General features: G+C 42.3%; 1 protein-coding gene across 3 annotated transcripts; it reads right to left on the bottom strand.

The window, feature by feature from the left end:
- Positions 1-43,108: 43,108 nt before the first annotated feature.
- Positions 43,109-103,431, bottom strand: LOC122882935 (LHFPL tetraspan subfamily member 4 protein-like). 3 transcript variants are annotated; one of them, XM_044210910.1, is made up of 5 exons: positions 102,628-103,429; positions 101,863-102,332; positions 59,596-59,832; positions 47,925-47,941; positions 43,109-43,682 (listed from the first exon to the last, which is right to left on the bottom strand). In XM_044210910.1, exons 2-5 carry the CDS (start codon positions 102,269-102,271, stop codon positions 43,629-43,631), a joined length of 717 nt encoding a protein of 238 aa, XP_044066845.1. In that variant the 5' UTR covers positions 102,272-102,332; positions 102,628-103,429; the 3' UTR covers positions 43,109-43,628. The 3 variants fall into 3 exon arrangements, with proteins under 3 accessions (XP_044066845.1, XP_044066844.1, XP_044066846.1); XM_044210909.1 differs by having other exon boundaries at positions 101,863-103,428; XM_044210911.1 differs by lacking the exon at positions 47,925-47,941 and having other exon boundaries at positions 101,863-103,431.
- Positions 103,432-144,179: the final 40,748 nt, after the last annotated feature.

Here is a 144,179-nt window from a genome sequence, read left to right as displayed (position 1 = left end):
CCCAGTATTTTTAAATGGAAAGTGCTGGCGGCAGTGCCCATAAGACAGAAGCCTCCAGTTCCGTGGCCCAGCTGTCGCTGCTGCCAGCCTCCACGTCCGAGGCCCAGCCGCCGCCACCGCCAGCCTCCAGTTCTGAGGCCCAGCCGCTGCACAAGCCTCCAGTTCCGAGGCCCAGCCGCTGCCAGCCTCCAGTTCCGAGGCCCACCTCCAGTTCCGAGGCCCAGCCGCTGGTTTCCAGTCCAGAGGCCCAGCCGCCAGCCTCCAGAGGGTCCCAGCCTTCGCCATCGTCCGCCCGAGGTGACCAGCTCCACCCGGGTCCCAGCTCCTGGTCGTCCGCCCAAGGTGACCAGCTCCATTCTGGTCCAAGCACCGGGCTGTCCGCCCGAGTTCCCAAGCTCCACACCTGCCCAGACTCTGACCAGTTCCCCTGATCAGCTCGCTCGCTGTGGTGGATAGGCCACCGCATCGGGGGAGGGGGGTTTTCGGCCCTCGGGAGCTGGCCGTGGAGGGGGGGGTACTGTCACAGATATGCCAGGCCTCACCAGCCAGTAATCTACAGCAGCGGCGGTGGCTGTACAGCACTACAAAGTGCGCATGCGCCAATGTGCATGCTGCCTGTTGCTGTAGCTCTGTCTCGTCGTCTTACTTTTTCCAACTTTTAGCTTTCCTTTTTCTTCCAAACTTGAGTAACTTGTGTGTAAGTATAATTTAAACTACGCTCTTTACGAAGATGAGAGTAGAAAGTGTTTTAGTACTTTTTTTCGCCATGGAACTTCTTCTCCTGCTACTGGGTCAGGGCACCGCTGCAGATCAGCTGTTTGGCCGCATTGTTTACACCAGGGAACAGCTGATCGTGCTGAAGCCGAGCGGCATGGCGCCCAGGACAACCGATGTCCCCACTGAGATCTTGAGGAGGACACACTGAGGATGCAGAGGTGGAACGAAGCGGCGAGGGAAGAGAGAGGGGTGCAGACAAAAGAGACTTAAGAACAAGAGATTTAAGCCATGTCTGCCTTCTCTCGTAATGGGCAACGTGAGATCGCTGGCGAATAAAATGGACGGGCTTAGCCCGGAGTCTGACGGAGTTCCGTGAGTGTAGTTTGATGTGCTTCTCAGAGACATGGATAGGACCAGGATATCCCGGACCATAACGTTTCCATCGACGGCTTTCAGACTGTTCGGGCCAACAGGGATCACACCAGGAGCGGTAAGCGGAAAGGCGGCGGGCTTGCTGTTCTGGTTAACAACAGATGGTGTAACCCTGGTCATGTTACTATCAAGCAGAGTATCTGTAGCCCGGACATTGAACTGTTAGCTGTGGGACTCCGGCCAACACCTGAGTGCGCTCGATATTAATCTCGGGTGACTTCAACCATGTCAGTGTTTCAACAACACTGACTAATTTCACCCAGTATGTGAGTTGTCCTACTAGAGAGGAGATGACACTGGACCTGCTGTATGCTAAAGTTAAGGACGCATACAACTCTTCCCCCCTCTCCCACCCCGGGTAGGTCAGACCACAACCTGGTTCACCTCAAACCCTGCTATGTGCCTCTGGTTAAAAGGCAGCCTGCGACCACAAGGACAGTGAGGAGATGGTCAGAGGAGGCCTATGAGACACTGCAGGAATGTTTTGAAGTGACAAACTGGGATGTACTCTGTGAGCCTCATGGAGAGGACAATGATGGGCTCACTGAGTGCATCACTGGCTACATTAACTTCTGTGTGGACTGCAATGCCCCAACTAAGATTGTCCATTGTTACCCAAATAACAAACTGTGGGTAACAAAGGACATCAAAGACACCCTGAATGCCAAGAGGAGGGCCTTTACTGATGGTAATAGGGAGAAGGTGAGGGCTGACCTGAAGGTGAAGATCAGGGAGGCCAAGGAGAAGTACAGGAGGGAGCTGGAGCGGAAACTCCAGCAGAACAACATGAGAGAGGTCTGGCGCGGCATGAAGAGCATCACTGGCATCACTGAGGAGTTGAAGGCAGCTTGGACAGGGCCAACAAACTTAATCTGTTCTTTAACAGATTCGACACACCGGCTCCTGCTCATCCCCCCTCTAACTCAGCTGCTGTCGGCCCTCAAGCTCCTTTGAGTACTCTGCTCCCCCCTCCCCACTAGGCTAACAGCCCTCTTCACACTGACGACTCCCCCCCTCCCACGCCTGTAACCTCTGCTGTGTGCCTGACTGCTGACCAGGTGAGAGGACAGCTGATGAAACTCCACTCAAACAAGCCTGCATGCCCTGATGGAGTTAGCCGCAGGGTACTAAAAGCCTGTGCCCCCAGCTATGTGGAGTCCTTCAACATCTCTTCATCCTGAGTCTTCAAAGGGTCCCTGTTCTGTGGAAGACATCTTGCCTTGTTCCTATGCTGAAGACGCCGCGTCCCAGTGGCTCCAAGGACTACAGACTGGTGGCACTGACCTCCCACATAATGAAGACCCTGGAGAGACTAGTGCTGGAACAGCTGCGGCCCATGGTCAGACCCCTCCAGGACCCCCTTCAGTTCGCCTACCAGCCCTGCCTGGGAGTTGAGGATGCCATCATCTTCCTGCTGAACCCCATCCACACCCACCTGGACAAGCCGGCAAGCACGGTGAGGATCATGTTTTTTGACTTCTCCAATGCTTTCAACACCATCTGGCCAGCCCTACTGGGGGAGAAGCTGGCAGCGATGCAGGTGGATGCCCCCCTCGTGTCCTGGATTGTGGACTACCTGACTGGCTGACCACAGCATGTGCACCTGTAGCACTGTGTGTTGGACAGCATGGTCAGCAACACTGGGGCCCCTCAGGGGACTTTCCTCCCTCCCTTCCTCTTCACCATCTACACCACGGACTTCAGCTACCACACAGAGTCCTGCCACCTTCAGAAGTTTTTTGATGACTCTGCTGTGGTGGGATGTATCAGCGGTGGTGATGAGTACAGGGCTGTGGTAGGGAACTTTGTCTCATGGTGTTAGCAGAATCATCTGCAGCTCACTGCGACAAAGTCTAAGGAGCTGGTTGTAGATCTACAGAGGGCCAAGGCACCAGTGACCCCAGTTTCCATCCAGGGGGTCAGTGTAGACATTGTAGAGGATTACATGTACCTGGGAGTACACATGGACAATAAACTGGACTGGGCTAAGAACACTCAAGCTTATTACAGGAAGGGCCAGAGCCACCTCTATTTTCTGAGGAGGCTGAGGTCCTTCAACATCTGCCAGACAATGCTGAAGATGTTTTATGAGTCTGTGGTGGCCAGTGCTATCCAACAAACTCAACAAACTGATCCGTAAGGCCAGTGACATTGTGGGGGTGGAGCTGGTCTCTCTGGCGGTGGTGTCAGAGAGGAGGATGCTGGCCAAACTACATGCCATCTTGGACAGTGTCTCCCACCCACTTCATGACGTGCTGGTCAAGCAAAGGAGTACCTTCAGCGAAAGACTCATCCCCCCAAAAAGCACCACAGAGCGCCACAGGAAGTCGTTCCTGCCTGTGACCATCAAACTCTTTAACTTCTCCCTCTAAGTGTTAGTCTGCACGATCCTAAGTCATTAAACTGGACATTGATCATTAACAGCACTGCAATACTTGAAATAATGTGCAATATCCTGTGTTAATACTCCTGTACAATATTCTAGTTCTTCCTATTTATTGCTAATTTCTTCATACCGCTATTACTGCTGTGCAATATCCACTGTCTCATAATAATCTTAATAGGCTACACTTAACTTGACAGTACATGCACTACTACTTTTTACTTATGTTACTACATTGTATTATTATACCGTATTATCATTATCAACCAGTAAACTGGTTAATTTCTTTTCTGACCTGTATTATAGTGTATTGTATTATATGTTTTGATAGTACTTTCCTGTGTGCACTGACGTAAAGGTGAGCTGCTGTAACAAAGAGTTTCCCTTCAGGGATCAATAAATTATTTCTGATTCTGATAATCACCCACACCTGCTCCCAATCACACTCCTGCTCCCCATCAGTCCCAATCACAGCATGCATAAAAGCACACCACTCACCTCATTCAGTGTCCGATCTTGTTGGTATCAAGGACTCCGTATGTCACTTGACATATTATTGATTTGTTCTATCTCCAGTCTGTCTCCCGTGATCTCCAGTGATCTCCCGTGATCTCCAGTCTGTCTGTCTCCAGTGATCTCCAGTCTGCCTTTCTCCCATGATCTCCAGTCTGCCTTTCTCCTGTGATCTCCCTCCTACAGACTATCCTTCTCTCCATACCCGCTAACTCCGGCTGTCATCTCTAATAAACTCCTTCTGGCTCCATCTCGGTGTCCCTGTCTGTCTCTGACCTGACACCTAGCAGGTGAAGCTCTTTAGATTCTGAGGTGAACCGAGCTCTCTGATTTAATCCCCTGTTTTGGCCGTAATTTGGTACTATACAGTCCATAGCAACGGCCGTGTCTTTGTAAAATAACCCAGCAGTGAACTGACTTTTTAGCGTATTGTCTGAATAGTCGAGGAGGGTCTCTATCATCGCATTGCATTGGTTAAAAATTGTATTCAGAGGATAATTGATGAGACCCACTGCTGTGTCGGCGGCTAGGTTTGATCCCTCGGCGTTGGTAATTTTCACACGAAGATGAATCAAAGTATTGTTCAGATCCATGTATCTTTCCCCATCTCCGGGGATAAAAAATTCAATAGGCCATACATCAGTAATGGCTGACAAAGGCAGGACTTCTGTGTAGAGCTTTTCATTGACAGACAGTTGTGTCATGGGTGCTGAAAATAAATCCAACTCGCCCATAGTGCATTCGGCCAATTTGTGATGTAAAAGAGCCATATTTGTTCTAAAATATATCTCCGGATCTCGCAACAGCGTGCTTTCCTTTGGACTTACTTCTCCCTACTGATTTTCCCCATACATCCCTTGTATAGCAATCGTTCTCAAGAGCGGAGTGTAAGCATCAACAACCAGTTCAGTCGTACCACATCATTATAACAATACATGTGATAAAATCCTCCCTTTATATCAGCCGGATAGGTAGCCAACTTTTGATTGAAAACAAGCCATTTTCACAGGGGGATGAACTCGTAGATGATATTGACCTCCTGCCTGAAAATCAAATCTCTTTTGAATGGCGCTAGACGCTAAATAAATATCATAGTCAATTTTTCTAAGAAAGGCATTCCGCTCTGTCTTGAGCTGGTGCTGGTTGTGATAATAACCTCCCCTAAACCTCTGACAGGTGAACAACTCGCTCTCTGATGCTTCATCTTTGGGTTTCTTCCTCCATTCAAAATACGAGTCTCTATAGCCTTCTAAATCAATATGCTGCGCTAAATCGACGTGGTAGCTGGAGCTTGTGTTATTTTTAAATACGTTCAGACTGGCGTTGGAGGGTACGACAACGCAGAAGCCTTCTCCTGAGATTTGGTCCATGTTGTAATGAATCAGATTCAACGTACCTAATGTTTTTATAAATTTTTCAGGTCGCTTGCCTTGACCCAGCTGTTGAATTTCTCAGCATTTGTTTTTTACCACTGACAACACGCTCGTCCAAAATTTCTTCCACTTGAAATGCTTTGTCTTTAGCAACCTTGACTTTTTGCAACTCTGCTTTGTAAAACGTGTCTTGGATAGGTTCTCCATCATAATCTTTCAGTTTGTACACAGGGTATGTGAGGTATGTGTTTGGTTACTGTAAACAATTCATGGGTATAACTCTGTTATTTTTTATCAAACACTACTCTCAGTTCTCAACAAATCTCCCTCCTTAAAGTTCGATTTTAATTTGTTTGTCGCGTATCGTACAGGTTTTCAGACAATCGAGAGACTTTTTCTGACGTCACCTGCATAGGTGTCATTTTTACACTTTTATGATAACTGTTATTGTAGCTGTCAAGCAATTCCTATAAGACATCCCCGTACCTACGGCTGTTTGTAGCCATAAAATACCTCCACATTTGCGTTTTCAGCATACGGTTAAATCTTTCAATAACAGACAAAATGATTAATTCCTCATTTCTTCATCAACCCCTCAAAGCTCTTGTTAAAGAACTCTTTGCCAGCATCCATTTGTAACTTTTCAGGGGTCCAACTTTCTTTTAAAATAGAGTAAAAGGGCTTAGAGACCTCAACCCCTCTTTTTGTTTTTAAGGCTCTGGCATAAGACCATTTTGAAAATACATTGATGACCGTTAATTAATAATTGTACCCATCGTGTTAGGCCATGGCCTGCATATCACAAAGGTCTGCCTGGAACTGATTTAGAGGTTGTGGTAGAAACACTCTATTTCTTACAAAATGTATCCTGGCTGGTTTATGCAGAGTATATGAGTCCTGTTCCAATAAAAAATCTCGTTCTACGTTGACTTTTTTTCCCCGTTTCGTCCTGTACGGCTCTGCGTATTCGCTCCACTCCCCCAAAACTACCGGGATGTGATGGATTATAATACACTTTTTTCATGACACGTTTTTCAGCCATGTTTCTGGCAGCCCTCTCAAGGTTTTTTGCAAAACAACAACAAGACACAAGCTTCTTTAAAACGTTTTATTGACTATACACACACAGCAATTCTAAAAGTACTTGAGGTTAACTTCAACATGTTGATCCCTCCCATATGCTAAATATCATCGTGCAATGTTCTCAATTCATTCCAGGTATTCAAATACATGTTTTGTATACAATGACTGACAATGTCTACAAATAAAGTGTAAAGAGTAAACAGGTGAGACATTTTCGTGCAGACAAGTCATCTCTTTTATGATTTTACAAAAGGTATCAGACACCGAGCATTTGTTTACTGCTAACAATGTGTCGCTTACAATCTGATCCCAATTTTCGACATTTTGAACAATGTCCAAAATCTTTTCTAGTCTAGCGACACTTCGTCTCTAAAGAAAAAAACATCGTTATCCACAGCATGGGTGACTGGGTGTTTTTAATCACCTGATCTAAAAAATTGATTAACGATTACATGATCCTCCATATAAGTCACACGTTTTCTGCAATAATTACCTTTTTTTTTTTAAATCACTCAATTCCCTTCCAAAAGTCTGCAACATAGGTCATCAGCTCAATCTTTTTCTTGTCTTGTCCGATCAGCACGTCGTACATCTTCTCCATTTTCTCGCCGATGCTCTTGCAGTCCCATTGGTTCCCATTGGTGCAAGCTCCATCTACCCTCCCACATTCTTCCAATTCATTCACACCTCACTCTGCACCAGACAGACAACAGAGAAGGACAAGTCTTTTTCTCCTGAAAGATTAGATTTTACAGATGTTAAGTTTGTAAAAAATGTTTTATACTTATTGATTTCACTTAAATGATTAAATAACATGATTAAATAATTCAATTTACAGGGATTTTTTCATTCCCACGGCTACTTCGCTTCTATTGGCTCCTGCTCACCACGCCTGCTTCACTCCCATTGGCTCCTGCTAACCACGCCTGCTTCACGCTCATTGGTCCACGCATAGCGCCACATACTTTCAGAGGGAGGGAGAGGTCAAGGGGGCGGGATTTAATTCATGTTTAATCAAGGGTCAAAGGTCACCATCCAACACCCGTCAATTAAAAAGTGACAAAGTGTTGGATATCAAAGGCATGAAGACGGATGCAGAGGTTGCTCTTTTTTTGCTTGACATGTGGGTAACATTAGTGTTACTATGTTTCCCAGAACCAGTAGGTCAGTATTGTTTTATCTCATTTGCTAATGTTTGTAATGTTTGTGAGTTGAGTGTCATGTAATGTTAAATTACTTGCTCATGGACATTCAGTTTACTTTCTAGTTTGCCAAGATATGATGGGACAGGATATTTGGGGAATGTTCATCCTTGGTTCCCAACAGAGCCTGTTTCATGACCCAGAGGCCAACAACTTCAGGGAAGGCTAATTATTTTATCACTAAAAGATGCAAAATGTTCATCAGCATCCATGTTGACTCATGCTATAATATACACACATATACACATATTTACACCAATATACACACATATATATATATATATATATACACACACACACAGATGTAAACAGGTTAAAATAAGTAGTATACAGGTAAGGTGTAATAGTGCAGTGGAAGTAAAGTGTCATAGTGACGAGCTCGATAGCTCAACAGTATTATGGCCTGAGGGATGAAACTGTCCCTGAGCCTGGTGGTGTGGGACCGGATGCTGTGGTGCTGACTGCCAGACAGCAGCAGGCAGAACAGTTTGTGGCTGGGGTCGTCCTGGTGAGGTGCTGTGCAGTTTTCACCACCCTCGGTAGAGCCTTATGGTTGAGGGTGGTGAAACTGCCATACCAGGCAATGCTGCACCTGTAAAAGTTGCAGCGTATCCTGGAGTCCACATTGAGCCCCTGCAGCCTGTGGAGGAAGAAGAGCTGCTGTCTTGCTGATTTTATGATGGTGTTGGTGTGGTGAGTCCAGGTCAGGTCCTCGCTGATGTGAACACAGAGGAACCTGAAGTTGCCCATCAGGAAGTTCAGGATCAAATCACAGTGGGCAGTATTAAGCCCAAGGTCTCAAGGTGAGCTTGGAGAAGAGCTTGGAGGGCACAATTGTGTAAGTAGTTTTGTTTACAATTCTTATAGGGCTCTTCTGAAATATAAAAATGTGTGTTGTTTTATAGGTCTTTCCCTACACTTCACACAGAAAGTAATGTATGGAAGTGTAAGTGAAAAATACAAACTGTATAATGAAGCTTGATTATTATTAAGTCCTTCATTTTATATGAAGTAATGCAATAGGTTTTTACATTTTTGCTTTTACATGATTTATATTTTTTCTTTTCCAGCATAATTTATGATCTATAATTACTCTCTATATAATTATTTTTCCACAGTATCGAAAAGTTGTTTGCATGATCTGCAAATAAGATCACACATATAACATTTATGTACAAAATAAACAATAATGGGCCTAACATTGAGCCTTGAGGAACCCCACAAGTAACCTTCATTATTGTAAAGAACACCAAACTGTTAGATAAAATTTGTTTTTGATCATCTTGATCAAGTCATGGTGAAGCAAATGTAATAAATGACCAGAGGTTTTAGAGATTTTCTGGGATAAGTCAAGATTTTCTGGGATAAGTCTAACCTTTATAGTACAGGCTGTGGCAGTTTATATCACAATTAAAAAACAAAAATTGGAGTCACAATCAGTGTGGTTGGGATTGGTCCTATCTATAGACGCTTACTTGGCCTCATATTTCACCCTTTAATTTTCTCTTGCATTCTCTCAGGCCTTTGAGTTGGTCACTAGAGACTCCCTGTTTGAACCAAAAGCCGGCGAGTCAATTTCCCTGGGGGAATGTACAGGTAGTACAGTGTGCTGACACTGGCGTCACAAGAACTGACACAGGATTAAATGAGATTACACTGAGGCTGCATTGTAACTGTTGGTGCAGTTAATGTATGCTAACGTGTACTGTAAATTTGTGTGTCTCATGCTTGCATGTGTGTGTTTGTTCTCTCCATCTACCCTAGACCATATAGCCCAGATCATGGAGCTACTTGGTAAAATCCCACCAACTGTTGCCTTGTCGGGTAAATACTCCACAGAGTACTTCAGCTGCAAGCTGTAAGTCTGCAATTTACGTTGTATGCTAGTTTGAGTACTGTCTTGATTTTTTCCGAGTAAATAATTTCATAATTGCTACTTTTGAGCATCCTTGTATACTGTATGTACCACTTCCTGTTGGAGGAGGCCTCTGGATTATCAGACTTCCTTCTTCGCATGTTGGATTATGATCCGGAGAGGAGAGCCACTGCTGCACAGTGCCTCCTCCACCCTTGGCTAACCTCATGCCTCCTACACAGCGAGATGCTTTCAGCAGGTCGACCTGGCCAATTCCTGAACTAACGATTAAATCAGAGATAAAAAAATGTATACATTTCATAATCTTTCACATTGTATGTACTTTAAAGATCTTTTAGTTTACTTTTTGTACAGTGTAATGAACAGCTTTAAAAATAAAGCCAGATTAATTGCAGGGCAAATGTACAGTAAGTCATGTCAAGTCAGTTTTATTTACTGGGCTTTAACATATGTACAATATACAACACCCACTAGACCATTGATTTGGAAAAAGAAAACTGCTTAAAAAATCATAACCTTTAATCATAACCATAAACTGTTATGACTAGGAGAAGAAAATAATGTATCCCTACAGTAAACAGTATTTTTACACAGAATTGTGATGTGCCTTAAAGCCCAACTCCAACAACAGTGAAGTGTCCATGACATTTTCTCCATTGTTGAAGTCGACCTTTACAGGATTTCTTGTTTTGTTAAGCCCATCACCTGGCCAAGACTGTGATGATCTATGTGATGGCTGATAGATTGAATGTTGTGTTTTTATTGAAAATAACACTTGTAACCATATCAGTGTTCAACTTTACCATCTGTGTTCTTCTTAATGTCTTCTCCCTTTGCACCCCAGCCTCCAGTACTTAACTGACCGCATCTCTGGCTTTTTAAACGACGCACATAAACCATACATATAAAAGTAATGTTACTATTACTATACTGTGTGTTATAATGTCAACATTTTTTTTTAGTGATGCTTATTACTATTTCTGATGTAGCACTGAAAGCCTACTACCTCATTTCAGTATGTAAATTTGTCTTATGCTAGTTAAGCTCATCTTGACCATGGTCCACCTCTGTGTATTGATAGATCCTAAAACATTTTTACTGCTATTTTTAATGTGCAATAAAGTCATTTATTAAACTGTTACTCTTATCGTACATATCCGGAACTAAGTTTAATATCAATATGTACAATGATCAAATCCCAGGAAGACATTAATGGCATTTTTGTTTGTCAGAATGTAGATTATTCATTAAAAGGCCATATTCATTGTCGTCTTATACTTATAAGTAGTCCCTTAAAGGTGGGGTATGCGATTCTAATCCATCCTAATCTCCTCACGGTCTACTAGCTGTCCATTCTGTGTGCGCTGGAAAAAAAATTGAAGGAGTTGAGGAGTAAATGCGTGAAGAAAAAAAACAAACAAAACAAAAATAAAATAATATAAAATAAATAATTAAAAAACCGAGTAAGTAAAAGGTGTGAATGCCAAACGGATGATCTGGGAAGGCAATAAAACAGCCCGCTCTTAGAAGCATTGAAGGGTTAATTTTTTTTAGTTTTCAAGTGAGTCTGTATACTATCCAACTGTCTTTCCCCTAGCAGCCAGCTTCAAGGTCCTTTTTTTCTTTCCTCTTAACAGTGGCAGAAGCGCTCCTAAGAGTCCAGCCAAAATATTAAAAAGCACAAAGAGGCCATTTAAAACATCGAATGAAGTTATTGTAGTTGGGGAATCCGGTTTAAAGAATAAATATGGGTTCTAACAATAGCAAAACTTCTGAGAATGAAAAATCAAAAAATCAAAAAAAAAAAAAATATCAAAGCTATCACCTATGTTGAAATCCCCTAATATAAACTACATGATTACCAATTATGGTAAGCATAGCATTGACCAGCTGGACATCTGGGTAAAAGAATTTGGGTTTCCATCAACTGGCAGCTTCACTTTCAGACAGATAGAGATATTAAGAGGCAAATTAGAAGAGAAAGAACAAGTCACACAAAAGAAAAGAAATAAGCAATTTAAAGCAGCTTTCCTACAGCGGATATAAGGCTGAAACAGACAGAGTGGGACCATGCTGATAACATACCGTATAAGCAGGCCGTCACTGCGACAAAATAAAGACTCTGTTTCCCCTGAGAATGGATTTGGGAAAGATAACAGCCTGCAAACAAAAAGATGGTGAGACTGTAGTAGAGTTTGGCCAGGCTCACAGAGATCCATAATACATACAGCGGACTGAAAAAGCCTGAAGCTATGGGGGGTAATAATACAATCACCCCCTGGGAAGTACATCTACGTGACCATTTCATCAATGGCATCCACCTTGAGATTGCGGACATGGTGAAACGCGACTGTGTGACCTGGGAGTATGGTAACCTGGAGACCATAGAGAGACACGCTATAATTCCTCAAAGATGAGCAAAGGAAGAAAAGTACGCAGCTGACGGACAGATTACAGATGGCGCAGCTGAGTGAGTATGAGAATCAGAACAGAGGCCGGGATCAAGGCTGATGAGGACGTGGAGGAAGGGGAAGAGGACGAGGACGAGGAAGGAGTGACGCTTGTTTCAAATGTGGCAAAATGGGACACTGAGCAAGGACAAGGATTGCCCCGAGAATCACGGTCAGGCTGACTGACTAGACGGGGTGTCGATGCCAGGTCGGGAAGGAGCTGGCTTGAACACTGAACTGGAGACAACAGAGCAGAGCTTCACATCAGTTACGTAAGAGCACCCACACTGACACGAAAGAGCATGTGAACACACAACACACAGACAACTGCCTGCATGAGACACCGCCACACACACAGACATTGATAAGTGAGGCTATCTCTTACCTGAGCACACACAGGCCACTGATGACAAAGCCCTAGCAGAGATATACACCAAATATACACATGATACATACAAACGCATGCCTGAACACACAATCAGTGTTGCTGGAAAAGATAATGTTTTTCTTGTGGATTCCGGTGCGACTGATTCTGTCATCAGAGAGTCAGAGTTTGCAGTCCTTCCAAAGATGAGCGGCAGATTTGTGAGAACAGTAGGAGTTTCAGGAACACCCCTGGTGGAAAGGTATACCACACCATTGTCATGCAGTGAAGACATTGAGAAACAATTTAAACATTCATTCTTGTTATCTAAACAATGCCCGATCAGTATTATCGGAAGAGATATGATGATAAGATTAGGAATTATCCTGATTTCCACTCCCGAGGCATCATTGTAGCCAGAACTTCTGACACTGCATCACAATATGTGAAACACAGTAGCAGGGAGCTGATGTACTCTTATCAATGGAAGCTGCCTCACACAGCTCCTGGCTCTGTAAATATAGACATCAAGTCGCCACAAGAGTTATACTGCACATCACATGTACATCTTGGGGTTGATAAACATTTTGAGGACACATGGTTCAAGCAAGACAAAGAGAGAAACACACTAAAGCTGACCTGGTTGTACTGGAATGATGAAAATGCACTGTCTCAGTAGCTTTCAATGATCCACTTTGTAAAGCTTTGTTTCAGGTCCCTGACACATATCCTCATGTCCCCCTGGTCAAAGCAAAGCAGGATACATGGGAATGCTTGGGCCCTTGGACCAGACGTTGTGAGGAAGCTGCTGGTTGGGTAAAGACTTCAGACTCAGGTGTGGATTTTCACAACTAACTGCAGGTATTCTGGAAAAGATTTTCAGCTATAGCAACAGGGGTAAGAAGCATTGAGCTCATTCCAGATTCAGAGTTTTTAATGGTCAGTTTGGTAACATCAGATGATGAAATAAGTCATGACAAAAACATTTTTGTGAAAGATGTCTCAACACAACACAAGTATGATGTAGGATTAATCAAAGATGCTGAGCCTGTAGTAATCACACCAAAATCTTCATACAGGCCATGTCAGAATCAATATCCTTTGAAGAAGGAAGCTGTTGATGGCATTAAACCGGTGTTTGATTCTCTTTTGAAAGCAGAAGTGATTATTCCATGTGCAAAATCTCCAGTCCAGACACCTATTTTCCCCGTACAAAAAACTCCGTGACGCCGGAGAACCACAACATTGGAGATTCATGCAGGACTTGCAGGCGGTAAATGCAGCAGTACATGCACGAGCACCCAATGTTCCCAACCCACACACAATACTGTCACAAGTGCCACCTGGGAGTAAGTGGTTTTCAGTTGTTGACCTGGCTAATGCTTTTTTCAGCATCCCAGTGGATCCTGACAGCCAGTATTGGTTTGCGTTCTCTTTTGAAGGTAAGAGTTTTACATTCACCAGACTCATCCAAGGGTATTCGGAGAGTCCTAGAATCTTTAATGATGCGTTAAAAAACGATTTGAAAATGTTAAAATTGACAGAAGGAAGTGTGCTCCTACAATATGTAGATGACCTTATGATCTGCTCAAAAACAAGAGAAGCTTGTGTAAAAGACACACTAGCTCTGCTCAATCACCTTACAGAAAATGGCCACAAAGCTAGCTTGTCCAAGCTGCAATTTGTGTCTGAAAAGGTCCCATTCCTGGGTCATATGATCTCAGCTGAGGGGAAGTCTCTATCACCCAAAAGAACCCAGGCAATTCAGCACATCCCAAAGCCAGAAACAAAGAATCAGATAATGGCCGTCTTAGGAACAATGTTATACTGTAGACAATGGATTGCAAATTATGCGCAGATTGAAGGCCACCTTGCAGATATTGCACATGGGAAAGGTCTTGCAGCAAAAGACAAAGTCCACTGGACACCAGAAGCAGAGAAGGCTTTTGTGGACTTAAAGCTGGCCCTCCAAACACCCCCAACTCTTGGTCTCCCTGACAGTAACAGACCTTTCACACAGACTGTTGATGAGAGGGGTGGGTTCATGACTTCTATACTACTACAAGAACATGGGGGGAGGCTGAGACCAGTGGGCTATTTTTCCAGCAAGCTTGATCCTGTAGCAGCTGGGCTGCCAACTTATCTGAAGGCTGTGGCGGCTGCAAAGAAAGCTGTTATAGCCTCACGTGTCATTGTGGGTTATGCTGATCTGACACTGTTGGTTCCACATGCTGTCTCAATGATATTGCTTGAACAGAAATGATCACATCTCTCAACAGCCAGGTGGTTAAGATACAACACCATATTGCTTGAAATGCCTAATATCACTGTTAAGAGATGTACAGTGCTTAACCCAGCAACTCTCCTCCCTACAGCGGCAGACGGTGAACCTCACGATTGTGTGGAAGTGATAACAGACACTTGCTCCCCCAGACCAGATCTGCAGGAAACACCATTGATCAATCCAGAGCTGGAGCTGGGTTTTTTTTGACGGTCAAGCATCATGAGATCCAGCAACTGGTAAAAATCTTGCAGGGTTTGCAGTAACAACATTGTAAGAAACAATTCTGGCTAAACACAGCACAGGCAGCAGAGTTAGTTGCATTAACGGAAGCATGTAAATGTGCTAATGACCAAACTGTGAACATTTTCACAGATAGCAGATATGCATGGGGAGTGGCGCATGACTTTGGAAAACTCTGGGCAAACAGAAACTTCCTTACATCCACAGACAAACCCATTGCACATCACACACTGGTTGCTGAACTCTTGTATGCTGTGCTGTTGCCTAAGCAAATTGCCATTTGTCAATGTGAAGCACACACTAACAACCTTGATCCTATCTCACAGGGGAATGCCAGAGTGGATAAAGCAGCAAAAGCTTCTGCCAAACAAACACCGACCACTCAATGTGCTGCAGTAACTAATGAACCTCTGACACCTACAACTGATCTGCAGGAACCTCAGACAAGAGCAACGGCAGAGGAACAAGCAGTGTGGCGAAAGGCAGGCTACACTATCACAGACAAAGTGTGGTATGGACCAAGTGGCAAACCATGCTTACCGAAGTATCTGTTCCATTATTATGCTGTGTTGACCCATGGGCGAGACCAGGTCAGACCGGGGTGGTGTGGCACCTGCTACCTTGCTAAGCTGATATCTATGAACATTCTACCCACCATCACTCATTTTCACACCTACTATGCTCACTATTACTTACCACACAGAGCACGGCGATTCACTACGAGAGTGTCACCAGGGGAGAAAGGAATCAGTGGCATCCTCCCTTGGTGGGGGACTGTGAATAATGCACACAAGATAGACCACCTGGCCATAGATCTTGAGAACATGACGGCACTGGTACAGGTAGGGTTTTCCACTCTCACTCCTACCATGCAGGGGATCAAAAACATGGCCCTGCAGAATAGGATGGCTTTGGACTTGATGCTGGCTAGTCAAGGAGGAGTTTGTCGTATTATTGGGAATGATTGCTGCACCTACGTTCCAGACATCACAGACAATATGACTCATGTTGTTTCCCACCTGAACGACCTACTGCATGAGGAGAAAAGCCCAGACTCCCAGAGTGTGGGAGGATGGGACATGTGGTCATGGCTAACTATTGTAGTAAACTCAGGTTTTAGGACCCAAACGCAGAACACACGGGACAGAGCTCGGTAAGTTGACCACAGTCTTTATTGAACAGAAAGTTGGTGGGTTGTGAGAAGTTCGGCGTAGTTGACTGCCGCCTTGGGAACTCGACCGTACCGGGTCAGGGACGAAAACTGGCGGCACTCTGAATGGAGACGAGGCTGCCGGCTCTGGACTGATGAGTCTAGAGATGGTAGCTGAACAACCAGGCGGTGGACTGGTGAAGCGAGGGTGTAGAGTGGTCTGGAACGGTGATCACCGGCAGCGAACGTGTCTGAGGCAGAGAGAGATCCGAATCACTGATATGCAAAATGATAATATTTTAATCGTAACTTACTATTTGCCGTCGAACGTGGCGTACTCAAGTACGGGGACGATCTGGCGTCAGTGGTGTGGAGGTGCCTGGTATAAGAACGGTGGAGACTGATGAATAATGGAATGCAGGTGTGCCGGTGATCAGCCGCAAGCAGGTACCCAGGAAGCCAGGCTAGAACACAAACAACACAATGACAGACAGAGGACAGCCAGGAGACATAAGGGAGGGTGGAAACACTGGGTAACATGAGTCCGCGTGGAATTCGCACTTCTCTGCCTTGACAAAAAGACGGTTCTCCAAGAGCCGTTGCAATACTAGACGGACATGGTTGATGTGGCTGGCTGGGTCTCGGGAGAAGATGAGGATGTCATCGAGGTAGACGACAACAAACGTTCGGTTTGAGACAGATTGTAGAGGCGACTCAACGGAAGGGAGGCGCCAGGCAGGAGATCGATAGCGCAATCATAAGGGCGGTGTGGAGGAAGGGACAGAGCCCGGTCTTTACTGAACATCTCTTGTAGGTCGTGGTATTCCCTCTGGATCGAGGTTAGGTCCAAGGGAGCTGGAGAGGGTGTAGGGGTTTTGACCTCAGAGGGGAACCGGGCAGACTGGAGGCAGGTGGAGAGACAGTAAGAGCTCTAGCTCAGGATTCTTCCTGTCTCCCAATTAATGTGGGGATTGTGTAGCTGCAGCCAGGGATAACCCAGAACAAGAGGTGTCCGAGGCACCGAGATGAGTTGAAAGCGAAGCTCCTCGCGATGATTACCGGACAGGACGAGAGTAACCGGGAAAGTGCGATGGGTTACGACCATCCAGAACCTCCACCTTCCGCGGACACTGCAACAACTCCATGGAGATGCCTGCCTGTCGAGCTAGGTCCACATCCAGGAAGTTGTCCTCAGACCCTGAGTCGACCAGAGCCAGCAGCGGAAGAGAAGCACATGGGAGATGAAGAGTTGCAGGAACCTGTAGTCGGGAGAGCGCTGGCTGATGAGGGTTGTTGTGGCTCACCAGAACCCCCACTGCAACTGGTGAGCCTAATCTTTTGGCCTCACAGGACAGGAAGCCAGGAAGTACCCCTGTTGGCCGCAATAGTAACACTCCCCCGCCGTGCGTCTCCGTAGCCTCTGTTCCGGTGTGAGGCGAGCCTGGCCAAGCTGCATGGGCTCCAGGTCTGGACTGACGGGTGGCTGCGGGCGAATCTCCGCGGCCAAAGTGGGTCTCCGCGTCTGGAGCTCGGGGAAGACGGAAACTGGCGTGGCGATTGTCCAGCAGCCTGAAGGTGACGATTCTTGCGTCACTCGCGAATGCGATTGTCCACCTTGATGCATAGGTTAATTAATGCATCCAGCCCAGCGGGTTCGTCCCAGGTAGCTAATTCATCCTTGAGTTGCTCACTTAAGTCCCTCTGGAACGCACTGACCAGTGCCGGCTTGTTCCAACGGGAGTCGGCGGCTAATGTGCTTCCCCGTCAAATTTGGTGTGACAGTCTGACAGTGGCCTGCCACTTTCAAACGGCACCTGCTGTTTAGGAAACAGTATGTCCATTTGCATGTTGATGACATCATCACGCATTCATTTGCATACAGCTTAGTGCAGTGAGGGAGAGATCACCTTAATTTAAGACATATAAAACGTATATAGAGAAATCTTTGGCCAAATAATCACAAACTCACTACAGGGACATTGTGTATTTGACGTAAAAAAGTAAAAAAAATAAATTTAAATTTCTACAAAGGGAGGGAGGAAGGAGAAGATCAAGCGAACTATTTACATATTTACAAACTATAACATCCTAATCCAGAGATTTGGAGGGAAAGAGCTGCCCCACACGCCACACACTGACCGCCCTTCGCACAGCGCAAGAGGAGAGGAAGAGAGACACTATTGGCAGTAGAGCCGTAGCATGCATGGGAATGAATTACATTATATAATACATTTCTCGCCTTTTCCCTGGTCTAAATAAGTCGCTAAATTTGTTGCTAGTCGTGTTTTAGAAATAAAGTCACTAAGAGGGTCTGAAAAGGCGTTAAATCTAGTGACAAGTTGCTAAGTTGGCAACACCGAATCGACTACTCAGCCTGGCAGGAAGGCCAGCCCAAAAAATAGATAAAACAAAGCAAAACAAACAAAAAAAAAACACCCCTTAAATTCTCTCTATTAACCCTGTTTCCTTCAAGTATTTAATGAGGTGATTGTATATTCCCTGTGCCGCATTTCCAAGTATGTTCCCTACAGTGACACTTAGCTTAGCTTTCTTTAATGCTGATGTCAGTTCCTTCCTTTCCTCCTCATAGGCCCTACACGCCAGCTGCACATGCTGGACAGATTCAGGATGACCACAATGTGTGCATCTACCAGGTCTTGTCTGCTTGATTTCACAGATTTAATACTTGTGAGTGCTGCCCAACTATCAGCAATGCAATTAGTGCATTATTTTTGTTGTTTTCTTCTAACCATTGCAAAGCTATCAAAATAGCTAGGAGCTCAACTGTATATACTGATAAGTGATCTGTGGTTCTTTTCCTAATAGCTACTTCACATGAATGAACACTGCAGCTCCTGTACATCCAGTCTCAGGGTCTTTTGAACCATCTATAAATAACACCAACTTATTAAGTGTGCATCACAAATAGTCAGGGAGGAATAGCTGAAGATGGGACTGTATTGTACGTTGCATAAACCTACACCAACATTTCCTTGTTTCCTTGCTTGTGTAAGATAGACTTTCTAGAAGGGATGTTAGCCTCCACTACCATTCACTCCATCATTTTCCCTGGTTGTGAAGTAAGGGCTATTGGTCTATGGTTTGAGGGGTCTGATGGGTCTTCACCAGGTTTCAAAATTGGTAAAATGATTGACTGTTTCCATGCAACTGGAATTTTTCCTGTGTCCCAAACTTTATTAAACAATCTTAATCCTGGTGATGATTGCTGCGTATTTGAAATGGTAAATGGTAATGGTAAATGGACTGTACTTATATAGCGCCTTTCTAGTCTTTCCGACTACTCAAAGTGCTTCAACTACATATTACATTCACACACAGTTGAAAGAAAGTAATGCATTCACACACAGACCAACTGCCTTTCCACTCTTCATCCTCTTCAACGTCCTTCTCACTTTACTCTTGCTAATCTTTGCTACTTCCTGCTCCACACCAGTCACCTCTTCTACTCTTCGTTCCCTTTCATTTTCCTCATTCATCAACTCTTCAAAGTACTCCTTCCATCTTCCCATCACACTCCTGGCACCTGTCAATACATTTCCATCCTTATCTTTAATCACCCTAACCTGCTGCACATCCTTCCCATCTCTATGTCTTTGTCTGGCCAACCTGTCCAAATCCACCTCTCCCTCTTTAGTGTCCAACCTATCATACAAGTCCTCATATGCTCTTTGTTTGGCCTTTGCCACCTCTACCTTCACCTTACGCTGCATCTTCCTGTACTCCTGTCTACTCTCTTCAGTCCTCTCAGTGTCCCACTTCTTCTTAGCTAACCTCTTTCTCTGTATACACTCCTGAATTTCCTCGTTCCACCACCAAGTCTCCTTGTCCACTTTCCTCTGTCCAGATGATACACAGAGTACCCTCCTACCTGTCTCCCTGATCACATTAGCTGTAGTGGTCCAGTCATCTGGGAGCACTTCCTGACCACCCAGAGTCATTTTACACACTACCATCCTGTGTTGTCTGGCTACAATCTCCCCTACCACTACTTTACAGTCACTGGTCTCTTTCAGATTACAACGTCTACACAAGATGTAGTCCACCTGAGTGCTTCTACCTCCGCTCTTATATGTCACCCTATGTTCCTGCCTCTTCTGGAAGAAAGTGTTCACTACAGCCATCCTCTTTGCAAAGTCTACCAACATCTGTCCTCCTGCGTTCCTGTCCTGAAGACCAAACCTGCCTATTACATTTTCATCCCCTCTGTTCCCTTCACCTACATACCCATTTAAATCTGCACCAATCACCACTCTCTCACTTCTGGGGATGCTCTGCATCACTTCATCTAACTAACTCCAGAATTTCTCCTTCTCTTCTAACTCACATCCTACCTGTGGGGCATAACCACTCACAACATTGAGCATCACCCCTTCAATTTCCAGCTTCAGACTCATCAACCTGTCTGATACTCTTTTCACCTCTAGAACATTCCTCTCAAACTCCTCTTTCAGGATAACTCCTACTCCATTTCTCTTCCTATCTGACCCATGGTAGAACAACTTGAACCCTGCTCCTAAGCTTCTAGCCTTGCTACCTTTCCACCTGGTCTCCTGGAGACACAGTATGTCCACCTTCCTTCTCTGCATCATGTCAATCAACTCTCTAGCCTTCCCTGTCATAGTCCCAACATTCAAAGTCCCTACTGTCAGTCCTACATTCTTAGCTTTCCTCTTCTCTCTCTGCCTACGAACACACCTTCCTCCTCTCCTTCTTCGTCTTCGACAAGTTTTTAAATTAATGTGTGTATTCCTCAATGTGTGTGTGTGTGTGTGTGTGTGTGTGTCACTGAGTGGGTGTAGTTGATAATTCTGACAGTAGTAAAGGGAAGAACAGCTGTTTCTTGAGTTTAAAACATATCCTGACATGTTAGTGAAGGATTGCGATATATTCATAAATAAATAAATAAAATTGTATTTTCTACAAAGTCAGATGTAGAATGTAAAACAGGCGTGTCTTATTATCTTCATGTGATGGAAGAGAATCTCACATCTGTGGCGGTCTGTGATGGGAACTGGGACTGGGACATCTATACTGGAATTATCAGAGTTAAAGGACACTGTAACTGTCATAGTCAGCCACCATGCTGCGTGCTCCTGTTTGCTCTCCTCTCCTTGTGTTTCTTGTGTGTCCTCTGTTTGTCCCAAGATGTGGGTGTGTGTGTGTATATGTCTTCTGGTCTGGCTCCTTGGTCTCCCGCCGGCTGCTGATCACTAGGCTCACCTGACTCCAATTACTCATCAGTCTCCACAGCTCAAATACCAAGCTCAACCACATTTTCAGCACCAGATTGTCTTCGTACATTTGTACGATCCATACGTTAAGGCCTCTCATTTGGTGACGCTAAGTATCTTTGCAAGTATTTCTAGTTGCCTCGTTTTGACTTTGATCTACTTCTTCCTCAGACTTACCCTGTGCCGGTGATCGCAGCTCCAGTCTCCTTCCGGATCCCTACCTGCCTGTTTACCTGTCTCTCCTGCTACGCTACCCTTGCTGGCTGGCTCTCTGACTCTACCAGCTACACCTCGCACCTCGGACCCAGCCTACTTCACTCCACGGGTCCACTGCCTGTCCGGGTCTACACATCGCAGCCTGCTCCACGCCACAGATCCGCTTCCTGTCCGGGTCCATGCATCACTCTACACGAGCCGGGCCAGTATACGCTTCTCCAGTCTCCACTCCGGGATCTTCACTATTCCCCCAGAGCCAGGCTTACTGTTGCCCCTGGGGCCACTGAGGACGGCGCCGGACCTATCACTCTGGAGAAGAGTCATTCCCAGTTATTCAAATAAAGTAGTTCAAATAAAGATTGACTTTGTCATTTAAACCCTCCTGTTGTGTTCTGCAACTTTGGGTTCGATGATCATACACTACAACAGTAACTGGTGACACTCTTTATATTTCTTTTTTAATAGACACAGTATTATGCATATGCACTCAATATTATTTATTTACCAAATCATAATATGGGAGACAACAAGCAAATCATGTTTTACAAAAAAGAAAGTAATCCTTTACTCATTGGTGTACTTAATAGAGTATAATATGAACACTTATCTCACACTTGAGAGATAAAGACTGGGAATCTTTTTATTTTACCTTTTTATTATATTCGTGGCAGGTTATCTAATCAGGAGATGACTGGTTATTTAATCACAAATAAATATATGTTCACTTTTTTACCTTTTAACTGAGGATGAACATCTGTGGTTGAAATAATTCCAGTCACATCCACATCAGATAAAAGACTTGGGGGGGAAAGACAGTACTGTGCTGGTGTTTTTTTTTTCTTAAGTTACTTGCTACTCAAGCTATTTTTCAGTAAATACTTTTGTACTCTACCTCAAGTAGTTATTTTGATGACTACTTTTACTTCTACTTGACTATGTGATTTTGTAAAGTAACAGATTCCTTTTCCCCTCAATGTGTGTGTGTGTGTGTCACTCAGTGTGTAGTTAGTTGCGTGTATTTCTGTGTTTGTGTATGTGTGTCTGTGTGTGTTTTCCCTTCCTTCACACTTCTTCATCCGTCTTCCTTTTCCGGGCATTTGGCCTGTCTTTACCTTACACAGTGATGACTGCTGTTAGATTATAGGAGTGATTTTGTTTGCTGTAGACTGTGTGTCGGATGAAATGAATAGAGACATGCTGTGGTGCTGCGGTAAGCGTATTGTCTCATTTCTGGTCACCGGTGTTTGTATGTTACTAGTAGCATATTTTTGCTGCTCTAGCTCATCACAGTTAATTTAGTTCGATTCTTTATTATAGTGACTAACTATCTGCTATACATTTAAACGTACACTAGTTCTGCTCAAGCACTCTCCTTCTTTTAACGACATTCTCGCTAATCCCACAGTTTACATGCTAGTCAGTTTTGCTAGCTACCGTTCTTTAGCTTAGCAGCTAGCAATGACTTCTATCTCTCCCTCTCACTCTCCTGCTCTCTCCTGCTCGGTGTGTCAGCTATGTTTAGCTATTCCTCTGCCTCCTTTAGTGATAATGGTACATGTAATAAATGTAGCTTGTTTGTAGCATTGGAGATGAGGCTTAGTGAATTGTAAATGTGGTTCCGCACCATGGGAACTCAATCATTAGCTGCTGTAATTAGCCAGCCCCCAGTAGCTGGTGCGGACCAACCAGAGGTAGCTCCTGTTAGCTGTCGATTTGGTGTCCAGCAAACGATGTGGGCTTTGTAGATAATTGGTGGACTTTCAGGGGAAGATCTGGTCTGCTTAGGAGAGACAGCATTCATCCCACTTTGGATGGAGCAGCTCTCATATCTAGAAATCTGACCGGGTTTATTAGTGGACCAAAACGATGACAACTCAGAGTTGAGACCAGGAGACAGAGTTGCAGTCCTACATGCTTCTCTGCGCTTCCAGAGCAGTTACCCACCCAAAACTCCTTAGTTACGGTGTCTGCCCCCCGACCACTTAAATGAATCAAATCAAAAGTTAACAGAACAGGAGTTATAGTTGTTGTAGTGTACCACGCTCCTGGTCTTTATTTTGAATTTTTATCTGAATTCTCAGAGTTTTTATCAAGTTTAGTCCTTAAAACAGATAAAGTAAGGTGCTTAAACATTTTAAATGTCCACATGAATATTTAAAAGTACATACAATTTCAAAGTACTGTGTTTATCTCATTATTAGATTTAATTGGCTTTTGTCAGAGTGTACATAAACCCACTCACTGTTTTAACCACACCCCTGACCTTGTTCTGGTATATGCCATTGAAATTGAACATTTAATAGTCTTTCCACAGAATCTTTCATTATCGGACCATTATTTAATAACTTTTGAACTCCTATTACTGGACTACACGCTATTAGGCAAAAACTCCTACTCTAGATGTCTATCTGATAGTGCTGTAGCTAAATTTAAGCAATCCCATCTGCATTCAAGACACACCATATTAAAGCAATATAACAGAGGACTCCTACGCTAATTTCAGCCCATCCCAAATTGATCATCTTGTTGATAGTGCTGCAGGCTCACTGCGAACGACACTCGATAATAAAACAAAGAATATTAGCTCCATGGTATAACGCCCAAACCCGCAAATTAAAGAAACATCACGAAAACTTGAAAGGAAATGGCGTTCCAACAACCTGTAAGAATCTCGTTTAGTCTGGCAAGATAGTCTTAAAACATATAGGAAAGCTCTCCGTAATGCCAGAGCGGCCAACTACTCATTATTAATAGAGGAAAATAAAAACAACCCCATGTTTCCTTTCAGCACTGTAGCCAGGCTGACAGAGAATCACAGCTCAATTGAGCCATGTATTCCTATAAGCCCTCAGTAGTAATGACTTCATGGGCTTCGTTAATGATAAAATTTTAACTATTTCTATTTATAAATTCATCACGTCCTGCCTTTAACCAGTACCGATTTATCTTCAATCACAGGAACCTTTGAAACAATTGTAAAACCTGATATATATTTAGAGTGCTTCTCTCCTGTGGACCTTTTTCAGCTAACTTCAACGATTAATTAATCTAAGCTATGAACCTGTCTCTTTGATCCCATTCCAACTAGGCTGCTTAATGACGTTTTATCCTTAGTTAGCACTTCTTTACTGGATATGATCAAGCTGTCTTTATTAACAGTCCTTTAAAGTAGCTGTAAATAAACCTCTTCTTTAAAAGCGCACTCTTGATCCAGGGGTTTCAGCCAACTATAGACCTATATCTAACCTTCCCTTTCTCTCTAAGATCCTTGAGAAATCAGTCGCCAATCAGTTGTGTGACTTTGTAAATAACAATAGTTTATTTGTGGATTTTCAGCCATGATTTAGAGTGCATGATAGCACAGAGACAGCACTGATGAAAATTACAAATGAGCTTTTAATTGCATCAGACAATGGACTTGTCTTTGTACTTTTCCTGTTAGATCTTTGTGCTGCGTTCGACACCATTGACCATCACATCCCATTACAGAGACTGGAACATTCAACTGACATTAAAGGAACAACACTAAGCTGGTTTAAATCCTATCTATCAGATCGATCTCAGATTGTACATGTTAACACGTCAAAGTTAGTCACATTGTTCCACAAGGTTCTGTGCTTGGACCAATTCTATTCACCTTATATATGCTTCCTTTAGGCAATATTATCAGGATACACTCCATAAACTTTCATTGTTATACGGATGATACCCAATTATATCTATAGATCTAGCCAGATGAAACTAACCAGTTAGCTAAACTTCAAGCATGCCTTAAGGACATAAAGACCTGGATGACCTGCAATTTTCTGATGTTAAACTCTGACAAAACTGAAGTTATTGTACTTGGCCCCAAACACCTCTCGTGACATTTTAAAGAAATAGTTGCTCTAGATGGTATTGCCCTGTCCTCCAGCACCACCGTAAGGAAACTCTTTGTTATCTTTGGTCAGGATTTATCCACATGAAACAAACTTCAGGGAGTGCCTTCTTTCACCTACGTAACATTGCAAAAATCAGGCACATCCTGTCTCAAAATGATGCCGAAAAACTAGTCCATGTATTTGTTACTTCTAGGCTGGGCAATTCCTTATTATCAGGCTGCCCAAATAAGTCCCTTAAGACTCTCCATTTGATCCAGAATGCTGCGGCATGTGTACTGATAAGAACTAGGAAAATATCATATTTCTCCATAATTAGCTTCTCTGCACTGGCTTCCTGTAAAATCCAGAATATAATTTAAAATCATTCTTCTCACCTACAAAGCTCTTAATGGCCAGGCAACATCATATCTTAAAGAGCTCACAATACCTTATTACCCTAATAGGACACTGCACTCCCAGAATGCAGGGTTACTTGTGGTTCCTGGAGTCTCCAAAAATAGAATGGGAGCCAGAGCCTTCAGTTATCAAGCTCCTCTCCTGTGGAATCAGGTTCCAGTTTGGGTTCAAGAGGCAGACACCATCTCCACATTTAACACTAGAAGTGCCAGAATTCCAAACTTACTAGAATTGCCGTAAGCGGCCATTTTGACCGCTAGATTCCAAACTCTATAATCTCTAATGATAAATTACCCAAATGGGAGATAAATGCATTTATTGCGTTTGGATATCTTTTAAAAAACCAAAATATCCAACCAAAACACCAAAATATCCATTTCTCGACTTTCCCTGGTAGATGGTGATCATCACATCAGTACATTTTACTACCTTTGTGCTGAACAGCTCCACTTGCTCTTTTGCGGAGGGGGGCAACTCACGCTTAGTTTTCCCCAGGGTGCCAACCAGGCTGGTCTTCTTGGCCTGTAAGGCGGTGGCCAGTTTTAGAGAAGTGAAGAAATTATCTGTGGTAATATTTCTTCCCTTCCCCAGGAATGGTTCCCCATTTTCAGCACCACACTCTCTCCCACGACTTGACCTCTGTTCCGCATCTCCTCTATTCCCAGAAACGGAGCCCCGTTCAGCATGTATTTTGAATTGACATGTGCAGCCAGCCAAAATTTGATTCCACATTTATCAGGTTTATTTCCCATGTACTAAATAAATCTGTGTATCCGTGTATGGCCGAAATAGGTAAAAATGATAATATTTTCTTTGCCTTTTGTGTAATTCATATAAAACCTATTATAAATAAAAATACAAACACTTTTAGGAAAAGTCAGATACCAAGATTGTATTTTTTTATTCAACAAAGTTATTGCACATATAAATTTCAAAATGGTCAAAATGACCGTCATGGCCGTTCTAGTGTTAAGAGTAGGCTTAAGAATTTTCTCTTTGATAAAGCTTATAGTTAGGGCTGGCTTGGGTAAGTCCTGAACCATCCCTTAATTATGCTGCTGTAGGCCTAGACTGCCGGGAGACTTCTCATGATGCACCTCTTTCCTCTCTCATCCTCTCCCTCTCCATCTGTATGCATTTTTATCCCATTACTGCATGTTATTAACACGACATCTTCTCTCTCCCGTGGTTTTTATGCTTTCTCATCTCTCTCCTCTCTCCTTCTGTCGCTTTCAGCAGGTATTTCTATCTCTGCCGCTGCAGAGACCGGATCTTTGGTTGTGTTTTAATATTGGAACACATTTTACTGATATATAGGTATATATATATATAGGTATATAGGTATAAAGAGTACGGTCTAGACCTGCTCTATAGGAAAAGTGCAATGAGATAACTTGTTATGAATTGGCGCTATATAAATACAATTGAATTGAAATATCAGCAGCTAACATAATAATCATTCAAATAATTTTCATTGTTTCACAATGGTTTTTCTATAGTGAATGCTACCAGAGATACACATTGGCCATAATGAAAGAATCATTTGTATTCTGAGAGTTTCTTGAAATTTCAGCTAGTTTCTGATAATGACAGATTCATCTTTTATTGTTTGTGAGTATTTCTTGAATTTCAAAATACAGCAAAATTATTAGCTTTACTGTTTGACATCCACCCTCCTCTCATTTAACTTTTCATTTATTTCTTTATTATAGTCTCATATATATCTATGTATTTCAGAAGAGAGTTTTTCAGAAAGACTTCACATTCTAATAGATAAAATCCATCTGCACCTCTTTTTTATAAAATATTCACTGCTCGATAAGGTAAATGTTTTTAAAACATGCTTGTTTATGTTTTAAACCATGGTGGAGGAAGTATTCAGATCCTCTACTTCAGTAAAGGTACTAACACCAAACTGTAAAAATACTCTGTTACAAGTAAAATGCCAGCATTGAGGGAAAACTCTCTCTCTCACTGTGACGACCCCTGCCAATTTGTCTGTCGTCTGACTGTTTTTCAGGTACCTGGTGGGTGGGGCAGGGGATCATCAGTGCCCGGGCCCGGTGTTCCCAGTCGATTTAAGCCTGGTAGCTTGGGCCGCTGCTCCCTGCTGAGCAGCTGCTACTGCTTGAGTACTCTTTCTCCCTACAGGCACCCATTTGTTTGGTTTGGTATGTTGCTTTGTTTTGCTCCTTACAACACATGTACACATCCATCCCTCATGCACACTTTAACACCACTGATTATACTGACATCCACACCCCACATCTTATCCTTAATTGGCACTTTAATGTATTTAATTTGGTTCAACTCTTTGTTAAAGCTTTAATATGGTGTGTCTGTCTGTTGTGGTCATAACACACACAGGTGGATTTTACTGTTTGTGTGACTGACTGCAGGACAGTTTGTGGTCAATCTCTTCCTTCCTGACAGCTGCTGGCCAGAAACCAGTCGACACAACATGCTCTGACAAGAGAAAACAAAGGAACTTGTGGTGGCTGAGGGGCTCCAGCCAGAAACCACCACGTCAACCCTTTAGTCACAAAAGAACACTTTCAGGGTGTTCAGTGGTTAGCACCTCATGATTTATGTCCAATGCAAACATTCAGTGCTACACTATGGTGGAGGTGACGTGGGTGAAGGGCATGTAGCTTGTCTACCTTTCATGCAGAAGACCAGGGTTTGTGTCCTGTCACAGACCTGCAATTAAAGTGTGGCTCTTTGTGGACTTTGTTTGAAAATTTGCAGTACACATTCCAGGTCACTTCAGTCCTGCCTCCAAAGCCCCTCCCCGCAGAGGAGGCTGTCATGCATTCACACAGGCTAGTAACCATGGCAACTGAAGAGGCCAGGTATACACCATGGCGTAAATGGACTGTATAGCGCCTTTTCTAGTCTTCCAACCACTCAAAGCGCTTCACACTACATATCACATTCACCCCATTCATACAACTAATGGCATGCTAACTGCTCATCAGTTCAAAGAAACTAACTTGCCATTCACACACCTGAAGGCACAGCCCTCTGGAGCAATTTGGGGTTCAGTATCTTGCCCAAGGACACTTCGACATGTGGCCTGGAGGAAGCCGGGTCGACCCTCTACCACTAAGCCACAACCCTCTCCAAGCGTACACACTGGTAAGAATGAAACACGAACTACAATTACTCCACATAGATAGAAATAACATGTTTTAACATTTGACTGTTGCCTGGCTATATTTTAGCTAGATATTTGGTCATCATTTCATTACCTGTGTATTTAGAAATTAATAGTCTAACTGTGATAACAGTAACGTTACAGTGTTTCTGAACATAGAGTAACATTAGCTTGTCTTGTTTACTTAGCTAACATTAGCAAGCACATTAGCTACTACAGTAGGATAAATGGTAAGCCTGTACATAAGCAACTTATTTACATTTGTCACTTTGCAGGATGATTGAAATTTTTAGCTATATTTGTTGATATGGTTAGAGTTTTAAGACTGAGACACTGGACTCAGACAGGACACCCCCAAAGCTGCTTCTACAAGCAGACAGGCGGGGAGACATTGAAGGCGTGTACAAGGTGCATCAGGCAGGCCCTGGAAGATGGGGCAGAGAGCGTTGTGTGGGACAAACACCCAAGGACCTCGGCACTGAGGACATGGTTACAGACTGGTCATACCAAGCTGCTGTGTCTGCTCAATTTGTGACAGATTTCCAGATTCTCACAGACAATATAGGCGTTTAATTCCTAGGAGGGTATAGCTGCTGTTACCCTTGTTAAATGTAACTCGGTTGAACTCTCTTTTTAGCTTGGTTTTCGTTGTTGATCTTCTGTTTACTTGACTTTGCCGTGTATGCTGTTGTTGGCAGAAGAGGGATATTTCATTGCTGGTTGTGGTTGTTTCTCAGCCACTGTGTTTGCGAAGCTCCTACTGAAGCTGCTCTCTGAAGATATTGAGCTTGACTGAGTGAGCGTTCGCCAGGGAGGGGGGCTGCGCAGCGTGTTCACGAGCTGAGCAACCAACAACCAATCAACACTGTCACACAGTGTCAGAATCAGAAATACTTCCGAGGGGAAACTCTTCACACTCGCCACTATCACTTCACACAGGAGAAGAAGTACTAATAGAATAAAAATAGACATAATAAGTCTACCAACACTGCGTTAGAGACTCCTCCTGGCTCTGTTTGGTTGTTTTCGTTCGGGTGCAGTGGATTCTTGCAAATGGCATTAGGAACCAGATTTTTTTCACAGATTATGTCTCATGTACTACTGACAGAATATAGTGACCGTTTCAGCAAATATGCCAAAAAGTTATTTTTATAAACGTTACCTACTGAACATTTAACCATAATCTTTCCCTAGTCTTAACCAAGTGTTTTAGTTCCTAACCATACCTTAACCATTATTCTTTATTTTCCATTACCACAATCTTTTGGTAACCACAACCATTCTGTAGTTGCAATGCCCAGATATTGTAGAAAGGGAAAAGTTGATATTGGATGAAATTCAGGGTTTTTGCAGAATCATATCAACGTTCAAATCAAATGTAAATGAGTATAAAGGATAGATCTATGCAACATTTTGATCCTTTTGAAAAAGCAAGAAATTTTTTTTTACATGCAGTGTTTTCACAAATTTCACAAAGGGAAGCAGCTTTGCACTGCTATTTATCAGATATGGGAAAGTAAACCAGAGGTACATTTGCCAAACCAACCAGTTAGTCCTGATCCTTAAAGCCTTGACTCTTGTAAAACTGAAACATACAGTACTGTTTAAAACCACTTGTGATAAAGCATAAAACTCACCTTTTTGTGTGGCTTGTCCAAGTTTGTTTTCAAGTGTGGAATGGGCTCATTGTTGCCCTTTGTGGCTGATAGGTGGAAAAACTACAACTGGTTTTCACAATAAGTTCACTAAATTAAACGACAAAATATGTTATTTGTTTATACTCTCCAGAATGACACATAAGCATTTTCTGATCTGAAGCCCCTATCTGCAGGACTACATAATTTTTGTTACAAACTGTTACAAATCACTGTTTTCAAAAGTTTGTTCATGTTTAGGCACAAAAACAACCCGGCTAATGTTAGGGAAAGAGCATGGTTTGTGTTAAAATTACTACTTTTGTTAAAGTTAGGACACTTTCGTCGTCAAGGTTATAGAAATAACCACTTGGTTATGGAATTTCAGTTTAAACATGCACACTTAAAAGGAAGAAATATCATTGCAATCTATTAGATGGTGTAGTCCCTCATTTGTCCAGGAGTGTTCCATCGTAGAGTACTCTAGTACTCGAGTAGCTTAAATTTCTGAGTTCTCAGACCATCTTCATAATTGAGAAAGATTTCCGGATGGGAGCCGAAACGTCTTGATTCTGAAAACAGTGTCCAGATGACTATGACTGAAACCTTTTCTACGATGCAATCTATTAGGTTACATTTGAAATGCTTCCTATAGACAGTAACAACCACCACCATGACCGCAATCCCTAGGACAGCTAAAGCATAATCTGGTGCACACAATTCAGCAAGTTGACTGTGATCACCAGTACGTAATCAGGATTCTGTTGAAAAAATCTAAATAAAATCATTTAAAATAAATGTTTTATTAGAGATGGATCTTATACAGATCTTTATTATTATTGCTGTGTAGGATGTGCCTGCAACGTTTGACAGGCTGATGCAAAATTACTACAGGAATCTTAAAACTATGTGGAGCAGTGTTAGAAGGATCTGGGCTCCTAACATGGACAGAAGTAGGAATAGCAGCACTATGATCCTTTCACAAGGGGGAGTTAGTGACAGCAGGGGGTGCATGGCTGTTTTATTGGGCAGAGAAAAGAAAGAAGAGCATTCAATTTTCAATTCAATTTTATTTGTATAGCACCAATTCATAACAGAAGTTATCTCATTGCACTTTTCCTATAGAGCAGGTCTGTATCATACTCTCTATAATATTATTTACAGAGACCCAACAAATCCCACCAGGAGCAAGCACTTGGTGACAGTGGCAAGGAAGAACTTCCTTATAAGAGGCAGAAACCTCAGGCAGAACCAGACTCAGGGTGGGCGGCCATTCGCCATTGCCGGTTAGGTTGGGGGGCACAATGCAAATTGCTACTATTAAATGTTCAATTTCAATGCCATATACCAGAACAAGTTTGAGGCTGTGGTTAAAACAGTGAGTGGGTTTATGTACACCCAGATCTAATACTGAGATAAACGCAGTACTAAGGCTATCATTATCAGTGTCCACATGAATATTAAAATCACCTACAATAAGTACTTTATCTGTTTTAAGGACTAAACTTGATAAAAAAAAAACAAATATATTTGGCTGTCATGTTTTCCAGGTTGGGTGTGAAAGACTTAGAACAAGGCTTTCGAATTAGTTATAATTTTAAGTTCAGGTTTAGGGTTGCAACTCCACTTCCCCGGCCGGTGCCTCGATGAATGTGAGTATTAATATAACTGGGCAGATTGGATTCATTTAGGCTAACATATTCTTCATGACCCAGCCAGGTTTCAGTAAGACAAAATAAGTCACTATGATAATCTGTTATTAAATCGTTCACTAGTACAGCTTTAGATGACAGAGATCCTATTTTATTGTGCTGTTTCAGCGGTGGTAATTTTGTTTAGGTTTTTAAGGAGTTTTGGGTGGGTAACTGCTCTGGAAGCACAGAGAAGCATGTAGGACTGTAACTGTGCCTCCTGGTCTCAACTCTAGGTTGTCATAGTTTAGTTCCACTAATAAACTCGGTCAGATTTCTAGACATGAGAGGGGCTCCATCCAAAATGGGATGAATGCCGTCTCTCCCAATCAGACCAGGTCTTCCTCAGAACGTTCATCAATTATCTACAAAGCCAACATCGGTTGCTGGACACCACCTCGACATCCAGCAGTGGAATGAAGACATGCGGCTAAACATGTCATCACTGGTCAGGTTTGGCAGGGGCCCAGAGAAAACATTGTCTTTGCATATGTGCACACCGACTCCGATTGGCGTAATCGGGAATCATTACCGCCAACTTGAATAACAATTTTACTGTATTTACACTTATCCTTAGCCAGCAGTACCATTCATTGTTGTTTCCCTGGTTTGGGGACAATGCGATGCTGGGGACCTTAGTTGCATGTCATTCCCCATCTCTCTCTCCCCTAATTTTCTGTCATGTCTCTAATGTCAGCTATCAAATAAAGGCATAAAATGGCCATAAAAATATGTTTAAAAATATGTAAGTACTCTAATTGACTTAATATATTTCTCATATTAAAATAATGAATAAGAAAGAAAGTGGTGTTTGGAGTCTTTCTCATTCAGTTTATTTTTAGTGGCCATGCTAGCGGCATAGCTCTGAAGGAAATGTCGATTGGTCCACCGCTCTGGTCCAGACTGAAATATCTCAACAAATATTGGATGGATTGCCAGGAAATTTTGTACAGACATTCTTATTCCCCCTTACGATGAATCCTACTGACTTTAGTGGTCCCCTGATACCTGATCCTCCACCATGAGGTTGACATTGGTGGTTTTGAGTTGTATGCCATGTAGTTTGGCGCAACATTCATTTCCCCCTAATGATGAATTGTAATGAAGTTGGTGGGCATTAGGTCAAACTTTTGATTTGTCTTATACTTTTGTTTATGACCAAATACCATGCAAAACTAATGACATTCCCATCAGCCTCAACTGTACTTTGCGTTAGTGCTAATTAGCAAATATTAACATGCTAATACGCTAAACTAAGACTAACTAAGGTGAACATGGTAAACATTGTACCTGCTAAACATCAGCATGTTAGCACTGGTAAATGGTAAATGGACTGTACTTGTACAATGTCTTTCTAGTCTTCCAACTACTCAAAGCTCTTCACACTACATATCACATTCACCCCATTCACACATATTCATACACTGATGGCAGATGATAACTACTCATCGGTTCAAAGAAACTAACTTAGCATTCATACACCGAAGGCACAACCCTCTGGAGCAATTTTGGGGTTCAGCGTCTTGCCCAAGGACACTTTGACATGTGGGCTAGGGGAAGCCAGGATCAAACCGCCGACCTTCCATTTCACATTATCATTGTGAGTATATTAGTATGCTGAAATTAGCATTCAGCTCAAAGCACAGCTGTGCCTAAAGTACAGCCTCACAAAGCCACTAGCATGGTTGTAGACTCTTAGTTTTGTTTTATTATGTATACTAAACAAATTAGTCTCTTTCGATTATTGTGGTTGGATATACAGTATACTATTCAGGCAGTGTGTGCACATGAAACCAGTAACCAAAATGTAATCAAATCAGGCAAAATTAAAATATTTATCAGATTAGCAAGACTGTTTGTTTGTTTGTTTTTTAACATTATGATGAAAAAACTGTAGTAGCAGTTAAATGGGTGATACAATGTACCACGATGAGCCTTATAGTCTGTTTCCTTTATATCCTTTGCAATGTATGTGTACATTGTGATGTCAATGCTGAAACAATATATTGTATCGGAATCGGCTGTACTATGTAGTGCTTTGATTATAACTACTTTTGGTCCAAGGTGAATTAACTTGCTTAAATTTCAGTTCAAAACCTAAATGGCAGTGACTTTTGAGGTTTCTACAAGTGGAACTTGTAGTGGAGCCTGCCTTGTGGTATCTTACCCTGCTTCACAGTTCCAAATGGAACACAAAATTCAATAAATAATACTTTGGGTGAACAGTGTGGTAGTTGCTAAAAGCAGACCACACAGAGGATGAACCCACTGATGAATTACATGTACTTACTGTGACAAGGCGGTCTCAGGCTATGCCACCCTCTTAGTGCACATCTGTCTGAAATGGCCCTGTGTGATATTTTTGGTTGTGTGACTTGGTTGTGTACAGCAGAAATGGATGCTCTGGCTTGGTGATTAATTACATAAATAGTTCTGTTTCAACCACAACTGTGTGCATACAATGGATACAGGCATCAGGACCCTTCTATGGTAGAAAATAATATGCTGTGTATAAAGCCGTATGTACTAGAACAGTGTTTATTGCTTTCATTTAAATCCACACGAATCATTGGTTCCATCAGGATAATGGTTTTGAATGTAAAATATCTTTATTCGACCTTCTCAAAATGTGTTTCAATAACAGAAATTGCCATCATGGTGAGTTGGAATACTATTCACAAATAGGAAATAATTAAACATTAATTATAATATAATTAATCAAATCAAAATCAACATGTCATCATAATTCATGAAAAGCCTCTCTAAAACTCTGTCCACTTGTCCACGATCAAGCAACTTTATAAATAGACTTTTGTACATTTTTGGGTGTTGAGATTTCAACAAGCAGTCATCCATTAGTGAGTCAAAAGTGAATCTGATGTGACAGAACAACAATCATCAAAATACATAGAAAGTAAACCATAACAGAAAGGAAAGATTTTGTAGTTAACACATAAAACCAAAATCACATCAGAGGTATTTGACACATATCAGTAAATCATTCTTTTGTTATACAAAACAAAACCAGATAATTTCTTTTTTTCATGTTAACACGTAACATCTGCATTTCAGGAGTTAACAGAAAGTCAACTATTATCATAACATAAGTCACTGGACATTATTCATCTTTGCCCCCAACCTGTCCCAACTCTCAACATTATGTCTTAATACATGATATTGCATGATAAAAACTATGATGAACTCATTGACATATCAATGAAATTTACATAGTCAACAGACATTTTGTTTGCTTCAAGAGAAAATTGAGGAAATTACTTCTCAGCAACTCTGTGTCCTTTTTATTAGCTTTTCATTCTTTTTCATGTCATATATGATTTTGTAATTCAAGATTGAGGAGAATTCAGCTTTGGAGTCCACAGCTTTTGGAGTTCACAAAGTGAAAATAAAGGAAATTCAAGTGCTGTTTTTTAATTCTGCATATCAAAATGTTATCTAGAACAAATTTAATTGGGAAAAATATTCTTAATTATTTTAGTTTCAATTTGTGAACTTTAAACTGAATTGACCTCAAATCTGTGTAGAGCGTCAGAGCTCAGTCAGAGTATGTAGTCTTTAGTAGAAAAAAACTACAGTGTCACTACTTGTTTTGCTGGTTCTGCACCACATCTGAATTAAATCAAGAGTTCTTAGAGGCACCTGGAGTGGTACAAATATGTGCTCATCAGGGTTAAGGTATTGTCAGTTCCTTGTTAAGGTATTTTTCAGTTTGTCAAGTCCTCAAAAAAAGAGTACCCGGAGAGGAGACCAGACCAATGATCACATAGGTAATGATGCTTGGAAGCCTGACATGACCACTTAGGCCTCAGGACTTTTTTCTTTGTTGTTTTCTTTTCGTAGATTTGTCATAAAATATGTCCTAGGCCTGCAAAAGTATTCCCAAATGAGAGATGCACGCTATAGGAAATGTCTAAATCACAATATATACTGTATGAGAGACATTTCCGCCATTTATACCATTAGATATAAAAAATCACCATGCTGATGTCTCAGCAAGTGCACTGATTTCCTCAAATTATCATGTACATATCAAAAGCAAAAACATATTTCTTGCAATACCAAATGGATGAAGTCTGTAGATATAGTTTCAATTGTTTCTATCATACTTCAAATGCTTGCACAATTACTTTCTTACTTCAAGGTTAAAGTGAAATAAACTTTTTTTGAATGAGGGCTCAGCACTCCTACCCTAAGATGGTTCATAGATGTAGGACAAGGTCTGTGCAGAGCCTGCATTAGATTCAGCATAAGGACTTTTCATATTGTCTTAAAGTCCCAGCTTGGAAAACCAGAGTGGTACTATTCTACCCAAATGTGTTAAACTGAAACTTTACTAACAAGGGATGCTGTGGAGTAATGTCTCAATTTGGGAATGACCACATCACAACAGCACTGACTAAAAATCTTGCTTGCATGTCATTGATCATTTCCATAATGAGCCTTTAATACAGTACTGTGTACACAGCTTCCTGAGAGTTAGCTAGCTACCGTTCTGAAAAACACACTGCACATCTAGCTATCTGCTCATTATAGTGTAAGGATGCACCAATAACCAATACAGGATACCCTACTGAGCCAATATCCAGTTGAAATTAGGTAACTTATATTAACCCATTACCCATGTATAACATGTAAAGTCAAATTCTTGATTTCTGATGTTGTAACAGGAATATTGTTTTGTAAAAGTAATGGTATCGTCTGATATTTTAAGATGAATACTTGAACTTGCCCACAGAGAATGTGTTAATAATGCATTCCTAAGAAAGTGTAACGTGGGTTACATTTAAATATAATGCAGTCCCTCACTTGATTGTATTTTCATTGTGATGTTGCCTTTTAGATAGACTGCTGTCTGCAGCTGTCTCACAGAACGCAGCTCACCTTGTGTGGTTGAATTTCTCAATGAAATGGATTCAATCACTTCCTAGGGTTGTGACATCCCAAATGTGCAAGCATGCCAATTTCTCATATGAAACAGTTAAGCATGTGCCTTTTTAAACACAACTAATTTTATTGCATGATGACTCGATCCAGGTTTGGTGCTTTAGGAGGTTCAGTTACTGTATGTCAGCCTGAAGCGCTGCTCTGAGAGGGATAAGAGCCCCATGGTGCTCTGTATTATAGCAGCATACTCTGTCGTACTATGCAACCTTAGCTTGTCACATGTTAGATGAGCAATGTCACTGATATCACGACAATCAGCGTCATTGATGCAGGCATATCAAGGGGCTATAACCTATAGAGGCCATAACTGTGCTCATGGGTACAATGGTGAGTTACAGACCTCATACTGACATCGCCATCAACCCAAGTAATGAACACCCTTGCAGGTATTTTTATATTTATGGAGAAGGTACAAATTTTTTGTTCTAAGTAGCACACATTCATATAATTAAAAACAGGAAACACAAAAGTACAGTATCTCCCTGGTTATCACATGAGTTGTCAAAGCAATCTATTAGGTGTGTCAAGCCAATCACTTCTGGGTTGTCTTGTTTGAAACGTGTAGAAATTACAACTTTAATGTTGCTGGTATAGCAGCAATCACTGTTATAAATGTGTCAGAAATAATTAGTGTCAAAGGTTTTTTTTGTTAACAACCAACGACACTAGTGGCATTGTCTTGAGTGCTACATCAAGGTACATTGTTGTTGGAGCAACAATAATCTGGGTGGTATTGGTGGCATGATACAATAACAATGCTACATAAATAATAATTTTTTTGACATTTGAGCCCATGATCAGGATAGAAGCTACCACTGAGGACAAAGAGGTTTGTCATCTGCATTTCTTCTGGGAATTTGGGGGTTTAAGCAACCTAGGGGATTTACACTCTACAATTTAGAAAATTACTTTAACACATGGTAGCTATTTTATAGCCTGATTCTAGTATCATTAGACTCAATGGGCCTCATGCAAGAATCATTTGTACAGAACGAACAGATTTTTTTAAAAGTCTAAATTAATTCTATTTCGAATTTTCTCTTAGGTATGAATGAAATTCATGAGTGGTCCAGACCTGTCGTACCAGCATGAACTTGTTTGACTGTAGAATTATAATGCCTTCATCTGAATGCATTTTAAGTTCAAATATGTTGACGAAATCAGTTGAAATAAAAATAAATATTTTGTTCACCATATAATCACAGCTTGCCAATTTACAGAGAGGATGGACAACCTTTTTTAAATTTATGATTCTATTGACATATTTTTGCATGGCAACTTATACAGTTCAGTATTTGCTCAGTCTGTCAGCTGCCTCAAGGTCTTTATGCAGGTTGCTGTCCATGGGAACACCCTCTGTTGCACACGACAGTGAAACATCACTATATATTATTCTCCCATCAATCTCTTGTCACATTGCCTTGACCGCCTCCCATCAAAGTCATGGGCCGCTTTACTTTAGTAAGTCATTTTTTAGCTCCTCCCTTATATAAAACCATTCTCTCTTTATTTCTGTCACAGTACGGCACTGCTCTGATGACATGTCGTTGGCAGGTAATATCTTCTAATTGTTTTGGGTCCCTTAAATATGACTACTGAAACTATGGAAGCGTACAGGGGACTATATTAAAATGAAAATGTAAACTTGGAAATGAAAATGTAATTCCACAATAGCATTATAATTTTCCACATGTATGTGTTATTTGAGTAAAAATTAAAATGAAAATGCTGTTTCTGCCCAATGTTTCTGCCTCTTAAAGGAAGTTTTTCCTTGCCACTGTCGCCAAGTGCTTGCTCATGGTGGGATTTGTTGGGTATAAACCTGCTCTATAGGAAAAGTACAATGAGATAATCTCTGTTATGAACTGGAGCTATATAAATAATATTGAATTGAATTGAATATAAACAATGCAGCCTAATTTTCCATTTGTGCAAGCATTATTTAAGTCACAATTAAAATTAAAATGGCATTTGACATTTCATTTTCAAAGACTTAACCTAACAATATTCAAATGCAATAAGCAAAACAGCACCCCCAGTCTATTGCATTCACCTTTAAATGTCACCACGTTCTTTGGGGGTCAGCATGAAAAAGAAAATGAAATCTCTCAGTCCTCTCATCAAGGTGGGTCTTCAGTTAGGACATCACTTGAATATCTGCATTACACATGTGTGTAGTCCACTTGTGGCAGAAAGGCGCGAAGGCGGCCGGGCCTCACTGATTACTGTACAAAAACACAACTTTATTCACTGATTTTGGTGAAACTAGCGATATGGGCCGCTGAATTTGATGAATTGGCTGTTTATCAGATCACAAATGAGACAAGAATTGGCACAAGATGGTCAAAGATTGTGAAAAGTGTTTGTATGAGTAAATTAATTTAAGATTTCAGCCAAATGTATTATAAAACCTAGTGGGTTTATGAATTGTCAATTATGTTGACATGACCTTGTTTGATTTATCTTGTAATAAAAATGATAGATGCTTAAGCGGAGTGATTCTGGGGGCCAGGCCTCACTGATTACCATGGACCAGGCATTATAAAAACCATCAATTGATAAAGTGTGATGCAGACTCGCAGCACAGAGAGAGAGAGAGAGCCTCCAGAGAGCTCATGTGAAACAGCAAGAGAGAGGGCGCATGCAAATATGGACAGGAGTGTCAAAGTGATATAAAAACTTTCTTTGATCATGAAGCCTATGTTACTCTACATTTCTGTGGTTTATCAGTGAAGTGTATGAACTACACTGCAGACTGGAGTTTCTGTTAACAGTAAACAGACAGATCTGCATTATATATGATTGTCTCCTCACTACGCTGCATTATTATAAACTATGATGAACTGGTCATGAGACTGGATCATATTTTATGGAGAAAATATTTCCCTCTGATGTCTTCCGGCTGCTCTGGCTCAACTCACTGTGATTTACAGAGTTTCCTGATGGACAGACAGCTTTACTTGTTGCTAAAGTAACCGCCAACTGCTGCAAGGGGCGGTTTAGAAAGACAGATAGAGCATCTTTGCTGCTGCTTAGCTAGTTAGCTCAGTTAGCTGTGCAGACGAATATACAGGTACAGGAGAGGTGTGAAGCGGGAGAGAAGCGAGAGGGAGCTCAGGCATCATGCAGTGCCCACTTCTGGAGGCCTGAGCGTGGGTTACGGCGGGGTCAGCCCTGGGTGCCAGGAGAAAAGCAAGAAAACAAGAAAACCACCTCAGTAACATTACTGTAATCTCTATTGTCAAACTGGCCTCCGTTGATCATGGAGGCTATGTTCACTGGGAGGCTGCTGAGCCAGGTTCGGTTGCCCACCCAGCCGGCTCCGGTTCTGGTGCCCATTCCGCCGCCACTCCAAAGTCAACATTCTGTTAACCCCAAATGCTGTTGACCTCAGAAGAGCATGGTGACATGTAAATGTAAATACAATAGACTGGGGGCGCTGTTTCGCTTATTGTATTTGAATATTGTCCACTCTACAGCAGGTTTGCCAGTCTTTGAAAATGAAATGTCAAATGCCATTTTAATTTTTTAATTTTCACAATTTTCAAATTGTTAGAAAATTTTATTTTAATTTTGACTTCAATAATGCTTAAGCAATGGGAAAATTAGGCTGCATTGTTTATATTGCATTTTCATTTTCACATTTGAATTAACATTTGAATATTGTCCACTGTACAGCAGGTTAAGTCTTTATTTTGACTTAAATATTGATTGCATAAATGGAAAAGGGGGTGCTGATTATGCTAATGATGCTTATGAACATGCATCGTCTCATGAACAGGTGGGCACTCATCAGGTTGAAACGAGCGATGTTAGTTTGCTCAATGTGGAACACTCATGACAAACCTCAAAGAAAAAAAGTTATATTTAGGGTTCAAACCACGAAGCGGTAGAACCCTACTGAGTTTGTGTTGTTTGATTATTATTAATTATTATTATTTGTCTTTTGCCGCATCTCAAATTGCCGTGAGCTGGATTGAGCTAGAAACACAAATCTTGACCCAATAACTGGAAATGATGTGAATGTGCTTCCACAGAAATATGAGCTCAATCGGCCACATGGTGGCGCTGTAATTAAGGCCCAAAAATGCAATATTGAACAGGCCACGCCCCTCACACCATAAGTCCGAATGACTGGAAATTTCTCATATACATCCAGATCAATGTGCTCTACGAAAAAGACTCTTGGACCGCTAAAGTCCGCCTAACTAGATTTTCTGCCATTTTGAATATTTTCAGAAACACATTTTTGACATCTCCTCCTAAACTGTAGGTCCGATTGCTACCAAATTTTGGGTGGATCATCAAAAGTTGGACCATCAAAAGTTGCTTAAGGTTTGTTGATATCTTCTTTAGTTTTCAAGATAATGACCAATGAACTTCAAAAGGGGCGTGGCTCAGCACATAAATAGACCAAAGTCAACAACCATTGGGCCAATCATGACAAAACATACACGATATGTCCACATAAGTACCTTAAACATACCCTGAAAGTTTCATTCAAATCGACCACTAGGGGGCGCTACAAATGCAAAAAATGGCCTTGGAATGACACAAATCAGACTATAAATCAGTGTGATTGGTCTCACTCCTTCTTTAAGCAGAATTAAAGTAGCTGAAGTGACTTTTCTCAGCTTTATGAAGCCTGAAACCCACTTGTTGTTGCACGCAGCTTTAGTTTTGGCCGATTGAGCTGCTTCCTTCTGTTGAGTGAAAAAGGGTTTGAACCTGCAAATTGCCGCTTGCGGCTATATTTTAAAATGTTCTTGCATGATGCATGTATTTCAGTTTGGCTACTTTTTGGCTGCTTTACTATGGGGATGCTGGTGGTGCCTTGGGGAGACTTGGGTTCTTAACCTCAGTATTTTTTAAAACCTTGGCTACGGCGTTGCCCATAATGACAAAAATGAATTTCATTAAACACGGTTTCAATAATTAAATGGTAGGACACTAAGTCACAGTATATTCTGCTGACTAATACTCATGTTACAGAGGCAAAATTTTAAAGTGATTTAGTACTCTTTAAGGACATTTGTTTTCATTTTTGGGGGTTATTTGCTGTGATTTTGCCCCGCTTACAATTCCTATGACTACTACAAGCATTGTTGCTTATTCAAAGAGGCATATAAGTGACATCATCTTAAGACACTACGCACAATATTGCACTTGGGGCTTCCCTCTGAGAGAAGGCCAGTTTATACAGTCATATTCACACGGACTTAAGACATCTGTAGAGTAAACTGATCACTGGATGCTGGAACCATAAACTGGAGTAAACTGCACACTGGTGAAAGGGTATTTCAAAGGACTGAACTCGGACAAAAGAAACATGATTTTTAAGTCTGAAATGAACAGCTGCAATTCAGTTTAGCAATTTAAATTTACTAGACGCTGTAGAGTGAAATACTACACCAAGGGGCTTGATTTGAGGCAATGTTGGATAGTGTCTTTTTTCTGAGACATAAAAGTAGTGATCATACACAATCACTTTGAATCACATTCCTCTGCTTTTGTGTGGAATATCCAGCTAAAATATTCATTTTATTCCTATCTGTCTAATCCCACCAAATCAGTAGCGAAGTCATATGAACTCAATGGATTGGCATATACTCTGAGGCTCTTCCGGCACAAGGAACACTGAAATCGAGGGTAGAAATACTATACTTGAATGCGTTTGAGTCAGATGAGGTTTTGTTGTCGGCTGTTTTTGTCAGCAGTAATGTTATTTACATTTTTAAGTATGTACAGTAGAGAATATCCCAGAGATGTTACGTTCTGTAAAGCTGCAATGGGGTACTCCTTCAAATTCCTTACATTTGAAAGTCTTTCGATGAAGAGTCATACAGTCCCTATTGAAGTGTTTTGAATGTTTAATAATGGACTTGCTGCTGTATTGCAAGTCTTGACTCTATCACTGTATGAGGAGTATCAATAATCTTCTTTCTGAAGCTATGAATATACACAACACACAAACTCAAAGTCATTAAATAGCAAGATTTTAAATAAATCCTCTTAAAATCATAGATGGGCCTTATGGTTCTTCATCTTAAGGTTTGAATTTCTCACACAAATCAAGACCTTAAATACAGTAAATATTTTTTTCCATCGCAGGTACTCATTGAAAAAGTCAAGTGTTAGATGCACTGTACAACCTTAGATCTTTTTTTTTCAAAATATAGTTCATCCCAGTGTGTTTTGTTGTATTTTATAATCTTACAGAATCTTGTACACTTGGTGTCTGCATTGATATTGGGTGATATCCTGATCATTGGAGAGAAGAGAAGAAGAGAGTAGAGGGGGAGAAGAGAGGAGAGGGAAAGAAACAGATGGATGAGTGAAGAGAAGACAAGTTGTCCAGTGCCATTGTTGCCCTCAGTGAAGACGCTGCACTCCATACCTTGGCTCTCTTCTGTCCCGCACCTCAATCTGAAAACAAGACAGAGGATTCTTATTGTACTGATTTAGAGGGCCATAGAAATTAAACATCATGAAATTAAGTTTTATAACTAGGTTCGGGAACAAAGGTAAGCTGCTCTCCGACCCACTCCAGATCCAGGCACTCAAACAACAGGCAAAGCCGCTGAGACCCGAATTCAATCCGCCAACACTCTGACCGTCCCCCAGCTTCAAACATAGCCGAGTGGACAGTCGCTCGCCTGAAGCACACATTCAGAAAAAACATCCCTTTCCACAATTTTTCAGCTATTCATAGACTTGCAGCAAAACACCACTCTCCCTCTCCGAGCTTCTCAAGCACTTCACCTTATGTTGTGTAGCCGTGGTAATGCCAGTGATGTCACGCCACGTCCCATGACCGAAGAAGAAGGTGGCCAGGTGGTATCAAACCCTGTGCAAGCGCTCTCTGTTTCACAGCCATCTCATTTCTCCACTATTTTCCCTCATAAACAACCCGAGCACATGCATCCCTCCATCCCTGCATCCTTTCCTCTTCTCTTGCTTCTACCTTTCCTAGCCCATTTTCTTGGGCCACCTCAGCTCCTCCAACCTCGAGGATAGCTACCAGGAAATACTCAGGGAAAAAGAGACTTGTCATAGACCTCTCATCCCCCCATGGCTCACAAGCATCAACAGCCTAATTCCCAGCTCGGACTTCTTTGTGCAGTATACAACAATCGATTGCTCCATCTCTCCCATCTGCCTTGCAGGCCAAGGAGCATAGTTGCCCAAGGCAGACATCACCAGTGCCTTCAAAGTCCTTCCCATCCACTGTGACTACTGACATCTTTTCAGCATTCTCTGGAAGGGCGCATGCTACTTCGCAGTGCATCTGACTTTCGGGTGCAAGAGCAGCCTGAAAATATTCAACTCTTTATCTAAAGAACTCTGGCTGGTGGATCTTGACAAACAACTACAAACTCCCGTATGTCATCCATCTCCTAGATGACTTTCTCACCATAACACCATGTTGGGATTTACAATGTTTAAAGGGGGCGCCCACTTGTGTAGGTGCAATCAATTAATTATGGCTATCAGAATTATCAAAGATAATCATAAATAACTTTAAGAAGAGTGGTGCCCCCAAGGACTATATTCATTAAAGAAGAGAAATGATAGGCAATGAATTGATTGAGTCTCATAAAATACACTAAAATATCAATTTGGTTATATCAACTATAACCATAATTACCATTAATAGCTAGTAGGTTACCATTAATAGTTAGTAGGTTGACGGGTTTGGAGTTCAACATAGAAGAGTTCAACATTCACTCTAGTGCAACATTAAAGAAGCCAGTATAATTATACACAAGCATTTATTAAAAATGCTTGTGTAAAATTCATTGTGTTTTTGGTTTGTTTAACTCTAAATTCAATACAGAACTACAGAACACAGGGTGTGTGTGTGTGTGCTCTGGTCTGGGTGTGTGCCAAAAGGAATGTGTGTATGTGTCTTTGTTCTGCCTCCGTATGTCTCGCGTGCACAAGCATGAACCCATGTGGTCAGAAACAATGAAACATGTGAAGTGGGAGCTTTAAAGTTACTCTCTGCCGTGTGTGGTTGTCTTTAAGTCAAATTAGAGGTGTATGTTTGTGTGATCTGTTTAGGATAACGGTGCCAAGTTAAAAGGAGTTAGCATGCAAAGACTCTGTGTGTGTCTGTGTAGAGCATAACATAAAGTAACATCAACTTAGCGTGTGGCTACCAAATTAACAACAATTAACAGATAAACACGTCACAACAACAAAACCTCAGAAAAACACATCAGTAACGTCACATATACAAAAGTTAAACAGTCCTTTGCATAGCTATATATACTGTTGCTCTATGCTATGCCCAGTTCATAGGAGGGAAAGAGAGGTGGCTTTGGTGCTGCTGTTAGCTGGCGGTCAGTCTGTTGTAGACGATCCAAGCTAGGAAGAATTGTGGTTCCGCTGCGGAAGCGTCTTTTGCTGTGCAGTGTCCGTTTGTAGAGATTGGAGGAAGCCGGTCGCTCCGCCTGTGGTTGTCCTTACAGAGTTAACAGCTCTGCATCAACTTGCTTCATGCTCCTTTAGCAGGTGAAGTTAGCTGGCAGGCTTTGTGTGTGGCAGCCGATGCCGTGTTCAGTGGCTCTCAGGATTGTGGGACAAAAGAATGCAATCTCCTAACCTAAGTTCAGTTAACAATCACCCAAATTCATCTGTGGGGTCCCAACAACCACTATCTTGTTCCCACTCATATGGTCTCAATACTGACTTATTTCACGAACTTAGAGTTCCTCTCTCCTCAAAAAATGGAAGGCCCCAGCACATCCCTGGAATTTCTTGGCATCATCCTCGACTCCATCTCACTCCAATAATCCCTGCCTACTGAGAAAATTCACCGGATTTCCTTACTTATTTATAATTTCCTTCTGGCTCACAGATGCACCAAATGCCAAGTTCTCTCGTTGTTAGGCCACCTCAACTCCGCTATCCGTATCATCCCTCAAGGTCGATCCTTCTTGTCACACCTCCTTTCTATAGCCGCCTCTGTTCCATCTCTCCACAAGCACATTACGTTGGATGAAGCATGCAAGACTGACCTAAAACTGTGGCACCAGTTCCTCTCCTCCTGGAATGACATCTCCTTCATTTATGATGAACATGTCACCAAGCCAGAAGACATCCAGCTGTTCACAGATGCAGCCCCTTCCATTGGCTTTTTGGCTGCTACTACGGCAGCATGTTGTTCTCAGCTGAATGGCCTGCCGAATTCTCATCTTTCACTCCTTCCTCCACCATCTGCGAAATGTACGCTATCATCATAGCAGCTGCTCTTTGAGAGACAGGTAAAGTGGCCACATACTTCTGGTTTCACCTCCACTTTCGCCAAATGTTATCCAGATCTGGAATATCCCCCGAGCTATACTCAGGGTATAGCCCTCCGAATCGGAGCCGCCTCCATCCCATCCAGGCAGGGAATCCCTGACCACATCATCAAAATTCGTGGCCACTGGTCTTCTCCAGCAGACCTTATTTACATCCGAAATGATCTGAATGACATCAGAAACGCCCACGCACATCTTGCGATTTGAAGTTTTTGGGGGCTCTATCTGAATCAGAAAACATGAAAAGACAGCTTCCCCACTCAGAGTCTCAACTCCCCAGGTTCCCTCCTGTCTTCCCACAACCAGCTGACACCGGTCAATCATCGTACTCCTCCATCCATCTGTCCACGACCTTGATTTCTCCCCTCATCCTTCTACCCTCACCCCTTCAACCCTCCCTTCAGACCCTTAATCCATCCCTCCTACATCATCTTGGCTCTCCTCCATCCATAATATACAATAAACTATTCTAAATCCATATCATTATTCGCGTGGTCTTTGTTAGTGAATGCACATTCAAGAGTTTATAGGTAAGATTTAAAGGAGATGGGGAGCACTACTCAGTGAAAACAGCTATATAAGGTTGTCTGTGGCTCTGTAGGACCTTTGTTGAGTCTAAGAAGATATCCTGAGTGATGTAATTAGGGTTATTTCAGCTTGGAGACAAATTTTTTATGCAAAGCATATGTTACAAAGTGGAGCGTTGAGTTTAAAAAACGTGGGCGTTTAACTGGCAGAGAAGATTTGTTTCCATTTTTTTCACTGTACATTTACTGTACATTCTAATAATGTTTCAAAACATCAAACAAGGTGACATTTATATTAACTTACATCAAATATTTCAAAAAGTAAGAAATAAGCAACATAAAAATCACAATATTGAAAACGCTTTTAAATATGCAATTATGGCTCAAGGATACCAGTCATAGTAATGCAATGCATTTTCCAGCTCGAGTTTTCCAGGTGCACAGAAGTCAGGAAAAACAACCATCAAAGCAAGAAATGGAAATATTTGTAAATGTAAATAGAGCTCAATATCGGCCTATGTTATTTCATTTCAAATTTGTTCATGTATGTCATTTTTGACATCCAGTATGTGACATGTGACATATGTGTAGTGAGTGGGTTTAGTTGGTGCATATTGAAGGGATGCCAAGGAAAAAACAAATTAAAGGTATTACTGTACCTCAGCAGTATGGCATTGTTGATGAATACCAGCAGGAAAAAAGACTCCTCCACTACTATGTGTCAATGTGGCTGGGCACTGTACTATGCTCGAAAGCTAATGAAGCTTTACATAGGCACATGTTAATGTATTCCTCAAATGCACATGAAATGTATAAAGCAAAAGTCAACTTACCCTTGACACAGCAAAATCTGCAAGGACAAAAAAGAACAAAAGTGTTGGCATATAGGCACAGAGAGGCAAGACCAGGAAAAGTTCATATTTGTGCAAAACATAAGTCTGCTTATGTAAGAATAAGTTAAGCATTTAGGTCATCGCTTAGGTTAAAAATTAATGGTTTGGTTTTTTTTTACCACTATGTCCAGCTTAAGTCCACTTTTTTCATTCATTTAATTTATTTCTCGTAGTCAATTTATTTTTTGTGTTTATTTATATGTTTCTACTTAAAATGTTCTTGTACTCTAAAAAATGTCATTATTTTTTCAGTATATGTTGATATAAACCCACTGATTTTTTTATTATTATTGACCTATTGCTGTTGCAGTTTACTTTTTCATCTTTGTCATTTATATGGACAACAAACACTTTCATGGACTGTCCATAGGTTGTCACACAGTTTTGTTGTATCAGTTCATATAAAGAAGCTAAAAGGTCATTTATTTTGATGAAAGAAATGTGAGCAAAAAAGGAACTTCACACAGCTGGTGAAGCATTAGATGCATTAAATGTGTAAAATTACTGAGACTGGCAGTGAGGTTAATAAGATAAGAAGAGAAGGACACGCCCACAACTCCAGTTACCATGGAAACCATCATGGAGACTGTCGGAGAACCGATGCATCTTATGTCCCTTCACTCTCTCTTGCTCTCTATCAGTCTGCATATCTTTCATGCTCTCGGTCTACTATGCCATCTTATGCCACAGATCTCTCTCAATCTTTTTTCTGCCTCTCTTTCACTCTTGCTCTGTTTCTTTTTGTGTTGTACATTTATGGAGTCAAATCAAACACATAATCCTTATATAAGGAGATTGTCTATTGTTTTGTATTGTATCTTTTACTCTTGCCTCTCCACTGCCTTCTTCTGCTATTCCTTTCCTCCTCTTCCTCTCTTTTCATACAGCTGAAACAATGCAATTCAAGTGTCCTGATGCAACATCATGCAAACTGTCAGAAATCCTCTGGGGGACTCTTTCCCACTCTTGAGTACAGCACTGACAGTATTTTGGCTGAGGTCAGGTTGGAGTGTAATCACTTTAACTGGGCAAATGTTGTTTATGTTAATTGCCTCACAGTTAAGGCCTAAAAAGGAAGACTGGCTGGCTAACCCACCTTTAGAGGCCTTGAGTTACTGTATTACACACTACAGTCTTTTTTCTTTTATTTATATTTTTATTCAAGTATACAGTAATGTGATGCTTAACATGTTAATTCAAATTTTAAAAAGATCTATTCTTTCAACTTCATCATATATCCATAAAAACAAACAAACAAAATCAAACCAAAAAAGCAATATGCAGGCTAATTAAACCCCTCCCCTGAACAGTGATTGTCTAATCATAGCTTAGCAATTGTAACTAGGCATGGCAGGTCTGTCAAGTAGAGATGGGAGGTTCAACTCTTTATACTGACTCTAGTTTGTATTAGTCACTCACTAAAGAGTCGGGTTTTCAAGTCACTCGAGTCACCAAGTCAGTCACCCAGAGCTTGGTGAATCCCTCCACTGGCCCCAGCGCCAAAAGAGCATGTGCACCAGAGACTTCTGGCTAACTTCCGGTTTAGCCCCCTGCTAACTTGAATGGGATAAAATAATTTAATCGTGCGGGTCTTATAGACTTTCCAAATGTTATCGTACCAAAGGGATCAAATTCTGATTGTGAGAGTCATTTTGCAGGGGATGTGACGCTAAAAAAATTCTTCAAAATTTCCCAGTTTTGGGTCGGAATGGCATGGCTGTCATCAGTTTTAAATAGTATCTTGTAGATTACTGAGAGGGGTTTTTTGTGAACGGTTAGTTGGTTGAATTGAACAGCCAGTGGGATGATTCAAGAGTGCTGTTTGATAGGTTGATTTTACCCTTAAGACAGTATTTCGGTTGAGAGTATTGCAGGAAACTGTTGCCACCGATATCGTACCTCTGTTTGAGCGCTTCAGAAGGAATCAGTGAGCCATGTTCAAATAAATGCTTTAGTGTGTGTGCAATACCAAGTTCTTTCCATTTTCCAAATATTATTTGTTTATTTTTGATGTGAATGTCTGGATCATGCCATATTGGAGTGGATTCATGGGGTCAGGCCGTGTCCAGTCTTTTGGTTTCCACCAAGCTGTCAGAATCACTGCTATAAATTGTTTTTTGAAGCAATTGTGATTTTTTTTGGTAGATCTGATATTAATAATTCCTGACATTCATATTGTTCGATATCCATCCATGGGTGTCGTGATTGTGTTTGTTTATTTGAATCCATGTTATGTATTGAAGATAATACATAATGGTGGTAATATCTGAAATTTGGGGCAGCTACACCTGCAAAGTCTTTTGGTTTCTGTGTTTTTAGTAGTATGCTCCTCTTTACTGCTGTCACTCTTCCTATTAAAGAAATGGGTAAATTGTTCCAGCAGATAAGGTCTTCCTTAATAGTTTTGTAATGTTTGTTTTGGTAATGGAGTGAAGCTTAGGAGCAGCTTAGCTCCTAACAGCTTGGTGGAGACATTGATACCAAGATATTACCTGTTGTGAAATGTAGTTTTTTTCATGGCAGCCTTCCAGCCTTCCCCACAGAGTGACATAATTGTTGATTTTGACCAGTTTATAGAATAGTCTGAACTTTTTGAGAAACTGGAGATAAGATTTGAGATTTCTATAAGGGATGTTGGTTTTGTTAGATATAAAAGTATGTCGTTTGCATATAAGCTGATCTTGTGGTGGAAGTGTTTTGTTTGTATGCCTGTAATATTATTGTTTTGCCGAATGGATGCTGCGAGAGGTTAAGTGAAGACTGCAAAAAGTGACGGAGAGAGTGGACATCCTTGTCTTGTGCCTCTCCAAAGTATAAAATGTTGGGAGGTAAAATTATAAGTAATGAAAGATGCAGAAGGTGAATTATAGAGTGATCCACTGAATGAACGACTCTCCAAAAACAAATCTCTGAAGAATGTGAAAGAAGTATGTCAATTTCACTTTATCAAAAGCTTTTTCAACATCCAGTGATGTGATAACGGTGTTTAAGTGGTTTCTTTGGGATCTGTTGATTAAACTGAATAGACATCATATGTTGGAGGATGAATGTTTGCCCTTTATAAAACCTGTTTGGTCTGGGTGGATTATACAAGATATGAATGATTCCAATCTGTTGGCTAGTGCTTTACTATATTTTGATAATCCAGTTGATTGGGCTTATTGGTCTGTAGCTGGAGGTGAGTGTTGGGTCTTTGTTGGGTTTGAGCAGGACTGAAATGAGAGCAGTGTTCATGTGTGGTGGTATATTTCCTGATGATTTGATTTCATTAACCATTCTGAAAAACAGTGGAGATATGAGGTACCAAAATTGTTTATAGAACTCTATGGGATATCCATCTGAACTAGGTGATTTATTATTAGGCATGGGGAGAGTTTTCTTGAGTTCTTCTGGAGTTATGGGTTGGTCCATTGTGTTGGCCTGTTCTATAGATAGTTTAGGGAGTTCGATGTTGTCAAGAAATGAGTGGATGCTTGAGGTGCTGCATTAATTGTCAGAGTGGTAGAGATCCTTATAGTAATAATGGAAGATCTGGTTTGTGTTATTTGGGTTAAGATTTAGGTTTCCATGTATATCTTTGATTGCTGTTATCAATGTTTTTTCCTTGTTTCTTTTAAGCTGGTTGGTGAGACATTTACCTGTTTTGTCATTGTGTCAAAAAATTCAGACTTGCTCTTTGCATGAGAAATTGGGATTTTTTTATGTATCATTTTTATAAGCTGAAACTTAATTATCTGTATTTCATTCAGTGGGGGATTCGGAAGGTTTGGAGTTCATATGTTTAAGTTTGAGGTCAAGTTCTTGTTGTATTGATTGGTGATGTTTCTTTAGAGTCATTCAATTCAATGAAGGATGTCTAAAAAAAAATTGCTAAAATCTTTGTCTGTTAGGACTGAGGTGTTGGGTCTTTTTCATGTACTAGGTCAAAGCTGATTGGTCCATGGTCTGAGATAATTACTAGATGAATTTAGGGGTTGCTGATTTGCGATATAACAGAGTTACTGACTAGGAAGTAGTAGGAGTATTGTCTGTTTGATGGATTTTTTGATTGCCAACAATCACCAAGACCCAAATCCTTCATGTAGTATTTTATTATGTCACAAGAGTGCATGTCCTGTAGTTATTTCCAGTGTTTGATCTGTCTAGGGTTGGGTTGAGGACTGTGCGAGAAGACTGTGTGAAAGAAATCAGGATTGTCATCAATGGGCCCATAAATGTTGGCTATTGTTATTTTCACATTCCTAATGAGTCCATTAATAATAACAAAGCGGCTCTTTTTATAAAATTATATGATGCACAAAATATATGGTTTGTCCATTTAGTTCTGAGTTTTAGATGTTCTGATGCAGTGAGATCTCTTGCATGTTGCAGATGGCAGAAGCTGGGTTTCATTCGGATGAGATGATCTTTGGTATGCTTTGCCGGTGAGCCAATGCCCTGAATGTTCCAACTAATGAACTTGTGTGTTGATATTATGAGTAATTTTAAAGATCCATTTTCCTTTAGGGATGAACCTCCACTTCAGAGAAATGACACTGTTTAGTGCAGTACCTAAATTTATAATCATGTGTCCTACTATTCTAATGGAGTGGGTGATTCAACGGTCTGTATGCAAAAAAACAAAAACAAAACAAAAACAACAGCTAAACAAAACAAACAAACAAAAAATCTACAACAACAAACAGGTGCATCAACATACTGTAAATACACAGCATGAAAGAGGTAGTGTAGTGTAGTGTGTGTCTGTGTGTATGTGTGTGTGTGTGCGTGCGTGCATAGAAGGATAGAAAGAAAGAGGGGAGGGGGGAGAGAGAGAAAAAAGAAAGAAAAGAAACTAGGAGAATGAGAGTGTTAGTGTGTATTATAAGCGTTAAGGTCATTTAGGTAGAACAATGTTAACATTGTCCACATGGCGAGATTTAAATTTATTTATTTTAGCTTTATATTGTTGTTTTTTTGTTAGTCTTTATCCATTCAGAAGAGCCAGGGTGTGGTGGTGGAGTTTCGGAATAGTTGTCCTTCAATGTATGTGGTAGTTTTGGTGTTATCACTTCCTGTTTTATTTTATAGCAGTCTTCTTCCCTTGTGTGTCTTGTGTTTTTACTTCCTGTCTGTGTTTTCCCTCCAGTTTTGATTGTTGGTCCTCCCTTGATTGTTTGCACCTGTGTCTCGTTGTCTCACCTCCCCTTGGGTATTTAGTCTGGGTCTTTTCTTTGTTCTGTGTCGGATCATTGTTGTACACATGGTGTTGTTCCTTGCTAAGCCCTGTGATTGTGTTATCTTGGATTCTTTGTTCTCCTGGATTTTGGATTTTTGGATTTTGTCTGCTCATTACCTGTCTGCTCACCTCTGCCTGTTCTTGCCTACATTCCACCCAACAATAAACACGGTAGTCATCCAGCTCCTTCCGCTTCCTTGTCATCTGCTTTTGGGTCCACATACACCTGCCTATAGCACCTCGCCATACGACAGAATGATCCGACCAAACATGGACCCAGCAGGTAAAGACCCGGAGGTAGCACCCTACCACTTAGCACTGGCTAATAGAGAGGTTCTGCTAGGTCAGCACGAACAGTTACTCCAGACTCTGGCAGACAGCAGAAAGGCCATGGTTTCCCAAATCACACAGCTAACCCAGCAGGTCTCCCGACTCACCACCCAGCTCTCAACAGCCGGCACCACCTCGCCTACAGATTCCGGTCACTCTCCACCACTCCCTGTCTCTGCTGGATGGCAGGAGCCATTCCTCCCTGTCTCTGCTGGATGGCTCCAGCCATTCCTCCCTTTCTCTGCTGGATGGCAGCAGCCATCACACCCTGTCCTTTCCTTCGCCGCTGGATCGCAGCCGCACCCTGTCCTCTCCTCCGCTGCTGGATCGCAGCCGCACCCTGTCCTTTCCTCCGCCGCTGGATCGCAGCCACACCCTGTCCTCGCCTCCGCCGCTGGATCGCAGCAGCCTTCGCTCCCTGTCAGTGCTGGATCGCAGCCGCACCATGTCGTCGCTGCCGCTGGATATCAGCCGCACCCTGGACTCTCCGTCGGACCTCAGCAGCCCCCTGGACCCCCTGCTGGATCGCAGTCAACTTCTTTCCCGGCTGGATCGCAGCAGTTCCCTGAACTCTCTGTTGGATAGCAGCCGACTCGTTTCCCGGCTGGATCGCAGCAGTTCCTTGAACTCTCTGCTGGATCGCAGCCGACTCGTTTCCCGGCTGGATCGCAGCAGCTCCTTACTCCCAGGCCTGAGGTTCCGAAGACAGCACCATGTCCGGAGGTCCAGTTGCCAGTGCCATGTCCTGCTGCCACGCCGGTTCCAGTCCCTGCTGGGTCGCAGCAGCCCCTTGCTCCAGTCCCTGCTGGATCGCAGCAGCCCCTTGGTCCAGAGCCGGCTCCATGTCCAGCCATCCAGCCGCCGGCCCCCTGTCCCGAGGCCCAGCCGCCGGCCCCCTGTCCCGAGGCCCAGCCGCCGGCTCCAGATCCAGCCACCTCACCACCCTGTCTTGATGTCCCGCCGTCGCCGGCTCCCCATCCTGACGTCTCATTGCCAGTCCCCGGCCCCGCTGTACCGCCATTGGTCCCTGAGTGGATGGTCAGGCCTCCAGAAAGGGTCAGTGTCAGTCGCCGGCCTCCAGAAGGGCTCCGGGTTCGCCGCCGGCCTCCAGAAGGGCTCCGGGTTCGCCGCCGGCCTCCAGTGACTCTCCGGGTTCGCCGCCGGCCTCCAGAAGGGCTCCGGGTTCGCCGCCGGCCGGCCTCCAGAAGGGCTCCGGGTTCGCCGCCGGCCTCCAGAAGGGCTCCGTGTTCGTCGCCGGCCCCCGGGCCGTCCGGCCGAGGTCCCCAGCTCCGCACCTGTCCAGCCCCCGGGCCGTCCGCCCGAGGTCCCCACCTCCGCACCTGTCCAGCTCCCGGGCCCCCTCCACCCACCCGGCTTGATTTGGACTGTTGTGAACTTGTTTCAGAAGGGAACGTTTTTGACTTGTTTTGTTTGGGACGTCTGGGAGCCGTCCCTTGAGAGGGGGGTACTGTGGTAGTTTTGGTGTTCACATCACTTCCTGTTTTATTTTATAGTAGTCTTCTTCCCTTGTGTGTCTTGTGTTTTTACTTCCTGTCTGTGTTTTCCCTCCAGTTTTGATTGTTGGTCCTCCCTTGATTGTTTGCACCTGTGTCTCGTTGTCTCACCTCCCCTTGGGTATTTAGTCTGGGTCTTTTCTTTGTTCTGTGTCGGATCATTGTTGTACACATGGTGTTGTTCCTTGCTAAGCCCTGTGATTGTGTTATCTTGGATTCTTTGTTCTCCTGTCTTGTTTGGATTTTGGATTTTGTCTGCTCATTACCTGTCTGCTCACCTCTGCCTGTTCTTGCCTACATTCCACCCAACAATAAACACGGTAGTCATCCAGCTCCTTCCGCTTCCTTGTCATCTGCTTTTGGGTCCACATACACCTGCCTATAGCACCTCGCCATACGACAATGTAAACTTTATCAACCACAGGAGATGTTCGTTTACCATTTTGTCATTGTTCACACAATTTCAGAGTTGTCCTATGTTTATTTGTATTCAGCTGGTTTCCAAAAAAACATGTATATCTTTAAGTTGAAGTTTAGCAGAAGTGTAGAATCTAATCTATCAGCCGGGAGACGCCATGTTGGATTTCAAATCTCACTGTCGTGGCTATGCGATCTCACATCATCTCCTTTCTCTCTCGATATATTTCCACAAATGCAGTTAATTTAATAGTTCTGCAATAGTGTGAGTGACACAGTCAATCACTATCCTAGCACTATGCCCAAAGCTAAGCAGCATATCATTAGCTAACTACATTATTATTTGAGGTTAAGTTACGTTACAAAAAGCAAGCAAGTTCAGGACTGACAAAGCCAATTTGTTACGAGCATTATATCAGAGTTTATGGTAATGTTAGTGGCTCTTTCTTTCTCCTACTAGAGAGGAGAGGACACTGGACCTGATGTATGCTAACGTTAAGGATGCATACAGCTCTTCCCCCCCTCCCCCCTCTGGGTAGGTCAGACCACAACCTGGTTCACCTCAAATCCTGCTATGTGCCTCTGGTTAAAAGGCAGCCTGTGACCACAAGGGCAGTGAGGAGATGGTTAGGGGAGGCCTATGAGACACTGCAGGAATGTTTTGAGGTGACAAACTGGGATGCACTCTGTGAGCCTCATGGAGAGGACATTGACGGGCTCACTGAGTGCATCACTGGCTACATTAACTTCTGTGTGGACTGCAATGTCCCAACCAAGATGGTCCATTGTTATCCAAATAACAAACCCTGGGTAACAAAGGACATCAAGGACATTCTGAATGCCAAGAGGAGGGCCTTTACGGATGGTGATAGGGAGGAGGTGAGGGCAATCCAGGCTGACCTGAAGGTGAAAATCAGGGAAGCCAAGGAGAAGTACAGGAGGAAGCTGGAGAGGAAACTCCAGCAGAACAATATGAGGGAGGTCTGGAGCAGCATGAAGACCATCACTGGCTTCAGACCGACTGGCAGCAGAGGAGCTGAAGGCAACTTGGACAGGGCCAACGAACTGAATCTGTTCTTTAACAGATTCGACACACCGGCTCCTGCTCATCCCCCCTCTAACTCAGCTGCTGTCGGCCCTCAAGCTCCTCTGAGTACTCTGCTCCCCCCTCCCCATCAGGCTAACGGCCCTCTCCAGACCGACGACTCCCCCCCTCCTCCACCTGTAACTTCTGCTGTGTGCCTGACTGCTGACCAGGTGAGAGGACAGCTGATGAGGCTCCACTCAAACAAGGCTGCAGGCCCCGATGGCATTAGCCCCGGGGTGCTAAAAGCCTGTGCCCCCCAGCTTTGTGGAGTCCTTCAGCATGTCTTCAACCTGAGCCTGAGTCTTCAAAGGGTCCCCGTTCTGTGGAAGACATCTTGCCTCGTTCCTGTGCCGAAGACGCCACGCCCCAGTGGCTCCAAGGACTACAGACCGGTGGCACTGACCTCCCACATAATGAAGACCCTGGAGAGACTAGTGCTGGAACAGCTGCGGCCCATGGTCAGACCCCTCCTGGATCCCCTTCAGTTCGCCTACCAGCCCCGGCTGGGAGTTGAGGACGCCATCATCTACCTGCTTAACCGCATCCACACCCACCTGGACAGGCCGGCAAGCACGGGTGAGGATCATGTTTTTTGACTTCTCCAGTGCTTTCAACACCATCCGGCCTGCCCTGCTGGGGGAGAAGCTGGCAGCGATGCAGGTGGATGCCCCCCTTGTGTCCTGGATTGTGGACTACCTGACTGGCAGACCACAGCACGTGCGCCTGCAGCACTGTGTGTCAGACAGCGTGGTCAGCAACACTGGGGCCCCTCAGGGAACTGTCCTCTCTCCCTTCCTCTTCACCATCTACACCACAGACTTCAGCTACCACACAGAGTCCTGCCACCTTCAGAAGTTTTGTGATGACTCTGCTGTGGTGGGATGTATCAGTGGTGGTGAGGAGTCTGAGTACAGGGCTGTGGTGGGGAACTTTGTTTCATGGTGTGAGCAGAACCATCTGCAGCTCAATGCGACAAAGTCAAAGGAGCTGGTTGTGGATCTACGGAGGGCCAAGGCACCAGTGACCCCGGTTTCCATCCAGGGGGTCAGTGTGGACATTGTGGAGGAGCTAGACTTTCCACAATGTCCACACTGACCCCACACTGACCCCATCACATTGAGCTGCAGATGGTTCTGCTCACACCTGGGAGTACACTTAGACAACAAACTGGACTGGACCAAGAACACTCAGGCTGTTTATAGGAAGGGCCAGAGCCGCCTCTATTTTCTGAGGAGGCTGAGGTCCTTCAACATCTGCTGGACGATGCTGAAGATGTTCTATGAGTCTGTGGTGGCCAGTGCCATCCTGTATGCTGTTGCATGCTGGGGCAGCAGGCTAAAGGTAGCGGACGCCAACAGACTCAATAAACTGATCCGCAAGGCCAGTGACATTGTGGGGGTGGAGCTGGACTCTCTGGCAGTGGTGTCAGAGAGGAGGATGCTGGCCAAACTACATGCCATCTTGGACAGTGCCTCCCACCCGCTCCATGACGTCAAGCAAAGGAGCACCTTCAGCGGAAGACTCATCCCACCAAAAAGCACCACAGAGCGCCACAGGAAGTCATTCCTGCCTGTGGCCATCAAACTATTTAACTCCTCCCTCTAAGGGTTAGTCTGTTTGACCCTAGGTCACTAAACTGGACATTGAGCATTACATCTCCGCCATAATTAATAATAAGTGTGCAATATTCTGTGTAATACTTCCGTGCAATATTAGTTTTCCCCTTGTTAGTTTTTATCTTATTTATTGCTACTGAAACTATATACCTCAATTACTCTTCGACAGTACATGCACCTCCGCTTATTAATATTATTTATTACATAAGGAGTTACATTGTATTCTAGACTGTACTTGCATCACCAACCAGTAAACCCACTTGGTACTTGACACTTAGTTTATCTTATACTTATACCGACAGGATACTTAATTTATTTCTGACCTGTTTTATAGTGTTTATTTTTTTCTAGTACTTTCTCCGGTGTGCACTGACGTAAAGACGAGCTACTGTAACAAAGAGTTTCCCTACGGGGATCAATAAAGTATTTCTGATTCTGATTCTGATTCTGATTTGGAGGAATTTACACTCCAGCCACCCCAGCCAAACTGAGACCTGAGATAGAGTTGTTTCCCAACCTCGTCATTAGTCCTCATCCTCAAAGCCTTCTCTCTTGTATAAGTGGAACATGCTGTTTGTCGATACTAACAATAAAGCATAAATCTAACCTTTGTGTTGCTTGTTAGTTAGAATGAAATGACATTGTTCTACCCTGAAGTGCAAGAACAATGCTGCTCCTTATTTTCATGTGTTCTTCTTGGATCATCAGCTGGTGAGAATGCTGACTTTTTACCTGGGACATAAGGCTTTATCCTCATTCTTTTAGAATTGTATCATGTATGTTGCCATCAAGTGCATATTTAAGATCATTTTGCAGTGTTCTTGTTTTAAAAGGTTTAAGCTGAAACTATTAAAAAGTCCACTAGAGATGAAGTTTTCAGCCAACTCATAGTGTTAGTGTCAATAATCCAGCTAGCTACCTACAGCTGATAAAATCTGCCAGTGACCAATCAAAGACCCATTTTTTTCACAAATTACTACAAATTTTGCATGGTAAATCTGCCACAATTATTGTAAACTGCATATATGATGCAAGAATGGAAAGCTTGTCAGGCGTAGCAACAGTAGTTAGCTTAGTAAAGGGTTAACTGCACAAAAATAAATCATTTTCAATTTCTTGTAAATGGCCAAAATATTGGACAAATCAGTCTAACCATCATATTGTCCATTCTTTATTGTTGTTTGGATCACCATTATCTTTCATAAAATGGTTGCTAGTCTTCATGGGGTCCACAGAAAATAATACTAAAAATATCAACACACAACAGTTTAAAAACACAGTATCAATGGAACAAGAAAGGGCAGACCAAACCAAACATAAACATCAGAAAATAATTGAACTGATTCCATAAATGAGAGGGTAAGTAAAACTGTCATATTTAGGCCATTACTAGTTTTTGAGCATTGTGTTTCATTATTCCTTTATTTACCTTTGTTGTCTGTCTGCAAATCATCAAGATAGAAGTCTGTCTGCCGGTTGCCCAGGACAAAGGCCAGGAAGGAGAGGATGAGGGCGTCCAGAATGCCCATGATGGCCAGCATATAGGCCCAGCGTACAGAGCAGTCACCCAGGGAGTATTTCCCCGTCTGCTCCCCACACATGTCACGGATCACCTCGGCGTCCCATCCATCGGGGAAGATCATGCAACCCAGCACTAGGCACACTCCTGCAGGAGAAGCAGGGTTAAAGTGAGAATTGAAATTGGGGAGTGGGATATGTGGGGTATAAAGACAGAGATTAGAGGACAAAGGGATAGAGAGGAGAGTACATGGGAGAGGAAGGATGATGTGAGGAGTAAGGGTGAGGACAAAGAAAAAGGGTACAAGTGAGAGATTCTAAACAACAGAAGGAAAAGATGAAAAGTTGAGGTGGGAAAAAGATAGAAGTAACAAGGAGGAGAAAATTTTGTTGCTGGATTTTCATGTAGTAACAGCAATAAAATTTAGCTTGCATGTAGCATACTGACGGCCTCAAAATTGCAGAGGCCATCAGTTTTCAAAATCATTTTTCAACTTCAACACAGAGAAGACCTGTAAAATGACACCAGTATCTGCACAGAGCAAGTGAATGTTCAACATTGGTTGGTCTACTTTACACCAAAGGATACCAAATAGAGCAGAGAGACTTTTGAACTCATACAGAGTCCAGCTTTTTCTTCATGTCCTTTGATAGTGATAGTGCAGTTACTTCTTTGTAAAAGAGAGATCTTTGTCCTGTAGGCTACCAAGGCTTTGTTCAGACTGCAAGCAAATCAGATTTGTTTCTCAAATCAGATCTTTAAAGCAGACTGTCCGCATTGTTATTTGCCAGTAATCAGGTCGGATTTGTGTGTCCAGACATCACCAACCTATCTGCATGGGTTGCTGTGGTAACGACATAGGCATCAGTAACTACGTTTGCTATGGAGATCCATCATCTGGCCTTCCAAACAATCGCGCTGTCAAGAACTCCTCCATCGCCGAGTTTGTCTGGTGCAACAGAGTTCTGCACCACGACTTGACAGCACGCGGCATGGATTCTGCTCAGCTGCTCCATGGATCTATTATAAGAGCATCCATGAGCCGCTGTGATGCACTTCTATCACTCCAGATTTGACATTGTTGTTGTGTGTTGCGTTGCGAGTGACACAAAAGACACTTTGAAATCCTATTTGAGCGGCCAGAGTGTCAGGACTGAGACTCATCTTTAGATTGGAATTGCATTTCAAACCACCTCCAAATGTGGCTTGGATCCAATTTGCAAAAATCTCATTTCATGTGGTTTTTGGCTGTCCAGACTTTCTAAAATCAATCTGGATACAATCTGGATATGCCATAAAACAGATTTGGGCTGGCAGTCTGAACAAGGCCTAAGACACACCATGTTTTATGAAATTATTATAACTAAGGTTCTTTTTCTCTTGCAGCAACCACCACTAATGCGGCTGTTGGGCCTCACCCATGTGTGGTGAACTAAGGCAGAGGCCTGTATGTGTAACAAAAGGCCTGGACTAGGAAAAATGGTGCCAAACCCCCTCAGGTCCAGGACCCACACATAGTTACACATACATATACACATATATACACACATCTCAAACAACCCAAATAGCGTGGTAGCATAACTAGCTACACTCCATTTGTCTTGAGGACAAAAGAGCGTGTCCTCCATTTTGGATCTGTGTGTGACAACCACCCACGTTGTCACATCCGCCATCTTTCTTGCTTCCCCTCTCTATTGTCCCATGCACATACACCTACTCACACACACACACACCCACGCACACAAGCCCACACTGTACATGCTTGCTGATTGTTGTATGCTTATTGTCTTTAGAATAGATGATAGTGGTTTGTTGGCTGAAGTTATTGATTAGTAATCAGTAAATAAATTCTATTGCACTTTTAAAGAGCAGTTGACTGTGGTTATTTTGTGTAGGCGTTGCATTAACAGCTGGTTGTGATGGTCAGTGCTCGGATTCTCCCTTCGCTGTCCATTGAATATCTGTGGATAACCACATTTTGAGTCTGTTGTTCATGTTTGGTTATTGTTCCCTAATCCCAGGGTGGTGCCCCGTAATTATTAATCCATATTAACAATTTTGATATTAATACTTTTTTAATATTAATATCTTTGATATTTTGCTAAAAACCAAACCTGCCCTACTTTGATCCCAGCACTACCGTTCATACAGCCACAGCTGCAACAAGCGATGGCGCTCCATCTTCTGGAACCACTCCATTTCTTCTTGCGCTATCTCTGTTCCAGCCATCTGCTTGCCTACTGCCAGTCGTAGGGAGCTCTCAGCACCACGCAGTGTGACCCAGCTCAGACCCCCCTCACCTTCACATTCCAGAGAACTCAGGGCAGTAGAATTCGCCTTCGCCTTTTCCCTGTATGGCGACACCATTTGTCCTGTCTTCCCTGACCGTACGGCTGAGCTGGACGACTATCTTTCCATCATCTTGGATTTGACCCTTTGCGGCACGCTCTTCCCTGGTTTGCGACTTGTGCAGGGCCCCTTCACATCCAGCCACCAAATGCATCATTGCTGCTTCTTTACCCGACCCTTTCACCCCACTCGCACATGCTCCACCATCTTTCCACAATGAACAATAAGTGGGATCCAGAAACATGAGGTACATCTAGTTATTTTACAATACTATAGCATTAAAGGTGAAATTGACCTTTAGTACTTGTGGCGATCGACGCTTTTAAGCATGCATGCCCCTGCGTCACCACTCAGATCAGGGGATTTCTATGGCTGTGTTCAAAATCGCATACTAACATACTAAGTATGACGTAAAATTGAGTGCGTTCCAACTGCATAGTATGTAGATTTTGTGTATGCGAGAAATACCCGGATGTATTAGCAAGAAATTTATGAGTATGCAACGTGAGCTTACTGGACATACTCAACTGCCCCAAAATGCATCGAATCTCTTCAGACTGTGCAATGGCGGTAAAATAATTATGGATGGAGAGTGAATATGAAACAGAAGCTACTCAAGACCCAGACAGTTAAGAGGAAAAATGCAGGAGTTCAGTACTGTAAAAAAAATATATTTAACACTAATATTTAATCATTTTGATTTACCTTAAAAATATACTGGAAAATATTAAATTTAGTGGAAGAGGTTAGTTGACTTGTGACAATTTTCATTGAACAGTTGCTGGGGCAGGTAATGTGATCGATAAAGTAATGTGATGCAGAGAAGACTTATTGCTTGAGTACTTCAGTGTGAACAGTCTGCTGGTAATGACATACATGTTTTTTGAGCTGTAAACTAAATTACAATCTGTTAAATGGACTGTACTCATATAGCGCCTTTCTTCTACTCAAAGCGCTGCAACTACCTATCACATTCACCCCATTCATCATCAAAGTAACTAATCATTCACACACCGAAGGCGCAGCTCTCGGGAGCAATTTGGGGTTCAGTGTCTTGCCCAAGGACACTTCAACATGTGGGCTGGGGGAAGCACCACCGACCTTCCGATTGGTGAACGACCCACTCTACCACTAAGCCAGTTGTGTCGGCCCGAGGTTCGTGCCTTTGGTGTGTGAGTGTGTGTGATTAATTAGTTTCTTTGGACTGATGTCAGTTAGCATCTGCCATCTATGTATTAATGTGTGTGAATGGGGTGAATGTGATATGTAGTGTGAAGCGTTTTGAGTAGTCGTAAGACTACAAAGGCGCTATACAAGTACAGTCCATAAACCATTGCAAATCCAAAAACTTCCTACCTAACAATAGTAGTGTGCTTCTTATTGCATTTAACCTTTGTCATTATTATAGTATTTATATAGTTAATAATAATGTTGATTTCATATAGACTGGTGGCTTCTACAGGAGCATATGCTATCATTTCACAATCTCATAGCTCGTGGTAAGTCTACCTTGGATGGTTATGACACACTCTATGCCAGAGTTTCTACTCACCAGAGGAGGTACAGTCCGTCCTAACAGTGACAGCCGATTAGCTTGCCAACCCCTGGCAATGAGCCAAAAAGTTGTTCATAGCTCACTCATTCTACAGAATCAGATTATTCTGCAACTCCCCTATTCAGCAACCCCCTCACTTTGTAAGCCTAAACCCCGAGAAGCCTCCGAGTGGGGGGCTGCCAATATGGCTCCTTTTCGGAGGAGTGTGGCTATTTCCTCTTCCAAGGCCACCAAAAAGAACAAAATGAAGACTTTGGAGTGGCCTAGTCAAAGTCCTGAGCTGAATCCTATTGAGATGCTGTGGCATGACCTTAAAAAGGCAGTTCATGCTCGAAAACCCTCCAATGTGGCTGAATTACAACAATTCTGCAATGATGAGTGGGCAAAATTTCCTCCACAGCGCTGTAAAAGACTCATTGCAAGTTATCACAAACGCTTGATAGCAGTTGTTGCTGCTAAGGGTGGCCCAACCAGTTATTAGGTTTAGGATCAATCACTATTTCACACACAGCCATGAAGGTTTGGATTTTGTTTTCCCTTAATAATAACAACCTTCATTTAAAAACAGCATTTTGTGTTTACTTATGTTATCTTTGACTAATATTTAAATTTGTTTGATGATCTAAAACATTTAAGTGTGACAAACATGCAAAACAATAAGAAATCAGGAAGGGGGCAAACACTTTTTCACATAATTTAGATAATGTGTCTCAGAGGTGTTTGGGGCCAAGTACAATAACTTCAGTTTTGTCTGAGTTTAACATCAGAAAGTTGCAGGTCATCCAGGTCTTTATGTCCTTAAGGCATGCTTGAAGTTTAGTTAAATGGTTAGTTTCATCTGGCTTGATCGATAGATATAATCGGGTATCATCCGCATAACAATGAAAGTTTATGGAGTGTTTCCTAATAACATTGCCTAGAGGAAGCATATATAAGGTGAATAGAATCGGTCCAAGCACAGAACCTTGTGGAACTCTGTGACTACTTTGGCGTGCACGGAGGACTCACCATTAACATATACAAACTGAGATCGATCTGATAGATAGGATTTAAACCAGCTTTAAACCAGTGCAGTTCCTTTAATGCCAACTACATGCTCCAGTATCTGTAATAGGATGTGAAGGTCAATGGTGTCGAACGCAGCACTAAGATCTAACAAGACAAGTACAGTAATTACAGAGACAAGTCCCTTGTCTGATGCAATTAAAAGGCCATTTGTAATTTTCACCAGTGCTGTCTCTGTGCTATGATGCACTCTAAATCCTGACTGCTTTCTCAAGGATCTTAGAAAGAAAGGGAAGGTTAGATATAGGTCTATAGTTGGTATTACAGCTTCTTTAAAGGACTGTGGTACATAGCCTGTTTATAAAGACAGATTGATCATATCCAGTAAAGAGGTGCTAACTAAGGGTAAAACGTCTTTAAGCAGCCTAGCTGGAATGGGGTCTAAGAGACAGGTTGATGGCTTAGATGAATTAATCGTTGAAGTCAGCTGAAGAAGGTTGACAAGAGCAGAGCAGCCAAAACACACTTCAGGCTCTACAGCTGTTTCCAAGGTTCCTGTGTTTGAAGATAAGTCGGCACCGGTTGAAGGCAGGACTTGATGAATTTTTTCTCTAATAGTTAAAATTTCATCATTAAATAAGTGCATGAAGTCGTTACTACTGAGAGCTATAGGAATACATGGTTCAATAGAGCAATGATTCTCTGTCAGCCTGGCTACAGTGCTGAAAAGAAACCTGGGGTTGTTTTTATTTTCCTCTATTAATGATGAGTAGTAGGCCGCTCTGGCAGTACGGAGGGCCTTCCGGTTTGTTTTAAGACTATCTTGGCAGTCTAAAGAAGATTCTTCCAGGTTGTTGGAACGCTATTTCCTTTCAAGTTTTCGTGATGTTTGCTTTAATTTGTGGGTTTGGGGGTTATACCATGGAGCTAACCTTCTTTGTTTTATTATCTTCTTTTTTAGAGGAGCGATAGAATCGAGTGTCGTTCTCAGCGAGCCTGCAGCACTATCAACTAGATGATCAATTTGGGAGGGGCTGTGATTTACATAGGAGTCCTCTGTTATATTGAGACATAACATTGAATTAAATGCAGATGTGATGGCTTACCTGAATCTAGCCACAGCACTATCAGATAGACATCTAGAGTAGGAGTTTTTGCCTAATGGCGTGTAGTCGAGTAATAGCAGTTCAAAAGTTATTAAATAATGGTCCGATAAAGAAGGATTCTGTGGAAAGACTATTAAAAGTTCAATTTTAATGCCATATATCAGAACAAGGTCAGGGGTGTGGTTCAAACAGTAAGTGACTTCATGTACACTCTAACAAAAGCCAATCAAATCTAATAATGAGATAAATGCAGTACTATTTTCAACGTCCACATGAATATTGAAATCACCTACAATAATTACTTTATCTGTTTTATACTTGATAAAAACTCAGGAGCGCGGTACACCATAACAAATAGAATTGGCTGTCGTGTTTACCAGGTTGGGTGTGAAAGACTAAGAACAAGGCTTTCGAATGAGTTAGTTTAGGTTTAGGGTTGATAAATGGGCTTGAGTCGAAGATAGCTGCAACTCCACCTCCTCGGCCAGTGCCTCGAGGAATATGAGTATTAATATGACTGGGCGGAGTACATTCATTTAGGCTAACATATTCTTCATGACCCAGCCAGGTTTCAGTAAGACAAAATAAGTCAATATGATACTCAATGATTAAATCGTACAGCTTTAGATGACAGAGATCTGATGTCCACATTTAATTCTCCTATTTGTTGTGCTATTTCAGCGTTTTTGTTTAGATTTTTATTTATAACTACTCTTCTGTTAACTTTAGATTTCATTCATTTAAGTGGTCGGGGGGCAGAGACAGTCACTAAGGAGTTTTGGGTGGGTAACTGCTCTGGAAGCGCAGAGAAGCGTGTAGGACTGCAACTCTGCCTCCTGGTCTCAACTCTGGGTTGTCATGGTTTAGGTCCACTAATTAACTGGGCCAGATTTCTGGATATGAGAGCTGCTCCATCCAAAGTGGGATGAATGCCGTCTCTCCTAATCAGACCAGGTCTTCCCCAAAAAGTATGCCAATTATCTACAAAGCATCGTTTGCTGGACACCACCTCGACAGCCAGCGGCGGAATGAAGACATGTGGCTACTAACATGTCATCACTGGTCAGGTTTGGCAGGGGCCCAGAGAAAACTGCGGAGCCCAACATTGTCTTTGCATATGTACACACCGACTCAACATTAACTTTAGTGACCTCCGATTGGCCTAATCGGGAGTCGTTACCGCCGACGTGAATAACAATCTTACTATTTTTACATATATCCTTAGCCAGCAGTTTTAAATAGGATTCAACGTCGCCTGCTCTGGCCCCAGGAATACATTTGACTATGGTCGCTGGTGTCGCTAACATCTTGTTTCTCAAAATAAAGCTGCCAATAATCAGAGTTGGTTTCTCAGCGGGTGTGTCGCTGAGTGGGTAGAACTTGTTAGAAACGTGAACAGGTTGGTAGTGAACCCGTGGGCTTCTGCTTAGGGCTATGCTTCCTTTGGACAGTCACCCAGCCTCCCTTGTCGCCTGGGAGACGGCTAACAGGAGCTACCTCTGGTCAGTCCACACCGGCTACTGGGGGCTGGCTAACTACAGCAGCTAATGATTGAGTTCCCATGGTGCGGAACCGCGTTTCCAATTCACTATGCCTCGCCTCCAATGCTACAAATAAACTACATTTATTACATGTACCATTATCACTAAAGGAGGCAGAGGAATAGCTAAACATTTGACACACCGAGCAAGAGAGAGCAGGAGAGTGAGAGGGAGAGAGAGAAGCCATCACTAGCTGCTAAGCTAAAGAACGGTGGCTAGCAAAACTGAATAGCTTGTAAACTGTGGGATTAGCGAGAAAGTCGTTAAAAGAAGGAGAGCTATGAGTGCTTGAGCAGAACTAGTGTAAGTTTATAGCAGATAGTCACTATAATGAACAATCGAACAAAATTAACTGTGATGAGCTAGAGCAGCAGAAATACGCTACTAGTAAAACACAAACACCGGTGACTGGAAATGACACAATACGCTTATCGCAGCACGTCAGCACCAAACGGAAATAAATTGGATTATTGCATGTTCACTTTTTCTCAAATAACACATACATATGTGGAAAATTATAATGCTATTGTGGAATCTTCATCTAAGCCATCAACCTGTCTCTTAGGCTGCTTAAAGACGGTTTACCCTTAATTAGTACTTCTTTACAATCTGACCTTATTAACAAGTTATGTACCACAATCCTTTAAAGTAGCTGTAATTAAACCACTTCTAAAAAAGCCCACTCTTGATCCTGGGGTTTTAGCCAACTATAGACCTATATCTAACCTTCCCTTTCTTTCTAAGATCCTTGAGAAAGCAGTTGCCAATCAGTTGTGTGACTTTCTAAATAACAATAGTTTATTTGAGGATTTTCAGTCAGGATTTAGAGTGCATCATAGCACAGAGACAGCACTGGTGAAAAATATGATCTTTTATTTGCATCGGACAATGGACTTGTCTCTGTACTTGTCTTGTTAGATCTTAGTGCTGCGTTCGACACCATTGACCTTCACATCCTATTACAGAGACTGGAACATGTAATCGGCATTAAAGGAGCTGCACTAAGCTGGTTTAAATCCTATCTATCAGATCAATCTCAGTTTGTAAATGTTAACGGTGAGTCCTCCGTGCACGCCAAAGTTAGTCACGGAGTTCCACAAGGTTCTGTACTTGGACCGATTCTATTCACCTTATATATGCTTCCTCTAGGCAATATTATTAGGAAACACTCCATAAACTTTCATTGCTATGCAGATGATACCCGATTATATCTATCGATCAAGCCAGATGAAACTAACCAGTTAACTAAACTTCAGGCATGCCTTAAGGACATAAAGACCTGGATGACCTGCAATTTTCTGATGTTAAACTCTGACAAAACTGAAGATATTGCACTTGGTCACACCTCCGAGACAAATTATCTAAAGATACAGTTACTCTAGATGGCATTGCCCTGGCCTCCAGCAGCACCGTAAGGAACCTCGGAGTTATCGTTGATCAGGATTTATCCTTTAACTCCCACATGAAACAAACTTCAAGCAGTGCCTTTTTTCACCTACGTAATATTGCAAAAATCAGGCACATCCTGTCTCAAAATGATGCCGAAAAATTAGTGCATGCATTTGTTACTTCTTGGCTGGACTACTGCACTTCCTTATTATCCGGCTGCCCGAATAAGTCCCTTAAGACTCTCCAGTTGATCCAGAATGCTGCGGCACGTGCACTGACAAAAACTAGGAAAAGAGATCATATTTCTCCAATATTAGCTTCTCTGCACTGGCTCCCTATAAAATTTAGAATAGAATTTAAAATCCTTCTCCTAACCTACAAAGCTCTTAATGGTCTGGCACCATTGTATCTTAAAGATCTCATAATACCATATTATCCGACTAGAACACTGTGCTCCCAGGATGCAGGGTTACTTGTGGTTCCTAGAGTCTCCAAAAGTAGAATGGGAGCCAGAGCCTTCAGTTATCAAGCTCCTCTCCTGTGGAATCAGGTCACAGTTTGGGTTCGGGAGGCAGACACCATCTCCACATTTAAGAGTAGGCTAAAGACTTTCCTCTTTGATAAAGCTCATAGTTAGGGCTGACTTGGCTTGAACCATCCCTTAGTTATTCTGCTATAGGTCTAGACTGCCGGGAGACTTCCCATGATGCGCCTCTTTCCGCTCTCCTTCTCTCCCTCTCCATTTGTATGCATTTTTATCCCATTTCTGCATGTTACTAACTCAACATCTTCTCTCTCCTGTAGTTTTGTGCTTTCTCGCTTCTCTCCTCTTTCCTTCTGTCGCTTTCATTAGGTATTTCTGCCTCCGGAGCTGCAGAGTCTGGATCTGTGGTTGTGGGTCACCTGCTGCCCCCGTATTCCTGCTCGACAACTACTACTACAGTTGTTGTTAGTGGCTCTGTTACTGATGCTGACATTATTTTTCCTATAGCTGTCATTCCTATTATAACTCATTTATTAATATTAACACTACAATTACTATTATACTATTTTAAAAAAATTCTTTGCATTGTGCCTCCCTCTAAAGTTCAAAGTTGTAACCCGTTGTACAGTGGACAATATGCAATGCAATAAGAATAACAGCGCCTAGCGCCATTGTTTGCATTTACATTCACATGTCACCACGCTCTTTTGGGGTCAACATGAAAATGTAATCTGTCAGTGCTCTCATCAAGGTGGGTCTTCAGTTAGGACGTCACTTGTTTGAACATCTGTTGCTTTGCCCATGTGCGTAGTCCGCTTGTGACAGAAAGGCGAGAAGGCAGCCGGGCCTCACTGACTACTGGATTAGTGTACAAAATACCACAACTTTATAACTGTATTCACTGATTTTGGTGAAACTAGTGATATGGGGCACTGAATTTGATGAATTTACTATTCATCAGACCACAAATAAGACAAGAATTAGGTTTGAAAAATGATAGACACCTCAGTGTTTCTGGGGGCAGAGCCTCACAGATTACTGTACAAAAAATATATTTATGTTATTATATTAATTTTATTCACAGATTTTGGTGAAACTGGATGATGACAATACTTTATTAGTAATATGATAGTAATAGTCCATTTACCACTATATATTTTAAATCTGGCCCCTGAATGCTAAAGAGACTGTTGTGCTCTTTTTCATCTCACTGTAGTAAGTGGCTGTGGTTTGGCTCTCTCACTTTCTAGGCCTTGGTTTTATCCTTTTACAATAAACAGCAGGCACATATTTATGTTTTAATTAATTTTACATAGTGGGGGTGCCCCAGTAGCTCACCTGGTAGAGTGTGTACCACGTATCAAGGCTGAATCCTTACCACAGCAGCCTGGGTTAGAATCCATCCCGGGCCCTTTGCTGCATGCCATCCCCTCTCTCTCTCCCCTGCCTTTCCTGTCTCTCTCTACTATCACTATCAAATAAAGTGGGGGGGAACAATTTTGCACATGTTCTTTATGTAAAAATGTAGAGCTTGCTATCTATTCAGTCAATGCAAGCATTTTACAGTGATTATTACCAATCTTCTGTTAACAGATTTATCAGTGTATAACAGAAGGAAACACCGCTGCCATGCAACCACATGGAGAATATGGTATGAATGCAGACGCAGGCATGTGCTTAATTCTTGTGCTGCTGGACTTAAGTGCTGCCTTTGACATAATTGATCATGGCTTTCTTTTAGATAGATGGTTATCATCATATTTGTCCAATAGGAAATTCTGTATCAGCATTAATAACTTCATATCAACTATGGTGTGCCTCAAAGTTCAATTCTGGGACCAATACTGTTCTCCTTATATATGCTCCCCATGGGTGATGTTATTCACAGAGATGGGATTTCTTTCAGTGTTATACGGATGACACACAGTTGTACCTCCCTGTCAAGTCCACTGACCTTAGTACGCAGAGTTCTCTGCAGGACTGTAACAGTCTGACATAATAAACTGGATGTCGATAAATTTTCTTCAGCTCAACTCATATAAAACTGAAATCCTTGTTACTGGGCCCCAACACATCACTAAACAAATACTGCTATCTACTGGTAACCTGTCACAACATATCAAGCCTGTTGCAAGAAATCTTGGTGTCCTGTTTGATAGCAATTTATGTTTTGAGCAACATATCACTAACCTTGTCCAATTATGTTTTTATCACCTCAGAAATATTGCAAAAATCTATTTAAAATTTTAGTTATGCATTCTTTTATCTCCTCATGCCTATACGTTGAAACAGTCTGTTCACTTGTCAATCAAAAAACTTTGAAACGACTGCAAACTGTACAGAACTCAGCTGCTAGGCTTTTAACCAGGAACAAGAGGTATGATCACATCACACCTGTTTGTTTGTTTTTTTGGATTGATTTTAAGATTGTATTGATTACGTTTAAGGCTCTTCATTGCCTGGCTCCAGATTAGATCTTAGACCATTTTGTTTTGTAACAGTAAGTGATCTCTAAATAAAGTTTTATTATTTACACATGTATTTCATATTTTTTACAGTCTTCTGATGAGAAGTCTTCATTTTTCATTGCAATAGTAGTTAAAGTGGCACTAAGCAAATATTTTTAGCAATAATGTAGATAATGGATATTTTGCCTCATGTCACTTAATGTGTCTCCTTTCAGCAGATGAGCAAGTTGATTGCAGGCCCTTTCAATGAGACACCACAAAATGGAAGAAATAGTATGTATATCAGTGTAATAAGATTTGAGATTTGAAGATGTGTTTCATGGATTAAGGTTGACACTCAAATTACATTGTCCACCTGTAGGAAACACTGGTAAAAGTTTCCATTTCCACACTGGCCAACTATATTTATCAGAAAGTCTTTTAGAGCTACATTACAAATTTAAGTCTAAAAAGGAATGTGACATGCAGCATGGTGACAAACAGCCACCAAGGTTAGCAATCTGCAGAATATAATTGGGCAAATCTAAGTTTGCCATCAAGCTGTCACTAGCTCTGCAAGCTATTGCAGCTGCAGCATACATAGAATATAAAAAGTTGATATGGTATTTTATCCATTCGGGAAACATATATTGATTATTATATATATCTTGTGTACAAGTTGCTATGGCAACAACCACTTCTTGTTAAAAATTACTGCTTCTTATGGTCTGTTACCACCGCAAAGACAATGTTGAATACACATGTACAAGCAGCACATTCTAAAACCATTATTTGTTGTTGCATTAAGAACCGTTGAATGAAAGCCAGAGTACCTTTCATGGTAGGTTAAAAAGAACATGGGTAATATTCTGTCATAAATACCTGAGAACATATACAGACTTTTTTCACAGACATTTTTGATGTAATTCTGCTTCATCATTTTTTATATTCATGCAGTTGTCTGGCAACAGGAGGTGTGAAGAGGTGTCAATAACCACACCCTGTTGACACATAAATTACAGAAAGAATTGGAGGCGACAAAGTCTTTTTAACGTGGGCAATGATGAGAACCAATCTTTACCTATTAAGCATGTCATCAATGCCTCTTTCGCACATTGATATATTTACAAATTGAAAAGAAGATACTCTGGAGAGATACAGTATAGACTGTAGAGCAACAAAAATGTGGGGAATATCCTAATAATAACGAAATATTTTTGTTTGACATTTTGACTACATCTTTAGAAAATCCAAATTAATCCACAAGCTGTGGATCTGCCATTTGTAGTGGAATAAAATTTTTTTTGCTTTGTAAAAAACCCAACACACATATATGTTTTTTTTGTTCAAAAGAAAAAAAATGTGATTACTCTATACGTAAATATATATAATCATAAATTGACTCTGTTCTTTATTAAAAGTTAACATTTTTTGGACTGCTATCTATTAATATCTACAAAGATCCATATAGCAAAAATTAGAGCAACTTCGTTTTCAGTCAGACATCACTCGATCAAATGTTACAGGTAGAATGGCAACCAGGCATAAGAGTGTTTGGAAGTATTTCGACAAAATATATGAAATGAATGTGCAGTGAAAGCTATGTAACATTAAACTTGTGTATCATAGAACAACTACTTCGATGATTAATCATTTCAGAATAAGAATCAGAAATACTTTATTGATCCCGAGGGGAAACTTTGTCGTTACAGCTGCTCACTATCACGTCAATGCACACTTGAGAATAGAAGGAATGGAGTACTAAGCAAATCAAAAAATAATACACTATAATACAGGTAAGATAAATTAAGTACAAAGTGAATATAAGTATAAAAGTACCAAAGTGGATTTAGAGGTTGACAAGTATGTACGATATAATACAATGCAATAATATAAGGAATAGTGCAATAATGAGTACTGTCAAGTTAAGTGTAGCTTATTAAGATGATTATGGGACAGTGGATATTGCACAAAAGTAATAGAAGTATGAATAAATATCAATAAATAGGGAATTCTAAACTGAAAACAGAGTATATTGTACAGGAGTATACTGCACAATTATTTCAAGTACTGCAGTGATGTTAATGATCCAATGTCCAGTTTAGTGACTTAGGGTCATATAGACTGACACTTAGAGGGAGGAGTTAAAGAGTTTGATGGCCACAGGCAGGAATGACTTCCTGTGGCGCTCTGTGGTGCATTTGGGGGGAATGAGTCTTTCGCTGAAGGTGGGTGGGAGACACTGTCCAAGATGGCATGTAGTTTGGCCAGCATCCTCCTCTCTGACACCACCGCCAGAGAGTCCAGCTCCACCCTCACAATGTCACTGGCCTTACAGATCAGTTTGTTGAGCCTGTTAGCGTCCGCTACCCTCAACCTGCTGCCCCAGCATGCAACAGCATACAGGATAGCACTGGCCACCACAGACTCATAAAACATCCTCAGCATTGTCCGGCAGATGTTGAAGGACCTCAGCCTCCTCAGGAAATAGAGGTTGCTCTGGCCCTTCCTGTAAAGCGCTTGAGTGTTCTTAGCCCAGTCCAGTTTATTGTCCATGTGTACTCCCAGGTACTTGTAATCCTCTACAATATCCACACTGACACCCTGGATGGAAACCGGGGTCACTGGTGCCTTGGCCCTTCGTAGATCTACAACCAGCTATTAGACTTTGTCGCATTGAGCTGCAGATGGTTCTGCTCAACCATGAGACAAAGTTCCCCACCACAGCCCTGTACTCAGACTCATCACCACAGCTTATACATCCCACCACAGCAGAGTCATCACAAAACTTCTGAAGGTGGCAGGACTCTGTGTGGTAGCTGAAGTCTGTGGTGTAGATGGTGAAGAGGAAGGGAGAGAGGGCAGTCCCCTGAGAGGCCCCAGTGTTGCTGACCACACTGTCCGACACACAGTGCTGCAGACACACATGCTGTGGTCTGCCAGTCAGGTAGTCAACAATCCAGGACACGAGGGGGGCACCCACCTGCATCGCTGCCAGCTTCTAATCCAGCAGGGCTGGCCGGATGGTGTTGAAAGCACTGGAGAAGTCAAAAAACATGATCCTCACCGTGCTTGCCGGCTTGTCCAGGTGGGTGTAGATGCGGTTCAGCAGGAAGATGATGGCATCCTCAACTCCCAGCCGGGGCTAGTAGGCGAACTGAAGGGGGTCCAGGAGGGGTCTGACCATGGGCCGCAGCTGTTCCAGCACCAGTCTCTCCAGGGTCTTCATTATGTGGGAGATCAGTGCCACCGGTCTGTAGTCCTTGGAGCCACTGGGACGTGCCGTCTTCAGCACAGGAACAAGGCAAGATGTCTTCCACAGAACAGGGACCCTTTGAAGACTCATATACTGGGAGGCACAGGCTTTTAGCACCCCGGGGCAAATGCCATCGGGGCCTGCAGCCTTGTTTGAGTGGAGTTTCATCAGCTATCCTCTCACCTGGTCAGCAGTCAGGCACACAGCAGAGGTTACAGGCGGGGGACGGGGGAAGTCGTCAGTCTGGAGAGGGCCGTTAGCCTGAAAGCCAGTTGAGGGGGGAGTAGGACTCTCCCAGGAAGATGGAGGAGGGGGGAGCAATGGACTCAGAGGAGTTTGAGGGCGGACAGCAGCTGAGTTAGAGGGGGGATGAGCAGGAGCCGGTGTGTCGAATCTGTTAAAGAACAGATTAAGTTTGTTGGCCCTGTCCAAGCTGCCTTCAACTCCTCTGCTGCCAGTCGGTCCGAAGCCAGTGATGCTCTTCATGCTGCTCCAGACCTTGCTCATGTTGTTCTGCCGGAGTTTCCACTCCAGCTTCCTCCTGCGCTTCTCCTTGGCCTCCCTGATCTTCACCTTCAGGTCAGCCTGGATAGCCTTCACCTTCTCCCTATTACCATCAGCAAAGGCCCTCCATCAGCAAAGGCCCTCCTCTTGGCATTCAGGATGTCCTTGATGTCCTTTGTTACCCACAGTTTGTTATTCAGGTAACAATGGACAATCTTAGTTGGGACATAGCAGTCCACACAGAAGTTAATGTAGCCTGTGATGCACTCAGTAAGCCCATCAATGTCCTCTCCATGAGGCTCACAGAGTGCACCCCAGTTTGTCACTTCAAAACATTCCTGCAGTGTCTCATAGGCCTCCTCTGACCATCTCCTCACTGTCCTTGTGGTCACAGGCTGCCTTTTAACCAGAGGCACATAGCAGGGTTTGAGGTGAACCAGGTTGTGGTCTGACCTAGCCAGGGGAAGAGCTGTATGCGTCCTTAACGTTAGCATACAGCAGGTCCAGTGTCCTATCCTCTCTAGTAGGACAACTCACATACTGGGTGAAATTAGTCAGTGTTGTTGACATGGTTGAAGTCACCCGAGATTAAGTTAAGTCTGGAGTTGTGCTATGGTGGTGTGAATGGCGTTGCACGCCGATGCTGAGTTAGCAGAGGGGGGAATGTAAACAGCCACAACAATGGCATGTGAGAATTCACGTGACAGATAATATGGCCGGAGTCCCACAGCTAACAGTTCAATGTCAGGGCTACAGATACTCTGCTTGTTAGTAACGTGACCAGGGTTACACCATTTGTTGTTGACCAGCACAGCAAGCCCGCCGCCTTTCCGCTTACCGCTCCCAGTGTGATCCCTGTCGGCCCGAACAGTCTTAAAGCTGTCGATGGTCTGGCATATCCTGGTGTAGCCATGTCTCTGAGAAGCACATCAAACTACACTTACGGAACTCTGTCTGACTCCGGGCTAACGCCGTTAGCGCGTCCATTTTATTTGCTTGTGATCTCATGTTGTCCATGATGAGAGAAGGCAGACACGGCTTAAATCTCTTATTCGTAAGACTCTTTTGTCTGGACCCCTCTCTCTTCCCTTGACACTTCGTTCCACCTCTGCATCCTCGGCGTGTCCTCCTCTAGATCTCAGTGGGGACATCGGTTGTCCTGTGCGCCATGCCGCTCGGCGTCAGCGTGATCAGCTGTTCCCTGGTGTAAACAATGCAGCCAAACAGCTGTTCTGCAGCAGTGCCCTGACCCAGTAGCAGGGGGAGAAGTTTCACAGTGAAAAAAAATACCAAAACACTTTCTACTCTCATTTCCGTAAAGAGCGTAGTTGAAATTACACTTCCACAAAAGTTTATTGAAGTTTTGAAGAACAAGGAAATCTAAAAATTGGAAAGTAAGACGATGAGACGGAGCAACAACAACAGGCAGCATGCAAGTTGGCGCATGCGCACTCACTTTCCGCATTAAGCACAATGAGAAAACATTGGAAACAGATAACAGGCAAGCTCTCATCACCTCATTTGCTAGCAAAGTTAGCACATGCTGTTGTAATGTTACCATGGCAGAGAAGATTAGCCAGCTCATCACAAGAATTGTGACTGGAGATATGTTGCCGTGAAGCTTTGTGGAAGGCAAAGGCTTCCGCGAGCTGATGGTGTTTGTTGAGCCAGAGTACAAGCTACCATCGCGGTCAAACAACAACTATGAGAGTGGAGAAGATTTATCAGGAAAGCGCAGTGAAATTGAAGGCTGATCAGCAAAGTGCAGACAAGGTAGCTATTACTACAGATTTGTGGACAGCTCTTACCACAGTGTCATATGTAACCGTCACTTGTCATTTCATTCAGAACTGGGAGTTGAAGACTGCTGTCCTACAGACACACAGTTCTGATGACCGGCACATGGCAGATTGCATAACGGCAAAACTTCAAAGCAGCTGCTGAGGAGTGGGATGTGTTGGAGAAAGTTATTGCGTGTGTCCATGACAATCCACTGCTCTGAAGAGAAAGCAGGTAGAGCAGAACCTGCCGAACCACGGACTAATCCAGTACTGCCACACTTGGTGGAACTCGGTGTGTGAAATGTTTGATCGGCTTCATGAGCAAAGATGGGCAGTGTCAGCGACCCTCTCCGACAGGAACATCACCAAGCTCACCAATGCCAGAACCCTTGGAATGACCGATGACAACTGGCAGACAATCGAGGATATCTTGCCTGCACTTCACTCTTTAAAGTGTGCAACAACAGTCATGTGCAGCATGTCTGTCTCTCCATTTTGCACCCAGTCACCTTCAGCCTGCTATCTAGGCATCTAAACCCAGACGATGGAGAGTCAGCCAAGGTGACTGAGTTCAAGACCACAGTGGCCAACTTCCTGAGAAGTGCGTAGCCCCCGACAGCACAACTGATCCCTTCAGTTACTTGAACCCTAATATACCCATAATAACCATACATTGTAAACTAATACAATTACAAGTCTTTAAATAGTACATTACTGCCATAGGCACTAGGCTACAATGACCCCATCTCGTCATTTAACTAACATCCGAAAAAAATACTCACCTATTCGATTTTATTATAGACTACTGAGCATTAATAGCTAACTTCATGACAGCCTCCCAGAACAGTCGTGCACCAGTGATGTCCAGTCCCAGACAGAGGAACGCCGCCTCCCAAATCACAAGTGTCACAGCACTTGATACATTGTTTGGAGAGGATTACTGCACTGCCAACACCAAGGCCGATCACAACGAGTTGGTGCAGTACTCATTCTAAATCGACTCCGCACTCGCCTCTCCCACGAGCATGTGGACATGTTAATTCTCTTAAAGGCGAATGAATTAATTTATGTCTAAATTAAGCCTATATTGTCTAAAGGTTATGGTTAATTTATGTAAATTGTTGTTGTTGTTGTTGTTTCTAGTAGGCCTATTATTATTTTATTATTATTAATATTGTTTTAACTTCAACATGTATTCATGGCTCATGCTTCCCGATATCCGTGTCTAGGGTTTATTGCGCTGTTGTGCAAAATTCCGTCATTTAAATATTGTTAACTTTTTAATAGATTTTTTCCTATTTATGTTAACTTTGAATTTATGGTTTAATATGCTAGCTGAAGCCTGGTTGTTCAATAAATTAATTTCATATTGCACTTGTTTTCCATTGTTGGCCAATTTACATAAATGTGAAAGCATTAGATAGTAATAGATATTCTTACAAGCTTATAGTCTACGAAATTAACTGTTACACAGGCCAAGGTGCTGCAGACGAAAAAGTAAACCAGCCACAGCTTTTTTATCAGCCAAATTATTTAATTATTGAAATTATTGCAAAATCCTAATGTTTGTGGACATGGTTTTTCTTTATGTAGGCTAATCTCCACAGTCTGTGCAGCGCAGAAAGGTAGGATAACCCTAAACCCTACATTAATTTTTGCTTGGGTGTTCATTTTGGACCCTATTCTGACATTAGATGTTTTTGTGAGTATGAGTACTCTATAATAATTAAATGCGAGTACTCAAATATGGAATTCGCTTAAAATGCCCATACCAAAAAAGAAGTAGACCTTTCAGAGAAGGGCCACAGGAACTCTGGGTCCTCACAGAGCGTGTTTATGACTCACATAAGACTTTCCCCCAGGAACCTCTGCTGTCCCACAATGTTTGCAGAACTCGGGGTCACTAATGAAAAACTGAATGACAATTGCTCGATTTGCGACACACCTGCAAGAACTCACTGAGCATGAACAAATCAGGTTGATAGCCAAAGTATGAAAAAAATGAACCCCTGAACAATAACTGTTTCTTTATGTGAAGAAATGAAATGTGTATGATATTTCTACAAGTATGGTTCATCATTGTATGACTACTCCTCAGTAGCATGTTTCATTAGTGTAGGTCCTTACTTTCCACTCTAATGACATATTTCAAAAGGATTTCAACTGATTTCTTGTTTTCTTAACCTTAACATTAATTAATGTAGTGTGTTTGTAGACTTTTTCAATAGATAATGAAATAGGAAATGTGAATGTGTATTTACATAAATGATTTATAACCTAACCTAAGACGGCAGTGGCGGATGGCCGCCCACCATTGAGTCTGGTTCTGCCCAAGGTTTCTGCCTGTTAAAAGGAAGTTTTTCCTTTTCCTTTCCTTTGTCACTGTCACCAAATGCTTGCTCATGGTGGGATTTGTTGGGTCTCTGTAAATAATATTATAAAGAGTATGGTCTAGACCTGCTCTATAGGAAAAGTGCAATGAGATAACTTGTGTTATGAATTGGTGCTATATAAATAAAATTGAATTGAAAACAAACTGTTAAAGAATGAAACTCTCTTAGCACTCCTAAGTTGCTGCTTACAGCTTAAAGAAGTCTGCTTCAGCTCTGCCCTGCAGCACCTGTGTCCTAATGATACCACCGGTAGGACTGTAATGAAGTTTAGAACACTCATCACAACCAAACCAAGAAAAATGTCATCAGCCTGCTCATGGAAGGAGAGACAAAATAAATCAATTATGGGGATGTGAGATTTGGCATTCGTCTTATTACTGGCTTATGATTCAATTCAGAGTGCGTAAGTGTTTGTGGGCTTGCTGGCCCCCTCCTCCTTTCAACCGTCTGAGAGGAGAGACAGACAGGCAGACATAAGACATTCCTGAGATTCAAAGATTGCTGAAATGTATGGACACAAACGTCTTGATTTATTTTACTATTTATTTGCTGTTACAAGTATATGTACGTATAGCCTATATATAGGGACATATGTAGGTGTATTGTCATAATAACAGCTCTTGTAACATATATTACCATATGATATTTAGTTAACACTGTTACTTACTTATAAGTGGATAATATACTGTTTTATTCATAAAAGGTGGGTAGTACCTTCCAGCAACTGATGAGGCCAAGCTTTTGAACATGGGATAATTAAACTTGTAATAAACTTTATTAATTGTTTAGGAAGAAATTAGAACAAGGAAAGAATTAGGATAAGATAGATCTGGGGAGTGGAGTTAATATTCTAAAGAGTATGGTCTAGACCTGCGCTATAGGAAAAGTGTAATGAGATAACTTGTGTTATGAATTGGCGCTATAAAAATAAAATTGAATTGAAAACAAGCTGTTAAAGAAAGAAACTCTTAGCACACCTAAGTTGCTGCTTACAGCTTAAAGAAGTCTGCTCCAGCTCTGCAGCACCTGCGTCCTAATGATACCACCATTAGGACCGTAACGAAGTTTAGAAGTCTATACACGTGTTGCCATCACAACCAAACCAAGGAAAACGTCATCAGCCTGCTTATGGAAGGAGAGACAGCCGACTCGAACCGAAAACGCCAGAGCCCCTGGGGAGCTCCACACAAGACAGAGAAAACACGTGACAATACTTGGGTTTGAATGCCTCAGAACAGAGCGCCCCTCAGAGAACGGAACTGCTTCTCCTCCCCCCTCCAGAGCAACATCTACCCTGCCCAGCAGAAACTCAGGTGAAACAATTAGGAACAACATTAGGATCTCCCATCAACATTGTTATAATATCTAAATTGCTTCAGGTTATTAATTATTCCTAATAACAATTCCCAACAATCTCCTTTGACTTTCCCAAAATCTCTCAGTTGCTGAACGGTGCATTACTGGTTAATACTAAAGTTTTATCCACTGTCTCTTGTGATTCCACAAATTAAGAGGTCTTACTATCATTCACTGTTTTATCTGGTATACACTGGTCTTCAATCATTTATTAATTGCTCATCTGTATTCATATTGCATTTATTTCATTTGTGTGTCTAGTCATTAGTTATGTGTGTGTAGTTAGTAGTTTATTAGCGACTGTGGCTTAGTGGTAGAGCGGGTCGTCCACCAATCGTGCCTTCGGTGTGTGAATGTGTGTGAATTATTAGTTACTTTGATGAGCAGTTCTGCTATCACTGTATGAATGTGTGTGTGAATGGGGTGAATGTGATATGTAGTTGATTCATTTCTGTGAGTAGTCAGAAAGACTAGAAAGGCGCTATATAAGTACAGTCCATTTACCATTTATTTTGTGTGTAAGTAGTAGTTTAATAAACCTTTCATTCATGAAGAACTTGATTATTATGTGCTTTGTGTGTATTAAGTATTCTGGTCACTGTACCAAGTCAAGAACTCTGTAGCAAGCTTCAGAACAAAACTAAGTAATTAATTGGCTATCATTTTCCTTTTCCGAAAGCTGGTACCCCAACTTAAATGTGTTTAATGTGAGATACATTCTATTATTTAATGTTGACGCTGATTTCTTCTGATAGCCGGAAGTGAGTGTAAAACTGCTCCTTCCCCGTACCAAAATTAACGTCATTCGCTATGGTCATTCTTAATGCGTTTTAAGCCTTATGTTACTACACTATATATGTGCAGCACATTTTTTAACATACTGTTTTCAAAACTGTTAAAAACACATTAAAATCAGAATGATGGCAAACTTCGTGCATTTCTGCAGTAACCATATTGAATAATATTTACAATAAAATGCAAATATTCTTATACTTCATACTGTGAACTTCTGCACATTCCTGCACAAAACTGTACAGCTCTTTCATTTAAATAGTAGTCATATTGTACATATTTTTAATAATATTTTTCACATTTTTCTATTTTCTATTTATACTTCTTGACTTGAAGTACTTAATTTATCTTTCATTTATATTTTCTTGTTTGTCATTTAAGTTTTTATTATTTTCAAAAACAACAATAAAAGAAAAGTGCTAGGGGTACACTGCATTTACAAACCTCCTCACCCTCTCACAGTCCTTGCATAGACATCACAAGACATGGCATAAAAAAAGACAAGACAAGTCAAATATAAAATGAATGAAAATAAGTTACGCAGAAAGAAGTAAGAGATTCGGTCTGCAATGAGAAAGAAAGGGAGGCGGTGTGTCTTAGTTATTCTTGAAATCTAAACAAGTTCTCCGTTTTTATGTGAGTAAAAAAAAAAAACAGGGTATTCTCGTCTTCTCTGTTGCCCTTTAACCTGTTAAGCATAGATTCGTATGATGCAGTCTTAACCATCATCTCGAGATAGTTCTGGAAGCTGTGACCAACCATTATAACATTATAAACACAGATAGAGTCGGACTCAGGGGGATTACTGACCCGGACCTGCTACTCAGGACCTCCACAACTTTAAGCCAGAATGGTGTCACTAATATACATTCCCATATGTAGTGTACCTCTGTTTTACACTTCCAACACAAATTGTCCTTTATCAGTTTCATTCTATGTAGTCTTGTTGGAGTGTGGTAATATCTATGTATTATGTTACATTGCGTAAACTTCCTTCTTGCTTCCTTTACATATTTTCCACAATCTGCCAAAATATTCAGCCATCAACCTTGTTCAAAGTTTGTTTTCAGGTCTCTTAACATTCAGTCATCATACAGTCTGCTCTGTCTGCATTTCGTCCTTTCCCTGTTGCCCTGCATACAAGCTGTGACACCTATGGTGTGTATGCTGTTTGAATGCCACTGCTCCCAATATGTTAGGATTGTGCCACAGTGAAGCATATTTTTGTACATAGTGTGATGACTTATACATTTTGTGTATCTTGGTCCATACTTCCCTAGAGTGAACCAGAATTAGATTTGTTGTGTTGCCTCGCTCAGACAATTTCTCATTTGGATTAAATGGCGAGCATAACTTTGTCTCAATGTCTATCTAGTCTACTGTATTTTCCGACAGTTTACAAGATTTGGCTAATTTAGCCATTTCGATTGATAGACCATATAATCTCGGGTCTGGTAGACCCAATCCTCCCTTCTCTTTAGGAGCACATAGTTTGCCTAATTTAATCCTGGCAGTTTTTGCTGCTAAGGGTGGCCCAACCAGTTATTAGGTTTAGGGGGCAATCAGTATTTCACACAGAGCCATGTAGGTTTGGATTTTGTTTTCCCTTAATAATAACAACCTTCATTTAAAAACATGAAGCATTTTGTGTTTACTTGAGTTATCTTTGACTAATATTTAAATTTGTTTGATGATCTGAAACATTTAAATGTGACACACATGCAAAAAAATAAGAAATCAGGAAGGGGGCAAACACTTTTTCACACCACTGTATATTGTCATACCTCTTGAAGATGGCAGGTGTTATTGTGGTCTGTTATATCTCTATCCTTCTTAGGAATTAAAGATATTAAGGTGTCATTGAATATTGGTGGCACATGACCCTTTTCAAAGGCCTTCTAATAAACCTTCTGCAGAACTAGAGCAAGAATTTCTATATACTTTTTATAATAGTCCATGGGAAATCCATCATAACCTGGTGATTATGTTTTCATTAGTGAGACAGCTCTCATTTCACCCTCAGTCATAGGTGACTCCAACTTCTATGCCTGATTAGCATGTAGTTTAGGCATATCAATATTAGAGAAGAGTTCTAGCTCCATATATTAAAAAAAAAACAAACTTTGTCCTTCACCCTCCGCGGGTGGTCTCATCCTTCGAGCTCGGGTCCTCTACCAGAGGCTTGGGAGCTTGAGGGTTCTGCGCAGTATCTTTGCTGTTCCTAGTACTGCACTCTTCTGGAGCGAGATGTCTGGTGTTCTTCCAGGGATCTGCTGTAGCCACTCCTCCAGTTTGGGGGTCACTGCCCTGAGTGCGCCGATGACCACGGGCACCACTGTTGCCTTCACCTTCCAGGCCTTCTCCAGCTCTTCTCTGAGCCCTTGGTACTTCTCTAGTTTCTCATGTTCCTTCTTCCTGATGTTGCCATCGCTTGGTATTGCCACGTCAACCACAACGGCTTTCCTCTGCTGTTTGTCCACCACCACGATGTCAGGCTGGTTCGCCATTACCATTCTGTCAGTCTGAATCTGGAAGTCCCACAGGATCTTGGCTTGGTCATTCTCTACCACCTTTGGAGGTGTTTCCCACTTTGACCTCGGGGTTTCCAGTCCATACTCAGTGCAGATGTTCCTGTACACTATGCCAGCTACTTGGTTATGGCGCTCCATGTATGCTTTCCCTGCCAGCATCTTACACCCTGCTGTTATGTGCTGGATTGTCTCAGGGGCCTCTTTGCACAGCCTACACCTTGGGTCTTGTCTGGTGTGGTAGATCTGGGCCTCTATTGCTCTGGTGCTCAGGGCCTGCTCCTGTGCAGCCATGATGAGTGCCTCTGTGCTGTCCTTCAGTCCAGCCCGCTCTAGCCATTGGTAGGACTTCTTGATATCAGCCACTTCAGCTATGTTCCGGTGGTACATCCCGTGTAGGGGTTTGTCCTCCCATGATGGTCCTTCCTACAGCACGTCTTCCTCTGTTCCCCATTTCCTGAGACATTCCCTGAGCACGTCATCTGTTGGGGCCTTATCTTGGATGTACTTGTGGATCTTGGATGTTTCATCCTGGATAGTGGCTCTCACACTCACTAGTCCACGGCCGCCTTCCTTACGGCTAGTGTACAGTCTCAGGGTGCTGGATTTGGGATGGAACCCTCCATGCATGGTGAGGAGCTTTTGCGTCTTAACGTCTGTGGTCTGTATCTCTTCCTTTGGCCACCTTATTATTCCCACAGGGTATCTGATCACTGGCAGGGCGTAGCTGTTTATTGCCTGGGCCTTGTTCTTGCCATTGAGCTGACTTCTTAGATTGCCATTTGCCTGTGGTATTCCAAGGTACTTGTAACCATCCTCAATGTCTGCTATTGTTCCTTCTGGGAGTGAGACCCCTTCTGTGTGGACTACCTTCCCTCTCTTTGTCACCATTCGACTGCACTTCTCAAGCCCGAATGACATCCCAATGTCAGAGCTGTAGATCCTGGTGGTGTGGATCAGTGAGTCGATGTCCCGCTCGCTCTTAGCGTATAGCTTGATGTCATCCATGTAGAGGAGGTGACTGATGGTGGCCCCGTTCCTGAGTCGGTATCCATAGCCAGCCTTGTTGATTATTTGGCTGAGGGGGTTCAGACCTATGCAGAACAGCAGTGGGGACAGAGCATCTCCTTGGTATATGCCACATTTGATGGATACTTGTGCAAGTGGCTTGCCATTGGCCTCAAGGGTGGTTTTCCACAGCCTCATCCCATGGTTACTTCGAAACCCACAATCAAGGCTTACAGCGAAGCAACTAGTAGCTCAGTGTTCCAACATCCACAAGCGGCAACTGCTATCACAACTTGAGATTGACAAGATACAACACAGATGCTACGGCAAGGGGGAGTCAGGACTACAGGTCAGAGGGGGCAACCAGCAGCTCCCCAACCAGAGATTGGGTACGAAGCCCCAAGAGAAATCACGCTGAACGAGGCAGCGACTGACCTGAAAGATAAGATCATGGCGAGGATGAATACAAGGCAACCCCGACGCCAACTTCAACGGCTAAGTGAAGTACCATCAGAAAGTCTCCTAGAAGATGTGAATGCAGCATTGAGAGCGATCCCTACCACAACCATCACTGAAATCAATGAGCTGATATACGCCTCAGCAGCAGTGATCCTAGAGATGCTTGGCTACAAGAGCAACCATGGGAGCCATGAGAGACAGTACCCACCATGGAAAAGAAGGTTGGAGGCAAAAATCAAGGAGGCCCGGAGAGAAGTAAGCCAACTGACAGAGGCTGAGAGAGGTGCAATGAGAAAGCAAGTACCCAAGAAGTACAACCAGATGCCCATACCTGAAGCACTCGAAACTGCCAAACAAAGGCTCCAAGCCTTGGCCAGCCGCCTAAAGAGATACACGAGAGATAATGAAGCCAGAAGAATAAACCGGCTGTTCGCAACGTGTGCGCTCAATGGCAGGGTAATAACAGCAGAGCAGACCCACCAAGGCTGGAAACGGAGCAGTACTGGAAAAGAGAGGGAGGCATCACACAACAGCAATGTGGCTGGCGGCTCTGAGAAAGGACCACAGCAACCTCCCTGAACAGAATCCAGTCACCATCACAGCGGCAGACATCCAAGAAAGAGTCTCAGGTATGAAGAACTGGACAGCACCAGGCCCTGACAGGATCCACACCTACTGGCTAAAGAAGCTCACTGCTCTCCATGAGCACCTAGCAGCATATATATATAAATATATAAAACTTCTCATTATTGTTGAAGTACCTCGTTTATATCTTTAGCTGAAGTTATTAGTTCATCACCCTGTTCATCACCCTGTTTAATGGCTGAAATTGTGTTTGAGAAATCCTTTTCTTTCACTTTTCATGCAACTGAAATTAAATTTGAGCGTACAAAGTTACTGATATTGTGATTCCAAAAAAAAAATTCAAATAATTTTTCCTTTTATTTTTAATTTCATTTTCTAATTGTTTTTTGTTTAGACTGTCTTTTCTTTTCATTTGGAAACTGTGGCTCACTTTTCATTGATTTTTCACAAAATGCATTTAATGACCACATCTTTCAAATTTTATGAATTTTTCTCACTCAACCAACACCAAAACTCTGTGTATTTACCATTTTACACGTTTACATATTATTGTCAAAACGTTCAAAACATAAAATAAAAATGCATAAACTCCAAATTGGGACACTGACCGCCTATTTTTATTCCTCGATGACCTCTATGAAAGACTTGTGCCAGGTGATAAAACAGGGCAAGTGAGACAGAATCCAGAACAATTTGTAACTGATGTGGCGTTTCACCATTATCTTCCAAGAAAAAAGTCTATTGAAGCATATTGCAACATTTCGGATTCATTTCTGTGACAAATACTGTATGGTAGCATAATCCATGCAATAAATAATTGACCATATTTTTGGTTGTAATGGAATCTTGGTTTATGCTAAATAAATTAATGAAAAAAAGAAACTTTTACAAGACCATATAGACGCTAATTGTAATGCTACCTGTTACTGTTGGCAGACAAATGCTGTCAATGTTCGGGTGGGTTCAAGAGTTGACTTGTATAGGGTTGTAGAGATTTGTATGACGTTGCATTAGAGCATTTTGAATGTGAGACTGACTGTTGTGCTGAGCTGCATGACAGTAAAAAGAACTGTGTGAAGAGGTTTGAAAAAGTGAACTTGTATAGAAAAATGTGACTTATCAGCCTGTGCCTGAGGGGTTGTAAGTAAAGCAGTGGGTTCCACTGGGGGATGGGGAACATAACATACTATTGCTGTCCATACAAAGATTTTTTTTAAAAATTCCATTAGCTGATGCACTCATTAAAGTCCAACTGAAATGACAAGATTTTTGGAGATACATCAGAAATGCTGTAATGCCTCTAAGCATGTGTGTGGGTTGGCCTGTTTATGTGTTTGATTGATAGAGCCTGCAGGCGCACTGAGACACAATATAAACTAACTCACGCTGGTAACCGGAGCTAACAAGCTAAGGACAAACAGCATTTTGTCAGACATTTATAAACATGTTTTAAGTGATTTCGGGTTCAGTGTCTTGCCCAGGGACACTTCGACATGTGAACTGAGGGAAGTCAGGATCAAACCACCGACCTTCCGATTGGTGGACAACCCGCTCTACCACTAAGCTACAGCCGGCCACAGCTGCAGTAAGCTGTGACTGGGGGGAAAACAGGCATCAGTCAGTCACCAACTGCACAGCTTAAGCTAAACTTTGTCACACATTTCTCAAGTGAGTTTGGTAAACTGTTTAAGGTTGCAATTCTTCAAATGTGATTGCTGGCACTTAGTTTGGTAACAAAAGCAGAGTAGGTGGGATAAGGTGAGACCTTTTGTAAGTGTGGCTGTTTTGGGGAAGCAGTACTTTTTTTGTGCCTTTATTGGACAGCTTATAGTACAAAAATGGGCGGGAAATATAGGGGGAAAGAGGTATATGACAAAAGGTCTCAGGCTATAATCGAATAGGGGACGTTGCAGTTATATAGTATATAACCATAAGGCCACTGGACGCCCCCAATTTTTTTTCTGAAAAGAGAACACAGGACTTTACATGGCAGGTCTGCATGCTGTAGCAGAAAATACATGCAATTTCATTTTAGCTGGACTTTAAAACATGAATGAATCTCAACAAAGCAGGAGAACTGCAGGAGAATGCTGTGCTTGTAGGGTCTGGAGGTGATGGATCTGAGTCTATTAAAGTGAAGTCCAGTCCCTCTGTGAGACCCTGTGTTTCACCTACTAGCCATCCATCATGAGAAAATGGTGGGTAGTGAACTCATGGCAACAGATGAGGGAGGATATCAGATTAGTCACTATCTACTCTCTGTGTAAAGCAGAACACTATGCAAATATGAGGTGATCTCTCCAGATATGGTAATATCTGACCGCTCCTCTGACAAAATGATTGCAGGCGTAATGAGAGAATGTAATGAGGAAGAATATAATGACGATAATACAGCAAGTAATGAGGGAATAGAAGAGCAATGGAAGTAATCATGGTGAGAAATCAAAATGTTATTAGCATCTTTAATGACCGTTATACATGATATTAACATAGATGAGATATGATAAAATCATTAACTGAGTAATGAGCATCTGGTAACATGTTTTATGGAATTTTGATGAATGTTTCCCCACCTGGCATGAAACTTGTCTAAAGTTATTGAGTGTGGGCTTTTTGAAAATGTGGATGTAGAGCCACTCGAGGAATCCTGATGTGCAAAATACTTCAGCCTCATGGCAGCTCATTAACCAGTAATTTTCCTTTGTAGTAAATGTTATTAACTCTTATTTGTTTTTTTTTTTAAATAGTACAGTATATGTGGTGGAGCAAACACCAATTTTGTTCACCAGCCCAAAACATATAAGGTATTGTGTGTTGTGTTTGTGCGGGCAGCAATTACAATCACAATTTCTGAATCAAATCATGTTTTGACATGAAATTAAATCTTACTTTATGGTATTATTTTATGTGAAGGAAAACTACAATTAATTACAACTTGGGTTTCATTGTCGTAGCTCAAGCTCTTGTTTTTCTAGGTAACTACAAAATTGTACTCACAACATTGTTAAAAAAAAACATTGTTAAAAATAGATCCAACGAGACAAAAAGCACGAGCAAGTCAGGCATTTAGACAGGTTGTAAATAAACCAGGTTAGTCACATTTATTTGGAAGGGAAAACAAAGGTGAATGAGAAAAATCACAACCCAAACTGACTGTTGTAAACATCCATCACACTTTACAGACTGACTTTTTGGTTCAATTTTGACCGGCCTTGTATACAGCATGTCAGATTGTCTGGTGGCTTGTGCAGGTTGCCCCACTGGACCTTTTTTAGCAATGTGGCTGCATTCCAAATCTCAGAAATTACCTTGGTGAGTACAAAGTTATCATGACAGAGATAACTAATGGCAGTACATATGAAAGTAACTCAAGTTATAATAAACTGTAGTTTTTTCTTTAAGGCTGTAATATCTGTAAGTGAACGCTGTTTCTTAAATTTTTCAGAACATGTAAGTTTTTTCCCCTGTTACGAACTTTCCTCACAACAGGAGGTTAGATCAACATGTACGGTAGTCTTTCAGAGACGTTAGAGAGGCTGTGTATTTTAGACTTTTACGAAATGTAAAATGTGTTTTTTTCTTTTCCGTTACGAACCCGCCTCCTGGCAGGAGGTTAGATCAGTGATACATTGAGATTTGGGAGGTGTGCACGAATTACTTTGCTGATTCAAATCATTTTGTTCAGTTCAAAGTTTCGTCACTATGTAGTTTGTCCACTTTTTTTCTAATCTAATTGATTGCATCTCTGTTCAGATGCACTTCAGTATGCACAATAATAAGTGGACGCGTCACGATTCAAATGCACTACAGTACATATACCAGTAAGCGAATGCGTCAACATTAATAACGCTGTGACGTTATTCATTGATTCAGACTGTCTTCAGTTCAGTAGTAGGTTCAGTTGATTGCCAGCTCAAGCTGTCACATTCAGTTCAGCACAAAACAAGGCCTATACAAGCAATGTTTATAAGGTTAATAGCTAAGCAACAAAATATTTGCAACATAGTTATCATATTATGATTTTTTCTGTGGCTTTCGCATTCTTTTTGTAAGCTATTAAACAGGAAGTAATCATGGCTGAGCTGACAACAGTGCACTCAAGTCACCAGTGGACGGTGCTCCACTGCTAAAAGCTGCTCATTCAGAATAGCTGGTTCAGTTTTAAGAGCCGTTGTTAAAGATAGTCATACATGTACTGAACAGATAACTATCTTCATAGAACTATCATTTTCAGCTTAATAAGTCATTTTGAGATCTACAATTATATTTCTAAGATAAATAATCTATTAAAAAAAACAATTCAACAATACATTAATTCCAAAAACCATATGTAGCATTTTGTAGAAAAACCTTTTCTTTTTGCGCTGCATGGCAGTATGACAGTAATGGCCTTGTCATGTGATCTCTCTGTGCCCTCTCCGCTCTCTGCCCTTCTCCTCCATCTTCAACTCAAGCGTAAGCAGGCAACAGTAGGCTATAAATAACCCCCACCTTCCCACAACCCAAGAAAATCCCTTTGAAGTTGTTGGGGTGTTTCGTCTTCCTTCCTCCCCTCCACTCCACTCTCTCGAGACACTGCATTCTGAACTTGGAGGGGAGGAACTTCAAATGTAGCAAGCAGAGGGATCGAACAGAATGGGAGGATGCGGAGACGGAGAGAGCTAAAGAATGAAAGGGAAAAATGAGTCATATGAAGGAGGAGAAAGACAGCAGGATGGCTGCTGCTCCACTCCATTATGTCATTTTTCTCATCGCAGTTTGTCAATATCTGTCATTTCTTTTCATCGCAGCATTCACATCCCATCAGCTGTTAGAAACAAGGCATCAAAGCAGATCAAACTAATGAAAACATTTGGAAATATGTTGCCTGGACACATTTGTGATTCAACTACTTAAAATTACTGTGAACCAATTTATTTATAGTGCCTTAAGATATTTATAGAGTTGTTACATAACAATTTTGTCAGAATTTCTTATCTACATGTCCACACAGACCCCCCCCCATTCTAGACAAACAGCCAGAAATTGTTATATAAGAGCTCTAAAAATACCATCAGTGTGTGCGTGTGTGTCATGTTTGATGGGAGCAAGCTCTAGGCTCCACAGTATTCCTCCTGAGCAGCTTGACTCTGTGTTTGCTGTGCACACAGCCATGATGCCATCCAATACTGTGTCATGTGCTCTGACTGAGTTACTTTGATAGCATACAGTCTATGCTTGAGATTTTCTAATAAGTACACATACAAAGTAATAAATATAAACACACACTAACACACCAATTTCTCTCAAATGCTGATTGAAGCATCCACATACAGATTTTTCAAATTTGTATGTGGATGTGTAAATGTGTAAAATGTGTAAAAGTCCACATTTAATTCAAATCCTTCATTATCAGACCATTATTTAATAACTCCTATTACTGGACTACATGCCATTAGGCAAAAACTCCTACTCTAAATATATATCTGATAGTGCTGTAGCTAAATTTAAGGAAGCGATTCCATCTGCATTTAATTCAATGTTTTGTCTCAATATAACACAGGACTCCTATGCTAATTTCAGCCCCTCCCAAATTGACCATCTTGTTGATGGTGCTGCAGGCTCACTGCAAACGACACTCTATTCTATAACCCCTCTAAAAAAGAAGATAACAAAACAAAGAAGGTTAGCTCTATGGTAACACCCAAACCTGCAAATTAAAGCAAACATCGCGAAAACTTGAAAGGAAATGGCGTTCTAACAATCTCATTTACCCTGGCAAAATAGTCTTAAAATATATTGGAAAGCCCTCCGTAATGCCAGAGCATCCTACTGTACATCATTAATAGAGGAAAATCAAAACAACCCCAGGTTTCTTTTCAGCATTGTAGCCAGGCTGACAGAGAGTCACAGCTCTATTGAGTCATGTATTCCTATAGCCCTCAGTACTAACGACTTCATGAGCTTCTTTAATGATAAAATTTTAACTATTAGAGAAAAAATTCATCAAGTCCTGCCCTCAACCAGTACCGATTTATCTTCAAACACAGGAACCTTAGAAACAGTGGGAAAACCTGATATATTTTTAGACTACTTTTCTCCTATCAACCTTCAACAAACTTCGATTCATTCAAACTTTGATTAATTCATCTAAGCCATCAACCTGTCTCTTAGACCCCATTCCAACTAGGCTGCTTAAAGAAGTTTTACCCTTAGTTAGCACTTCTTTACTGGATATGATCAAGCTGTCTTTATTAACAGGCTATGTCCCACAGTCTTTTAAAATAGCTGTAATTAAACCTCTTCATAAAAAGCCTACTCTTCATCCAGGGGTTTTAGCCAACAATAGACCTATAGCTAACGTTCCCTTTCTCTCTAAGATCCTTGAGAAAGCAGTCGCCAATCAGTTGTGTGACTTTCTAAATAACAATAGTTTATTTGAGGATTTTCAGTCAGGAAAAATTAGAGTTCATCATAGCACAGAGACAGCACTGGTGAAAATTACAAATGACCTTTTAATTGCATCGGACAATGGACTTGTCTATGTTCTTGTCTTATTAGATCTTAGTGCTGCATTTGACACCATTGACCATCACATCCCATTACAGTGACTAGAACTTTTAATTGGCATTAAAGGAACCACACTAAGCTGGTTTAAATCCTATCAGATCGATCTCAGTTTGTACATGTTAACGGAGAGTCCTCTGTGCACGCCAAAGTTAGTCAGAGTTCCACAAGGTTCTGTGCTTAGACTTATTCTATTCACCTTATATATGCTACCTTTAGGCAATATTATTAGGAAACACTCCATAATCTTTCATTGTTATGCGGATGAAACCCAATCATATCTATCGATCAAGCCACATGAAACTAATCAGTTAGATAATCTTCAAGCATGCCTTAAAGACATAAAAACCTGGATGACCTGCAACTTTCTGATGTTAAACTCAGACAAAACTGAAGTTATTGTACTTGGCCCCAAACACCTCCGAGACACATTACCTAAAGACATAGTTACTCTAAATGGCATTGCCCTGGCTTCTAGCAGCACCGTAAGGAACCTCTGGAGTTATCTTTGATCAGGATTTATCCTTTAACTGACACATGAAACAAACTTCCTTCTTTCACCTACGTAACATTGCAAAAATCAGGCACATCCTGTCTCAAAATGATGCCGAAAAACTACAGACGTCAGCTACAGACGTCATTTGAATTTTAAATTGGTCACAAGACTTTTGTCAGGGAGCCAACACAGACACCACCAGGTCCACCCACCGCAATCAGCAGATCTCATTCACCTGAATACTGATTAAGAGACGTTTTACAGGGTTCTCTCCGTCTCTGAGCACTTTCAGGCTACACAGATACAGTTACACACAGGAGTTGTTGATTAGCTGATTACAAGTCAAAGGAGTTTGTTCCTCTGTTCTGACTGGTGAATAAAGGTTGAGCTATTTTTGGCAGTTTAGACCTTTCTGTCTGTCATTCTGTCTGTCTGACTCTTACTCCTTGTCTTTTTGTCTGTCTGTCTGTCTGTCTCTCACTCTCTGTCTGTGCTCTTTAAGGACGTGTGCTTCAGCTATTTTCTTTCTAAGGTATGGTTAAGCAGTGCAATGCATTTGAGCTTGAAGATTTTTCAGGCATTTCATTTCAGACTTTCTGAATTTTCAGCAGGAAATGCAGTTTTTCTAGTATGTTATTCAGTTCCAAACAACAAACTAAATACAAGTTAATGTCCAGTTGTAGATGTCCATCCTTCTTGGTTTCCTACTGGCAAACCTACAGAAGACTTTGAAAAAAGACAGAAACACACAAACACACATTTTGCTGTAACTCAGCCCTAGTAGACAGCCTAGTATCCCTGGGGGGGAAAAAAATCCACCTGGCACTAATTCAAAATGGATCACAGATCTAGTCATGCAATTCATGACACATTTATTTCAAACGAAATTAATTTTAAAATGAAGCATCTTGGAAAAATCTTTTTACTCAGTGTTTTAAATATTTATTTTAAGTCCACTAAAATGGGAAGGCAAAACTAAGGCCAGGGGGCCCAGAGGGGTACCAGACAGACAATGCTGTAGGAACACCACAATGCCAACAGAATAGAGAGGTATAGGAAAATGGCAGCAGTTACCAATGGAAAAAGCTTTGATAAACCGACTGTATGCTACTTGCCCAGCACCAAACAACAGACAGAGTGAGACAAAGTTAGCGACTAGCTGGTGAACATAGTGAAGCATCACCTAAAGAAAAAGATATTTCCCTCAGGAGTTGGTGGAGACCAAAAGCTAAAAGGAGAGTGAATATTCGACTTGCATTCGTCAGGTGGCCCAAAACATGACTCTAACTAATGCAAATGTTGCTCTATATATCGTGGATGTCTAAATACAGTAGGCAACTGTAGCACGTTTACTACAACAACAACTTTTATAGGGTGATATGTTTTCAGCTTGTTCCACTACACCCAAGTGGCACAAAAAATAAATTATTGTAGCTTTAGTAATATGATGTCCAACATAATGTCGAATCCTTTTACCACAGGATTTGCAAAGATAAAATCGAATTAAAATATGACTTGTGTCTATTAAATGTTTGTTGTTGAGAACGTGCATTTCATCACTGACACTGACCGACATTGGCTTTTACCTCTATAAGTTGATCTGTTTAACTGATTTCTACATGTTGCACATCTCTCTTCCATGAACAAACTAATACACCCTAAATAGGATGTAAACTTCACCACAATCAAACTTTTCTATAATCCATTGCTGTTTTTCATTCCCACTCTCTATTCCTCCAACTCACACACTATTTCCATCTTTTTTTCTTTCTTGCTTTTACACACACACACACACACATACACACACTCTCAGACTGAAACAGTTGCTGACAGGTCGTTTATCCTAGGACAGCTCCTCCCCTGTGCCACAGCCCATGTTCTACTTAGTTCTGTTTAATATTGCAACAGACAGGCAAAGATGTGAAAGAAGGATGGAGACATGAGCTGATAGAGGAGAGGAGGGAGAAAGGAAGTCATCAAGCTGCAATAGCTAGTGGGCTACTGAGTTTTCCTATGGTACCTCATTTCTGCTGGAGAGATAGAAGAAAATGATAAGAACTGGAGAAAGATAGAAGAGGAGAGATGAGAGGAGATACAGTAGACGAAGATGGGGGGAGAGCAACATAAAGAAACAAAACAGACCTCTCTGTCTCTATACGAAGGTAAAAACTCAAACCTTGGCTAAATTTCCTCAGTTTCCTGCACTAAATTCATCTTTGTTCAAAAAAGGTGAATCAAAACTAAAGCTCCTAGCAGTTTCCCCAGATGTATTTTCCACTGAGGTAATCTAAATCCAAGCAAAAGTGTGAGAAGCAAAGCTCTTCACAGACCTTGGGTGCTTTTGGGAAATCTAGCTGTCCTCTTGTTCTTTTCGTGTGAGGAAAAATGCTGCTTAGTCTAGATTCTAAGTGTAAAATGACCCCATTATTCACTTTCCCACTGAGGTGTGACATAACAGGACGATAAGAAGAAGTCACCTAATAGCAGACAGCTGTTGATTCGCTAATGGCCCAAATATATCCCACTTTTAGCAACATTTGGTTTGTTCCTTACCCTGCTGACCTCGTTATCATCTTGAGTCTACTAAATAACCATTTAAGATTAGTTTGTCCACTTTTAAACCTACTACTTAACTGAATTAAACTGATCATTTCAGTGCTAGCCATTGTTGCTGCTTTATCCATGCTCAGTTGTCCTAGGGCCTGTATCACAAAGCAAGTTCAACTTAGTCTGTCACTCTTTGAGCTACCTGGCTTCACTGAGCCTAACTTTGGTGATCCTGGATAGCTGGTATCATCAAGCTGGTTATCATCTGTTGCAGAAGTTCTAAATGAAAAGAAACATTATCCGAACCATGAGTGGAGTACTTAATATTATATGAAATGAAACATTGATTGCTACAGGGAAACTGCAACAGCAAAATTTAAATTATAGTGTGGTGAAATATATACAATCACACAACTAGAATTTAATAAGTGATAGATAAACTGTATAGGAATTGTATCTTATATTAGATATGTCTGGCTATAAATAATTATGGGAATTATTATATGTTGTTTGTCTCATTACAAATTATCTTAAACATGTTCAATCATGTAGAGTGCATAGGGAAAGTCTGATGATCATAAGTAATCCATTTATTTAGCATAGTGACATTTTAGTGCTTTTTGTCTCATGATGAACAAACTATTATGAATAAACACAGTTAAAAGTAATGTGAGGTAATTTCTGCTGCTGAAACAGAGAAAAAGACTACAGATCTCTGCAAAAAATGGTTTAAAAAATCTGACTGAAATGCTGCATTTATAATTTACTTAAGTAAGTAAGGGGTAGAAAAGAACTAATTCGTATGATTTGCCATCTGACAATGTCTGAAGACAAAACTGTTTGTAGCTGTTTGAAACAGCCACACTGGAAGGCGGCGCTAAAAGCTGGCTGTCACACAGAGGGGCGAGATGCGCTAATAATTTGAATATGGGGATAATGGCACACACTTTCAGACTGTCTCTCCCGGAAGGCATTCATAGTGTACTCATTTGTACACACAAAATATGTTGCACCCCCACACGCCTGCTTGAAGTGGGTGTGCTTGTTAGATTGTTTCTTTTGCTTCGCTGTTGTCCCACAGTTTTGCGAGTAGGTCTACATTCAGTGGTAAACCTGTATCCAGGTCAATATTGCTTCATTTTGGCCTATTGGTATATACAGTCTCTTAATTTCCAAGAGTTATGTGTGGCACTTTATAGTCCAGTTAAAGTGCATTAAGCTTATTCACATTTGGTCAGTTCAGTAAATGTAGAGGCCAAAACACACTGTCACTCTGCTCTGCCAATAGGCCTGCATCCCATTGTTTTGGCCTTGGTTCCATTTTTTCCTCATGTTTTATTTGACTTTTACTAAACCAATAAGTCCAATATATTCACCCAGGAATTACTTTTTGGTGTGACTGTTGCAACATCTCCCCCGATGGAAAAACCATTCACCTAGAATTTTGACATGAAGCAACGACAGGAAAATTGCTGTCCTATGTGGACATTTGAACTTTACTATACTTTCACCTGACATGAGCGTGAGTAGATAATGACAACATTTTCATTGGGTGAACATTTCTCTTTCACCTTCCTGTTGCAGTAGCATGCTAGCAGACCATCATGATCAGTGCCTGCCCAAACTGCTCCCTAATTGACACTTTTGGTCTATTTGGCCTACATCTATGCCACCATCACTTCAAATTGGCCCTTGCTGTATTTGCTGTGGTAAACTATCACTGTGCAGTGCCAGGAGACCTGCTGCTACACCCAGCAGGGCAGAGTGGATGATTAAACAATCATCTCCAAGGTGGTGAACAGCAGGCTGTCTGCCAAGCCTTTTAGACAACTTACCTTTGCCAGACATCATACTGTATGCATCCACTGGAAGGACAGGAAAACCTTCTGAAGTTTCACAAACGCTGACATACTCGCAAATTAGAAGGAACACAGATATATATATATATATATATATATATATATATATATATATATATATATATATATATTAACTGAAGTGGCTGATATCAAGAAGTCCTACCAATGGCTAGAGCGGGCTGGATTGAAGGACAGCACAGAGGCACTCATCATGGCTGCACAGGAGCAGGCCCTGAGCACCAGAGCAATAGAGGCCCAGATCTACCGCACCAGACAAGACCCAAGGTGTAGGCTGTGCAAAGAGGCCCCTGAGACAATCCAGCACATAACTGCAGGGTGTAAGATGCTGGCAGGAAAAGCATACATGGAGCGCCATAACCAAGTAGCTGGCATAGTGTACAGGAACATCTGCACTGAGTATGGACTGGAAACCCCGAGGTCAAAGTGGGAAACACCTCCAAAGGTGGTAGAGAATGACCGAGCCAAGATCCTGTGGGACTTCCAGATCCAGACTGACAGAATGGTAATGGCGAACCAGCCTGACATCGTGGTGGTTGACAAACAACAGAGGAAAGCCGTTGTGGTTGATGTGGCGATACCAAGCGATGGCAACATCAGGAAAAAGGAACATGAGAAACTAGAGAAGTACCAAGGGCTAAGAGAAGAGCTGGAGAAGGCCTGGAAGGTGAAGGCAACAGTGGTGCCCGTGGTCATTGGAGCACTCGGGGCAGTGACCCCCAAACTGGAGGAGTGGCTACAGCAGATCCTGGAAGAACACCAGACATCTCGGTCCAGAAGAGCGCAGTACTGGGAACAGCAAAAATACTGCGCAGAACCCTCAAGCTCCCAGGCCTCTGGTAGAGGACCCGAGCTCGAAGGATGAGACCACCCGCGGGGGGTGAAGGACAAAGTTTTTTTTTTTATATATATATATATATACTACATATATCTATCTATCTATCTATCTATCTATCTATCTATCTATCTATCTATCTATCTAGATAGATAGATAGATAGATAGATAGATAGATAGATAGATAGATAGATAGATAGATATAGATAGATAGATATATGTAGTATATATATATATAGTTTGAGAATATACATTTGTGGTATATTTTATTATAGTCAGCACTGGGCATTTGTGGGAAGCCAAAAATATCCAAATCAGAAGACAAGCTGTTACTTTTCTGAAATTTTAGTTATGAAGGAAAAAGTTTGAGTTATATTGTTTTGATTTTTTTTTTTTTTTATGACTTACAGAGATTTTGTTAAAACCCGGACAATAACACAGAGATTTATGCCATCAAAAGCCAATCCAAGCATCTATAAAATTATGGAAAATAAAGGGTGATCTTCTTTTTGTGATTTATAATTACAAAAAATTGCTGTCATGCAGGCTTTTGCCTTCCTGCTGTGCAGAGAGAGACCTCCAACCTTTTCAGCCAGATGGTGATGGGTGGTTGGAATGTGGGAGTATTCAAGAGTCATCACAATCACGGTGATTTTATAGACCAATGCAACATTCCTCATCACATATGCTTCATCCTTATCATCACCATGTATATTTTTATCCTCACATTTATCAGTGGAAGCCAGGAAGTTGTTCCCGGTTTATACTCCTTTTTACCAGTGGTGGAGAGTAACTACAGTAAGTACATTTACTCAAATACTGTACTGAAGTACATTTGTAAGTACTTTACTTGAGTGTTTCCATTTTCTGCTACTTTATACTTCTACTCTTCTACATTTCTGAAGGAAATATTGTACTTTTTACTCCACTACATTTATCTTTAACAGCTATAGTTACTAGTTACTTTTCAGTTTAAAATTTAACATCAGTATGAACAATTTAATGATGTCATAATACTATATCAGAGTACTTTTACTTTGATACTTATTGTACATATTGCTGATAATACTTCTGTACTTTTACTTTAGTAGGATCTTAAATGAAGGACTTTATTTTTACATTGCAGTATTGCTATTTTTACTTAAGTAAAGGAATACTTCTCCCCTACTACTTTTTACCAATGTTTTGCTTGATTAATGGTTTGTGGGAAGACCCAGATTCAATTCCTGTGAAGTCATGAAGATCTAGATAGAGAGAGTAAAATCTGTACCTCTGCTCTCTTATTTGTGCTGATTGTAGAGCACCAAACCCTTTCAACACACTCGGCAGAACAGAGGACAGAGTGGGCAGATGAGGATGAGGAAAAGAACAATACAGAAGGGAAAAAGTACTGATCTCTCTTTCCCTCTCTGCCTCTCTCTACCTTTCTCCCTCGCTCTCATTCAGTATGCTGACTGTTTCTGTACAGAAAACTGACTCCCATGCGATTCCTGGCCTGTTTATCACATTGATTAGCTTACAAAGAAGTTGGATATACACAGGAGGCTTGCTTGAAATGTGTGTATGAGAGAGATCATGATTAAACAGTTATTTTAATATTTTTTTCTTACACAACAATATTGCATTTTTTTACAAAACACAGGAGTACAAGCACTGAAAATCTGCAGAAAGTAACAAAGACAATGGCAATATATTGCACCAAAATTCATAATGTTCCCGTGTGAGCTATTCAGAATAATTAGTCAAGCATCAGAGTCTTTATCCTGAAAGTAGAATAAAACAGGAAAGTAGAGCTGAAATTATTAGTCCATTTAATAGATTAGTTGATAGACAGGCAAAAATTGATTGAAACTGATTCCAGTCAATATTTGATGGTTTTCTTTGTCTTCTGTGATGGTTAACTGAATATTTTTGGGTTTTGGACAGGTGGTCTGACAAAACAAAACATTTTTAAGGATGTCACCATGGGCTCTGGGAACTTGTGATGGGCATTTTTTGCTATTTGCTATATCCCAAACAATTAATCGGTTATTCAAAATAATTATCTGTAGATTACTGGATAATGAAAAATGGTAGTTTCACCCCTACAGGACAGCATAACATTTGAAGATGGACTTTTAATGATCAAATGAAATTGATACATATGTATTTAATTTCTGGTGCTATTAGTTACAAACCATATCTAATACAAAGCCATCTCCAAAAGGGTCTTAGCACTTGCAGCTCCACAAATCAAAACTAAACTAATCAAAGTGACCGTTTGTAAATGTTACAGACCCCCTTTTCACCAGTACTAAAGCCATTCAGCTGTGCATGAAAGGTATGGATGTGTTGGGAAACCACAATTTTCCCCAATCATTTTTCCAAACTGTAATCTACCCACAAGAGCAGGAGACAAAACATCACCATCCTGAAAACAGTAATCCAGTTGACCTGGACTCATTCCTCAAAATAGCAATACAGCCCGATGTAAGCCCTCAGTCACCGGAGAGGTGTAGAGGTGCAGTGGTGTATCCTCAGAATATCAATGGTAACAGAGGAGCTCCGGGCCTTTCAGTGCTGTGAATGATCGGTAAAATGTAGCCTATTCCTAGTGTCTCAGTCCTGTTATTGAGGTATGGAAAATCTGTACAACACTCCCAATTAACTGTAAGAAGACATAGCCTATGCTACAGCATCTTGATTTCAGTGAAGTAACAGACAATGAAACTAATGCACAAACACCTTTTCATCTTATTTCTACCAGGCGAGAAGTCACATGATATTTCTATAGGAATGTGAGCCAGTGATACTCAGTATACTGACCTCAGTAATGATGTCTGACAGTGTCACTACATTAGCCTTCACGTGGGAATTTGCAGTTTTGCGCTTATATATGTACATTATGGCATTTTTTTTATCATCTTCTCAAGCATTTTAAAATGTATCCTATCTTAGAGTAATTTTATTGTCTTATCTAACAATACTTGGTGGATTTCGGGAGCAAACAAAACACTTCTGAAATAATATCTAAAGTGGCAATGCAATGGTGAATGTAAAGGTGGGTAAACTGTATGACGGATTATGATAAGACTCCATCAAAAAAAGCTTTCATTAAAAATTTTATATTTCATCTTAAAAGATCATAGCCTAAATGATTACACACAGAAACACCAACACTGGCTGCCTAGGTAGGTTACTGCAAAGTGGTTATTCGTGCAACTAAAACAGGAGGGTCAGTTAAGTTGTGTGTGGCTTTTGCCTAATTCCAGGGCCTTGGTTTTTGCATTTGTGTAAATGAAAAAAAAAACCGAAATATTGTCTATGGTATAAGTGACAGTAATATCAAGAGTGCCTACCGCACAGCAGCTGCATCCAGGCGCAGGTCTTGTAAACGGTGGAGGTGTTGCAGAAGAAGAAGAGCGCCATGCAGGCGATGCAGCTGAGGATCAGCACCATGGATAGCAGTACGAACACCGAGGCCGCCTTGAAGGCTCCGGACGGGATGGCGTTGAAGTCGGAGAAGCTGCCCACGCAGGTGAGCTCTCGGCTGGGCGACGGCCCGGTGCCCACGCAGTAGTGGAAGAGTCCGAAATAGCCTGCCTGTGGCGTGTTGACACTGTCGCCGATCCAGTAGGGCTGGATGAACACCACCACGTTGACGATGGCAAAGCAGATGGTGAAGATGGCCCACAGAACCCCGATGGCCCGGGAGTTTCGCATATAATTGTCGTGGTAGATCTTGGAGGCTTCTTGGGAAGGCAACATGTTTGGGCGTTTTGTTTCCTCCTTGTATCTCTCTTTCCACCCCGTCCTCCTCCTCTTTAGACTCTTACAAAAAAGAAATGTAAATCTTAAAAAAAAAAAAAAAATGCCTGACAGCTCCAAACCCTTCACTACCCAGTTCTTGTATTTTTTCGTTCTCTATATCAAAACTTCTCTGCGCTAATATTGACGCCGCTTTGGCTATTTCTTATGTGGCTGTTAAAGGATACTAAATGGGCCTACGTAACCACACGATAAAAATGTAACCTGCAAATATGTGTATGATATCGCAAGATTAAACATTGTAAAAATAAATGAGGGAAAATGCTACATTGAAGCAATAGAAAATCATAGCCTACCTATCCCACTGATGAATAATTTACCAAGACCAGTGATTCAACATTGCTGTCAAGGCTCGTTTCCTTGAGGCTACACCATGAATGATTAAAAAAAAATCCATCAAAGTAGGATTCTCTTTATTTCACAGTGGTCGGGTGGAGGGGTTTAAAGCAATTTTTCATCCTCATCCATCAGTTTAGAGCTATCTTCAGGATGTCATTTATTACGATCCGTGAGATGAAGTCTGTTGCCTGTAGCGCCAGCGGTGGACCCCGTTTTTACCTTCCGAGGCATCCGTGGGGTGTTCCCCTTCGTCTACTTCAATGTCCACGCAGCATGTGGAAATCAAACAGAATAAATGAATAAAAACGTTGAGAACAGGTTCCAACACGAGCCTCTGTCAAATTTCAACAGTCCTTTCTCTTAAATCCGACATCCTCCACCGCCTCGACTCCATTATCATCATGGTTTTTGTCGTAGCCTTTATCCAGTATGTCTCCTCTCCCTCTCTCTCTGCACCCGTCCCCCCCCGTCCCCCCTTCTTCGTCCTCTTCCTCCTCCTCCTCCTATTTCTCTGCGCGGCCCCCGGAAGACGCTGATGTTGTACTGATGACAGCGATGGAGCGCGTTCACGTACGCGGGCACATCAGCAGCAGCAACAGAAGGGGGAAATGAGTAATTTTACTTAATTAAAAACAACAATATATATTATTGTATCATTATTACTGATGCATTGACGTGTAGGCCTAACTAGCATTTTTATGTTATAGCTGGTGGATTTGAAGCTACTACTTTACATAGGCCTACTTTTTGGTAGGTGGTATCATACCTTTTGTAAAACCTTAATCTGCAAAGTAACTAGTACCCATACCTGTCAAATACTGTAAATGTACAATGTGATATTACATGTGAAACTGAGTGAAACTTTTTTTAGGTGTGATTATTTTAAATGTGAAAAATAAGTGCCTTTCTCATGAGAATTCATCACGTGCAAAAAAGGTGAATAGTGTGTACCTCCAACCCCAGTTGGGTACAGGCACATAACAAAAACAGCAACAAAGGAGGCACAAGCTTGGAAATTTGTTTGGACAGGCTCTCCTTTTCCTGTAATTTTTTTACATATAAAATGATGTTCAATATGTGATAAGCATGTGAAATGTTCTTCGCATGTGCTTTCTTTGGGACCAACATACCTAGTTTTTGAGTATATTGCCACACATTATGGCCAATGAAGATTTGTAAAAACAGAATTAAGTCTGTCTAAGTGTGTTAAGTATTAAGATACTAGATACTAGATAGATATTAAGATACATACATGCTAACATGCTTATAATGACAATGCTAACATGCTGATGTTGAGCAGGTATAATGTTTACCATGTTCACCATCTTAGTTAAGTGTGTTAGCATGCAAACATTTGCTAATTAGCACTGAACACAACATACAGCTAAGGCTGATGTGAATGTCATTAGTTTTGCTGGTATTTAGTCATAAACCAAAGTATTGGATGACCTGATAATTTAAACCACACTCTCAACCTTGTTCTGGTAAATGCCATTGAAATTGAACAATTAATAGTCTTTCCACAGAATCCGTCATTATCGGACCATTATTTAATAACTTTTGAACTCCTATTACTGTACTACACGCCATTAGGCAAAAAATCCTACACCAGATGTCTATCTGATAGTGCTGTAGCTAAATTTAAGGAAGCGATCCCATCTGTATTTAATTCAATGCTAAATGGACAGTGGACACCTATGCTAATTTTAGCCCCTCCCAAATTGACCATCTTGTTGATAGTACTGCAGGCTCACTGAGAATGACACTATTCTATAACCCCTCTAAAAAAGAAGATAATAAAACAAAGAAGGTTAGCTCCATGGTATAACCCCCAAACCCGCAAATTAAAGCAAAAATCACAAAAACTTGAAAGGAAATAGCGTTCCAACAACCTGAAAGTATCTCGTTTAGTCTGGCAAGATAGCCTTAAAACATATAGGAAAGTCCTCTGTAATGCCAGAGCAGCCTACTACTCATCATTAATAGAGGAAAATAAAAACAACTCCAGGTTTCTTTTCAGCACTGTAGCCAGGCTGACAGAGAATCACAGCTCTATTGAGCCATGTATTCCTATAGCCCTCAGTAGTAATGGCTTCATGAGTTTCTTTAATAATAAAATTTTAACTATTAGAGAAAAAATTCATCACGTCCTGCCCTCAATCAGTACCGATTTATCTTCAAACACAGGAACCTTAGAAACAACTGTAAAAACTGAGATATATTTTGACTGCTTTGCTCCTATCAACCTTCTTCAACAAACTTTGATGATTAATTCATCTAAGCCATCAACCTGTCTCTTAGACCCCATCCAACTAGGCTGCTTAAAGACGTTTTACCCTTAGTTAGCAATTCTTTACTGGATATGATTAATCTGTCTTCATTAACAGGCTATGTACCACAGTCCTTTTAAAGTAGCTGTAATTAAACCCCTTCTTAAAAAGCCCACTATTGATCCAGGGGTTTCAGCCAACTATAGACCTATATCTAACCTTCCCTTTCCCTCTAAGGTCCTTGAGAAAGCAGTCACCAATCAGTTGTGTGACTTTCTAAATAACAATATTTTATTTTCAGTCAGGATTTAGAGTGTAATTACAAATGACTTTTTAATTGCATCAGACAATAGGCATGTCTCTGTACTTCTCTTGTTAGATTTCAGTGCTGAATTCGACACCATTCACCATCACATCCTATTACAGAGACTGGAACATTCAATTGGCATTAAAGGAGCTGCACTAAGCTGGTTTAAATCCTATCTTTCAGATCAATCTCAGTTTCTGCATGTTAACGGAGAGTCCTCTGTGCACGCCAAAGTTAGTCATGGATTTCCACAAGTTTATATGCTTGGACCGATTCTATTCACTTTATATATGTTTCCTTTCCTTTCCTTTGCAATATTTTTAGGAAACACTCCATAATCTTTCATTGTTATGCAGATGATACCAAATATATCTATTAATCAAGCCAGATAAAACTAACGAGTTAGCTAAACTTCAAGCATGCCTTAAGGACATAAAGACCTGGATAACCTGCAATTTTCTGATGTTAAACTCTGACAAAACTGAAGTTATTGTACTTGGCCCCAAATGTTACGGACAGAACAGACCGGAGACACCGTAAAGAAACTGAGAGATCTTTATTGTAAACAACGGAAATGTGATGATGATAATGCTACCGTCCTTTGGCTAGGAGACGAGGAGCTCTGGGGTGGAGTAGTTACACACTGGAGAGTGGAGACACACGAGACCAGGATCTGGAGCGACACTCACGGGAGACTGGAGATGGTCGGAACCGGGGATCGGGGCTGTGGAGTTGAGTAGGCGTATGGCTGAGATGTAGATGAGTCTGTGGCGTAATGGAGGCAGGAGAAAGAGTTCTGTCCTTCATTTAAACGAGACCGGACCCTGACTGTGGTGAGGGATTGTGTTTTATAGGGGAGTGGAGTGAATGATTAGGTGCAGGTGTGTAATAGGTGACAGGTGATGGGAATTAGTACTCGGGTAAGGGAGTGCGGTGTGTGTGTAGTTAATGACAGGTGAGTGTGACTACTGGCTGGTGAGAACATGACAGGCTGTGACAACAAACACCACCAAGACACATTATCTAAAGACATAGTTACCATAGATGGCATTGCCCTGGCCTCCAGCACCACCGTAAGGAACCTCTGAGTTATCTGTGATTAGGATTTATTCTTTAACTCCCACATGAAACAAACTTCAAGGACTGCCTTCTTTCACCTACGTAACATTGCAAAAATCAGGCACATCCTGTGTCAAAATGATGCTGAAAAACTAGTCCATGCATTTGTTACATCTAAGCTGGGCAATTCTTTATTATCAGGCTGCCCGAATAAGTCCCTTAAGACTCTCCAGTTGATCCAGAATGCTGCGGCACGTGTACTGACGAGAACCAGGAAAAGAGATCATGTGGAATCAGGTCCCAGTTTGGGTTCAGGTGGCAGACACCATCTCCACATTTAAGAGTAGGCTTAAGACTTTCCTCATTGTTAGGGCTGGCTTGAGTGAGTCCTGAACCATCCCTTAGTTATGCTGCTATAGGCTTAGACTGCCGGGAGACTTCCCATGATGCACCTCTTTCCTCTCTCCTCCTCTCCTTCTCCATCTGTATGCATTTCATCCCATTACTGCATGTTACTAACTCGAAATCCTTTCTCGTCTCTCTCCTCTCTCCTTCTGTTACTTTCAGCAGGTATTTCTACCTCCGGAGCTGCAGAGACTGGATCTGTGGTTTTGGGACATCTGCTGCCCCCGTGTTCCTGCTCAACAACTGCTACTACAGTTGTTGTTATTGGCTGCATTACTATTATTGTCACTATTATTTCTATACTCTCATTCCTATTATTATTAATTTAGTAATATTCACATTACCGCTACCATTACATTATTACTATTTTAAAATTCTAGGTGGTATTTGTATTGTGTTCTATAAATAAAATTGAATTGAATGATTCTGCTAGAGAAAAAGTTAGCAGTTTTCCAAAATTATTAAAATTCATCCTTCTTCTTTTCCTTTTGGCTGTTCCCTTTCCGGGGTCGCCACAGCGAATCATGTGCCTCCATCTAACCCTGTCCTCTGCATCCTCTTCACTCACACCTATTAACTTCATGTCCTCTCACACTACATCCATAAATCTCCTCTTTGGTCTTCCTCTAGACCTCCTGCCTGGCAGCTCCAACCTCAGCATCCTTCTACCAATATATTCACAGTCTCTCCTCTGAACATGTCCAAACCACCTCAATCTGGCCTCTCTGACTTTATCTCCAAAACATCTAACGTGGACTGTCCCTCTGATGTACTCATTCCTGATCCTGTCCATCCTTGTCATTCCCAAAGAGAACCTCAGCATCTTAAGCTCTGCTACCTCCAGCTCTGCCTCTTGTCTTTTCTTCAGCTGTACAACATCGTTGGTCTCACCACCATCTTGAACACCTTTCCTTTCAATCTTGCTGATACTCTTTTATCACGCAACAAACCTGAAACTTTTCTCCACCTGTTCCAACCTGTTTGCACTCGCCTCTTCACCTCTTTTCCACAGTCTCCATTGCTCTGAACCGTTGACCCTAAGTACTTAAAGTCCTGCACCTTCTTCACCTCTGCTCCCTGTAACCTCACCGTTCCACCTGGGTCCCTCTCATTGACACACATGTATTATGCCTTACTGCGGCTAAGCTTCATTCCTCTGTTTTCCAGAGCAGACCTCCATCTCTCTAGATTTTCCTCCACCTGCTCTCACTACAAATCACAATGTCATCCGTAAACATCATAGTCTATGGAGATTCCTGTCTAACCTCATCTGTCAAACAAGAAGGGGCTCAGAGCCGATCCTTGATGCAGACCCACCTCCACCTTGAACTCCTCTGTCACACCTACAGCACACTTCACAACGGTCTTACAGCTCTCATACATGTCCTGCACCAATCTAACATACCTCTCTGCCACTCCAGACTTCCTCATACAATACCACAGCTCCTCTCTCGGCACCCTGTCATACACTTTCTCTAAATCTACGAAGACACAATGCAATTCCCTATGACCTTCTCTGTACTTCTCCATCAGCATCCTCAGAGCAAATACTGCATCTGTTGTACTCTTTCTAGGCATGAAACCATATTGCTGCTCACAAATGCTCACCTCTGCCCTTAGCCTAGCTTCCACTACTCTTTCCCACAACTTCATTGTATGGCTCATCAGCTTTATTCCTCTGTAGTTGCCACAGCTCTGCACATCTCCCTTGTTCTAAAAAATTGGAACCAGTACACTTCTCCTCCATTCCTCGGGCATCCTCTCACTCTCCAAGATCTTGTTAAACAAACTAGTCAGAAACTCTACTGCCACCTCTCCTCGACACTTCCATACCTCCACAGGTATGTCATCAGGACCAACTGCCTTTCCACTCTTCATCCTCTTCAACGTCCTCCTCACTTCACTCTTGCTAATCTTTGCTACTTTCTGCTCCACACCAGTCACCTCTTCTACTCTTCGTTCCCTTTCATTTTCCTCATTCATCAACTCTTCAAAGTACTCCTTCAAATCCTTAAAATTCATCCTGATAGGGACATAAATGTCTGTGTCAAATGTCATGGCAATCCATCCAATAGCAGTTAAGCTATTTCACTGAAAACACACAAATGTCAACATCATGGTGGCACTAGAGGAAAAGCCAAGGGATCAAAGTCATTAGGACCAAATGTTAGTGCCAATCCATCAAGATGTTGAGATATTTCTAAGGATAAGTGAATACTTTGACCTGCTGGTGGTGCTTTATTCAGCAGTCCTTTTTTCTTGAAGGCCTGATGTTACCTTGACTATCGAGGTCTTCATTCTCTGTCCATTAATAGTTCTGTTACTCACTCCGGGGAGAAATGCATCTGCCCTCAAGCTAGCAGATTCATCGAAAACTAGATCAAGACAGTGGTCTGTGAGAAAATTTATGTTTTAGAGGCAGAACATACAAAGACTTTTATGTATGATGATCACTATAGGGCCCAAACGTGGTCTTCAAGGAAGTTGTATTTGAGTTTTGTTCCACAGGCTTTACAATTCATATAGAAATCTGATTAATAATGCACTGTGTTCATTCTTTCTGTCACATCTTCTGGCCGCACTGTACACTGAGAACGCACGTAGCACATCTGGATGCTGTCAAAACAAACATATATTTTTATCCTCCACTTCCACAGCACTTAGATTATCTTTCTTCAATCCGAGCCTCATCAGTTAACAGCAGCAGGGGAGTTGAAAAGCTGTGTGCCTGTGTTTCTGTGTACAGGTTTTTTGTGGTGTGTTGTGTGTGAGCATGTGTGTACTAAAATTGGCAGAGTGAGAGCAAAAGGTGCAATGTAGCTGCTGAAGTGAGGACATGTCAGTGGAAAAAAATAGACTTGTACACACTGGGGACGCCTCTTGAGGAGTGAAAGAGAGAGAATGAGAGTGAGAGAGCGCAAGAGACAGAGGGAGAAAGGAAAATAGAGGGTTCGTGAGAGCAAACTTTTGCGTGTGAATGTCTGCATTACTGCACTCAGAGGCAGGTGGTGCTAGCTGATTTGAGGACAGCATAATGTCAGCCTCATGCAGCTGTAAAACACCTCAAGAGTATGATGTGTTTATGTGTGTGTGTGTGTGTGTGTGTGTGTGTGTGTTTTTGTCCACTTGTTATTGTCCCTTGTTATTATATTAATTATATATTACACATTTTAAGACCTTCCAGTTTGTGGAAGTATTTCCAAGAATGTTTCCACCTCAGCACAAAGTACTTCATGGTTGTTCATGTCTGTTGAACTTGTCTTAGGATGCCATCTGTTGGAATAAAAGTGAACTGAAAGAGTGGGAAATGGGAAAAGTCCATGGTTGTTTCCCAATAATGATCCATCTTAGAGGTCTAGTGTCTACAAGGGAGTTACATCTTTACACATTTACACACGCGCACAATGTATCAAGTCCTTACCGCAGCGGCCCGGGCCCTTTGCTGCATGTCATCCATTCTCTCCCCCCTGCCTTTCCTGTCTGTATCAAATAAAGTGGAAAACACCCCCCCAAAAAATCTTTACACATTTCTAAAAACAGCTTGTAGGAGCCAGTGCATGTGCATGTCTGTTAGAGGATAAGTCTCACTACAGTCTATGCTTTTGTTTTTGTCAATAAATCCCATGAAAACACCTAAATCAACCGTGCATTAGTGTTTCTCTCAATACTTTTTGACTTCCCCACCATGTCTGTAGATCTCAACCCCAAACCCATTCATTCAAAATCTTAAAAAACTAGTCACAATATATACTTAAGAAAGGCCTCAATAATTCCTAAAACAGCTGGGCACTGTAGTTTTTAGCAAACGTTAATCAAACCAGAGGAAATTGTGCATTAATTGGAGACTATTGTCAGTGGCAGATTAATACACACTAGTGATACAGCACCAGAATGGTGTGTGGGATTGACTTAAAACGAATGTGTTTATTGTAATGAAAGTGTCACAGTTTGCCTCTCAGTCCCTTCCTGCAGCCACACACTCTCATTCTCAGCCCTCTGCATTATTCTCTCTATCTATCCCTGTCTCCAGCTCCTGCTATCTTTTCCCAGGCCCAGGTCCTATGTTCTTACCTTTTACTCCCTAGACCTGCCATCTTCAAGCTGTCCACCAGATGCCCCTGGACTTTCCCTCCTTTCCCCATCACCTGATTGCCTCACCCATCTACACACCTGTTCCCACTTCTCTCATCAGCCCTGCAGTTACCTGGCCTTCCCCGCCTACCTGCTCACCTGTTTCATCATCATAGCATATCATCAAGATGTTTTCTGGCAAAAATGAGAGGAGCTTTAATGTTCAGCATGCTCAAACGGCAACTGCTATCACAACTTGAGATTGACGAGATACAACACAAATACTACAGCAAGGGGGAGCCAGGACGCCAGGTCAGAGGGGAGCCAATGGCGGCTCCCCAACCAGAGATTGGGTACAAAGCACCAACAAGTGCAATCATGCTGAACGAGGCAGCGACTGACCTGAAAGATAAGATCATGACGAGAATGAATGAAAGGCAACCCCGACGCCAATTACAACAGCTAAGTACCATCAGAAAGTCTCCTAGAAGTGAATGCAGCATTGAGTGCGATCCCTACAACAACCATCACCGAAACCAATGAGCTGATATACACTTCAGCAGCAGTGATCCTCGAGATGCTTGGCTATAAGAGCAACCATGGGAGCCAATACCCACCATGGAAATGAAGACTGGAGGCTAAAATCAAGGAGGTACGGAGAGAAGTGAGCCAACTGACAGAGGCTGAGAGAGGTGCAATGAAAAAACAAGTACCCAAGAGGTACAACCAGATGCCCATACCTGAAGCACTCGAAACTGCCAAACAAAGGCTCCAAGCCTTGCCCAGCCGCCTAAAGAGGTATACGAGAGATAATGAAGCCAGAAGAATAAACCGGCTGTTCGCAACTCAACCTGCGAAAGTGTACGCTCAATGGCAGGGTAATAACAGCAGAGCAGACCCACCAAGGCTGGAAACTGAACAGGACTGGAAAGGTATACGGGAGAGGGAGGCATCACACAACAGTGATGCACAGTGGCTGGTGGCTCTGAGAGAGGACCACAGCAACCTCCCTGAACAGAATCCAATTACCATCACAGTGGCAGACATCCAAGAAAGAGTCTCATGTTTGAAAAAACAGCACCGGGCCCTGACAGAATCCACACCTACTGGCTAAAGAACCTCACTGCACTCCACGAGCGCCTAGCAGCAGTAATACTAAGGGATGGGACGCACCCTGAATGGCTTACCGAAGGACGTACAATCCTGATCCTGAAGGATCCCTTAAAGGGTACAGTCCCATCCAACTATCAGCCAATAACCTGTCTCTCCACAACATGGAAGCTCATGTCAGGTATCATCTCGGCTAAGATAAGTGGGCACATGGATCAATACATGGGCAAAGCACAGAAGGGCATCAGCAAAGAAACCAGAGGTGCCAAACACCAACTCCTGGTTGACAGAACAGTCGCCCAAGACTGCAGAACCCGACACACGAACCTGTGCACTGCCTGGATTGATTACAAGAAAGAATATGACTCAATGCTACACACATGAATCACTGAATGCTTGGACATGTGCAACATCAACAGGACTCTAAGAGACTTCATTGCAAACTCGATGAGGTTGTGGAAAACCCCCCTTGAGGCCAATGGCAAGCCACTTGCACAAGTGTCCATCAAATGTGGCAAATACCAAGGAGATGCTCTGTCCCCACTGCTGTTCTTCATAGGTCTGAACCCCCTCAGCCAAATAATCAACAAGGCTGGCTATGGATACCGACTCAGGAATGGGGCCACCATCAGTCACCTCCTCTACATGGATGACATCAAGCAATACGCTAAGAGCGAGCGGGAAATCCACTCACTGATCCACACCACCGGGATCTACAGCACTGACACTGGGATGTCATTCGGGCTTGAGAAGTGTAGTCGAATGGTGACAAAGAGGGATGGTAGTCCACACAGAAGGGGCCTCACTCCCAGAAGGGACAATAGCAGACATTGAGGATGATTACAAGTACCTTGGAATACCACAGGCAAATGGCAACCTCGAAGAGGTAACAAGGAAAACAGCAACTGCCAAATACCTCCAACGAGTAAGGCAAGTCCTAAGAAGTCAGCTCAATGGCAAGAACAAGGCCCAGGCAATAAACAGCTACGCCCTGCCAGTGATTAGATACCCTGCAGGAATAATAAGGTGGCCAAAGGAAGAGATACAGACCACAGACGTTAAGACGCAAAAGCTCCTCACCATGCATGGAGGGTTCCATCCCAAATCCAGCACCCTGACACTGTACGCTAGCCGCAAGGAAGGCAGCCGTGGATTAGTGAGTGTGAGAGCTATTATCCAGGATGAAACATCGAAGATCCACAAGTACATCAAAGATAAGGCCCCAACAGATGACGTGCTCAGTGAATGTTTCAGGCAATGGGGAAGAGAGGAAGAGGTGCTGGAGGAGGGACCATCATGGGAGGACAAACCCCTACATGGGATGTACCACCGGAACATAACTGAAGTGGCTGATATCAAGAAATCCTACCAATGGCTAGAGCGGACCGGACTGAAGGACAGCACAGAGGCACTCATCATGGCTGCACAGGAGCAGGCCCTGAGCACCAGAGCAATAGAGGCCCAGATCTACCACACCAGACAAGACCCAAGGTGTAGGCTGTGCAAAGAGGCCCCTGAGACAATCCAGCACATAACTGCAGGGTGTGAGATGCTGGCAGGGAAAGCATACATGCAGCGCCATAACCAAGTGGCTGGCATAGTGTACAGGAACATCTGCATGGATTATGGACTGGAAACCCCAAGGTCAACGTGGGAAACACCTCCAAAGGTGGTAGAGAATGACCAAGCCAAGATCCTGTAGGACTTCCAGATTCAGACTGACAGAATGGTAATGGCGAACCAACCAGACATCGTGGTGGTGGACAAACAGCAGAGGAAAGCCATTGTGGTTGATGTGGCAATACCAAGTGATGGCAACATCATGAAAAGGGAACATGAGAAAATAGAGAAATACCAAGGGCTCAGAGAAGAGCTGGAGAAGGCTTGGAAGGTGAAGGCGACAGTGGCACCTGTGGTCATCAGAGCACTCGGGACAGTGACCCCCCAACTGGAGGAGTGGCTACAGCAGATCCCTGGAAGAACACCAGACATCTCAGTCCAGAAAAGTGCAGTATTAGGAACAGCAAAGATACTGTGCAGAACCCTCAAGCTCCCAGACCTGAGCTTGAAGGATGAGAGCACCCACGGAGGGCGAAGGTGTGTGTGTGTGTGTGTGTGTATATTCAATTTTATTTTTAACAGAAGAGGGCAGAAATCTTGGACAGAACCAGACTCAATGGTGGGTGGCCATCCGCTGCTACCATGTTAGGTTTTGAGAGAGAGAGAGAGAGACAGAGGGGGGGGGGGTTTGAGGAAAGGGGATAGGGTTAGGGAGGCACAATGCAAAGACCACGTAGAATTTATTATTTTTTTTATATAGTAGAATAGTAATCGTAGTGTTAATATTAATAAATTAGTAACGATAGGAATAACAGCCATAGGAAGAAAAATGCCAGCATCAAAAACAGACAACAACAACAACAACAACTGCAGCAGCAGTTGTCGAGCAGGAACACAGGGGCAGCAGGTGGCCCACAACCACAGATCCAGTCTCTGCAGCTCTGGAGGCAGAAATACCTGCTGAAAGCGACAGAAGGAGAGAAGAGAGAAACGAGAAAGCACAGAACTACGGGAAAGAGAAGATGTTGAGTTGGTAACATGCAGTAATGGGATAAAAATGCATAGAGATGGAGAGGGAGAGAAGGAGAGAGGAAAGAGGAAAGAGGTGCATCATGTGAAGTCTCCCGCCAGTCTAGGCCTATAGCAGCATAACTAAGGGATGGTTCAGGACTCACCCAAGCCAGCCCTAATTATAAACTTTATCAAAGAGGAAAGTCTTTAGCCTACTCTTAAATGTGGAGGTGGTGTCTGGCTCCCGAACCCAAACAGGGACCTGATTCCACAGAAGAAGAACTTGATAACTGAAGGCTCTGGCTCCCATTCTACTTTTGGAAACTCAAGGAACCACAGGTAACCCTGCAACCTGGGAGCACAGTGTTCTAGTCTGATAATATGGTGTTATGAGATCTTTAAGATACGATGGTGCCAGACCATTAAGAGCTTTGTAGGTGAGGAGAAGGATTTTAAATTCTATTCTAAATTTTATAGGGAGCCAGTGCAGATAAGCTAATATTGGAGAGATATGATCTCTTTTCCTTGCTTTTGTCAGCATACTGGATCAACTGGAGAGTCTTAAGGGACTTATTCGGGTAGCCGGATAATAAGGAATTGCAGTAGTCCAGCCTAGAAGTAACAAATGCATGCACTAATTTTTCGGCATCATTTTGAGAGGTGAAAAAAGGCACTGCTTGAAGTTTGTTTCATGTGGGAGTTAAAGGATAAATCCTGATCAACGATAACTCTGAGGTTCCTTACGGTGCTGCTGGAGGCCAGGGCAATGCCATCTATAGTAACTATATCTTTAGATAATTTGTCTCAGAGGTGTTTGGGAGCAAATACAATAACTTCAGTTTTGTCAGAGTTTAACATCAGAAAGTTGCAGGTCATCCAGGTTTTTATGTACTTAAGGTATGCCTGAAGTTTAGTTAACTGGTTAGTTTCATCTGGATTGATCGATAGATATAATTGGGTATCATCTGCATAGCAATGAAAGTTTATGGAGTGCTTCCTAATAATACTGCCTAGAGGAAGCATATATGAAGTGAATAGAATCGGTCCAAGCACAGAACCTTGTGGAACTCCGTGACTAACTTTGGCGTGCACTGAGGACTCACCATTTACATGTACAAACTGAGATCGATCTGATAGATAGGATTTAAACCAGCTTAGTGCGGCTCCTTTAATGCCAATTACATGTTCCAGTCTTTGTAATAGGATGTGATGGTCAATGGTGTCGAACTCAGCACTAAGATCTAACAAGACAAGTACAGAGACAAGTCCATTGTCCGATGCAATTAAAAGGTCATTTGTAATTTTCACCAGTGCTGTCTCTGTGCTATGATGCACTCTAAACCCTGACTGAAAATCATCCAATAAACTATTGTTATTTAGAAAGTCACACAACTGATTGGCGACTGCTTTCTCAAGGACCTTAGAAAGAAAGGGAAGGTTAGATATAGGTCTATAGTTGGCTAAAATCCCTGGATCAAGAGTGGGCTTTTTAAGAAGCGGTTTAATTACAGCTACTTTAAAGGATTGTGGTACATAGCCTGTTAATAAAGACAGATCGATCATATCCAGTAAAGAATTGCTAACTAAGGGTAAAACATCTTTAAGCAGCCTAGTTGGAATGGGGTCTAAAGGACAGGTTGATGGCTTAGATGAAATAATCGTCGAAGTCAGCTGAAGAAGGTTGATAGGAGCAAAGCAGCCAAAACACACATCAGGCTCTACAGCTGTTTCCAAGGTTCTTGTGTTTGAAGTCGTCACCGGTTAAAGGCGGGACTTGATGAATTTTTTCTCTAATAGTTAAAATTTTATCATTAAAGAAGCTCATGAAGTCGTTACTACTGAGGGCTATAGGGATACATGGTTCAATAGAGCTGTGACTCTCTGTCAGCCTGGCTACAGTGCTGACAAGAAATCTGGGGTTGTTTATATTTTCCTCTATTAATGATGAGTTAGGCTGCTCTGGCATTACGGAGGGCCTTCCTATATGTTTTAAGACTATCTTGCCAGACTAAACAGGATTCTTCCAGGTTGTTGGAACGCCATTTCCTTTCAAGTTTTCGTGATGTTTGCTTTAATTTGTGGGTTTGGGGGTTATACCATGGAGCTAAGCTTCTTTGTTTTATTATCTTCGTTTTTAGAGGAGCGATAGAATCAAGTTCACAGTGAGCCTGCAGTGCTATCAACTAAATGGTCAATTTGGGAGGTGCTGAAATTAATATAGGGGTCTTCTGTTATATTGAGACATAACATTGAATTAAATGTTAGATGCGATTGCTTTCTTGAATCTAGCCACAGCAATATCAGATAGACATCTAGTGTAAGAATTTTTGCCTAATGGTGTGTAGTCCAGTAATAGCAGTTCAAAAGTTATTAAATAATGGTCCGATAAAGAAGGATTCTGTGGAAAGACTATTAAATGTTCAATTTCAATGCCATATACCAGAACAAGGTCAAGGGTGTAGTTAAAACAGTGAGTGGCTTCGTGGACACTCTGACAAAAGCCAATTGAATCTAATAATGAGATAAACGCAGTACTAATGCATCATCAACTTTCCTATATCAGACCTCTGTCAGCATGTGGATATTGTAGCAAACATTGGCTGTTGGGCCCCTATTGACTCCCACCTGCCACTGTCTTTTATAGTGTCTGTACCCTGTTGCCTCCAAGTTCCCATTAAGTGCAGTGCACACAGTAGATTATAGGCCACATGACAGCCTCATTGTCAACAAGTCTTCCAAATTAAACTTCTGCAAGTAGCTAGGAGGCAAGCTCTAATCATTCAACCTGATGCTTTTCAGAAAATTGTGAGTTAAGAAAGTTACTTGAGCTCTAGGATGCTTTTTGGGACAGTAGTTGTACATTTAGAATCTGGATAAAACATGTATGTTTTGGAAAGACTTTTTACATTTTAATTATGCTGAGGTGTTTAATCTTAACAGTACCTCAAACTGCTTTAAAAGTGTAACTGCATGTACTTTAATATCAAAACATTGTGTTATTCCCTATATCCACAATAAACTAAGCCTACTGTTTTGCCTATATTTGCCTTTGATGGTGAACGATTCTAGATATCTGTACACTGCTCTGGTTAAAATGCTTGTTTTGATATGTTCATGCTTACAGTCTTGTAGATAAATACATGTATGAGTTCATTTTCCTCTCTGTCTTAAAATGTAATGGATGTTGCATCCTGTGGCTAGAGCCATGAAAATATAGGAATTGATTGAATCTAATGGATATCCTCCTTTATGAGAATATTTGAAATGCCAATATTTAAGGTCAAACCAATTTCTAAACAAAATAGTTGAGTTGCAATGTTGTACACTGAACACTAGAAGGGAGCATTTCATCAAACCTGTTACAGTTGTAGTACAGACTTCTCTTAATTTCAATGGACTTTTTCCCTTGATACAATTAAAACTACTACTACTGTTATGGCATGGGCTTTGTGTTCTTCATAATTATGTCACTGTTGTTCTCACAATTCAGCCTTTGAAAATGAAAGGAAAAACCTGACTTGAATTTGGAAATTAAGCTCCACAGCATATTTTCCATTAAGCATTAAATAACGAGAGATTTGCTGTGTGGATACTTTGACTCCTGCTTCTTGCTTTCAATGAAGAACAGTGACTAAATCGTGTAGGAAGATAATCAAAATTTACATCACACTCTGACCCTCAACTCTGAAACAATAATTCAATTAAATTTTATTTATAAAGCGCCAATTCATAACAGAAGTTATCTCATTGCACTTTTCCTATAGAGCAGGTTTAGACCATACTCTTTATAATAATTTCTTAATTTATTATTACAATGACTGAGAATCAACCATGTGTATTGCCTCCTTTGTGGCTGGACTGAGGTGGTTGTCTCACAGCTTCAGTATGTATTTATTTCTCTGTTTCAGATGGTTTATTGAACTCAAAGTGTGGTGAGCTGTCGTTCCAGTTGTCTCTTCTGTAGAATACTGGTCCAGCTGATCACAGACTGCATGTTGGCAGTGGCTGTGCTGAGTATGGGCTATTCGGACACAGGCCTTGCAAATCTAATATGCTCTGTCACATCATCAAAGGCATTTCAAACTCTGATTTGATCTGAAAATTGGAAATGGTAACATTTTGCAAGGTTAGACACACTCAGAAACACACTGAAAAACACAATCAAAGCAGAGACCAGTTCATTCATCTACTCTTTCAGAGAAAACATATTTGAAATAAGGAGCACCACATGCATCATTTGGGGGTTTCTGCCACAATTCCTGGATAATCCACCTCTTTTTACTTTGATTAGTTTCTATATTTTAAAGCCACCTGCATCACTTCCTCAACTCATTTTAGTCTGGGTCACACAGTCATTCATTATGTGTTACTGTTACTGCTTGCCTTGCTATAATCAGCATGTGCTTGTGTGGGTAGGTATGTGTGTTTGAACCATCTCATTTAGCACACTCAGACTGGCTTATCAGATCCTAATCAGAAAGAATTGTGAATGTGGCAGAAACGAGACACAAGTTGTTTACGGGAGTCCTATATACAGGTCTGCAACAAAGTAGTAAAATCAATTTGAAAACTTTTATTGAGATTGCTTATTTTAAAGGAATAGAGATGTTGCTGAACATACATCAGAATTATCTAAATAAATCACATTATGGTACAAAGGTAAATTTTTGTTAAGTCAAAATGGGATGTTCATTCTGTACTGCACAATCATTGTTCCATACATTATTGTTGCGTAGAGATATCGGGAAATGCACATTAAACTATACAAATCCTGTATTCATACTACAAAAGAGAACCATAAGAATTATCACCAAATGAGATCATAAATAACACCAAAATTGTGAAATTATTAATGTTGAAATATTCCCTCCAGTCAACTTAATTTGAATTATGTACATGCAGGGTTTGACAAGATTGTTTTCACATTCATCAGAGGGCAAGTTTCTCTGAGCTCGCCTTAAATCTCAGTTTTACACAGCAGGATTTTGTGACATCACAACTAGTTTGAAAGCCAATCATGGGCCAGTGTGCAACTTACACAAGTGTGATATAGGAACTTGAAGCTTCCAGTGCACATACAGAATGGACTTTTCAGTAAAGTAGGAGGGAAAATAATATTATATTATATACAACATATAATTTATGACACCTTAAGAAATCTATGGCCATGAAATATTCCAAATATCTTTGCAAAGACAGAGCATATATGACCTTATAAGAATATGTATTTTTGCCACGATAGTGGTATGGCTCTATGGATGGCAATGTTGGTTGGTCCACCACTTTGGTCCAGATTTAAATATCTCAACAACTGATTGGATGGATTGCCATGAAATATGGTACAGATATTCATGTTCCACCCAGGATGAATTTTAATAACTTCGGTGATCCCCTGACTTTTCATTCAGCGGCATCATCGGGTCAAACTTTTAATTTGTCCAATATAAAGTTTAGGTTTTGATTTATGACCAAATACCTCCACCATCAGCCTCAGCTGTCCTTTGTGTGCTAATTAGAAAATGTTAGCATGAAAATACGCTAAACTAAGATGGTGAACATGGTAAACATAATAGCTGTTAAACAGGTACAGCATGTTAGCACTGTGCCTTAGAAAACTATTGAAATGTACATGTAAAATTGCTGAATCAGCGTTAACCCATCTGTTCAATAAGAAAATGTTTTTTTATTCATCACTCACATTTGATCACATCACACATTTGGCTCAAAGCATCACTGCATAAGGCTGGCTAGCTGTAGATGGGCCAAATCTGGCCTAGAAGCAACCTTCGAGTGGCCCAGCATACATAAATCTGATATACAGTATGATAAAATAAGTAAACTACATATATAGTGTATGGAAGTAGCTAACGAGCGAGCCATCTCTCTTCCTTCGCATCTCTGTTGAGAGTTCCACATGTGCAGTACCGATCAGGCAGGATGTTTACAGATGTAGCGACACGGCCAATCATATCTTTCACAAATCAAGATTTTTTTTTTCTCATGTGAGTTCCGACAACAATTTGTAGCTTTTGTAGCAAAACATCTGGCTATTGACAGTCACAAGTAGGGAAGTGCTCTACTGAAAATATGTCTCTGTCATGTAAATTTGAAAATGAAAACCATCAGTTTAACCCTGCCTGGACTAGCAAGTATTTGTTTATTTTATCGTCATCTCCAAACGGCTGCTATTTTTTAGTACATTCATTTGTATTTGTTTAAACTTTGTCATTACCAAAAACTAAAAAAAATGTTTTGAGTAGGCTGCTGAAAATGTCTGGCCCATCTACATTTCCTGGTTTTAAAATCTGGCGCAATAGAATTTGTAATTGAATAGCCCTGCTGTAGACTCTTACTCTTACAGAAGATTAAGGGTCAGGAAAAGGGGTGATTCTATGGAACTTAAAGACCAAAATAAAGATTGATCAACTAATCAATCAATAGTAATTATTTAGCCCATTCAACACATGTTATCAAGTCATAAATTAATATATTTTTAATGTAAAGTAATCTAGCCACTACCAGCATATATAAAAAAACCAAACAAACATAAAAAAAACTTCGTTCTTCGCCCTCCGCAGATGGTCTCATCCTTCGAGCTCGGGTCCTCTACCAGAGGCCTGGGAGCTTGAGGGTTCTGCGCAGTATCTTTGCTGTTCCTAGTACTGTACTTTTCTGGAGCGAGATGTCTGGTGTTCTTCCAGGGATCTGCTGTAGCCATTCCTCCAGTTTGGGGGTCACTGCCCCGAGTGCTTCGATGACCACGGGCACCACTGTTGCCTTCACCGTCCAAGCCTTCTCCAGCTCTTGTCTGAGCCCTTGGTATTTCTCTAGTTTCTCATGTTCCTTTTTCATGATGTTGCCATCACTTGGTATTGCCAAGTCAACCACGATGGCTTTCCTCTGCTGTTTATCCACCACCACAATGTCTGGTTGGTTCGCCATTACCATTCTGTCAGTCTGAATCTGGAAGTCCGACAGGATCTTGGCTTGGTCATTCTCTACCACCTTTGGAGGTGTTTCCCACGTTGACCTCGGGGTTTCCAGTCCATAATCCATGCAGATGTTCCTGTACACTATGCCAGCCACTTGGTTATGGCGCTGCATGTATGCTTTCCCTGCCAGCATCTCACACCCTGCAGTTATGTGCTGGATTGTCTCAGGGGCCTCTTTGCACAGCCTACACCTTGGGTCTTGTCTGGTGTGGTAGATCTGGGCCTCTATTGCTCTGGTGCTCAGGGCCTGCTTCTGTGCAGCCATGATGAGTGCCTCTGTGCTGTCATTCAGTCCGGCCCGCTCTAGGCATTGGTAGCATTTCTTGATATCAGCCACTTCAGTTATGTTCCGGTGGTACATCCCGTGTAGGGGTTTGTCCTCCCATGATGGTCCCTCCTCCAGCACCTCTTCCTCTGTTCCCCATTGTCTGAGACATTCACTGAGCACGTCATCTGTCTTTGATGTACTTGTGGATCTTGGATGTTTCATCCTGGCCATTGAGCTGACTTCTTAGGACTTGCCTTACTCGTTGAAGGTATTTGGCAGTTGCTGTTTTCCTTGTTACCTCTTCGAGGTTGCCATTTGCCTGTGGTATTCCAAGGTACTTGTACCCATCCTCAATGTCTGCTATTGTTCCTTCTGGGAGTGAGACCCCTTCTGTGTGGACTACCTTCCCTCTCTTTGTCACCATTCGACTGCACTTCTCAAGCCCGAATGACATCCCAGTGTCAGAGCTGTAGATCCTGGTGGTGTGGATCAGTGAGTCGATTTCCCGCTCGCTCTTAGCGTATAGCTTGATGTCATCCATGTAGAGGAGGTGACTGATGGTGGCCCCATTCCTGAGTCGGTATCCATAGCCAGTCTTGTTGATAATTTGGCTGAGGGGGTTCAGAGCTATGCAGAACAGTAGTGGGGACAGAGCATCTCCTTGGTATTTGCCACATTTGATGGATACTTGTGCAAGTGGCTTGCCATTGGCCTCAGGGGTGGTTTTCCACAGCCTCATCGAGTTTGCAATGAAGTCTCTTAGAGTCCTGTTGATTTTGTACATCTCCAAGCATTCAGTGATCCATGTGTGGCATTGAGTCATATGCTTTCTTGTAATCAATCCAGTGCACAGGTTGGTGTGTCGGGTTCTGCAGTCTTGGGTGACTGTTCTGTCAACCAGGAGTTGGTGTTTGGCTCCTCTGGTTCCTTTGCTGATGCCCTTCTGTGCTTTGCTCATGTATTGATCCATGTGTCCACTTATCTTAGCCGCAATGATGCCTGACATGAGCTTCCATATTGTGGAGAGACAGGTTATTGGCTGGTAGTTGGTTGGGGCTGTACCCTTTGCGCGATCCTTCAGGATCAGGATTGTACGCCCTTCGGTAAGCCATTCAGGGTGCGTCCCATCCCTTAGTAGCTGGTTCATTTGTGCTGCTAGGCGCTCTTTCTTGGATGTCTGCCGCTGTGATGGTGACTGGATTCTGTTCAGGGAGGTTGCTGTGGTCCTCTCTCAGAGCCACCAGCCACTGTGCATCGCTGTTGTGTGATGCCTCCCTCTCCCGTATACTTTTCCAGTCCTCTTCAGTTTCCAGCCTTGGTGGGTCTGCTCTGCTGTTATTACCCTGCCATTGAGCGTACACTTTTGCAGGTTGAGTTGCGAACAGCCGGTTTATTCTTCTGGCTTCATTATCTCTCATATACCTCTTTAGGCGGCTGGCCAAGGTTTGGATTTCGAGTTTCGAGTGCTTCAGGTATGGGCATCGGGTTGTACTTCTTGGATACTTGCTTTCTCATTGCATCCCTCTCGGCCTCTGTCACTTCTCTCCGGGCCTCCTTGATTTTTGCCTTCAGCCTTCGTTTCCGTGGTGGGTACTGTTTCTCATGGCTCCCATGGTTGCTCTTATAGTCAAGCATCTCGAGGATCACTGCTGCTGAGGCGTATATCAGCTCATTGGTTTCAGTGATGGTTGTGGTAGGGATCACACACAATGCTACATTCACATCTTCTAGGAGACAATCTGATGGTACTTCACTTAGCCATTGTAATTGGCGTCGGGGTTGCCTTGCATTCATTCTCGCCATGATCTTATCTTTCAGGCCATGATCTTCTCGTTCAGCGTGTTTGCACTTGTTGGGGCTTCGTACCCAATCTCTGGTTGGGGAGCCGCCGTTGGCTCCCCTCTGACCTGTTGTCCCTGCTCCCCCTTGCCGTAGCATTTGTGTTGTATCTTGTCAATCTCAAGTTGTGGATGTTGGAACACTGAGCTACTGGTTGCTTCGCTGTAAGCCTTGATTGTGGGTTTCGAAGTAACCATTCATCCATTTGCATGTAACCCCTCTGACTAGGGTTACTGGAGTAGTAGCATTCCAACAGAGCCTTGTTATCGCATCTCACCCATCTCCGTCTTGTTCCAGTAGCCCATTTATCATCTCGGTGCTCTGGTTCCCCAACACCTGACGCAGACCTTGTTTGGCCGGGCGACGTCTGAGCCGGCATGTCATATATTCCATTGTCACTCATCATCATGAGGTAGGCAGTAGCGTGAAGGGTCTTGCCTAAGGACCCACACTGGATGATGGTCATTTCTCAATGCGTCCCTCGTGTCCCCCGTGTGAAAGTCCTGTGACTTACCAATTGAGCTATCCAGCCGCTAATTACTGCTATATTTCCATATATATATATATATATATATATACACACAACAACAACAACAACAACAGAAAGGTATTTATATATATATATATATATATATATATATATAAATACCTTTCTGTTGTTGTTGTTTTTCTTGTTTACCAATATGTCTTGATTTTACTAGACCAATAAATAGGACCACCTGCCTCTGTCCATTTCATTGTCCAATCACATTCTTTTATATCATCCAGAGATGGGAGAGTGGAAATGATTAAATAACTCTTCTGTACTCTCACTCTGCTCTTTCATTCTCTCCTTTTTTCTGTCTCACATTTTCTTCATTTGGCTCCTATTCTTCATCTAGCCTCCCTCCATTTTTGCCACACTCCCCATTTCTCTCACTGCTGTTTTCTTCAGCCCATAAAACATTTCAATTTCTGCCTGATCAGCTGCAAAATTGAGCAGATCTGCATACTCATGCACACACAGAGACACACACATACACATAGCTGGGAATAACAACTATTTGTCATTATTGGGGTGTAATAAGGCCAAGGGAGAACCAATACAGTCACTGTCACTGTCTATTACCTCTGAACCAATCCATAGATTAGTCTATTTTGGACACAATGATTCAACCAAGCCGCCACAGTCTTCTTAATGTGTTTTTCTGAAACCCTTTTTGTTGGACCCCTTTCATCACCTTTAGCCTTATATAAACACATTAACATTGCCTTTGCTTGTACCACTTTCCCCTTGCAATATATTTATGCACTTCTCCTTTCTTTTGTCTGATTCTCAAAGACCTTTGTAGCTTTGTTTTCCAAAAATAAAATATTTCAAAACTCCACAGCTTTGCAGAAGCTTCGAAATTTAATTTGGGTGATGACCTCACAGTGGGAGGCTTTAAAGAGTGCATCATGATGCTTTCATAAGAGCTAATTAATGGAAAATAACAGAGAAAAAGATTTTACAGATTTAGAAGCACAGACATCTTATTAGAAGATGACAGCTTGTTTCTTCTGTTGAGATAATTGACCATGGGTGTGCAAGCCCGACTATTTGATTACCTGCTCCAGTGAATATGCGCAGTATATGATGTAACCATCCCTTTTTGCTATTACAGAGTGACCAATAAGTACAGTTGTGCCTTGAGTGTTTGAAGCGAGAGGGGAGGAGGGAAGCATAAATTAGGCTGAGGTGGTGTTTCCTGTTCAGGGTTTCTACAGGTGAATTGGTCTCTGACAAGCTTTTAGTGCTTTTGTTTCCACATACTGTAGGCAACAACATAATCAGATTGTTGTTCTCAGATTAACCTTATAATTCCCACTGAAAATGCAGTGTCCCATGGTTCATTCCCATGCTCAGATTGCTAGGGAGCCCTGGGGTAAAAAAAAAAAAAAGCTGTTGGCCCCTAGTGATCCCCACCACCTGCAACTTTATTTATTGCATATTTACTGTCACTTCCGCAGATTATACTGTACATGGCAGCTTCATCACACAGTGGTTTTATTGCATTGTGTAATGGAGAAACATGTAGATGTTTGTATCTGATGACCAGTTTGATTAAAAAGAAAGAATGGCAAGAAAAGAAAGAAAAAATGCTTTCTATGAAAATAGGTCCTGCTTTCAGAGAAGCTGATCAAATGCATGGGTCTGAAATGCCCTTTTCCTCTGCAACTGGAATCCAGCTAATTTGGTGCCATATCAATTAATGTATGAAGTAACTATGAATTAACATTAATTTGTTGATTATCTATTATGTGTTGTCTATGTCTAATCACATAGTCATAATGACTTGATCATTTATTAATGGTGAGCAATTTTATGCTATATCCTACACATTAAATCATCCATTAGTTAAGCATTACTTAAGTATATGTTTTGTACTGTACTGTATTATAGATTATTACTGCATCTCATTATACATTTTCATTTAATTAACATTTGAGATACAATACAATCAACTCAAATAACCTGGATAGATATAAAGATAGCAGAGACAGAAAAAAAGGTCTGAGAAAGGGCATAACTAAGGGATGGTTCAGGACTCACCCAAGCCAGCCCTAATTATAAACTTTATCAAAGAGGAAAGTCTTTAGCCTACTCTTAAATGTGGAGATGGTGTCTGCCTCCCAAACCCAAACTGGTATCTGATTCCACAGGAGAGGAGCTTGATAACTGAATTCTCTGGCTCCCATTCTACTTTTGGAGACTCTAGGAACCACAAGTAACCCTTTTCTGGGTTAGGAATTACTAGCTTTGCAAATTTTTTAATTGAAGCCTAGAAAAATGTTTGACGAACAATGCTGTTAATAGCCTAAGTAACAGGTGACTAAATGTACAGAATAAATGACACCCACTCACACACACACACACACACACAGAGAGAGAGAGAGAGAGAGAAAAGGAGATTATGAATTGGCAGAATATCTCTCCACTGTCAAAGCTAGAAAGCAGAGACAGATCCTAACAAAGTACAGGCTCAGTGACCACAAACTGGTAATCAAAAAAGGAAGACACAAAAAAATCATGGCAACCAAAAGAAAACAGAATATGTGGTCACTGTTCGACAGGTGAGGTTGAGACAGAGATGCACTTCCTCCTACAATGTACAACATTCAATGAAATAAGAAACATTTACTTTAACAAGTTTAACTCTGCAATCTCTACCTGTAATCTCTGTAACCTGTAAAGAGCTAAATGACCTCTCGAAATTAAAAATACTCCTAGGAGAAGGAGACAGAGCATATCTTAAATAAAAAATATAAAAATAAAAAAACGAAAAAAAAATCACATGTACAACATGTACGTAAGTATTCACAGCCTTTGCCATGACGCTCAAAATTGAGCTCAGGTGAATCCTGTTTCCACTGATCATACTTGAGATGTTTCTACAACTTGACCTGTGGTAAATTCAGTTGATTGGACATGATTTGGAAAGGCACACACCTGTCAATATAAGGTCCCACAGTTAACAGTGCATGTCACAGAACAAACCAAGCCAAGAAGTCCAAGGAATTGTCTGTAGACCTCCAAGACAGGATTGTATCGAGGCACAGATCTGGGGAAGGGTACAGAAACCTTTCTGCAGCATTGAAGGTCCCAGTGAGCACAGTGCACTTGTGTAAATCAAAAGACAAAAAAGGGTATCTATCTATCTATCTATCTATCTATCTATCTATCTATCTATGACCATGCATGACCTTTGACTTTCTGATGCCCTTTGTTCTCAGGTAAATGGTTAAATCTCATCAGCTGCCTCTAATATGCATCAAAGTGATTAAAAATCCTTTAGGCTCTCTTGATTTCTGCAAATGACCCAGTAGATTACAATGGATATTCACATACATGCATGGTTGAGTATTGCTGTTGTAGGTGAATTGTTTCTGTGGCACAGTAAAACATCAGGTTATAGATGGTCTACTGGATCATGCAGATTCATAAATGTTTTACACAGAAGGTAGAAATACTGTCAGTAAATACAGTAATAATCCTCAGAAATACATTATTCATATTGATTTTATAACCCTGAAACAAAACAGCATTTATATGTAGCTACCTGAATTTACTGTTAGGTGGCAGGCTGCCTAAGCTGAATGGTTGGCTGCTCTGCTTACTGACTGGCTGGATGACTCAGTCAGCACACCGCCAGGCAGGCAGGCCGATAGTCTGCAAAACTCTGACTGTATTTCCAATCCACTCCTGAACATTGAATAGCTGCTGCTCCTGTACAGTCCCTCCTGAGATCAGCCAGACTTGAAGTGGCCAGACTGGAAGCAGAGGTTTTTGTTTAATCCGTGCAAAAACTGAATTGTAAAAAAACGACAAGTTGTGGTTTCACCGGAGATTTTGTGTGGGACTAAATTGTCTAATAATAGGTGACTAAATAGTCTACATAGTAGATAGTACATTTCCCCTGTAATGAGCTTTAGAGGTGCTGGTAGGCAGATTTTTTTTTTTTTAACCCTTGGACAGAGCCAGGCCAGCCGTTTCACCCTGTTTCCAGTCTTTATGCTAAGCTAAGCTAACCAGCCACTATCTGTAGCTTCATATTTATCCTACACGAGAGTGGTATCAATCTCCTCATTTAACTCTTGGTAAGAAAATTAATTAGTGTATTTCCCAAAATGTTGAACTATTTACTTAAAGTTTCTGGATCTCAGAAACACCTAGAGCAACAAAACTTGGCCAATATCTGTCCATAGTCTCACTCAATACTCAAAGTCCAACTCAACTGACCACATGACGGAGCTATAGCAACTATTTTCACATTTTGGTCAATAACTTTGAACTGTGTGCTCCAGAAACACAAGTTCACAATCTTTACATCGCATAACTGACTGCAAGATTTGATTTTACATGATCCACTTACACAGTTTGGTAGGCATTGGCAAGAAAATTTTCGTATTCTTTCTCTTACTTTTTTTCATACGGTGGGTTCGTACGAGTGTGCCATGTCAAGTTTCAGCAAACAATCCTAACTTCAGATAACTGTGTAAATGACCCACGTAAACATGGTGAATGCTTTCTGTGCATAATTGAGTGGCATTCATGATAATTGTAAATTAGCATAATTAACGGCCCAATAATACCATATAAGGCTATGCATCCTGCCTCATATGTCAGGAAGTGTTCATTCATGAAAATGACATCGAAGAGTAAAAAGAACAACTTTACGAGATTGGATATCAAAATCCTGCTTTTCGGAGATCCATAAAGGAAAGTCTATCATTTTTAACAGCGTCAGCAATGTAATTAAGGGAATAAGATTGGATCGTTGTGTCTGTTGGTGGACTTGTGGCTCTAACATTTGTATAAACACAGCCCGTAATAATCTAAACCGCGACAACAACCATTCATCTGTCTCTGCAAATATATCAGCATGCTGTCTAAAGACACACTCTCTTCCAAGGGCCTGATGTGCTAAGGCATCCAAAAGATTACGCCTTATAAAGATAGACCTTATTATATACAGAGACAAATTAACCTTCAATTAGTGCATAATTTAAGTCGCTTTGCAGTTTGAGATGTTCATATTAATATTGTAGTGTTATACAATAGCATCAATAGCCAATAAAAATGAATGATGATATTATTATTAGGCTATATGAATAAATTTAGAATGATAATATATTTTGAATTGCAGAGTCAAACAGGATCATGTAAACATAATTATGAAGTGTAATTTATACAGGATTTTCAAACTCAAAATTGATTCAAAGTAACGAAATATACAATCCATTAGTGAAAAACTGGGATAACAGCAAAGTAATTTCACGAGTCCCACGACAGGTCTGGACCACTCCTAAAATGTCTAAATGTGTCTAAAAGAAAATTCAAAATAGGAGAAAATTGGTTCTCCTAAATCACTCATACAAGCCACTTAAGAATTAATCTGTTCGTATGAGTTGTTCTTGCATGAGGTCCATTGTTTATAGTAAGGAATTCATTCAGGAACATCAAGGAAAATCAATCCTTTATTATTACTTCTTCATCTTCTTCTTCCTGAGGGTCTTCGTCAGCCTTTGACTAGTAACCTAGTGTACAGTATTTTATTTGGCTTACCATGGCTTGCATTTCAAGGAAAGGGTTGGGAGCACAATATTGTGAGATGTTCATTTCACAGAATAACTTGGGAAACAATTTAAAGGTCCAGTGTGTAGGATTCAGAGGTATCTAGCGGTAAATTGCAATTTGCAACCATTTGAATACCGCTCACATCACCCTCCTCTTCCAAGCATGTAGGAGAAAATACGGCGGCCACGAAAAATGCGAACAGCCGCATCTAGAGCAAGTGTTTGGTTTGTCTGTGTCTCTTGGCTACTGTAGAAACATGGTGGTGCAACATGGCGGCCTCCATGGAAGGGGACCCACTATGCAGATAAAAATGGCTTATTCTAAGGAAATTAAAACAACAATTCTTATTTTCAGGTGATTATACACTAATTAAAACATACTTATTGTATTCCATTTCTGCCAGTTGTCGTATGCACGATCTTCGAACCCCAAAAAATGCAGAATACCGAGAAGTCTCTGTAATCCAAAACACACTTTATTCGTAATAAAGTCGAATGGTGAATGAGCAGTGTAGACAGATGACGACAGGCAAGGTGAAGCTGGCTGAAGAAGCAGGCAGACAGGCAGACAGGAATCCAGGAAACCACAGGAGCGGCGATCACCAGCACCAGTTTGCCTGCCTTAGGCAGAGCAAAAACACACTTGCAAAAAGTACTTAGCTTTAGCGAGAGCCTAGACGTAGTTGTCGTACAATGTACGGGGACGATCTGGCGTCGGAGTAGTGGAAAAGCCTGGTATATAAGCTGTGAAGACTGATGAGTAGATAGGAGACAGGTGTGCTGGTGATCAGCCGCAGGTGGGAGGTTCCTAGAGCCAGGCAGGTAACATACACACACACATATCCAAAGACAAGTAGGGGACCCACAAGACACACCAGGAAGGGGAACACAGAGAACACAGGGCTGGAGAGGAAAAGGTGGCAGACTACCACAGTACCCCCTCCTCAACGGGAGCCTCCTGGCGACCCACCAGGTTTCTCCGGGTGGGCCCGGTGAAATTCCTTCACCATCCTAGGATCGAGGATGCGGGAACGGGGAACCCAGGACCGTTCCTCTGGACCATATCCCTCCCAGTCCACAAGGTATTGGAACCCCCTCCCCCGGCGGCGTACGTCCATAAGACGTCTGACGGAGAAGGCCGGCTGGTTATCAATGACCCGGGCGGGTGGAGGGGTGACGGAAGGAGGGCACAGAGTGCTGGAGGTGACTGGTTTGAGCTGAGAAACGTGAAAGGTGGGATGGACCCTCATGGAGCGGGGTAGCTTGAGTCTGACAGCAGCAGGGTTAATGATCCGTTCAATAACAAAAGGGCCAATGTAGTGGGGAGACAGTTTCTTAGACTCAGTCCTTAATGGAATATTCTTTGAAGATAACCAAACACACTGACCTGGTCTGTAAGTGGGTGCTGGTATTCGGCGACGATCTGCGATCTGGCGGTTCCTCTCAGTAGATCGAAGAAGGGCGGCCCGAGTCTCTCTCCAAACCCTTCGGCAACGCCGGAGATGGTGTTGCACGGATGGAACCGCAAGCTCACTCTCCTGGGCTGGAAAAAGGGGCGGCTGATACCCATGCGAGGATTTAAAAGGGGAGAGTCCGGAAGCTGCGCACGTTAGGGAGTTGTGCGCATACTCTACCCAGGGGAGTTGGGAACTCCAAGAGGTGGGATTGGAGGCGACCACACAACGAAGAGCTGCTTCAAGGTCCTGATTGGCTCTCTCCGTCTGCCCGTTCGATTGTGGGTGAAAGCCGGAGGAGAGACTAATGGTTGCCCCCAGAGCTTGGCCAAAAGCTCTCCAGACCTGAGAAATAAACTGGGGACCTCGATCCGAAACAATGTCCAAAGGGATCCCATGGAGTCGGAACACTTGATGAGTCAGAAGCTCAGCCGTCTCCAGCGCAGAAGGGAGCTTGGGTAAGGCCACGAAGTGTACCGCCTTGGAAAATCGGTCCACAATGGTTAGAACGGTGGTGTTCCCCTGCGATGGGGGCAGTCCGGTGACGAAGTCCAGGGCGATATGGGACCAAGGACGACTGGGAACTGGGAGTGGTAGCAGAAGACCAGCTGGTGGTCGATGTGAAGACTTCCCACGAGCACATGTAGTACAGGCAGCCACGAATGCCCAGGTGTCGGCCTCCATGGTGGTCCACCAAAAGTGCCGTCGGAGGAGAGAGAGAGTTCGGGTGACGCCAGGATGACAGGCAAAACGGGAGTTGTGGACCCATTGTAGTACTTGAGATCGCATGGCGTCGGGGACAAACAAGCGGTTCGGTGGACCGTTACCTGGGTCTGGCTGATCCCTCTGGGCCTCCCTCACTTTGGCTTCGATCTCCCACGTGAGTGCCGCTACCACACAGGTGGGGGGCAGGATTGTATCTGACCCGGTCTCATGGTCCAGGGGAAGATCTTGGTGAGACAAAGCATCAGGCTTGATGTTCTTAGATCCGGGTCGGTAGGTGAGGGTGAATTCAAAACGCCCAAAAAACAACGCCCATCGTGCTTGCCGAGAGTTTAATCTTTTAGCCGACTGAATATACTCAAGGTTCTTATGGTCTGTCCAGACTATAAATGGCTGCTCAGCTCCCTCCAGCCAATGGCGCCACTCCTCCAAAGCCATCTTGACAGCCAAGAGCTCCCTGTTGCCCACATCATAATTACGTTCGGCGGGAGTGAGTCGGCGGGAGAAAAACGCACAAGGGTGGAGTCTCTGGTCGGCGTCGGAGTACTGGGAGAGTATGGCTCCGACTCCCACGTTTGAAGCGTCCACCTCCACCGTGAATTGACGTGAAGCATCCGGTTGGATCAGGATGGGCGCGGCCGTGAACAGGGCCTTAAGCTTGGCTCAAGCTGTGTTAGCCTCTGCGCTCCAAGCAAAAGCCACTTTCGAGGAGGTGCGTCTGGTGAGGGGAGCCGCCACCCGACTGTAGTCACGGATGAATCTCCGATAGAAATTCGCAAACCCGAGGAAGCGTTGCAGCTGTTTACGGTTGGTAGGTGTAGGCCACTCTGATACCGCCTTTACCTTGGCCGGGTCCGTCCTCATCCGCCCACTCTCCAAGATGTAGCCCAAGAAACTGACGGAGTCCGTATGGAATTTGCACTTCTCCGCCTTGACGAAAAGACGGTTCTCCAAGAGCCGTTGTAATACTAGACGGACATGGTTGACGTGGCTGGCTGGGTCTTGGGAGAAGATGAGGATGTCGTCGAGGTATACGACAACAAAGCGGTTCAGGAAGTCGCGGAGAACGTCATTCACCAGAGCCTGGAATACTGCCGGAGCGTTGGTGAGTCCGAACGGCATTACAAGGTATTCGAAATGTCCCAGGGGTGTGTTGAAGGCAGTCTTCCATTCGTCCCCCTCCCTTATGCGGACCAGATGGTAAGCATTGCGGAGATCCAGCTAAGAGAAGATGGTGGACCCGTGGAGAGGTTCGAATGTTGAATTGATGAGAGGCAGGGGGTACTTGTTCTTCACGGTGATGAGGTTAAGACCTCTGTAGTCAATGCAGGGGCGTAGTGTCTTGTCCTTCTTGGCCACGAAGAAAAACCCTGCCCCTACCGGTGAGGAGGAGGCTCGAATGAGGCCTGTCTGTAAAGAGTCTCTAATGTATGTCTCCATGGCCTCCCGTTCAGGTCGAGACAGATTGTAGAGGCGACTCGACGGAAGAGAGGCGCCAGGCAGGAGATCAATGGCGCAATCATAAGGACGGTGTGGAGGAAGGGACAGAGCCCGGTCTTTACTGAACACCTCTTGTAGGTCGTGGTATTCCCTCGGGATATTGGTTAGGTCGGGGGGAGCTGGAGAGGGGGTGGAAGTCTTGACCTCAGAGGGAGACCGGGCAGACTGGAGGCAGGTGGAGAGACAGTAAGAGCTCCAGCTCAGGATTCTTCCTGTCTCCCAATTAATGTGGGGATTGTGTTGCCGCAGCCAGGGATAACCCAGAACAAGAGATGTCCGAGGCGCCGAGATAAGTTGAAAGCGAAGCTCCTCGCGATGATTACCGGACAAGACGAGAGTAACCGGGAGAGTGCGTTGGGTTACCTGGGCTAGGGAACAACCATCCAGAGCCTCCACCTTCCGCGGACACTGCAACAACTCCGTGGAGATGCCTGCCTGTCGAGCTAGGTCCACGTCCAGGAAGTTGTCCTCAGCTCCAGAATCGACCAGAGCCAGCAGCGGAAGAGAAGTGCATGGGAGATGAAGAGTTGCCGGAACCTGTAATCGAGAGAGCTCCGGCTGACAAGGGTTGTTGTGGCTCACCAGAACCCCCACTGCAACTGATGAGCCTAATCTTTTGGCCTCACAGGACAGGAAGCCAGGAAGTGCCCCTGCTGGCCGCAATAGTAGCACTCCCCCGCTGTGCATCTCCGTAACCTCTGTTCCGGTGTGAGTCGAGCCCGACCCAGCTGCATTGGCTCCGGGTCTGGATTGACGGGTGGCTGCGGGCGAATCTCCGTGGCCAAGGTCGGATCTCCGTGTTTGGAGCTCGGGGAAGAGAGAAAACGGCATGGCATGAGTCCAGAAGCCTGATGGTGACGCTCCTTGCGTCGCTCCCGAATGCGATTGTCCACCCTAATGCATAGGTTAATTAATGCGTCCAGCCCAGCGGGTTCGTCCCGGGTAGCTAACTCATCCTTGAGTTGCTCACTTAAACCCCTCTTGAATGCACTGACCAGTGCCGGTTCGTTCCAACGGGAGTCGGCGGCTAGTGTGCGAAACTCGATAGAATAATCCGCCACACTACGAGCCCCTTGGCTGGTCCGAAGCAGACGGTCACCAGCGGTTCCACAGGGGTTGGAGTGGTCAAAAACGGATGTCATAGTCTCCAGGAAGTCAGCCAAAGAGATCGAGGTGAGAGGCCGGCTGGCGTGTGTAGCTTCGGCCCAAGCTAACGCTCTTCCCCGTAGCAGTCCCCCGATGTAGTTGATCTTAGACTGATCGGAGGAGAACGTGACCGGACGCTGGCAGAAAACCAAAGAACATTGCAACAAGAAGCCCCGACAACCGGTAACCTCTCCGGAGAAGGGGCTCGGGTCCGAAGCATGGGAGTCCCGGTGGGGTGGAGAGGACAAGGCAGGAGCCGTTGTAGCCGGTGGTGTTAACGCCACCGGAGCCGAGAGTTGAGAAGAAAGTCTGGAGACCTGTTGAGTTAACTGGGTAATCTGGGTGACCATGGCCTGGTTGCTGTCTGTTAGTGCCCGGATTAGCTGCTCATGCTGTCCAAGAAGAATGCCCTGGTTGGTCAGCGCTAGCTGGAACGGTGTTGCTTCCGGGTTGGCGTCTGCGGGGTTCATGTTTGGCCAGATCGTTCTGTCGTATGCACGATCTTCGAACCCCAAAAAATGCAGAATACCGAGAAGTCTCTGTAATCCAAAACACACTTTATTCGTAATAAAGTCGAATGGTGAATGAGCAGTGTAGACAGATGACGACAGGCAAGGTGAAGCTGGCTGGAGAAGCAGGCAGACAGGCAGACAGGAATCCAGGAAACCACAGGAGCAGCGATCACCAGCACCAGGTAATGCCTTAGGCAGAGCAAAAACAGACAGGATCAAAAACACGAAGGAAAAACACACTTGCAAAAAGTACTTAGCTTTAGCGAGAGCCTAGACGTAGTTGTCGTACAATGTACGGGGACGATCTGGCGTCGGAGTAGTGGAAAAGCCTGGTATATAAGCTGTGAAGACTGATGAGTAGATAGGAGACAGGTGTGCTGGTGATCAGCTGCAGGTGGGAGGTTCCTAGAGCCAGGCAGGTAACATACACACACATACACACACACATATCCAAAGACAAGTAGGGGACCCACAAGACACACCAGGAAGGGGAACACAGAGAACACAGGGCTGGAGAGGAAAAGGTGGCAGACTACCACACCAGTAGCTCCTCCTAAATGTTACAGACTAGACCTTTAAATCTGCCCATGACCTAAGTTTTGGGGCTCAGCTGAGACTTTTAGAAATACTCAGAAGAGCGAAGAACAAAAGAGATAAAAATAGAATGAATATATACATTGTCTCAAAACAATAAAACATTTTACCTACACTTTTGCTGTTTCCACTGGAGTCTACTGGATGTGGATACGTTCTCCAAGTCATATCCTGGTATGTATGAACTCTTTACTGTCTGAAATGCTTCTGTCTGAAATTATTACTTTAGAGAATAAATGTTTTTATTGTCAATTTGGATATTGAACTGAATATCAACCATTACAGCAGTAAAAGCAGTAAGATGTAATGAAAGGTGTTCTACCCCCTTCTGGCTCTTGAACTGTTAAATAACCCAGAAGGTCAGAGCTATCAATAGGTGATAACACTGCTGATAAAATACAAGAGTGAGGAGGGAGAATAAAATACAAGGACAAGACTAAGGAGGGACTGAAAAGTCAAAGTTGAAGAAAGGTGTTGACCTAACATTAGTTGAAGTATTTTCTTGCTGAAAACAAATCTCATAGCGGATTATAAAAAACAGCTGAGCGCTACACAGCAACGATCGCTACAGGGAGAGAGGACGACTGTATGATCATGTCAGTATTTTCAGATTTTTCAGAGTACCGTAGCTGTTGAGCTCAGCGCAGCTAGCTACATGACTGGCTAGCCACAAGTACCTCAGCAAAGTGTCTCATAACAGGGCTAATGTTAGACTGCTACACCCTCAATAACATGTTTTGGGTCTAAATACTATAATCAGTAAATTTACAGTAGTTTGGAACTTAAATTTACCTTTGACATGCCACATTGGTAATATATCTGGATTCCACGTCCACTCCATTCTGAAAGAAGAGAAACTGTCTTTTCATAAGTGGACAAGTCTGCTACTGGCCTGGACGGACCAGTAACAGGTCAATAAACTTGCCCTCCATAAATTTGTACTGGCCCCGGGGCATCGGTTATGTCGGACCCTGGCCCACTTCTAAATCCCCTTTGATACGCATCTTCGTTATAACATTACATTGTTTGAGGGAACTATAACGTTAGCATTAGTGACGGTTGTGTCCAGTTACCTAACGTAGCTCCTCAGGGATTGACGCTATTATTTTTCTAATTTTGACAATCTAACCGGTGACAACACATTAGTTAAGGTTTTAAGGACTATGACTGTCTGTAGTTATGTTGTTTATTTTGTTTAAATATGCAGAACTGTAATTTAATGGGTTATTGTTGTTCGTCCGAACAACAATAACTGCTAACGTCAGTGTTTGTTTCCACAGGGGGTTTGGGGGTTATACCATGGAGCTAACCTTCTTTGTTTTATTATCTTCTTTTTTAGAGGGGTAATAGAAAAGATTGTCGTTTGTAGTGAGCCTGCAGCACTATCTACTACTACACTACACTATCTACACTACTATGAAATTAGCATAGGAGTCCTCTGTTATATTGAGAAATAACATTGAATTAAATGCAGATGTGATGGCTTCCTTGAATCTAGCCACAGCAATATCAGATAGACATCTAGAGTAAGAGTTTTTGCCTAATGGCGTGTAGTCCAGTAATAGGAGTTCAAAAGTTATTAAATAATGGTCCGATTGAATGAAGGATTCTGTAGAAAGACTACTAAATGTTCAAATTCAATGCCATCAGAATCAGAATCAGAAATACTTTATAGATCCCAGAGGGGAAACTCTTTTGCTACAGCAGCTCACTATCACGTCAGTGCACACAGGAATAGAAGTACTAAGAAGAAAAAAAAACACTATAATACAGGTCAGAAAATAAATTAAGTACCAAGTGGGTATAAGTATAAAATAAGTGTGAAGTACAAGTGGGTTTACGGGTTGATGATAATATGGTATAAAGTAATAGTGCATGAACTGACAAGTTAAGTGTAGCTTATTTATAATGAAACGGAGGATATTGCACAGCAGTAATAGAGGTTTGAATAAATATCAATATCAATAAATAAGGAATTTTAAACTGAAAAGGGTATATTGCACAGGAGTATTAACACAGTATATTGCACAATTATTTCAAGTATTGCAGAGATGTAATGATCAATGTCCAGTTTAATGACTTAGAGTCATACAGACTACACTTAGAGGGAGGAGTTGAAGGAGTTGATGGCCACAGGCAGGAATGACTTCCTGTGGTGCTCTGTGGTGCTTTTTGGGGGGATGAGTCTTCCTTTGAAGGTACTCCTTTGTTTGACCAGCATTTCATGGAGTGGGTGGGAGACACTGTCCAAGATGGCATGTAGTTTGGCCAGCATCCTCCATTCGTACACCACCGCCAGAGAGTCCAGCTCCACCCCCACAATGACACTGGCCTTACGGATTAGTTTGTTGAGTCTGTTAGAGTCCGCTACCCTCAACCTGCTGCCCCAGCATGCAACAGCATACAGGATAGCACTGGCCACCACAAACTGATAAAACATCTTCAGCATTGTCTGGCAGATGTTGAAGGACCTCAGCCTCCTCAGAAAATAGAGGCGGCTCTGGCCCTTCCTGTAAACAGCTTGAGTGTTCTTAGCCCAGTCCAGTTTATTGTCCATGTGTACTTCCAAGTACTTGTAATCCTCTACAATGTCCACACTGACCCCTGGATGGAAACCGGGGTCACTGGTGCCTTGGCCCTCCGTAGATCCACAACCAGCTCCTTAGACTTTGTCGCATTGAGCTGCAGATGGTTCTGCTCACATCATGAGACAAAATTACCCACCACAGCCCTGTACTCACACTCATCACCACCGCTGATACATCCCACCACAGCAGAGTCATCAGAAAACTTCTGAAGGTGGCAGGACACTGCGCGGTAGCTGAAGTCCGTGGTATAGATGGTGAAGAGGAAGGGAGAGAGGACAGTCCCCTGAGGGGCCCCAGTGTTGCTGACCACGCTGCACATGTTGTGGTCTGCCAGTCAGGTAGTCCATAATCCAGGACACAAGGGGGGCATCCACCTGCATCGCTGCCAGCTTCTCACCCAGCAGGGCTGGCCGGATGGTGTTGAAAGCACTGGAGAAATCAAACATGATCCTCACCGTGCTTGCCGGCTTGTCCAGGTGGGTGTGGATGCGGTTCAGCAGAAAAATGATGGCATCCTCAACTCCCAGCCGGGACTGGTAGGCGAACTGAAGGGGGTCCAGGAGGGGTCTGACCATGGGCCGCAGCTGTTCCAGCACTAGTCTCTCCAGGGTCTTCATTATGTGGGAGGTCAGCCCCAGTAGTCGGTATGACTACTCAGAGTACTCAGAGGAGCTTGAGGGCCGACAGCAGCTGAGTTAGAGGGGGGATGAGCAAGAGCCGGTGTGTCGAATCTGTTAAAGAACAGATTAAGTTTGTTGGCCCTGTCCAAGCTGCCTTCAACTCCTCTGCTGCCAATCGGTCTGAAGCCAGTGATGCTCTTCATGCTGCTCCAGACCTCTCTCATGTTGTTCTGCTGGAGTTTCCGCTCCATCTTCCACCTGTACTTCTCCTTGGCCTACCTGATCTTCACCTTCAGGTTGGCCTGGATTGCCTTCACCTCCTCCCTATTACCATTAGTAAAGAGCCCTCTTCTTGGCATTCAGGATGTCCTTGATGTCCTTTGTTACCCACAGTTTGTTATTCGGGCAACGATGGACAATCTTAGTTGGGACATTGCAGTCCACACAGAAGTTAATGTAGCCTGTGATGCACTCAGTAAGCCCATCAATGTCCTCTCCATGAGGCTCACAGAGTGCATCCCAGTTTGTCACTTCAAAACATTCCTGCAGTGTCTCATAGGCCTCCTCTGGCCTCTCATCTCCTCACTGTCATTGTGGTCGCAGGCTGCCTTTTAACCAGAGGTACATAGCAAGGTTTGAGGTGAACCAGGTTGTGGTCTGACCTACCCGGGGAGGGGGGCTGTATGCGTCCTTAACATTAGCATACATCAGGTCCAGTGTCCTCTCCTCTCTAGTAGGACAATTCACATACTGGGTGAATTTAGTCAGTGTTGTTGAAACACTGACATGGTTGAAGTCACCCGAGATTAATATGAGTGCACTCGGGTGTTGAATCTGGTGTTGTGCTATGGCGGTGTGAATGGCGTTGCCGATGCCAGGTTAGCAGAGGGGGGGATGTAAACAGCCACAACAATGGCTTTGAACATCTATCAATTCAATGTCCAGGCTACAGATACTCTGCTTGATGGTAACGTGACCAGGGTTACACCATCTGTTGTTAACCAGAACAGCAAGCCCGCCGCCTTTCCGCTTACCGCTCCCGGTGAGATCTCTGTCGGCCCGAACAGTCTGAAAGCCGTCGATGGAAACGTTATGATCCGGGATATCCTGGTGTAGCCATGTCTCTGAGAAGCACATCAAACTACACTCACGGAACACCGTTAGCTCGTACATCTTATTCGCCATTGATCTCACGTTGCCCACGACGAGAGAAGGCAGACACGGTTTAAATCTCTTGTTCTTAAGTCTCTTTTGTCTGCACCAATCTCATTTTCCTCGTCGCTTCGTTCCACCTCTGCATCCTCGGTGTGTCCTCCTCCAGATCTCAGTGGGGACATCGGTTGTCCTGGGCGCCATGCCACTCGGCTTCAGCGCGATCAGTTCCCTGGTGTAAACAATGTGGCCAAACAGCTGATCTGCAGTGGTGCCCTGACAGTAGCAGGAGAAGAAGATCGATGGCGAAAAAAGTACTAAAACACTTTATACTCTCATTTTCGTAAAGAGCGTAGTTTAAATTATACTTACACACAAGTTACCCAAGTTTGGAAAAAAAAAAGGAAAGCTAAAAGTTGGAAAAAGTAAGACGATGAGACGGAGCTATGGCAACAGGCAGCATGCACGTTGGTGCATGCGCACTACCATGTACACTCTAATAATGAGACGCAGTACTAAGGCTCATTTTCAACTTCCACATGAATATTGAAATCTGTTTTAAAGGACTAAACTTGATAAAAACTCTGAGAATTCAGATAAAAATTCAGAATAAGGACCAGGAGCGCGGTACACCATAACAAATAAAATTGGCTGTCGTGTTTTCCAGGTTGGGTGTGAAAGACTTAGAACAAGGCTTTCGAATGAGTTATAATTTAGTTTAGGTTTAGGGTTGATTAATAGGCTTGAGTTGAAGATAGCTGCACCCTCCTCAGCCGGTGCCTCGAGGAATATGAGTATTAATATGACTGGGCGGAGTGGATTCATTTAGGCTAACATATTCTTCATGACCCAGCCAGGTTTCAGTAAGACAAAATAAGTCAATATGATACTCTGATATTAAATCGTTCACTAGTACAGCTTTAGATGACAGAGATCTGATGTTTAAGAGTCCACATTTAATTCTCCTATTTTGTTGTGCTATTTCAGCGTTTTTGTTTAGGTTTTTATGTATAACGGATTCACCGTTGCCCGCTCTGGCCCCAAGAATACATTTAACTATGGTCGCTGGTGTCGCTAACTTCACATTTCTCAAAATGGAGCTGCCAATAATCAGAGTTGGTTTCTCAGCGGGTGTGTAGCTGAGTGGGGAGAACTTGTTAGAAAAGTGAACAGATTGGTGAACTACAGCAGCTAATGGTTGTGTTCCCATGGTGCGGGACCGCGTTTCCAATTCACTAAGCCTCGCCTCCAATGCTACAATTAAACTACATTTATTACATGTACCATTATCACTAAAGAAGGCAGAAGAATAGCTAAACATTTGACTGCATTTTGAGTGCAGGAGAGTGAGAGGGACAGAGAGAAGCCATTGCTAGCTGCTAAGCTAAAGAACGGTAGCTAGCAAAAATTAATAGCGTGTAAAATGTGGGATTAGCGAGAAAGTCGTTAAAAGAAGGAGAGAGGTATGAGTGCTTGAGAAGAACTAGTGTACATTTAAATGTAGACCTATAGCAGATAGTTACTATAATGAAGAATCGAACAAATTAGCTGTGATGAGCTAGAGCAGCAGAAATATGCTACTAGTAAAACACAAACACCAGTGACCGGAAATGAGACAATACACTTACCGCAGCACATCAGCATGTCCTTTCATGGTATCCCTTTGGAGTCAAAAATGTCTTCTTCAAAATAACGAGAATCTACTGGGGGTGAATAAGTAGCACAGAGATATAGATCCCTATCAGTTATGCCCAGGGTTTGATCTAATCTTAACCAAATGTGTGATTTGCCCTGTTTTACTGGTGACATCTGACGGCAGAGATCTCCTTTATACCACACCAAGATCCCATCCAATGTTCTGCCCTTGCGTATGATTTTTAATTTTAAAGAGAGCATCATGACTTCATTATATCCTGGAGGACAGTGAGTGAGCAGATCATTTTGACACCATGTTTCTGTCAACACAATTGCATCAACATCTTTGATAGATTTCATGAATTCAGGATTTCCACTCTTCAGCTCAAAGGTTGAGGAGTGGAGACCCTGAATATTCCAGCAGGCTATTTGAAATGAATGCATTAAAAACAATCAAAATGAACCTGTATAGTGAGACAAATATGAAAATACCTACAACTATTTATACAATTACAATACTGAAAAATAATTTGACATGCATTTCATGGAGGCATGTATTATTTTCACTAATATTACCATCTTACTGACTAGAGATGTCACAATATCAGTAATTTAGTTGTTGATACCAATACCAGGGAAATTCCACGATACCGGATTTGATACCAAGGTAAAAAACAAAAACAAAACAATAAATCCCATGTACTTAAACATACACTCCTATTATTTAAAAACATTTGAACATTACAAAAAACAACAGTGACATGTAGCCTTCAAGTATTTAAAACAAATAATACAATACTGTGCTTAATTACAAACAATCAATCTTTTATGATGGCACAGCATTTCAATTGCAGTACCTGGCCAAGACATGAAAAAAATATGGAAATAATAAATAGGCCTATATACTGTATAGTAATAAAAAGAAACAACTATTAACGTTACAAAAAAGAACAGTGGCATGTAGCCTTCAAGTATTTAAAACAAACAATACCGTGCTTAAAATATAATCAATCAGCTTTTTATGGCACAGCATTTCAAGTGCAGTACCCAGCCGAGACATGAAAAAAATAATAAAAGGTAAACATATAGAAACAATGTGGACAGAAACGATCATCAAAAATGCTTGCGTTCATATCAGGTAAGGTTAAATAAACGATGTTGGTGTGGACTATGGTTAGGTTACGTATCTAAAGATTTATCATGCATGTCCACCTACTCAGAAATTGGGGATCAAGTTAAGTGATTTCTCATGTAACGCTAACTTTTTTAGCGCATAAGTTAGCGTCGTACAACTAGCAGTTAGCTAACTGCTAACTAACGACCAGAGACTAAACATAAAGGAAACTGTTTGTGTTGTCTCCCTTTCTACAGTTGCCATAAGTGCAACAGTGAGAAGGCCCAAGGTATGTGTTAAGTGTGAGTTCAAGAATTTGCTGACGTTGTTAGTAGCCAACCAAAAGGATAGCTAGCTAGCTAGCTAGCTAGCTAGGTAGTAAGCTAGGCTGATATTAGCTTCAGAGGAGCTTCAGAAATCACGCTTCTCATTCTCCATGGTCAAAAACAATGTTGCACACTTCTCACTGGGCTAAATTCAGTCATCTTCAGTTGGTTAATGTCAAAAATAAAAGACAGTGTGCAGCAGTCTCATGCTGAAAGGTAATTAATTAGGGGTCCTTATGAAACTGAGATTGGGGCTCAGTAACAAAGATATAGCATATAGATTCAAAGTTTCTGAAAGCACAGTGTCAAACATTCTAAGATCATCGTTGTCTGTAATGGCAAACATTGAAATCTATTATTAAATGGCCAAGTAAGGGTGCCATCCTTACAAATTTGCCCAAAAGTTTCAGGCGACATTTCAAGAGATGCAGGTGTATAATTGACTGTAGAGAGATATTCATAGAGAGACCTACTAACTTGACTGCTGGAGCTCAAACCTGGTCCAACTACAAGCATAACAACACCATTAAGTATGCTTTCATTTCGGGTCCAATTCCTACACTGGATCGTGGAATTGGCTGTTTTAGCAGGACCCTCAGCCTTCATACCTGGCTCCAGTCTATCTGCAGCAACCATGACGTTGGTTTTATTCACAATTTTAACTTATTCTGGGATCGTTCTTCCTTGTTTGCACGAGATGGTCTTCACCCAAACAAGTCAGGTAGTCGCATGCTGGCGGCTAACCTTCAGCACGCTGTGCTCTCCTCCTTACGTAGTTGACTATTTACAACACCTGTTTCCCCTCGCTCTTCTTTCTCTTCTCTGCCCACCAAAAACAGCCACGCACCCTCTGCTGTCACTAACCCCCCCTTGTGGACTAAACATAGTGCTGCTATCTGGAGCCTGGATCCCTCTAGTGCTACTTTTAAAATTCTTGTGGTAATTCTGCATAGGTCTTTAATACGAAACAGACACAGCTGACACAGCAATAATAATAATTTAATAAAGATCTGGGCCAGAACCTTACCTCTAGTCTCAACTTCAGCTCTGATCCAGCACAGACTTTTTAAGATGGCTAGACATCATGATTTAGATTTCATGTTTTTAACAGAATCCTGGTTACATCCTGGTGTCAGCTGGCTGAATTGTGCCCTCCA

This window comes from Siniperca chuatsi, linkage group LG10, assembly GCF_020085105.1.
Source record: "Siniperca chuatsi isolate FFG_IHB_CAS linkage group LG10, ASM2008510v1, whole genome shotgun sequence".
NCBI classification, from domain to species: Eukaryota; Metazoa; Chordata; class Actinopteri; order Centrarchiformes; family Sinipercidae; genus Siniperca; species Siniperca chuatsi.
Note: the sequence above shows the minus strand (reverse complement) of the source record. Positions and strands in the feature narration are given on the sequence as shown.

What these genes read in the sequence shown, in the direction of transcription:
- LOC122882935 (XM_044210910.1), bottom strand. Translation starts at nt 102,271, where the DNA reads ATGTTGCCTTCCCAAGAAGCCTCCAAGATCTACCACGACAATTATATG. An exon ending in CTGGATGCAGCTGCTGTGCG is followed by an intron (nt 59,833 to 101,862) that starts GTAGGCACTCTT and finishes CTTCTCCTGCAG; the next exon opens with GAGTGTGCCTAGTGCTGGGT.